Source organism: Castor canadensis, chromosome 11 (assembly GCF_047511655.1).
Source record: "Castor canadensis chromosome 11, mCasCan1.hap1v2, whole genome shotgun sequence".
NCBI lineage: Eukaryota > Metazoa > Chordata > Mammalia > Rodentia > Castoridae > Castor > Castor canadensis.
In genome coordinates, this window is record NC_133396.1 from 132,540,670 (window position 1) to 132,684,848 (window position 144,179).

The window sequence follows — 144,179 nt, forward strand, 5'->3', positions numbered from 1 at the left end:
AGAAGGTAGTAAAGGTGTGTCGTGAACTAGTACCAAATCAAGTCTTTTTTTTTTTTTTTCTTTTATTATTCATATGTGCATACAAGGCTTGGTTCATTTCTCCCCCCTGCCCCCACCCCCTCCCTTACCACCCACTCCACCTCCTCCCTCTCCCCCCCACCCCCTCAATACCCAGCAGGAACTATTTTTCCCTTATTTCTAATTTTGTTGTAGAGAGAGTATAAGCAATAATAGGAAGGAACAAGGGTTTTTGCTGGTTGAGATAAGGATAGCTATACAGGGAGTTGACTCACATTAATTTCCTGTGCGTGTGTGTTACCTTCTAGGTTAATTCTTCTTGCTCTAACCTTTTCTCTAGTTCCTGGTCCCCTTTTCCTATTGGCCTCAGTTGCTTTTAAGGTATCTGCCTTAGTTTCTCTGCGTTAAGGGCAACAAATGCTAGCTAATTTTTTAGGTGTCTTACCTATCCTCACCCCTTCCTTGTGTGCTCTCGCTTTATCATGTGCTCATAGTCCAATCCCATTGTTGTGTTTGCCCTTGATCTAATGTCCACATATGAGGGAGAACATACGGTTTTTGGTCTTTTGGGCCAGGCTAACCTCACTCAAGTCTGCAAAGAAGATAGATACAAACATCTTTGTGAAGATGGATACAAACAATGAAAACAACTGAATTGAATATGTGTAGAGATAAGTCTTATAAGGTATGATTGACACACAAATGAAAAAGTAAATTATAGAACACATTTATTCCCTATGCATTAGGGTAAGACATGCTCATCCTGAATGTTACAATTTGAAAAAACAAAAGCATAGCATGTGGTTCATTTTGTTTTTCTAAAGTCGCTTACTGTTTTTGTTTTACTGATTCACATGAGGTATCTATTTATACTAAATGTAATAAATATCTATTCAATAGATGCTATATACCAAGCACCGCTATTAACTAGTAGGGAAGACAAAATATTAGTGTCTTCCTTTGAAAAATTCAAAATATGATTAGCAGAGACAGGTCACAAATATGTATAAATATACATTATAATGTAATAGATGCTATAATTTATTTGTAGGAAAATACAACAAAAACAGAAATGAGGGAATAATTCTGATTCAGCAAGAAGGGGAGCCATTTTGAAAAACAGAGACCTTTGATTTAAGCAATTGCAGAGGATTCTACAAATTCTAGAATCATGAAATATTAATGCTAAAATGACATTAGCAAATTGCGTACTTCAATTACTTCATTTTGAATATAAAGAAAGTGAGCCATGGAGCTGTTAAGTAATTTGCTGAAAGGTATAAAAAGTAAAAAGCAAGCAGGGATAAAACTGAGGAGTCTTGGCTCCCCTGTCGTTGGATTTTCTATTTTACCCAAGGAGTCTGTCCCCAAATCAATGCCTTCTCATCACACATTCCATGCCTATGTATGACTGAGGCCAGTCCAACTCAGGTCAGTAATACCTAGGTCATTACTGAATAGATAAAAATTTAGATCTCTATTTACAGGAGACAAGAATTCAACAAAAACCTAGAGGTAATATCTTTAGATGTGTTTCAAGATATTTCCAATTACTTACTTCCTTGTTAGGAAAAGTGATATTTATCTATGCATTATCTAATTTGGCATAAGCAGTGTAATAGTGCATCTTTTTTATTGAAATACCAGAAATTCTTAAGTGACAAATGTTATTTATTATGTAGACTGCCCTTGGAAACCCAGAACCATCTGAAAAAATACTTGCTAGGCTCTAACAACTTTTAATTGGGCCTTCCAACATTTTGACAGATGGTCAGAAATAAAAGTAGCCAAAATTTCATGTATGTACACTGATTGTGAAAGTTCTGAGTGCAATTCTCAGCTTAATCACCCACATAGTATTCAGCGCTGATTTACATGGTGGTGATTAAAGAGATGAGCATGGTAAAAATGACTCTTCATTTGGTGACTAGATACAGATGCTCAAATTCTTCTGCTGTCTTGTAGCTCTCATGGTGGGCAGTCCACACGCATTTTTAAAGCTGCATAAAAATGTGTTCAGAATATATGCAGAATTCCAAAATTTCAAGCATCAGCTCTTATTAAAATATACCTTAAACCCAGAACCGCCAGACCGCAAATTTATCATTCATGTATGAAATGTTGCATATTATGCTCTATGCTCTTGGATAGAATGAGCTGAGTGTTTATATCATTTAGATTTGATATTTCATAAGAAATAGATTTATTATAAGTCTGAATATTGGAAGCTTAAGATCCATTTAATTATGATACTGATCCAAGCTTAACTTAAGATACTAGCAATTATAAAGCAAAGAAATGGCTATTTTACAGTATTTTGGCCATTTAAAATAACTAAATTAGTTTGAGTATATGGTGATCAAATATTAACTGTGCATTGATGAGTGATTATAATATCATAAGTCTAACTATATTTTCAGCACTTTGATCCAGTCACAGACACCATGCCTTTGCTATATACTATGCATCTGATCTTTTAAAGAAGCCAGTGATTGATACCAATCTTATTCTCACTTTTAATAAAAACTAATATGAATACAATTAGTCTATTAAGTAAATGTGAATATGGTTATTAGTGAGAGCAGATACCTTTTAGTGCATATTAATTGTATAATGCATACTAATATAATGCTAAAATTCAATTTGTAAGATGAAAGTGGTCAAATGTTACACATTGTTTTGTTTTCCATTAAGTACTATCTTTATTTTTTTGATCATTAAAAAAGGGCTTAACATTTCATTTCACAATTATTCTTATATTGAGTATAGTAAGATATCTATTTTTGGCATTAAATTTTGTACATTGATTATGATTAAATGTTAATCTTATTGTTGATGATTGAAATGTCAGGGAATCAGATGGAAATAAAATTTGGTATTTTATGTTCTTATTTCTTTTGATTAAATGAGAAATGATATACTTCTACAGCACATAGTACCAAGGCATCTCAAGGGGTAATGTGAGGTACAGATTTAAATAAATGACAAGAATCATTAATATATCTGTAAGATTAGCATACACCAAAGAAAATAATTAGACTAATTGATCTTCCCCTTTGGGAAATGAAGCAGAAAAGATGATTGGGGTCACTATTTCCTTGTCTTCCTCCAAATGCAAGGACAATAATAATCACTCAGTTCCTCCATTCTTTATCCAGCTTAAAATATAGTGTGTGAGGGGAAATCTGGCACACCATGTGGAAGATAAATTGTATTTACTAATCTTCTTCCCACCCACCTGCCCTTCAAACTGAGACGCTTCTTGATTGGTTATTTGAGTATAGTGACAATTCAAATGCAAATAGATCGTTTTTTTTGCACTTGAACTCACAATGACCCATTTCAGAGCTCTTAATAAATAGGTCATAATGTAAATGCTTTAGAACCAAACAAAGAAAAGCATAGACAATCTGGATTTTTGTGGATGGCTTACATTTTTTCAAGTATATAAAAATTCAAAATCCTGCTTAGTTTGGTGTGATTCAGGGTTATAAAAAGGCAGTTTTTTTTGTTTTTTTTTTGCCATCTTTTTATCTCTTACGTTTCCTTTCAGGAAAGGAAAACCAGAATACAGCAATTCTTACATTGTTTGTCATGCAGTGTGTTTTCCTCACTTCACTCCTACATGAGTGTCACAATATAGCACCATCATAACAAAGTGTTGCCAAGGTTGACTGTGTTATTTTAGACGGAAGTGCTTTCTCACAAGAGATGTACAGCAGGTGCATATAATATTAACATATGCATTAGTGATTATTACATAATGTTAATTTATAAGTCTGCATTCTCAGTAGTTTGGAAAATATACTTTGGAATATAAAAACATAAAGGATGAAGGAACAGTGACTAAGTTTTAAATAAAATTAAGAAAATTTAGAGAATGTTTCCCAATAAATTTGGGGACTGGGTTAATAATACATGCTTATAGGAAAGTAGGTATTTATAAATAAAACACTAGAAACAGAAAAGGAAATATCACAATAGACTATTGTGATTTGCTTAACATGTAATGAATATTTTGAAATAAATGAGGTTTGAGTATTTTTTTACCAGACAAAAGAGAAAGTGAAGATTTTCTCTTAGATACTGAATAAAACAGAAAAGAGGAAAATGGTTGATATCTTCCTCCTTTATTTTCAGGTGGTATCTTATGTACTAACATTGATTCTTTCCTTAAAGAAAAAATAATGAAGGTCAGGATTTAAAAATTTTTTTTATGAACATGCAACAATTGTACATATTTAAGGGGCATAGTGTGATATTTCAAAACACATATACAGTGTGTACTAAATAAATGAAGGTAAAATTTCTTTTTCTCTGTTTGGAGCCTTTAAGCCTCTCTTCTCTAGTCTTCACAAACTATAGCTTATATCACATCACTGTAACGTGAACACTAGAACTATTCTGTTTGGAGACTTGTTAGTCAACCTCCCCACAAACTTCACACCTTCTAATTATCACAGTGGTTCATTCAGATCACCTCCTGTAGCTTGCACATATGACAAGGAACATGTGGTATTTGTTTTTCTGAGTCTGGCTTATTTCACTTAACATAATATCCTCTAGTTCCATTTATGTTTGTGCAAATATCAGATTTCGTTTTTCTTTATGACTGAATAGTATTTCATAATGTAGGTAGATAGATGATAGATAAATGATCGATCAATAGATAGGTAAATAGATAGGACATTTTCTTTACTCATTCATCTTATATCATCATTATGTTAGCTTAGGGTGGTTTGATATGTTAGTTATTGTGCAAAGTAGCACAACAAGCACGAACCTGCAAGTAGATATCTTGTAGATATGCAGATGTCATTTCCTTTGGATATATACCAAGAAGTGGGATAGCTGGTTCATATGAGAAATCTATTTTTAATTTTTGGAAGAACCTCCATTCAGTTCTTCAAAGTGGCTCTAGTAACTCACATTTCCATCAAGAGTATAAGGATCCCTTTTCCTCCACATCGTTACCATCATTTGTTATTTTTGTCTTTGTGGTAATAGTTTAACTAGGGTGAGGTGACATCAGTGTGGTTTTGATTTACATTTCCTTGACTGCTAATGATATTAAGCATTTTTTACATAATTACTATTTACATTTCCTACTGTGAGAAATACCTATTAATAGTATTTACTTGTTTTTTAACCAGACCTATTTGTGGGTTTTGTTGTTGTTAGGTTTTCTAAGTTACTGACATAGTCTGCATATTAATTCTTTGTCACATGAATAGTTTGCAAATATTTCTTCCACTCTGTAGATTGTCTTTTAACTATGTTTAATATTTCCTTTGCTGTGCAGAAGGTACTTAGTAATGTAGACCCATTTGTCTATTTTTTATGCCTGTGCTTCTAGAGTCTTTTCCAATAAGAATCATTGGCTATACTAATGTCTTCCCTATGTTTTCTACTACTAATTTCATAGTTTTGGGTCTTACATTTAGGTCTTTGACTTATTTTGAGGATTTTTTTTTGTATATGTGGAGAAGTAGGGATCAAACTTTAATCTTCTGTATAAGAATATCCAATTTTCCCAGCATTGAATAAAAAGATTATCATTTCTCCAGCATATGATTTTTGTATCTTTATTGACAACATCTTGCCTATTGATACATGGATTTATTTCTTGGATATCTATTCTATTCCATAGGCATAAGTATCTGTTTCTATGTAAGTGCCATGTTGTTTTGTTTACTATGACTCAGTAGTATGTCTTGAAAGCAGGTATTGTGATGCCTCCAGCTTTGTTATTTTGGTTCAGAGTTTGTTTATTTAGAGCCTTCTGAGGTTCCACATGAGTTTTATGCATTTATTTTTGAATAGTATTAATATTTTGATGAGGATTACATTGAGTCTATCCTTTGCTTTGAGTAGTATAGATATTTTAACTATATTAATTCTTCCAATCCATGAATAGGGAGCTCCTTCCATTTAATTGTTTTCTTTCATTTCTTTCATCAGTGTTTTGTAATTTTCTTTTATAATCAGAAGTCTCTGGATTCTTTGGTTAGTTTATTCCTAGAGTTTTGGTTTTTGGTTTCAGTGGGGAGTTGTAGCTATTGCTAGAGTGCTTGCTTTCATGATTTCTTTCTCAATTAGTTTATTATTAGTACACAACAATGCTATTGGTTTTGTATGTTATTTGTACCCTGCAACTTTACTGAATTTGTCAGTTCTAATAGTCTCTGTGTGAACTCTCCAGTCCTCTCTATATGTCGAATCATAGCATCTGAAAACGAATAATTGATTTGAGTTCTTCCCTTCCTATATGTGTACATTTTATTTCTTTTTCTTCCCTAATTAATCTGGCTAATGTTTCCATTCTCTTGAATAAGAGAAGTCAGAGTGAATATCCTTGTCATGTTCCTGATCTTAGAGGGAACTCTTTCAGCTTTTCTCCATTTCATGCAATGTTGGTTGTGTGTTTTATCTAAAAACCATTCTCATTTTATACTTCAGCTTCTCAAGGTTTTAATCATGAAGGGTGTTTAATTTTAAGGAATGCTTTTGTGCATCTATTGGATGTTCATTATTTTTATCCTTTATTCTGTGGATGCAATGTATTACCTTCATTGATTTGAGTATATTGAATCATCTTTGTGTCTTAGGATAAATTCCTCTTGATCATGATAAATGATACATTTGATATATTCTCGGATTTGTTTTGCCAGTTTTTGGTTGAAAATTTTTGCATCCATGTTCATCAGGGATACTGGCATATAGTTTTCTTTTTCTTTTTCTTTTTTTGCTGTTTCATTCTCTGGTTAAGGTATCTTGGTAATTCTGGGCTTTAAGATAGAGTTTGAAATAGTTTCCACTCTTCTCACTTTTTTGTAGTACTTTAAGAATAATTGGTAGTTCTTCCTTAAAAATTTGGTTGAATTATTCAGTATTTCTATGCTTTTCCTTATTGGGAGACTTTTCATTACTAATTCAGTCTCATTTTATTTTTGCATTGTTCATGTTTTCTGTCTTCATGGTTCACTTTTTTTTTTTGGTTTTATGTGTCCAGAAAATTATCTGTTTCTTCTAGGTTTTCCAATTTGTTGGCAAATATTTATTCATAACAGTTTCTAATAATTCTTTGTATTTCTGTGGTACGAATTGCAATGTCTTCTCTTTTATTTCTGATTTTATTTATTTAGGTCTTCTCTTTTTTCTTGATTTGTCCAGTTAAAAGCTATTTATTTTATCTTTTCAGAAAAAGCCAATGCTTCATTTCAGTTGATTTACTTTTGTTCTAATCTTGGTTATTTCTTTTCTTCTACTACTTTTGCATTCAGTTGTTTTCACTTTTGTAGTTCTTTAAGTTAAATCATTGGATTACTTGTTTAAAATCTTTCTATTTTTTGAAATAGGCAGTTATTGCCATAAATTCTCTTCTTACTACTAATTTTGCAGTATCCTATAAGTTTTAATATCATGCCTCTATTTCCATTTGTTTTTAGAATATTTTAATCTCTCTTTTTATTTCTTCAATGACCCATTCTCAAGTATCATGTTGTTCAGCCTCCATGTATTTGTACAATTTCTAAATTTTCTTTTGTTGTTGGTTTTTAGTTTTATTTGATTGTGATCTGAAAATATACAAGATGTCATTTTGATCTGGGGGAATTTTCAGGACTTTTTGTTAACTAATATGTAGTCCATTAAAGACAATATTCCACGTACTGATGAAATGGATATCCATTTTGCATATTTTCATGTGTAAAACTTTCTATTAGGTGCAATGTCCTATAAAAATATGTTAGTTCCACTTGATCTCTCTTGTAGTTTAACTCCAATGTTTCTTTGTTGTTGATTTTTGTTTGGTTGTTTGGAAAATCTTTGCATTGATGACAGTGAGAACATGAAGTCCCACCTGATTATTATCATATTGGAGCTAATCTTCTGTTTAGATCTAATATTGTTTGATAAAATGATATGCCCAGTATTAAGTGCATATACATCTACCTAAAATCATGATTTTTGTTGTTATTGTTGAATGGATCTGTTGATTGTCACTTTTACTTTGTATCTTTTTACAGCTTTTTTTTCTATAAAGTCTACTTTCTCTGATATAGCTATAGGTATTCCTTCTCCCTGTTGGTTTCTTTGTTTGCCTGGAACATTTTTTTCCATCTTTTCGCTTCCAATCTCTGTGTGTATTACTCAAAAAGTGACTATCATTGGATAGTCATATCCAATCATATCATTGGATCTCTCTTTTTTAAAATCAATTCCATTCAGTATTTACCTTTCCATTTTACATTCAAATTTATTGACGAAGATTTAATGCTGTCATTGGTCATTTTCTTCTGTTTGTTTTGAATATACTCTGTTTTTACTCATGTTGTTCATCTTCGTGATCTAGTGATTTAAGGTATTAATAAAGTTTGATTCTTTTATTTCTCTTGTGTGTCTAGTCTTCCAATCTGATTTATACTTTCATAGGCCTTCTTTTCCTTCTGGGTGTGGGACTGACTCCCTTGAGCATCTTTTCCAAGGCTGGTATTATAATAAATTCCCTCAGTTTTTGTTCATCCTGGAAGTCTCTTTTATTTCTGAAATATGGTTTTGATATGAACCATATTCTTTGTTAGTATTTTTCATTCAGTACTTGTAATATGTCATTTCATTTTCTCTTGGCTTATAAGGTTTCTACAAAGAAATCTGCTGTTAACCCAATGAAGTTTCCCCTTCACTTTTCTCTTGCTATTTTTAGAATTCTTTTTTTGACTTATGATTTTTGCAACTTGTCTATATTACAGAGCCATGAAGATGTCTTCTATAGGCCTTCTGTACCTGGATATACACATTTTTTCCAAGACTAGAAAATTTTCAGTTATTATTTTATATTTTATCAGGTGGTTTTCCTATATATTTTCCCTTCTCTTTACCTTTGGTATTCCTAAAATTTGTTCATTCAAAGATGCCCCACAAATAATGTTTTCATTTTTTTTATTTTTCTGGGTTAGATAGTTTTAAGAATATGCCATCAAGTTCAGGTACTTTTTCTTCTGCTTCCTCTAGTCTGTTGTTGAGACAACCATATTTTTATTTGGCCTATGAAGTTTCTCATTTCCAAGATTTCTATTTATTTTTTCCATAATATGGATCTCTTTGTTGAATTTCTCCTTCATAACACAAATTGCTTCCCCAATTTTGTTGAATTGTCTTCATGTAGTCCTTTGAACCTCATCAATTTTTCTTGCAATCATTCCTTTTAGTTCCTTTTCAAAAATTTTCAACTTTTTTGATAGTCTGTTGCTAAAGAGTAATTGTTTTCTTTTGGAGGTATCTTGCTATCATCTTGTTTTTCCAGATTTGTCCATCTGGTGTTTCAGTTGTCTCTATCAATTCTATAATGTGGATTTTTTAGAAAATGATTTTCTTGTAAAAGATGTGGCTTTTGGGTGTTGATTTGGTAGACTTCATTGGCTTTGGTTATATTTGAGTACTATAGTGTAGCCTTCCTGTAGTTTCTTCAGGTAGAATTAATGGCTTTGGATCCAGGACATGTGGCAGCACACAGAGAGTTCTTCTGATTCTGGAGCTGTGTAAGGATGGGGGTATGGTAGTAGTCCAGGTGAGTGCGGTACCCACAACAGCAGGGATGATAAACCCCACTCACTGTGTAGTCACTCATGCAATGTGAGTGGTGATGCTCCACATGGGGCAATTGTGGATATGTTCTCAGAAGCAGTGACAGTCCAAGTTGTGATATGCATGCTATTGGATTGAATACAGATGCTGGTCAACTTAGGGCTGGCTACAGTGGAGGTGATGGGAGTGCATGGTGTATGGAATGTGTGTCTCTGGATACAGGGATGGTATGGCATTGATGGTGGGACAGCAGCATGTCTCTTCCCATTGGTCCTTTTTTTTAAGGAGCCTGGGCTCTGAGGGTGGTGGATAGAGAAGAAAACGCAAGTTCCCTCTCTGAAAGTAAAGGTACACTGTGGACTCTAGGGAGCTTCCCTCTCTGAGCTCCAAGCCTATGAAAACTGAAGAAATTTTCTGTCACTGGAGTTGTTAATGACATGGTGATGAGACCTGCTGTGACTCTCCTGTTCATCCTTTCCCCTGTGATGGTGAGTTCTCCCAGCTCAGACAGAAACCAAGACTGTAGTTGTTAGTGGGCTCTCTGCTGCTACCTCAGGTCACCAGGAGTTAAAGAGTTCCTTTCTCTCCCATTCTAGTTCCACTCACTTGGAAAGGAAGCTTTTTATTTGTTGGTTTGATTCTTCTTTGTGAGGGAGGAGGTGAGTATTAGGCACCTCTATTCAGCCAACTTGCCAGGCCCCAGGAAACTGAAGGTCAGGAATTTCAAGGGCCATAGTTATAACAGCACAGTTAATAGTACAACTCTCAAGTCCACATACAACGTTAGCAACTGCATGACACTGCATCAGAGTAATAAAAGAAAATGGAGTGTTAAATGGTGGTCTTTTTAAAAAAACATTCTATTATAGTTTATAATCCAAACATTCACTAGCATTGTAAAAATGTCACTCTTGATAAGTTTATGCTTCAATCACAGAAAAAGCTAGCTTTCAAATAAAATCAATTTTTCCTAACTGGTAAACTATTTTTTCTCTATTTCTGCATGCTAGAGAAAAGTTTAGATTGCTAATCTTAATGCATAATAGAAATTAGCATGTTTATCCAAATAGCTGTACTTTGACTTAAAAGGTTCATGATATTCCCAGAATTTAGTGCTAAGAAAAAATGTACATAATAAATACATACTTTAAAGATATATGTATATTAAAAAATCACACTAGGAAGTTCCCTGAGTTATACCCAATACTTCAACTTGATTTTAAATAGAAAGACAACTGGAGAAGGACAACAATAATAATCTTAGAGCAAAACTACCTCCTGTTCCTTGATGTTATGCATCTTTATTCTTTGGCTATTCATGTTTTAAAACTTAACCTGGAAGATATGACTTGATGGTCTCAATAAGGAAAGCAACCACATGTCAAAATGAGTGAATGAGTCAGTCTAAGACATATAACAAAGAGAACAACAGTATATCAATTAAGTATCCCAATGTCTTCCCCTGAAGTCAAGAGACAGTCACTTTTTCTGTCATGTTTGGTCTTATCTGACAATCACAGAGACATAACACAGGGTCCATCTCACTCTAGATGAAATGTGCTGTTTTCTGTACCTGGCTACATCAGTGCATAATCTTGTGTTGACTTGTAGAGTTCCCACATCACAGCACAGAAGTTTCTATTGAGAGCCTAGAGCTCATTGTGACTGTAGGGGATCATTAATCTTCTCATAATGGGAGTTTTTTTCTTTCCTTTGCGTCCGGTTTCTTGAATTCTTTGCCAAACTGCGATTCAATTTGTTCTCTTGGTTTCACTAATTATTCACTATATCACCTCACGGATCTATCATTCTAAATGTTATATATTTACAGAGTAATAAAATTCTTTATAGACAACTAAGGTACAATACTACAAAGTAATTATCAATTTGGTTGCAGATTTTGCTTATTTTTAAAATAAATTGCTTACATATCAGGAATATGTGTTTCAATAGCTTCTTCTTGCTATTTAAAGTGTTTAATAGTCTATTTTAAAGTTCACTTGGCACCTTGGGTCTTAGACGAATCTTATTTTTTTCTTCTTCCATTGGTTATTGTGTCCTGTGACACATGTGATTATGCCATCAACCAAATTTCTTTTCTTTTCTTTCTTTTTTTTTTTTGTGGTACTGGGGTTTGAACAAGGGACTCACACTTGCCAGACAGGCATGCTACAACTTAAGCCATGACCCAGCCCATTTTGCTTTAGTTATTTTTCAGATAGGGTCTCGTGCTTTTGCATAGAGCTGGCCTCAGACCACCATCTTCCTATCCATGGTGACTGCATTGCTAGGATTATGGGCCCTGGTTTCAGAGCACAAGTCTGACTTTCTTCATCATAATGCCTACTTAACAACTACTGAATTTAAATTGGGCAGCTCACCTAAATCACTTATTTTATCGTGTTTGGACTCTTACGTCATTCATTTATTCATTGAACATCTAGTGATTGATCACCTGGTGTCTGTGAAACACTGATCTATTCTTCTGCCCTCTAGCCTTCTGATCCTCTAGCTGGATCTATTCTTCTGCCCTCACAAATCTTCCATATGCTCACATAAGAAAAGAACTAATCTTAACTTTTCAAAGCCACAGATTCCTGTTTTCTCAGTATATTCTGAAATATAGCAATGAAAGATAATGGATATTAGCTATGAACTCTGAATATCTTTCACACAGTCTGAAAAGAGTACATTTTACATTCCCAGGTTGTCCAATTTGTATACCATAAATCATAATCATATCAAATATTTTAGTCATAAAAAGGGATACATTTGTGACTCTGAGACAGGATCTTGTTTCTCCTAATAGAATGATGTGACAATTTTATTATGAGTTTTGTTACATAAATGAATCTTCTTTTCCTTTTTTCTGCTAATAAAGTGCTTTTAGAAATAACTTCAATTTGTGTGTAAGGGAGGAGGACATTAAGCACAATACTGTGAACTGTTAATCATGACTGCAAGTCACTTATTTTAACCCAGGATTATCACATAAATTTTGAAATTGGGCACTGTCCACTCAATTTGGCTATATTTCTCACTGCAAACTCATAACTGTAAATTATATGATAAAATTGATTATTCTAAGGATTTTCTCTACCAACAATTTTATAGTATTTAATTCTTACTGATCCCCTACTTACCCCGGAATAGAATTAGACCATAGATTTTGTTTCCTTGAAGGAAATAGAAAAGTCTGCAGGTATTTTTGTGCAACCAGACGTTTAGAAAACTATCAATTCATTTAAAAAAATCTTGCAACACTGTTGTGAGTACTACAGCAATGATCCTTGTGGAGGGGGAGCCTCTCCAGAATGACTGAAAAAGGACTGTTGCACTGATTTGACAAAAACAGGAAGTTGGCATCTGCCTTTGGTTCATCTCATTGGAGGAGCCAAATTGGCATTACTAATCAATGGTTGCAAAGATGACTGGGAAATGTAGTTTTTAACCTTGCAGAAAGGTATACAGAAAGAGGGTTGAGTACTAATTAACAACATCTAGTAGAGACCCTAATATTTAGTGAATGAAATAAATTATTAACAATATTAATTTCAATACAGTGTCCTTAATGAGAAAGGGAGAAATAATGTTCCAAAATAGCAGTCAACTTTAGTAATCCACACTCAGAAAAGTAGACAAAACTGAATATGGGATTTGAAAAGTTTTTAAATGGCATATGTGTTTTAAAGAGAACATGCTCTCATACATTATTAAGCTATTCAAACAAGCTGAAGTTTATGTGAAACCCTTGCAGTTTAAGATTTTTCTGAGACATGAATACTGGAATGGAACAACAAAAAAAATGGACCCACAAAATTTGCTACTATCTTGTTACCAGTTTTCTTCTATCTCAATATTCTTTCCCCAGGGTACACCTTCAATTTCCTTAAATAGCAGCAATATATTTTGACTCCACAATGAATACTTTTTGGCCCAGATTTTGCCTTTGCATGCCAAACTTTGTAAGCCTAAATTCATATTCAGCCTTTCCTCTTAAATGTCACATAGAAATGACCTGAAAATAGAGATTTGGTGAATCCACCAGCTTAGGGGCAGAACTAAATCTGTTTCTTTCTTTTCCTGCCATCTCAAAAAACGGTACCAGAATCTGTACATTACAAAAATCAGAAGCCTGCATTTCTCTCTTGAACAGTACATTAAACCCATTACCAAGGCTGTATCCTAATCTGATTAAATAGATGCTCTTGATTTACTCTTTCAAGCATACTTTGTCCCAAATTTTCCTTAGCCCAATAAACATAAATGCCTTGACCATCTAACTGAATATGAGACAAAAAGCTTAGGATTAATCCTTGTTATTTCTCTTTTCTTTATAGCACCCATCAGACCCATCACTGTGTCCTAACTGTTGTATCCTCAGAACATACTTCAAATTCACCCACTTTTCTCCATCCCAATGCCATATTTCAAGCAATCATCACCTCTCCTCAGCTCTGTAGAACTGGACTCCAACCTTTTTCCAGCATCTAATCTATTTCTATCCAGCCAATGTGAAAAATTGCCATTGGGCCAAGTGCCAGTGGCTCACTCCTGTAATCCTAGCTACTCAAGAGACAGAGATTGGGAAGACTGTGGTTCAAAGCTAGCCTGGGGACATAGTTTGTGAGACCTTATCTAGAAAAAAATTCATCACCAAAAAGGGCTGGCTCAAGTTGTGGCTCAAGGTGTAGGCCCTGAGTTCAAATTCCCGCACTGCAAAAAAAATTTAAAAATTGCCATTGAACAAAGATTAAATTCAAATTCATTCAGTGGTTGACAAAGCCTCTTCTAATTCATCTGTGCCTATTTCTCTTACTCTTTCTCATTCCACTCATTCCCTCTTTCACTACACCCCAGTCACATTGGATTTGGAGGGCTCGTTACAAGAGATCCGTGTCTTTTTCCAACTCAAAACATTTACTGTCTATGGAACTCAGAAGGAGGAAAAGGAAAAGAGAAGGATAAACATCAACAATATCATAAAACATAACATCTGGAAAGAAAGAGGATACATGGATACGTATTGAAAGCTATTGAAAAAAAGGGGTGGGAAGTAGAATAATGGAAGGAGTTGACCAAAGTAAAGTATACTCACAACAGAGATACATCAAGAATCTCCTTGAATATTGACTTAAATATTAGTAATAAAAGACAAGAATGTAGAATATGTACAGTGTGTGTGTTGGAGGGGTACCTGCGGGAGAGGGAGGGGGAATGAAGGAGACTAAGGTGAAGGAATGTGGTTGATGGACTTCATATACCTATATGAAATAGAACAAAGAAATGTCTTGCAATTTCTTTAAGTGGAGCAGGGAGGGGGTTGAGCGGGAGAGATGGTGAGGGTGATCTAACCAATGTACAATATAAGTCCACTTGGAATTATCACAATGAATCCCCCCTGTACAACAAATATATCCTAATAAAAAAAATCAAAAAACCTTCACTCTCACTATTTCTCTGACTCACAACACTTAATCTTTTAGACGTGCCTTAACACCAGTTCTTTTTAGAGAACTTTTTGTCTACCATTCTTACTTAACTTCCTCATTAAAATCACTAAACTTGATTACTTCCTTCCATTTACTTCCTTATTCTTAACTGCTCACCATCCATCTTCCTCATCTGACCATGAGTGCGTTCAGCACCTATCCCCAGGATCTGGCATAGTGCCCAGCATATAGTAAGTGCTCAATAATTATTCACTGCAGTATTTTTAAAGTGAAGTGATCATATCTGAAAATATAAATTGCATTTTCTACTGAATACCATTAAAATGCATAATTTACACATGTGCAGATGTGTATTATATGTATTTATCCATGTACACACATTTTAAAAATAGAAAGACATTAGACTTTATTATGGAGTGGTTTATCTCACTCCATCAGAGAGCCCCATGAACATGGACTATGATATACTCCAAATTTAAAAAACACAAACACCCTCAATACGGACAAGTGACCAAAAAAAGATTATTATAATCAAATATAGATTGAAGATACTGCAAAAACAGAAGTTAAACAGCAAGAAAAGGGCCAGAATAGCACTGCTTCTATTTAGAGATAGTCACTGGTTGTATTAAAAGATAAATCTAATAAATTCTGAAAAGAGGACAAGAAAACATTTGAATTTCTCAAGAGGGCCATTTGAAATATAGATTTGTTTTCCTTATGATGTGAAGAAATTATGTAGCATTTTAATTCATTTAATATGTCTTTCATTACTTATGCTTGAGTCACAACACTGTATTCAGTTCTTTAATCCTTCTTCATGGAAAATCTATCATAATACATATTTTTTCTTATGAGAAAATAAATACATTTACCATAGAAATATAAAATATTGACAAACAAGCAGAATGAACACAAATCATCTGTAGATGACAATTTCAGTAGAGATAATTTCCATTAAATGTTTCTGTCCTCCTGCACACACCGAAGTACATTTTACACAAGTGACATGACTTCCACCTGCTCAATGTGTGTCATGCACACCTACTTCTGTCATAAAAGCAAGGAAAACAAAATTACAAATAAAAACAAACTAATTTTATCTGTTTTAAATAGTTTCACTAAATGCCCATTATAAGCAAGCATTCAGCTGAAATGCCTACAAACATTTCCCCCTGAATCCTTACAGTTAATCCATAAAGTAGGTTCTTGACTTTTCCTGCTTCTGAAGTGAGGAAACAGGCTTAGAGCATTGAAGAAACTCCCTGGGGCCACTGGGCAGGTGGAAAACGCCAACTTCCTCTATAAAAGCAACTCTTCACTGTTCTCAACTAGAATTAACTGGAATGAATGTGATTCACCCAGCGATTTCTTAGATGACAGACATTTTAATCATCAGGAGCCTCAGTCTCTAAGTCTTCCCACATTTCTGTGGAAGCTAAAGCTACTTTTAGCCTTCTGGGTTTCTCCTCTGTAAAGTAGCATAATATTTCTTACACTTATAATGTTATTGTGAAAATGAAATGAGATAATACATAGGAAAGCACCTAGCTATGAATGCAAGATCTACAAAATACACTTTTGCATCTGCGGTAAGAAAAGTTAAAAAAATCCAGCATTGATTGTATGCTTGTTATACATGTCATGTATGCTATTTTTTAAAATCTTTCAAATAGGCCTAGGGTGTATTTTTAACTGCTGTGTGTCACAGATGAGGAAACTGAGGCTCAGAAAAAGAAACTTAACTTAGAGAAAGGCTAAGAAACAAAGTACCATAATAACAAAGCAGAACTAGAATTCAACACAACCCAGCTGACTCTAGGTATGCCTGAAGCTAACTTGTAGTTTAAACCTGAAATAGTTTATTTCTAACAAAAAAGTGTTGAAAGGCTTTTCCTGTAAAGACAGTATGATGCCAAATTCTATAAATTTAAGGTTAACATGCTATTTATAAACATGTATATGTATATATACATACACACATATATGTATGCACACCAATCTTGTTAGTGTAAATTGATTTTTCTGTATACTTACATTTAAAAATCAAGCAATATTACAAGTTTTACATTACAAAATGTTAAAGATTTTCAAAGTTGCAAATATAGACCTATTCTGTAAGAAAACAAAAACCAAAGCCCTATTTTGTACAACACAGTTTCACAGCACTGTGATAAGCCCTGTGTACATGGCTTTGAAACCTTGCTAGAGGGGAACATTACCTCATTGCAAGTATTTTTAAAGACTGTTTATAAAACAGAAACAAGTACTGTGAACTAGTGTGCAAAAGTGGTATATATATTTTAGCTAGCACAGGCTTTTAAGAACTTTTAGGCTCCAATGATCCAGCTTAAGTTATGACTGGGATGGGTGGGAGTCACATTATTTGGCTTTGTGGTTGAAGGCCTGCATTAGTCAGATTTCTCAAGATTGCACTGCATTTACAAATAGGCTAATAAAAGAAACTCTCAGCGGTTTAAGCAACTATTTGTTATTTACATAAATAAATCGTTCACAGACATCAGCATCTACAGGTCGGCTGCTGTCTGCCTCTGACTGTGAGTCAGCTCAGGTCTGATTCCCCTGGCTTTCTATTTTGAGAACTATGCTGTAGGAAAAGCCCTTTTCCTACAGGGTCATGGGAGGAGGGACACGAAAAAGGGTGCTGGCAGAAATTTGCTATGCCTTTACAAGGCTCTGCTGCTAAGGCCTATGTAAGAGGCTGACACCATATCCACTCCCCCTGGACTGCTAAGGCATTTCACAACACCAGCACCAGTGGAAAAGGGATATTTCATCCTCCGTAAGAAAGGAGGAAGGAAAAACCAGGGGAAAAATAATTCACTCAACCCCTGAAAATGGTCACATACATTCCTTTATGTCCCTAGGAAGCTAGTAAGACTCAATTTACTGGTTCTCCTTTAACAGATCAGGAAACTCTGCCTCATATATGCTGAGTGGCACAAGTGGAGTAGGTGGGATACTCACTTTGAATTTCTTTTAATGGTCCCACATTTGATTGTTTATGGTGTTAATTGACTCAGTTTTATCAGTCAATTACTCATTTACTCATCAATTTTTATTGACTATCTTGGGTCAAGTCCTATGACAGGTATTGAAGACAAATCTGTGAACAAGACAGCAACAGTTTTTTGCTTTGAGTCTACATGAAATGAAAAACATTTCATTTTTCAAATGTAAGACTACATTACCTTTCTCATAATTTGAAATCTCCTCATGAATTTACGTTATCATAAATCCGTTTACAAATGGAAAGTACTCAGAGTGTTGCATTCCAGTTCATCATAGGGAATGATGAACTAGGATCAGAGCAGACTGTGGAATCATGGAAAGAGGATCATGGGATGGAACCCCTGGGGGTGAGCCTGCCGGATCTTTTTCTTAATTTATAGTTTTTCTTCCTGTCATTCTAGCCCCTTCTGTGTGAATCTTTAAAGTTTTGACCTTTCCAGGAACAGGTGATTAGTATTCACTTTCAGATACTTACACTTAAAATGGAAGATTAAGGATCAACAAAGTAGTCAAATGTTGGCTACTACAAATGTTTGCCTAGAAATACCCTGGTGTCTTGGGAGAAGCAACTAGAATCAATGGCTAACAGCAAAGTGGAAGCTCCAGTATAATCATTGTCTTGTCACTAAGGTGCCTCAGAGTCACTACCTCTATGGTGGAATCTTTAAAGCTGTAGGTACTCTTTACATTTGATGGAGCACTTGTTAAAAGTTCGTAGGTATTATTGTGAAAGAATACAGGTAAAATAGAAATTGCCTCTGTGTGCTTCAGTTACTTTCTATAGCTTGCTTTGGCTTTGCACCATATGTCTACCCTTTACTTTTTCTGTATTTATTTTTACTGTACACTTGAAACCACTCTTTTCACAGTCTTCTTGTGTCCCTCAAAAAACTGTCAAGCTACTGTTTCCCACTCAAGAATGCACTGGATATCAGTACAAAGTAGAAACTTTAGATGACACAGAGCACCCAAAATAGGCACTGCACATTCTCTCATTTAGGGTTCTCTATTTGTCTCTGTGCAATGACACAATTTTCTCTAGTGCAATCTACATTGTACTAGTCTACACGATATTCAGTAATATCTTTATCTATCTATCCATCTCAGAAATAAATTATTAACTGCATTTGGTTCTGATGGTCATTAGCTAAATCAGTTATACTTAAAATATTTAATATAAATATTTCTAAGTATAAAACAGGGGTAAAAATGAAAAACAAATATTAAAAAATCACATTTTGAGTCAGAAGGATAAAAATTATACTACCATATCTAAAAAAATCATAATTTTGGGCAACCTTGTCCTTGGTTAAGTGGATTTGGGAAAGAGGAGAAGATAAGATAGCTTGAACTGAGTTGCCCAGGTGACCCCTACATCACCCCTGTGTGTGTGCTTTCCCTCCCATCTTCCTCTCCTTTCTTGATTCCCATATCCAAGGTTAACCTATCTAGTATTCACTTCACACTAGCCATGCCACATAGATAAGGCCCCATTAGCACTTCCTCTGCGCACCAGCCATGCTCTATCTATAAGGATATAAACTGATCAAATCACTGCTTCTTTCCTGTATCCATTCGTTCCTAGAACGTAGTCACCCTTACCCTCCAGTAGAAAGCTTTGCCTTCTAGTTATTTTGGATAAAAAAAAAGTCAAAATCACCAGACAGTGGAGTAAGGTATTGCTTTCTCTTCCTCCTTCCTCTTGTTTTTTATCTCCTAAGTTCTCACCTATAGCTCACTTTATAATCCTTACTCAACTTCTGTTTTAATATAGTTAAGTCCAGCCTCTGTGGTAGCAATTAAAACAGCAATCATCATTTGATTAAAAATGGCGTATAACATCCCATAGTCTATGGCCATTCTCTAAAAATTACACATCCTTTAGAATGCTTAAACCCTGAGAATTCAGTGGTTATATACTAGGAATCCTCACCTGTGCATTTTTTGTGTCTCTATGAAAGTCCTAGGTAGACAGAGTTGTGTTCAGGTTAATATTTTGGTGAAGGATAGGCATTCCAGGAGATTCTCCTTAGTCTTGCTTAGCATAACAGCCCTTAATCAATCCATTGGAAAGGCAATGTGAGAGTTTTGTTAATTGTTGAAAATGTTTCAGCTCCATACTCAGGAATTAAGAATTGAGTCATGAAATGAGTCTGAAAACACAGCGAGTTTACTGTGATGTGGACTCAGATCAAATATTCATCATTAAATGGCCCTAAGAATCATGGCTCCCTGAATGAGAGACAGCCTCTATCAGCATTCTTGATCCTCAGAAACTAACAGTACCTAAGATTCAAGCCCCAGTAATATCTACACAGTCTAGGTATGTTCCTTTTCTCAGTGTGCAATTGCCAAACAAATTAAAGTCAGTATCAGAGAAGTTTGGTAGAAAATTTAAAACATACACTTTGAATATTATTATAGGACATTTCTTTAAGGTACTTGATTCAAGTAGCTATCCCTTATGGATGGTTAACTACAAATGATATGAGGGGTGAACAACTCCCTATTTGGATGTGTCATCTTAAGCCTCTTTTATCACATGATTTTTTCCTTAATGAGACAAAGAGGATTTTTGTGCATTGCCCATCTCTTTGAACCATGGAAACCTACTTAACTATTTGATGTCAATCAAATCAATCTGGTAATAAAACTCTTACTGATATCTTGTTCTCTGTCTCACCTGGAGTTGATCAATCACCACCACTACTTGGCATTCCCAATACGTCTCTTTTGAAAGTAGCCATGAAATCTACCATCAGGATGTTTTATTTGTAGAAAATTTCTACAAAATTATTTTTCAATGATAACAGTGCATCCTTTATCATTATTCTTCTTAAGGTCTGGATAATAACAAAAAGGCTTTAGGTCTTTCAAGAGGAGAGAACCTCTAGAGTGTTTGGATTCTTTCTCACTTTAACAATAAACTTCTGCCATTTCAAATGTTTTGAGTGTGTTCCTTTTTGAGTCAAACCAAAACTAGCAAATAATTCAAACTTCTTACAAATGCATGTGGCTGGTTTGCCTGGTAAGTATAACAAAGTTGATAAATTCAGTCTTATTTAAAATTACTTCTGCCTTCCTTATTATATCATCTCAGAATTAATTCTTACATATATTCTCCAGAGACTCACCCATATAAAATAGCAAAGTCTTACATTTCTTTTCTAAGGAAAAGAATCAAATATGTGACATATTTGATTTAGCAACTGCAATCTCTCTTCTATGTCTTAAGGACATAATTTCTCAACCCCCCCAAGATTTACACAAATATGTAGCTATAAATGGTAGCCATGTCTTTGACACTAGTTCATGTGCTTTGTCTAGATACCCGAGGAATCCTACTATAATCTCTGCCAAACATGTGTTTGGGTAGATTTATGGCTTCATCCTCATAGTTATTAATTAAATATTTGACCTTGTCATCGCAACACATCGCAGGAGCTATTATTTTTCATTATGTAAACAATATAGTCACCATTTCTCATTTTTTTCATGCTTTTATTTCCCCTAGAGCGAAAAACAATTTAATCTTAAATTAAATTGCTCCAACATTTTCTTGCTTAGAAGGCAAAGTCTATTTGGCCAGCAAAACAAGATTTCAAAATAATTAGTTCTCCCTCACTCCTACACTTCAGTGTTTCTCTACATCTTACTCTAAAGTATAAAATCCCAAGATCATTTTCAAGGCACGTGTGGGGGTATTGTTTGAAGCAGGCTCTTCCCCAATTCTGGATCACATTGCGTTAGTCCTCTGTGTTCTTGTATATGGAGGTGTGTGATGATGTTTTTTAAAGTACCTCTGTGCTCCTACTTCCTTATATTTGTATATTGTGTAGTCAGCATTTCATTACTATAAAAATGCCTGAGATAATCAATATAGAAAAGGCTTCCTTGGGCTCCCAGTTTTGGAGGTTTTAGTCCATGATTAGTTGATCCCATGGTTTCCAGTCCTGTGGCAAGCTAGCACCTCATGGTGGGAGTGTATGGCAGAGCAAAACCACTCTCCTCATTGCCAGGAAGCCATGAAAGAAAGAGGAGGATACCAGAGTCCCTCAAACACTCTTGGTGGACTTAAGGATCCTTAAGGCATTACCACCTCCCAAAAGTGACAAGGTGGGAACCAAATTTACAACATATGCTCTTCGAGTACATTCAAGCTCCAAACTATAGTGCATATGCTGCATTACCCTTCTGGGGATGGTGGATGCCTGTTCTCTTTGAATGATTTTACTTACTTGACCACTTGTAACTGGGCAGACAATATGGAGCACTCACTCCTCTGTGTAATGGCATGCTGTAGTCAGTACATTTGCTTGTGTCCTTGCCTGGCCACAGGTTAGTAGCTATGAGGATTTTATAATTTAGGTACATAAAACAAGATTAAATAATGTAGAGAAATATATATATATGTAGTAGAATTAAGTATGACAATGAAGATTAAACCTCCTGGATAACATTATCATGCCACAATACTTAATTTTCTCATAGTTCAAGTAAGTTTCCTAAACTTCTGCTTACTTTCAAGGCCTGTGATGTGTTTCAGTCTTGCTTCTGAAGCAGAATTCAGTGTGACACAGGTACACTGCTACGGTCTTTTTTCTAATGTTGTTTAAACTATTAAACCCTCCTTAGAGCCTCAGAAAGCTTGCATTTATGGATTGCATTAGTAGGTTAGCTGTTGGCTGTTCTCAGTTGATTTTAGCCAATGGGATCCACGGAAGAAGATTTGGGAGCACTGGTAGAAGACTCAGGAGGGGAAAGGGGGAGATCAGGCTGTTCCCTGCCTTCCCTTCCTGCTTCGAACCACATTTTCAGCAGCGGCTGGATCCTCCAGAATTAGTTCCTGTCTTCTTCTACCTAGCTGCACACTAGAGTCTACTGGGCTTTGTTAACACAATTGTCTGCCCTTAACCCTTTAGATCAAGAAGTAAAGAAATCTCACATTTACAAATCTCCTAACCTACTGGGTTGGTTCTAAAATTCTCTTCAAATCCTTTATTAGTGTCTCTTAATCTGTCTTAATTGTGTTCTGTTATCAGTATCATGTTTCCAGAACATTTCTGGTTTGTTGACTGGTTTAAAGTTCATCTTGGGCTAATATAACCCTCTTTCACACCAAAATGCAATAGTAATTTATCACTTTGCTCCTATACTGAGAACAAACCTAAATGCAATTAATTTATTTTGACCTATGGAGAAATTATAATAAAAAAGCTATAACAATTTATAGCATTTTCCAAAAAATCATGACATCCTTCTTAGGATAAGCAAAATTTATTATTTTTTATTTTTATTATTATTTTTTTCAAAATAATAAATCATAAGTTTAGCATATACCTTCCAAGCTTAAATTGTGCTTTCTAAACTACTTTTTTTCAGAGTATTGAATTACAATGTATTGTATGTGACCAGTGAAAGGAAAACTCCACGTGTTTATTGTTCCTGCAATGTTGATCAGAATAGGTCAATTAATATTTATGTTTAGAAGTTTGTATTAGTAAGTGATTTCAGTTTTAGGCTATTAGTAAATTCCAAGCACATCAAGACTGTAGGTTTCTTTATTCTTATGCAAACATGATTAGTGATCATTCGAAAGCCATACCATACTTGTTATTTGAAAAACTATACTCTACTTGACTTTTGATCACTGAGATGAGGTAAAAATGCTAGAACACACAGTCTTTGCTTTTAACAATAAAAGGCACTTGACACAAGCAGTCCTCATTCTGCACAGTTTTAATATGTACTGATTTTGGTTACAACAGTTCAGATATATAATAACAGTCCCCAAGTAACCTATTAATCAGTAGGAAAATCATGATTGTTCTCTGATTTAAAATTTTTAAAGTTTTTTCTAAAATATTAAGGCCTGTATCAAAAATGTAAATGTAAGAGAAATGAAAAAAAATAGTAAAATTAATGGTTATTTAGAACATTGTAAGTTTTATAGAGACAGGGTCTTGCTGTGCAGCCCAGGCTGGCCTTGAACTTGTAATCCTCCTGCTTCTGTCTCCCTATCCTGTGATTGCAGGCATGTACCACAACTCCTGGCTATCACACTGCAATTTAAGGCTTTTAGAGGCACTGAGAATTACAGAATTCATTGTAAAAGTCTTATCAAGGAGTTTGAACAAATTATATAATAAAAAATGCAGAGTGAGCAACTTTCTATGTCTTAGTGACTGGGAGGCTCCTAAGTTTGGATAAGCTTTTGATATTTTGTCCTTTGAATTTTCAGGCATGAACTATCTCCTTTAAATTTTTTTTTTTTTTTGCAGTGCTGGAGATGTGACCTGGTGACTACACATGCTAGGGATGAATTCTACCACTGAAGTGTATTTCTAGTCCTAACATGAAAGCTTCAACATTATGATGATAAAGAGAATGCCTTTCATGCTAATGTCACTCCTTTGGGGACATCTTCATCTTTTTTTGTCTTCTTTTTCAAACCTTTTCACCTATGTTTATGTTTGCACTGTCTATATTCTCCTTACTCTGTATGAACAATCTCTTCTCATAGTAAATTGTTTCTTCTATATTTCTATTTGTTCAATTTCATTTCCAGTACCATTGCTATTCATTTCTGGAATGAAATTTCCTCTTTGCTGTTCAATTCCTTCTTTTAGGTCATAAAATGTCCAATACATTTGTCATTAGGAGACAAAGAAGCAGCACAAATGCAAGCTTTGACTATTTGTAAATGGAACAATAAGTACACAGTGATGGAAAGTCCTAGCCTCTGAAGGAGAGACATGATTGGCTAATGAACATGATTGGCACCTGTTATTTAAAATCATGATTTGCAAAAAATAAATAAAAGAAAATAGTGATTTGCTGAGCTAATGGTGATTTTTGTACTTTGTGCAATTATTCACATTTAATGTGCTATAATAACTGAAATTTGAACCACATCAGTTGGGGACTGTTTCTTATATATCTTAACTGTGGTAACCAAAAATCAATGCATATTAAAACTGTGCAGAATAAGAGCTGCTTGGTTTGCTGTTTGAATTTTATTGCACGAAGGCTCTTTTTCATTATTTAAAACTGTCTAAGTCCCTATTATAAGTCAGATATGTCTTGACATGTGCAAAAGTCATGATTGATGAATTTAAAACAAAAATTCATATTGAAATGAAATAGTTATACCTTTTCTTCCCCAAACTTCAGATTTTAACAGGATTTGCAACTATTCCAACAAATATCATCCATCAGAACAAAACATCGGTATCATTTTCTCAGTTCTGTTTTTGAACATTGACATAGATGTTATGTGAAAAGTAGGTTTTAAAAACAGAAGTTTGGTATCCACAGTTCATATGATACTTATACTGCTTCCCAATAATAAGCTTAAACTTTCCTGGGTAATTTGATACAACAAAGAAAACAATTAAGTTTTCTAAGTTGTGGATGGAGTAAAGAAACTCAGTAAATTATAAAATTAAAATCATACTCAGGCTGGGCATTGGGTACATTCCTATAATATCAATGGTCAGGAGATTGAGACAGGAGGATTACAAGTTTGAGATGTATAGGGAGATGCTGGGTCAAAAATTATGTAATATATATATCATGTAATATGTATAAAACATTCAATCTCAGGTAAGTCAATTGATTGATCTCTATTGGTTGAACATAAAGAATATAAATAATTATCAGTATCTACCTCAATTTAAGTGAAATGTATTAACTATAGTCACAAACAGAATTTAAAATCTAGAATAGTTTACAAAGAAAACTCTAAATCAAATACCTGAAACATCAGACTCTAAGTACATATGTTAAAATGACATTTTATTTTCTGGAGTATGACTTACAAGTTTTTGTACTTTCACCTGGTGCAGAAAGATGCTGATTGTCCTGTCTCTTCTATGGTGGTTGATGGTTTGTGTTCCTAGCTGAAAAGCCAGACACTAGTGAGATAGTGTCTTTCTTTGTCTGCTAACTCATTTACTACTTGTTCCACTTATTCATTCATCACTGTGTTTATTCATTCCATTAGTAAGTATTATATTGTTAATATAAAATATTTTGTATTTTTAATATTTCCTATGCTAACCTCCATGGATTTAATGATGAATCAAAAAGCCATAATTCTTGCCCTTATGGATAGAGTTCACAGTCTAATGAACAGGGAGACATTTAGCAAGAACCACGCAGTAGTAAAGCAAGTAACTTATGTGAAAAAAAGAAGAAAAAAACAAAACCTAACAAAATAAAGGAAGGAAATTAAATAAGATGCTCAGAAATATCCCTCAGAAGGGGCAGGGGGGAGAAATAACCCAAACAATGTACACACATGTGAATAAATGAGTAATAAAAAAGAATGTAACATTTATACTAAAATCTGAAGGAAAAACAAAATATACCTTAAAGTTTAGTAGGCCAAAGGGCATTCTGTATAAGGATACTTGAGTAAATAAAAAGAAACAAAGTGAAATTTTACCACATCTGAGAATATTAAAAGCCAGTTGACTAGAAATCTATGAGAGAGAAAGAGAGAGAGAGAGAGAAGAAGAAGAATATGGAATAACATGAAGAGGGAAATTGGGTCACAGACTTGCATATGAAGAGCTCTTGAAGTCACAGATTTTATTATACGCACAAGTGGAAATGCATCAAAAGCACAAGTGGAAACCCATCAAGGGGATTTATGAGGAGAAAGATATGAACTGATCGGCATTTAAGTTATTAACTAGGATGCGGTGCAGGATGGAGTGTGAGGTGTAACAAGCATGTCCATAGTGTAAAGAGATGACACTGGAGTGGACAAGGATGTGACATTCATTGTGGCAACTGTTAAGTTAAATATGTCAATGTGATTTCGTAACATTATTACCTCTCCGCTTAATTAAAAACTAAACTGTTGACTAGGGACCTTCCTCTTGCAGATTTTCTAAGTACAGCTTACTTCCTAGCTGGAAGAGAAGATTATGCAAGAATTGCCTCTATCTATAAACCTGTAGCTATACACAATCATCAAATGTAGTGTTTCTTTCTGTGCTCCACCAACTACAATCTACTAGCAACTCTTGCTATGCACCCTTGACCATATTTTTGGGACCATTCTTGTGTTTATGGATGATTACATGTGACAACTTTCATTGGTCAGCCTCCATTTCTATGTCTATTTTTAAATTCTCTTAGAGGAACTTATTCTTTTCTGTAGCTTTACCACATAAATATAAAGATGTCTTAATTTTTCCAGCCAAGATAACTCTTCTAAGTGCCAGACTCATGTATTTCACTTGACATATCTTCATAAATGCCTCATAAGCATCTAAAAATTCACATGTTCATGTTTGATCTTATTTTCCCTCCAGCCCCTAACTAAAAAAAGCAACAACTTGTCCTCTCTGTATATTCTGTTCTAGAAAATCACACTAGCATCAGCTCAGCTGTGCAGCAGGCACTTCTGACTTCTTTGCTTCAAGACCAAGTGCTATGGGTTGAGTATGTCAGCCAAAAGTTCATGTGTTGGAAACTTAGCTACTCAGTAGGACAGTGTTGCCAGGTGAGGCTGAGAAAGAAGGGCTTGCAAGCATCATAGGTAGGGAAATGGATTAGTTATTGAGGGAGTCCAGTCCCCTTTTCTCTCACACATGTAGCATTCCCCCTTCTGACTTGTACCATGTTATGATGTAGCCCGAGGCCCTCCCCAGACATGGCTGCCTGGTCTGTGAACTTCCCAGGCTCCAGGAATTGGGATGAAATGAACATCTTCCCTTCATAAATTACAACACAGTCTCAGTTACCCAGTTATTCAACAGGAAATATACTAAGACTCTTCTTAAGTAAGGGAAATGGCAGAACTCTTTTGATTATATCTTCAGAAATTATCCAAGATGTATTCACTTTCCTCTGTGCGTACTGCTTTCCTCAAAATCCACACTTGCTTCCCATTTGCCACAATAATTTACTAATTTACCTCATTCCAAAGAAGAGAATGTACCCCTGGTGTCTTATCTCGAGACTCAAGCTACCAAACACAGCAGAATTTCTACTTCCATATAGCACTTCCCATTAGCTGATTCAAAATTTATTCAGTGGTACAATCAATTCAGGGAGGAAGGTACAAGAAGTTTGAAATTTCAACCATGAACACAGGTATCCTGTAATCATTTGAACATTTCCCTCTCTCTCTCTCTCTTTTTCTTGAGACCATCAACACATCAACACACAGCCTTTAAAAAATTCATATAACTTTTACATTTCAATACTTTCATTCCTTAAATTTTAGTGTGTTTTGTGAGAAGTGATAAAGTTGAGTGTTTCCATTTCAAAGTTCCTAGTTTGCTAGTTTATGAAGTGAAACCAATCTTTATGCAAACAGTCACTGTCTAAAAAAAAAAAAAAGTCTTATTTAAGGGCGTTCTTTGCAAAGATATGAAAAGTCAATTACTTATCCCTTAGTTGCTAAACCATAATGTAGACTTGATATATTTAAAATATCATTCTCAATCTAAATTACTAAGAATAAAATTTCAAAGGACAATCGAACTTGGTTAAAAATTGGGATACAAAGAAATTTTATGTAGGTAAATTGACGTGTTGAAATAAGATAACTTCAAAAGTCATCTCTTTCATCGAAAGCAAAATAAGAGGTTTTGAGTTTTGCAGGGGATGGATGCCATGGTAGCTTTTGTTATTATTATAAATAAAAAGCAAGTGTCCAGCTTCAGGGTAACCAGCAAGTGACTGAATACTCATTACTTTTATAGCTCAGTACATTTACAAGTGAGCCAAAGCATAAGAAAATCTATCGCTCATTTTCTGTAGCAGCAATTTAGTCTATGATCTGTACCTAAGAGCGACATTCCAGTCTAACTCACACGCCATGGAAGCTCTTAAACACTCAAAGAAAGCTCGTATACACCTTTTCTATTCAACCTAAGTTATAAGGGATGGTCACTTTCTTTGTGTAATTTTTCATCACCTTTCAACTTTTTTCTGGAAAATTCGTTCTTGGCTATTGTTTGCAATTCATATCAAATTTTCTAGTCTGTAATTTTCAGAATCTTTTTCATTCTTTACCCTTTATGAAAAATATGTATGATTATGTCTTTATTTGTTGGGAAACATTTGTACTCTCTCTAACTTTTCCCTCAAAGTTTCCAGATTTGTGTTTAAGAGCTATGTTATTGTTTTTATGTATAATTTTTTGACCATAAAATTTGAATTTGTTTACAGCAAAAAGAAATTACTTTCTTTGTTGTCATGATACAACAAGACTTCCAATTTTCCTTTAATGGTATTCTTCAGCCCTTTCCAGATGGAAGATAAAATTAATGGGTGGGTACCAGAAAGCATGTGAAAGACCAAAACCAAAACCAAGATAAATTTGCATCAAAAGCTAGGGGTGGTGTTGTTGCAACCTGTAATCCCAGCACCAGGGATGCTGAGGCCGAAGGATCAAGACTCTGACTCAAAAAAAACAAGTCAGAAGAAACAAAACAAAAAATCATTGTCAAAGTGTCTTTTCCCCTGCTGAAATTAAATTAGCCAAATGATCTTTTTCTATTATTTTATAAGATTCTTGGGTAATTTGACTTACATGAAAAACATATGAAAGTACCAGAGCACTCCAATTAAGCTGATCCCATTGTAATATTTTATTTTTTTTCCAGACACAAATGTCTGATTTCATAAAATGAATAACCATATTTTCAAATGGTTGAAATGAATTCATGTTTACATGTCCTCAGCTGTATATAGCACAAACAGAAAAAAAAGAGTATGACTTTGGAATACATACTAATCTGTTATTTGTGACTCTTTCCCACCCCCCACCCCCACAGAAGGAAAGCCCAAGACTTATTTTCTTGCATGCTTGTAAGAGGTAAGAGAAGGGGGACCTCCAAAAGGCAGGCTTTTGGTGGATGTTTCATATCACTGGTTCATAATGTCACATATTAAATTTAACCATCACATCTTCTTGGTACAGTTACTACGCGATAGAGTTTCAACAGCTTTTTTTTTCTTCCCCTTGCTCATTATGGAACAGATATTACAAGGGCTAAAAGGGGTCATACATTAACTGGATGAGATCCAATTATGGGAAAAACCAGAGCAGTACTCTTGGGCAAACTGAAAGCTGTGCTAAAATGATCACATGACTACACATTAAGAAGCCTGAAAATGTTCACATTTTTAAAGATAATTTAATATATATATGTCAGTAAAATTATGATTCAAGTAACCACACATCAGTTATCAGGTAAAAGTGATTAAAATTCCTAGAGAAAGAAATAATTTCTGCCAATAAAACACCCATTTCATATTGAATATTTGCTAGTGTGATTCTTATTTAAATTGTGTAATTGAATTATTTATTTGAAAATAATTGAAGGATGCTTTTTGGCTTTCTACATATACTTGAAATATGTTTTTTTATCTGAAGTTACTATTGTTAGTGTGACAGGAGAGCCATTGTCTCATATAAATTGTTCAGCAGCCTAAATTCATAGACTTTGAATATAAAACTCAGGTAGTGTTCTGGGAAGGTATCATTAGCTGAGTAGTAAATGACATATCCCAGACTATTTGATAGAAATTTGTATCCATTTTGGGGGCACAGAACCTGAGGATTATTTATGCTTCAGTTTTGAAAATCATATATGTGGAAGATATTATTAAAAGTATAAACTTTCTATACTAGAATACGACTTTACAAAAATCCCAGTAAGACACAAAATATGAATATTTTTTTATTATCTTTGGCATTTCAGAGCTTCTCCCCTCCCCCCTAGAGTTTCATACTCAGATAAAATAGTTACAAGCAGGTATTTACTGGCAGTCAAAAAACTTTTAGTACTGATTTTATTAGATAACAGAGTATCATAAATAATACCAAGAAGTATCATAAAACTTGCCCATACACCATTTGCTTATGAACATTTTTTTAGAAGGAAATCAAGAAGTCTTAGAATGCATTTCCAAATCTGTTGGAAATACTCGAGGTGACAAGTGAATATCAACCTTCGCCAGCCATCAAAGTGCTGGGAGGCAGTATCTTCTAGAACGGGTGCAAATGACAGGTAGAATTGTCACAAAACTAATGAAATGCAGCACTAAATGTGGCACCAGGAGATTGTCCAGGAACCACAAACTCATCCAACAGTACTCAGTGATCTTGAATATATTTGCTTACAAATGAAAAAGAAGCTGGTTTAATCTAAGCTGGACACTCTGGGGACTTGCACTAATACAAAGACAGGATCTTCCCTCACAGAAAATGAACCCCAGTTCCGAAATTAAGAATGAACTTGTAAAACTTTGTGCAAAGAAGGGCTTTTGTAGGTATGAACATTTGTCTATACTCTTCAGTTGAACTTGCACAGGGTGTTAGGCTATGTGGAGCAGTGAGAAAGAAAGAGGACACCTGCTTTGCCATTCTGTTTCAGCCAAATCAACCCTGAAAATCTGCAGCCAGATTGCCCCCACAGCTGTCATTTTGGCTAAAATTAAATAAAAATAACTGGAGAGCATTACAATATGTTTCTCCCCTCCCCCCATCCTTATTAAGGTATAATTAACATAAAATTGTACATATTGAAATAATACGATGTGAGATTTGACATATATTGTGAAATGATCAACATAATCAAGCAAATTAACACGTCAAAACCTCACATAGTTACCCTCTGTGTGTGTGTGTATTGTGATTATTTAAGATCAATTTATCAAAATTTAAATATATAAGACATGGTTATTAAATACAGTCACCATATTGTACATTAGGTCTCTGGAATTACTCATCTATAACTGACTGTTTATAACATTTCCCCAATGTTTCCTCATCACTCCCCACCCAGTTACTAATAACCATTCTGCTACTTCCTGCTACTATGGTTTCAATTTTTCAGGTTATAAACATAAATGATACCATGCAATATTTGCCTTCTTTTCTGTCATATTTCACTTAGCATAAGGTCCTCCACCTTCATCCATGTCTTTGAAAAGGTAGGATTTCTCTCTTGTAAAGATTGAATACAATTCCATTGTGTATATTATATATATATATTATATATATATATATAGTGAGTATGATGCTGTGAATAATGCTTTAGTGTACATGAGAGTACAGATAAATCGTTAAGATGCTTATGTCATTTTGTTTATAGGGGGATTTCTATGTCATATGGTAGTTCTAGTTTTAATTTTTAAGGGAACTTCCATATTGTTTTCCAAAATGTCTATTCCAATTTATATTCCCTTTGACAATGTATAAGGGTTCCCTTTTCTTCAAATCTTTGAGAGCACTTGCTATTGTTTAAGTTTTTGGTAATAGACAACCTAACATGTGTGAAGTGATATTCATTGTGGGTTTGATTTGCATGGATCTCCAAAGATCCATGAAGTTGAGCATCTTTGGAAAAATGTCTATTCAGATCCTTTGCCAGTTTTTAAATCAAGTTGTTTTTTATTATTTGAGTTTTTAAATATATTCTCATATTAACCTCTTTTTAAATAAATGATTTGTAAATCATTTGTCCCATTCCATAAGTTGTCTTTACATTTTGTTGATTGTTTCATTTGCTGCTCAGAAACTTTCAGTTTGTGTAGTCTCACTTGTTAGTTTGAAAATTCTGATTCTTCCAATCCATGAATATAGGATATCTTTACTTTTATCTGGGTCTTCTTTAATTTATTATATTGGTGTTTCATAATTTCACTGTACCAAAATCTTCCACTATTTTGGTTAAACCTATTTCTAAGGGTTTTTTTTTTTTGGATGCTATTATAAGTGAAATTTTTAAATCTATTTTTCTGGATACTTTGTTGTTAGTTCATTAAATGCAACAGACTTAGCTATGGTGACTTTGTATCCTCAAGCTTTCTAAACTTATTGGCTTTAACATTTTTGTAGCAAGTTTTGTTTTTTCTATATATACAATCATCTCATTTTCAAACAAATAACTAGTTTTTTTTATGGTTGCTGGAATAAATTACCCCAAACTTGATGGATTCAAACAACATATTCTACACAGATCTAAAAGCCAGAAGTCCAAAATCGGTGTTATTGGGAACAATCCAAGTGTCTGGAGGTCCCTGCTGCCCCAGATGCTCCTGGGGCCACCTTCACCTTTAGTTGCTGGCAGCTCTGATGTTCCTTGACCTGCCACTGCATCCCTCACCCCAGTCTCTCCTTCTGCCTTTATATTGCCCACTCTTTGTGTGCATGTGTGCATATGAAAAAATCCTCTGGGCTTCTTTAAAAGGACATTTCTGATTACTCTGGACCCACCTGAATAACACAGAATAATCTCTTTATCTCAAAATCCTTAATCACATTTTGTACTACATAAGTGATATTCACAGGTTCCAGGTGTTAGAACTAAACTTCAATCCACTGTATCACTTATCACTTAAAAAAAAGCCTAAATATCTATAAAATCTATCTTAAGAAAGCTTAGGTATTTTAGTCATCTTTTAGAGACTGGAAAAAAGGTTGCCCACTATTGCTAAGCAACATTCAGAAGCAGCTAAAAAGGAAGACACAAAACAGCTATCTTATTAATATTTATGGATCATTTTGCTTATTTTTGAATTTCACTTAATGCATCTGTCATTTTAAAGTTTGGTATATACAAAATGCCTTGTCTTTTCAAAACTATAGTACAATACCCTGTTTGTTTTTAGAGTTGAGCTATTTATTCATAGAACTTTTTTTTCCAGTTTGAGTTAGGCACTTTTAAAATTTTTACCTGAAGATTTTACAACAGATGTTAGCAATTATGTATTTTTTCATAAATTCCAATATAAATGAATCAAGTTGATTTGCCAAAATTCCTTTCAGTCATGGCTTGAATTAGCACATTCTCACTGAAAATGTTTTACAGAATGCTAAGTATGTCCTCAGTGTTTTACCACCTTCTTTGAAAAATAAGAAAGCACAAAGCTATTGTGAAGGAATTACAGAGCTCTAAGGAAACAGAGAGAAATGATCTAGCTTGGATAGACACAGAGATGGGGCCAGAACAGCAGGTTTAAAGAAGGCCCCACACTCATGTGGTTTACATTACCATGTTTTGCCTGTGTTTCATGTTGGCTCCCTCATTTAGTACACGGAATTTAACATAGAATTAAGAAATTACCCACATAAAACACGCAGTGAGTGGGCAGGAATTTTGGTATCCCATAAACATGGATTGGTTTCTTGACTCTAACACATGTGTAAGACTGAACAAAACATTTCCTTTCTGTATTGATTTATATCATGACTAGATATAGTAAGTCTGCAAGCATATGATAATAGCTATTATTTTTGTTAGTTTAGCAGTGCTGGGGATCAAATTCAGGTCCTCACAATTGCTAGGCAAGCATTCTCCCACATACATATAATAGCTATTATTAATAAAGAAAATGCAAATATCAATACGTTCCATGTTATTTGGTTATAGACTATGACTGCCTATGTGTGCAGGAGTTTTTTTTTAAGATGACAAGTATTTTTGAGGGACTTAAAGATACTTTAGAGGGAAGGATCTCTATCCTTTAAAGATTAAAAAGGAGGGAGTAATGAGAAGAAAGGACATAACACACACACACACACACACACACACAGGTGAGGAGGAGAGACATGAGGAAGAAGAGTTAAGGTTACAGTGGGCAAGACTGGCAAGGTGTACTTATATAAGCATGTGGGACAATCATAACTACATTAGCGAGAACGTTAAATCAGATGGTGTCGAAAATAATGTTGTGTTGTTAGAAGAGATCCCAGAAACTATCAGGTATGAATAGTGACATGCAATAGGACAGGAGGTAGGGAACCACTGCGGGTCTTTGAGCAGAAGAGTGACATGATAATTTGCATATATAGTGAGAGAGTTTAAAGAATACTAATCAAATGAAATTGGGAACTGAGAAAAATATATCTCTGAAACAGACAATTTAATGGAAAATTGTGACAGTATCCAAGTAAATAACATAACAAGGAAAAGACTTTGCAGAATATTGATTTAATGCATCACTTAAGCAAGAGTATCTCAAACCTGCATTATCTATGCTCTATTTCCTGTGCCTTGGACAGCTTATCTATTTACCTCCCTCCAAAGAACAGAAGCAGTTTTCTACATGAATTGTTTGCTTCTGATGTATACTATTTAACAGTATGATAAAACACATCACAAAGAGAATTCAGCACTTTTGAAAGTTATGTATTCTTTAAGATACTTCAGGTTAGAATATCATGAATAAAAATGACTAAAATTAAATTCAGACCAGCAGATCACAGCCATCATCGTCATCTGTTGAAAACTTATCACTGCCAAAGAAATCACTTTCAATATGCACAAAAGTTGGCAAATTGCAATTTGACCCCATTGTACAAATTTCAATAGTCTTCTGAAACATCGAAATAACCCATTTAAAATAATTATGTTGATTCTAAATTGTGCATTCAAATGATATGTTCAGTTCACAGTTTGGGGATATGGCAAGAACATATGCCATAAAAACACGATGAAAAGTTGAAGCTAGTTATCAAGGCTATTGTTAATTTTAAGAGGTAGGTAAAGAAAATTTGCCTCTTTACAAGGACTAAAATTCTTTTAAAAACCAGAAATGGTGTGATTATATATATATTTACTGCATTACCTATAAAATTAGTTTTTATTACAATGAAAGGCATTCTTTTAGGGTAGGAAAATAAATGTCAGTCCCCATTAAAATGAAACAACTGCCTGATTTGGTCAAGGCAGCATGCATAATTTAATTTGATGCCCTAGTATTCTGAAAAATGGCATGAAAGGCCGCTCAAACACGTTTAGCTCCTCTGGATTTTGTAGGCATTATACCTAAACAGTGTGCACTCTTGTAGAATGCTTCATCAGCACATCACTTTAGGAGATTTCTATTCCTGTAACTCTGCAAAGCACACCAGGCCCAGAAAAAGCTGGAAGTGAAAGTTGAGAGGCAAAGAGCTTGGGGAACTGCCTACCAGTGATCTGAAGAGACCAAGAGTTGCAGTGTTCTAGAACTGGTAAGACCTGCAAAGAATGTGGTTTGAGTATTGAGATTCTTTTCAGAATGAGAAGCGTGATGTCTCTTCTACCCTCATGAATATAAGCAAAAAAAAAAGAAAAGAAAAGTGGTATCATGTTATTTGTAAACTCCCAAGTATTTGGACAAGCCCTCCTTTAGGGCAAGAATCAGATGAAACACATCAGTGCTATTTGAGATTCTCTCACTCCATGGGGAGTTGATTTGACCCCTAATTCAAGCAGAGAATCGGTAGATGTGAAATGATGAAGATAAACTCAAAATATTGATAAGTAAAAGCTGATCTAAAGAACTTAATGGAATACCATTAACAGGCACTAACATAAGTCAAAAGGACACAGTCATAAGAAATATTTGCAGAGCAGTGTTTCTGACAACTTTGGTGATAGTGTTGGCAGGATTTTTTTTTCCTCTCATATAAAAGACTGTTTTCTTTCTTATAATTTTCTTATACATTTATACAATATAGTTCAACATATGTTCAACTACATATACAACATTTATGTAGTATAATGTATATAATCTAATATATTAAAAGAAGCCTAAGAACTGATGACATATTCATCATTTTTAGAAGCATTTCAATGATTCCATAAAAGTTTACTATTGTAGGTTTATTTACACCTTATTATTTCTTCCTGTAATGTAAGAAAAGATCATTATCCTCCCTTTCATCTCCCTATTGGTGATAGTTATTCTCAATAAATATTTGTTGACTGACTCGATTTTGCTATACATACTATAAGTGAAATATTATTTAGGTCTCACATGGTATCTGAGACACTCATTAGAATAACTTGTGAATTCTTCCAGGAAACTGAGAGTGACTAAGGAAAGGGACTGTGTCTTTTTCTACTAAAATTCCATGTGTGAAACATATCTACTTAGGATATGGCAGTAATGATTAGCAACTGAATCAAAGTTGTCTAATCTGGATATTTATGTGTGAATATAGCCCATGTCAGGTCTCAATCCTAGGATCCCTCATCTTTCTGGATTGAAAGAAAGATGTCAGAAAACTCAAGGGAGAACACATCATCAAAACTGAAATCTGATTGTGACACTGGGGAAAACTCGAGAACAATTTCAGCTCTATCTCCAGGCTCTGCATTACTCTTCATTTGTGTTAACTTTCTTAGCCCGTATTCTTGCTGAAAAACAAGTTTCTTTTCCTTCTTAGTCTATAGACTGAAACTATATTTCTTATTCAGAACTCGAAATTCCTAAGAATAAGTATTTGATGAACTGAGTTTAGATCAAGTCCCAAACTCAGCCCAATACATTGTGGGCTGTTGCAAACATGTAGACAAAAAGCTGCAATGGAGTTTCCAAAAGAGAGGTCTAGGGAAAGCATCTAATATATAATGACTGTATTCTCTACTGCCAAAAAGTGTTCTGATCCAAATGAGAAGTAAATACCTTCCAGCATGACTTAAATGTTTTCTTCTCTGCTATGCCCCCTTATCTTTCTAGATGCCCTTAGCTAGATTGAGCAAAGGGTTTATATTTGATCTTGTATGTTTCAACACACCTACATTCACCTTGGCATTTAAGTTTTCACCTGAAATTCCTCCCTGCTTTTACTTTCCTCCTACCTAGTCCTGCAGTTCAGTTCCTGCATGCTTCATTTCTAATTGCGTCCATTCTATAGTTTCTATTCTGTGGATAAGAAGCACATTTTTACCATTTGATTTTCATTCTCTGAGTCCTTCTATAATCCCAAAGTTTAAACAGGAATTTTTCAACATAGCAATCGTCTACTGAGGCAGCCAGCTGCTGATACTATTCTCTTTACTCCCCACCTCCAATACTCAAGCATAAGCTTACTCAACAATGACTAAGATGCACAGTGAAAAAAGCTGGGACTTGGAGGGGGAATACTGATTCCATTTCCTTTTTAATCTTTGATTCAAGAATTCTAGTGTGCCCATTACATATTTCTCCTGGACGAGACCCTGAGAAGGATCTTTTTCTTTTAAGACAATCTTTACATCTAGCAACACAATTTCTAATTGATATCTTCACTGCTTATCCTAAAGTTCTAAAATTTTAAGATTCACTGGTAGAACTTTCTACTTAAATTATTAATCCAATTTAATTTAAATTTTCATTAGTTATTAAAGAAGATTGCATGTGAATAGCTAATTTTCAGATTTGGCAAGTTCTAATTCAAGACAGTGCTAATGTGCAGCCTTTGGGAATTAACTTTCCTTAAGTAAAGCATGAGATGATTTCTCTCATCCAAGACAAAATGTGGGTGGCAGATGCTTTTCAAAAGGTTTAATTAATTATCTCAAGTTTAGACCACCCAAGAGTTGGAAGTGGAGTTGCAACTGAATATATAGATATAGCTCCAAAGTAATGTGATGTCTTGTAGGCCTAACAATTTTCATAATTGAAGACCTTAATAGATAATTTGGTGTGTCTTTGAAAGCTATGTATTCACCTTGGTCCAGAAGCTAGAGTTGTGGAATAAACTATTTCTGTGCCTTCTCTATTTTCTTTTTCCAGAGTCAAGGAATGAATTGATTATAAGATGCTTGCTGTCATTAAATTGGGTATCAAGTCAATTGTTATCATGGCCTGAGGAATATTTTTAAATGAGACATAAAAGGAACCTTTGTAAAATGAAGACTCAGAAAGATTATAGAATTTTCAATAGATGTTTCCATAGATATGTACAATTCCCTACATAGTATTAAAAGAACTTCAGACTTAGCATGCACTATGTCATACCCACATATGCTCATGTTATACTAAAGAAGCTATGTTAGCTTAAGTTAACATATGTGTAATATGAATACAAACATAAACACTCAAACCAGAATGAAGTAAGGAGACATTCAGTAGTGTTATCTGAAGATTAGAAACTGATCTTACCTTTTGTCAAAACATATTCTCTTTAGATAGTCACATTGCTTAAGATTTTCACCATTGGGTGATCAAAAGGATAAAAGTCTTATCTAACTATACTTATTTATATGTTTGCTATCTAGTAAAACAACACTACTGGGAAATGCTTTTTAACAAAACTAGTCTAGTGGAACACTGAGTAGAGGTTTCAGAAAAGCAGCAGGTTATTTTCAAATTCAAAATGCAGTCAAAAACAAATAAAACCAATGATAAAATTATTTATCAAGTTTTTGAGCAAAAAATCAAGAGCTTTGAGAAGGCATAACAGTTGACATTGTGGATGAAGGACAAATAACCTTGAATGGAACAAGGAGGTAACAGGAAGCAGGAGTTTGCTTTAGAGTTGTAGCATGGATCATCTAAATTATAGGTTCAATGTTACTATAAGTGGCTGATGAAGAAATAAAGACTACTGTGGCCCTGCTTGAAGGTATCATCTAGAGTTTCACAAGCACATGATTAAAGTGATAGCAAAGTATGACAAAACTCAGAGGGTAAGGTCCAGAGTTGGCAAAGAGGGGAATAAGTGGGAAGAGAAGCTCTTCCATTGCAATGGTTATTGAGCCACAATTAGGTTGAGTCTTTAATGTGATGTCTTACTCCAAGACTTCTAAGTTGTATCTGTAGTCTTTCTGGAAAGAGTATGCTCAGCTGACCATCAACATCAGCGCTGCCTAAGAGACTGTGAGATATTCAGAGTCTAAGACAATACTTCAAACTTCCAGAAACAAAACTGACACTTTTAACAAGGCTGCCCATACTTCGTGCGCACATCACATGTATGGTGTAGAAGTACAAAGGCTTGGAGTGTTGGCAATTGAAATGCAAACTCCAGTAAAATTGTTGTTCTTTCATCTAAATATAATTTTATTAGTTTTAATCTAGGATTAGCTTGTAATGATACTTTATTTTGGTCAATTTACTTCTAAAATTCAGAGTAACTTTTCATAGGTTACATGCTATCTACATAGCTGTTTTCCAAAGATTCGAAGCAAAACAGAAAATATAGTTTGCTTCTAATCAACTGAGGCTTTGGAAATTGGAAGATTTAACAATCAGTAGGCTAACCTGCTTATCTTCCTTTTTCTACATGATGGCAAAACTCCCACATGGACAATTAAAAGAAAATAAAATTTCAAGTTTGTTCTTCATGAATCCTACATGCATATTTGGGAAACAAATAGGATTTATGTCTGTATTGCTTAACTTTTACCTATGTATAGGAAGTATGATTATCATTCTCAAGAGAGAACAATAAACCAAAAAATATCAAAAGCACTTCACCACTTAAAGGTAAAACACAAAAGATTTATTTCTCACAGAGTTCAACAAAAAATGAGAGGCCGCCACTTCAGCATGCCTGGCTCATATCCCTAAGATCTGGCCAAACATCTCAATCTCTGCTTATTGTAATTCCGAATGGTTGAGAAACTTCCTGCTCAGATAGTTCAGATAGTGTTCATCTGATTCCAATTTTCCCACCCAAGGCTCAGACCACCCATGGCACACAAACAAAATTACTACCAAGAGCTAATTTTTAATGAAAACAGATTGCACATAAAATGTGCAAAAGGCAGAAGTTCCTATGCTTCTTCTTTAGAATGTAACTTTGAGCCCAAGTTTGAAGTTTTAATCTAATAATTTGCTTGTCCAAGATAACAGACCATTGTGCACTCATTGAAGTTTTAATTGCTGGGGGTCCAAAAATATGGTGGTATTTCTATATTTTATTATGACTTTCCCGATATCATATAATTTTCCAGATCTCAGTTCCTCTTTATCCATTAACAAGATGAAAATGCTTGAACCTCCTTTCTCTTTGTGTTATTGTGAACAATATATATATAACTGTGGGAGCTGAAGAGCTTTGAGATGTGTCAACTGCTGTATAAATATAAGAGATTGTTATCGGTGTGTTTTCTTAAAGGCATTTTAGGATTATAATATGGTCTATATTCTGGGCTTACTTAATAGCATGTAATTTAGGATGTCCAATTCTGCCATCAATAACATTCATTTTTCAAGAGTTTTCCTTCAGAAAGATGAAAGCTGAAATTGTGCCTTTTAACATAGAAGAAAATATTTTTATGAAGCAAAAACATAGGATTTAAAAAAAAATTCTCTTGACTAGCCTTGGGAAAGTATTTTTTATGCACACATACAAAAATTGTAAAACTTTGAAATATTGTGGAAAACACATAATCATAAAATGAATTCATTGATGTTATTTTTATTTTCATTGTTACTAGGAGATGATGGAGTGAGGTTAAAATAAGCAAGACTGGAGATAAAAGGAGCAGTGATGTATAATCATACCTGCTATGAATATGAAACCACACATCCCAGGAAGAGATGGAGCCAAGTGAATGGACCTGAGAGATCTATGGAGCACGCTGATTAGTTGCATATGAAAGCTTGGGTAAAAGAAAGGAAGATTTAAATTTTAGTCCCAAGTTTTCTGTCATTAGGCCCTGGAGGAGGATGGTACTAGTCACTGAACAGGGAAGACTGAGCAATATGCAATTTGGAGAAGAAAGGATGACTTTGGTGTTGGATGTACTGGGTTGGAGGTACTGGGATTATGGATCCACTGTTGTGGTGTCAGGAGAAGGTCTGAGCTGCACACTGTACTGGGGAAATCACCAGACTGGAGTTGTGATTGAAAGCATGGATGTGAGTCTATGGACTGACTCAGGGAGACTGGATTGAGAAGAGAGTAGGGTAATTTGAAACAAGAGAGATTCTGAAAAAAAGTACAAATCTATGAGAGAACATAAAAGGACAAGAAGGCATAAGAAAGAGAAGAAGAACTACAGGAATGCATGAGGCCAAAAGGAGAGAACCCCTCTAGAAAAAGGGAGTGCTGACCACACAAATGTTCTAGAGAAACCAATTAAAAGACTAAATTATTCATGAACTTTAGTAGCACAGAGGTCTGTGGTGCTCTTGTCAAAAACAGCATGGTGAGGCTAGGAGCCAATCAATTAGGTAAAAAAATGAGAGAAAAATATTAAGGAATAGTAAATACCACTAAATCGTACATTAGATTTGTCCAAGAAGGTTAGATAATAGAAGGGGGACCTGTTGTCTATGAAGGGAATTTTTAAATATCGATGTGGAAAGCAGGACATTCTTGAATGCTAAACACAAAGTGTCAGTAGGCAAAGAAATGTTGACAGTTTGAGAAAGAAATATTTGACAAAAAATTTCTGAGTAGGTAGGAGAGCTTGCTATCCATGTACACAGTGAATGCTCTGCCTTGGACAGGCTGAAAAATACCTTGCTGTTGTAATGAGAAGGAATGAGAAAAGGATGAATCAACATTTTGGGTGAATTTATGGGTTCTCTTGAGAGCCCCAGAACAATGCAATCTGGTGAGAACAATACAACACAGGGTTGGAGGAACAAGAAAAGACTGGATAGCATTGTAAAAAGTGATGAAAAGACATGAGAAAACATAGGACTTTTTTTTTTGCGGTTGTGGGAATTGGACTCAGAGACTCATGCTTGCTAGTCAGGCAGTCTAATACTTGAGCCTGTTCCGGTCTTTTCACTTTTAGTTTGTTTTCTCGGGTAGGGTCTTGTGCTTTTTCCCATGCTGGCTTCAAATTCCAATCAACCTACCTCTGCCTTCTCAGTAGCTAGGATTACAGCTGTGCACCACACACACTCCAGACTCATTGGACTTTAAACAGTATTGAACAATTAGTCAAGTCTGAAGGCTATCTGTTTGTAGAAATGTACTTCATAGACTTTAAGAATGTATCCAGCAGCTTCTAGAAAGCCCAAAATAGCTTGAAGAAGATTACCAATTAAAATGTTCCAAAATTGGGTTTTGACTGGTGGTACAGCTGGATGGAGGTGTAGCAGAAGAAAAAAAGTGTGAAAAAGTTGAAGATGTTTTCAGGACACTGTATGAAATGGTGAATCGTGTGCCCTAACAGAGAATGAAGGGTGAAAGGAAAGAACCAAGCAAGATGGAGGAGGAGGAAGGTAGACACAGAAAAAGTGGAAGAATCAAAGGACTGACAGTATCAAAAAGATTTTAAATAAATTGTGGTGGCAGAGTTTTGAGAATTAAAGAGGAGAGGGAGTTGGTGGCTTGATTTTGAAAGTTCAAGAGTAAAATTTTCCAATCTCTAAGCTCCGGGCACGAGTGACTTTAGTGGGGGTGGAGGTGAAAGTCTTCAGAATTAAGGTAGACTGAGATTTTTGAGTTTGGATGGTCTTGTGAACACGGAATAAAGCAGGTGCAGACAGCACTAGAGATGAAGAGACACCTGGTCTTCAGTGAATGAGAAAGTGAAAAAGAAGTTTGTAGATGACAGCAGACAGGATGGGGGAAAGCATGTGCCACTGCTCCGACATGCGTGACTGATTTAGACGAATCCTAGAGAGTGTCTGTGGTGTCCCAATAATGTTTTTGCTTGTTTTCCAGTGTCTGATCCACTTATTTCACCGTTGTTTTTCAATGCTGGCTTTTTTTTTCTTTTTAACACACTGGCATCTCAATAGATGAATATATGATCTGATGGGTACTAGTGAATAGTCACTGCAGGACAAAAATCTTCAACTATTCTTCTCATCAAGCATTAGAAAGGCTTTTTTTTTTTTAGTGGTGGTACTGGTGTTTGAACTCAGGGCTTTGCACTTGCTAGGCAGGTGCTCTACTGCTTAAGCCATTGCTCCAACAACAAGAATTATTTTTACTGATAAGATACGGCTCAGTCTTTCAAATATTTACATTATAGTATAGAAGTTTATTTCATGAAAATAACAACAAGCATAATATTACTACATGGATATTACATGAGAGGACAGACCTAGAAGGATTTTAGAGAGTGTGAAGCATCAGATAATCTAGAAAACTAAGACCTGCCTTTAGGAAGAAAAAAGAAGTGTGTCAAAAAAGCAGAAGACTAAAAATTATTCCCTGTGTCAGCTAAATAATACTTTTATGGAAGCACATGCTGTGTAGTCATCTCTCCTTCAGGTGCCACCTCTAGTCTCCACCGAACCACCAGGGTGGGGAATGAAGAGAAGTTCCTATAATTTGTGTGATTTAAGCTTCAAGAGGTGCAGCAATCAGGAAGCCCCCTGAAGGTTCTTCATATTTCCCTGACCGACATGGAATTTTGATACTGTTTTTGAAAGGGCCCAGAACTTGTCTTATCCTACTGGTCAATGGGTTTCTGGCTTTCAACCAGCTGTAGTTCTCCTGACTCCCAAGCTAAAGTCCTGCACCGTGTGCTCCTTCAACAGATGTGGAAACTCCTATGGTTACAGGACCCTGTGTGAGGCCTCTTGTGGGGGTCCAAATGTAGATATGTTTCCAGGAATAACCACAATGCTCTTTCCAGTCCAGTATGGGTCACTTAATGATACTTATGACCACAGTGAATATTCTAAATTTAAGCTTAAATATTCAAATGTGTTGTACCTTCCCTCCCCCTGCAAAAAATAAGACAAAGAATCTTTATCCAAGTCCATGATCAGAGTAAATATGGTGTGTAAGAGTTGGTTTGAATTATACCACTGACTACCAACCAAATGATACAGAGTCGTATGAACCTCATTTCTTTGCAATACAATGGAGATATCAGAATAACTAACTCATTAAGAGCTGTAAGGATGGAGTAAGATGAAGTACTCTGCACAGAAGTCTTGGCACACTACAAAAAGTTGCCTGTAAGTGATAACCATCATTATTTTGAAAGGCAACATACCTTATTGAAAAAAGTAGGCATGGAACATGGGTTCAAGTCTAAGCAATACAATGGTAATATAAGATCTGAATCTGTTTGTGCCACTAAAAATGAAAGTAGTAAAATTTGTTCTGTGGCTTGTTACAATGATTAACTCACATGGGAGCGTGACAGGATCTTAAGAGGAATTTAAGAGAGAGCAAGCTACTATTCATTTCCACGTTTTCTTCATTTATTTTGCATTACTGTGGGTCGATATTATGCAGAGTCATTATTTCTCAGAACACACCTTTGTCACTATCATATGGGATGGAGTTGATGATCTGTAAGATAACTTAGCCTCAAAGTATTTACAGGAATCAAATTAAATAATCCTGGAATGACTGAAAAATACCTTCTGTCTCACAGTTTTATGCCCATTTTGCATCACCAAATAAGTAATTAAAAGATGGCTTTTGGGAGGGTAAAAAAAGGAAGTTAAGAAGGTGAATGTGGTTGATGTACTATCTATACAAGAATGAATATAGGATGTTTAAAGTTGAAGCCACCATAAAAAGGGACTAAGTCAGAAAGAAGAAAAATAGAGGTGATGAACCAATTTGGGTTATAATGCATATATACGTGGGAATGTCACAAGGAAATTCCCTGTGTAGTTATCTTAAATAAACAAAAATTTCATTTTTTTTCACTTACAAAGTTGGAGAACAGTAGGGTAGAACAGGTCTTGCCTGGGTTGGGGGGTTGGTACCCATGTGAAGGAGGAGGAGGTAGGGAAAGACTTGGAAAGGTGAATATGGTGAGACTACTGAGTCCACATGTACGCAAATGGAAAAATGAGACCTCCTGAAACTATTCCAGGAATGGGGGGAGGGGGATAAAGGAGAATGGTGGAGGGGAGAGTTCAAGTGTGATATGCTCGATATACTATAGGAACTTTTGTAAATGCCAGAATGTACTTCCGCCCAGCACAACAATAAAAATAAGATGGCTTTTAGTGAACAAATTGCATTTCTTCATGATCCCCATGTAGTCGAAGCCCCTTTGGTTTCTTTAATATTTTACCTTTTAACAGTTTTCAGTAATTTTTCTCCTGCTTTGTCTAAAATATAATAGCTAGTCAAAAGTTAATCTTGCTGCTGGTGTCACTAATGAACTATTTAGTCTGTTGGTCTGGAACTGCAAGAAAGCCTCTTTCAATATCAAAATATAATTAGAAGCTCGTCCTTGGAAAGGCTTGATTCTGTGCCTCAAAACACCGGAGGTCTGCACAGAAATGCAACAATGATTCATTTTCTGTCACCTCCAGAGTTAACTGGGGGGGGGGGAACCAACAACATTTTTCTGACAAACATGCAAAACTGCAAGGCAGGGGGAATAAAAAAGAAAAAAAAAATCTTGAAAAAGCTGAGCTTCCAATTCCTCCCACCAGTGTCTGTGAGGAATGACTTCAATCCCTTCCTTAACTAATTCTGCCACTGTAAAATCCTACAGTCATTCTTGCACACATAAAGGACAAATAAGCTGAAGAGGAGGACCTAGAGGCTTTCAGTTTTAACTCTTCACCAATAGGAAAAAGGCAGAATGCCTAAGCTATGGCTTTCTGGCCAATGGGATGGCCGTGCATCACGTGACTCTCTGCCCCTGTCTTTCACATGGGCTGTAATTTAGTTCAATTCAGAACTGCAGATAGTACGGTCCTCAGCAGCCAGGGATGCCTGAGCACAAGTGGCCGAGTTCCCAGTGACTTTATGAAGCACTTCTCTGCCTTCCTCCAGCGTGGAGACCAGGGCTTCTGCACCTGCGTCAGGGACAAGACTGGGAAAAGCCCTTGCTCTGCCTCCGGGGACAAGGAATTAGAGCCAATAACCATTTTGAAATTGTAAGTATACATTTCTTTCTGTCAAGTGTTGCCGATTCAAATAGTTTTCTGTCAGAAGAGTCAAATATTTGAAGATCTGTTAGGGTTCTGTTTTATGCGTGTACTGAAAAGTCCAGCCATGGGCAGGGAGATGGCTAGGGACAATTGCTGCATGCTTTCTTATGTGAAAGATAAAGAATTAACCATTCCTAGAGTAACTGCAGGAGGCTGCACACCGGAACATTGCTTCAGTCTGCTGCTTTGTTCATAAGAAAAATAAAGGCGCACACATATGTACTTAGTTCACTTCCCTTCGCTCTTTACGTCTAATCAGATTTGATCTGTCCCCAGGAAAAATAAAAGACAAACTTTGCTGACTCCACTGACAAGGGCACCATAGACTTTCCAGACATCTGACAGTTATTATAATTAGCTATGAAAGACTGCTGAGACACTCAGAGGCAAATAGCTCTTAAATTCTGAACAATGGCTTCAAGCCAGGGCTTTCTTCTTATTCATTTTTTTTAACCACCACTTTTAGTTTTATAATAAGGATAGAGACTGAACTGGTTTTAGTGTTTTTCATCCACAAAATGGGAAACGCAGTCCCAGCACAAGTGACGACGACTGTAAGTGGCCAGTATAAAGAGAGAAGGAAAAGACAGCTTCTGTCTTAGGATCCAGCCTTCCATGTATAAAGAATTTTTTTCTTGAAATTCCTAATAGGGTGGAGTGAAGATGTGGGGGTGGGGAGGAAGCATGTGGAAGCTTCTTTCTAGAAGAATGCTTGGAGAATAAAATAATTTTGGATTTCTTCCTACTGGAGGGCAAAGATATGGCTAGCATCTAAGTTGCATCCCTGGTAAGATTTTTTTTTTGATGTAGTTTCAAACAGAAGCAACACACAGAGCAGGTTTTTAATTTATTTATAAAATTATAAAAGGAATGGAGAAGAATGTTCCTGTATTACTCTTTCTTTTGATATTCAGCGAGGGTAATCTAGCAATGCATTTATGCCCTTACTTCTAGAATCATCCAAATCCTTAAAAAGTTACAAGCTAAGTCTCATAAGAAATTAAAAAACAAATCAAATCAACATGATGGTGACTGATGGAGATTCGGTACCACAAAGCTTCCAACAAAAACAGAGTTTATAAGAACACATTTACCCTCCCCATTTTCAAAAGAGAATATTAAGTCCATCAATTATTGAAAGGAATTATTCAAAGGCTCCAGACATAACTAATTATGGCTTAAGAGTGCTGCCAGAGCAGAGCTTGTGTTCTAATTATAAAAGTCTAAGACATTAGGAATCATTTCTTTTAAGGAAGACTTGGACACACATTTTGATATAATCTTTTTAAAATACACCATTTTTTTTCTTTGTCTGCTCTCATGTTATCTACACCTCCCCCACCGCCCACTGTGTACTGAGACACCTGAAGCTAGACATAATGATCCACAGAGCTCCAGCCTGTCTGGACTCCAGCCAGGTTTTTTTTGCTCCTTCTACAATCAAGGAGCTTGCACGCAATGCATGCCGAGCCTTTTCCACTGCTATGTGCAGATATACTGCGGAAAGATTAAAGACAACAATATCCCCTTTCTCTTACCCTAGACACACTCTGCTTTTAACCCTTTCATTACCATTAAAACCAAGATGTCTTACCCACTCCAAGGCAGGTCTCCAGGGACCCTGCAACTCCTGCACCATCTTACACAGCTGCACATGCCTCATTTGGTATAGAAATCTCATCTCCACGAATCCCATCAGGGTATTTTAGGATTAACAGTGTGTAAACTAAACAAAACAGAATCTGCTTGTGTGGGGAATGCATTTTTGAATGAACTTAAGCTGTATGAAATCTGAATCAAGTCAAAGGTCTCTGGAAATGTTCTTGCAAATCTCACAGAGTGTTGGTTATATACCATTCCTGACGATGCTGTTCTTTATGTATCTGTGTGTATGTCCCTATCTGTCTATCTCTCTCACACACACTCAAGACGTACCCATCAGCCAGACAAGCACATCAGTGTATCCCAGAGAGACCCAGGTTAACTGGTGATGTCATCACAGATAAAATTTCGCCTTTGTGGGCAACATTTTCAATCACCTAGTCCTCAGTGTCTGTTGGGTGTGTGCCCATAGGAAGTTCAAGTGTTGGTGGGGTTAACCAACACCCACAGGAAAGGACTATTTTATTTGTAGCTATCTCTCTCTTGAAGATGTGTTTATGGGGCCGTATGGGTATGTTTATCAAGATATATGTAGGCAGCAGTTTCCTGGTTCTAAGAGGCCTTATTAATATGCTGGCTGAACATTTCAGAGGTGGCTGAATTTCAATATGAATAGGATATAGAAATGGTGAGCATTTGAAATCATTTGAATAAAAATTATACAATACTGATATTTATTATGATTTGGTGCTTCTTTTTTCTGATTTAAATTTGTGTAATCATTAAATAAATTTACTGTTAACTCATTCCTTAAAGAAAGAATGATTTTTATACAAATGATCTAGAAGTAATGGTCATTTCTTGTGTTTATGTAGAAGTATGTCTCTGGATCAGATGGTAATTGGATTAAATTTTTGTGCACTGGTACAGTGTATTTATTTTTCAAGTCTATTTTGTGGTCTTAAACTAAACAGTGACTCAACAAACTAGTGTTTAGATTTTTATTAATGTATGTATTTAAGTATGTTATTTTATCTATCTTAAGTTAAATAAAAGAAGGTTTAATATTGCTGGATTTGAGATGTGAACATAGAAAAATGGAAGATATATACATATATACTGCCTCTTAAATATCAAGTTTTGATGTGCAATTTAAATTACATATTTAAACAACTGGGTATACTTAAATTTAAATGACTGACTATACTTGACAGTTTTTAAAATACTAGGATTTGATTGTTTTTTATAAGTTTTGGACTTTGCTGGCAGTACTTCTTCACTCTTGCATGCTAAAACAAAAATTAATTTTGAAAGGATTTTAAAAGTATAAATACAGGAATAGTACTCTATTTCAATGTCAGCAGAAAAATTAATGATTCGTTTTACCAATAACATGGTTGTTTCAAAACAAGTAGAAAACTGTTTTATTCTTTTTTGCTTTAACATAGCTATTGTTGAAAAAAGTATATAGCTTAAAGAATCAACACATTTTGTACTTAGAAAAACAAGCTGCACAAGTTAGGTGACAAAGCACTCCACCGTGAACTAATAAGTAACTTTTTTGAAAAATTCTTGAGCCTGCCTTTCTAGTTTTTACACAAGCAGTTCTTCCAACATGTAATGGAATTATTATGTAATTTCTATATCGAAGATAAAAAATTCAAATAAAAAGTTGGATTTAAATTTCACCTACATCTAAACACAGCGTATGGCGCTGCCCACTGGGGGATACAGGTTACTAAAAAGGCATCTTTCAAAGACAAGAAGATAATGGACTTGATTGAAATGCTTGAACTACGTAACGCCAATTCAAGAACAAATGGTTTTTCAGAGCATAACGAAGAATGAACAATTTACTATAGTACAGTTTATTCTTCTTACACAATGGTAATGATTTATTTGAAATGGCAGAACAAACAGGAGATGTACCAAAACAATCAATGGCTATCTTATGTCAGGGCTACATCAAATTCTTATGTTTCATAGAATATTCTTAATCCAATTATTTAACTGAAAACTTAGATAAAACTTATGTTCTCAAGCATTTGTTGATGTTATACTCATGTATGTCTTGTACATGCATGTATATATTAACATAGATAGTATATTTGAATAGTCTTATGGCCCAAATTAATTTTTGTTATTATAACAAATGTTTTTAAAATTTTTTGAGAGTGAACATATTTTAATAGAATGAAATTTGGATAGCAGTATCAACTAGCTATGTCTATACTAATAGAGGGACATGCTCAGATAATGCTAAATTAATGTATTGATGTCTAATTATTGCACATGCCTCACATCAAAAATATTTTTATCATATCAAAAGATATGACTCTAGTTTGGCCAACAATAGAAAATATTATTGCAAAAGCCATCTCTCCTTCTTATAACTCTGATGATTATTTCTGAAAGTAGACTCAGCCGTCATAATCTCTCTTTCTGCAGAGAGAGATTTTTTTTCCAAGTTTAGCCTTTAGGCAGAAGGCCTGAAATTACTGTGGACAGATGCCTGACTACCACTGTGCAGAGAACGCACAGGAGTCTTCAGTTCAATGAGGAAAGAAGGGAAACTGGTTTGGCTGCTTCGTGTTTCAAATTTTATACCTCCAAGTCTACATGCACGCAACACTCAAAATTAATTTGAGTGAAACTATCAAAGTTATCTTCACAATTTTCAGAAGAGCCATGGTCCTGTAAAAACCCATGAAGGAAGAGTTCTGAAAGGGATTGAATGTCCCACTGCCTGAAACCCAGTCAAGCTCAGTGAGGCGCTGGAGTCAGATGGGCTCATGAATCACAGATAGGAAATGAACTGTGCATTGCATATTTGTAGGTTTAAAAAGAAACAGTCGGGATAGTTTACTGTAAACAGATTTGGGGTTGATTTTTGGTACATCTTATAAAACATCAAGCCTGCAGTTCTGCTGAAATAACTTTTTATATGTATAGCTAAGGCCAGATGGTCACGTGCTCCTTTCTTATTTAGATGAGACTTTTCCTTTCAATAACATCTTTCTTCCTGACCTGCTTAAAAATTCCAGCGAATGAAATCAGCACAGAATTTTCAATTCTAATTGACCATGTGCAGAGGAGAGGCCAGGAGAGAAATCAGTAGAGGCATTGTGAGACACCCGGCCTCAGTTTTGTCTGTGTTTTACCCTTACTGGCCAATCTAAACCAATTGAAAATATTTAATTTTTATTAATATTAATATAGCTGCCAGATTAGCTTTCAATGAAAAGTGTTTGAATGGGTTGTTTCTGCCATTTCTTCACAAGAAATCCAAACAAGTTATCATGGACTTGCATAGTTTTAACTTGCTATTAACAATTTATTCCTTAAAAATGCAGTAAAATGTTGACATAATGGTTGAACCTATGATGGAAGAATGAGGATAACAAATTTGTTTTCCTTATTACACAAAGAAATCACCATTATTGAAAAATTCATATGTATTTCAAATTTACCATGAAAATATTCAATATCAAGATTCTTAGTTTATTCTGTGTGTAGTCATTATACACAGAAATATTTTTTTCTGGAGATTTCATTTGTACTTATATTAGTAAAAGTGTCAAGGATAGAAGGTGATCTATATATTGCATATGGTTCTGTGGTTCAGTGAATTATAGGTGCTTTCAAAAGTGGACATTTACTTTGGAAAGCATTTAGATTTCTTTTTTCTTTTCTTTTTTTTTGTGCTGGGAATCAAACTCAAGGCTTTTGCATGCTAAGCCCACTCTACTACCCTGAGCTATTTCTCTAGCCCCACTTTTGGACAAATTCTTGACATGCATAATTATCTTCATGATTTACTTATTATTGTAATTAAAGATGGTCTCTTTCAAAAATTTATTTTTAGAATGGTAAAAGTGTGAGATGAAAACAAGTTATCCTGATACTACACTCGTTTGACCTCCAAAGGTAGAAGACAAAAATATACTGTGTATGTTTTTTAAACATATAATAGAAATAGCAAAAAATCCAAATTAATTACCAGTGTCATTGGAAAAGATTGAAGTGGCCTCAGAATAACACTATCTTTGATTTGGTATTCTTTGTCTGTTATTCTTCAGGTAACCTTGTATCTCAAGTAAATCTACTATTTGTCCAAAAAGTGGTGCTGCTTCAGAGGTCACACTAATGCAATTGCTTGAAAAATGCATGTATTTTAATGTTAATATTAATTGGAATTTCTTTGTATCAAAATTATACAAAAACTTAAATTGTCCAATGAATTTACAGTTTTAAAAGCATGTTCTAAGCTACAACATATGAGGTTAATTTTTTGTGAACCTCGTGAAATTTAAATTTCTGAGACAATCTTATATGTATCTTTCTGTGAGCCAACTTGTACTGCCATTGAGAGTCATCATTATACCTCTAAGGATTTCTGTTCACTACAACTTCTCATATTAAATGATTTTCCCACTAGTTTACAAATTATAAAACTCTATTACAAAAGTAGTGACTTAGGCAAACCATGTTCTCCTACCTCAAATGAATAAAATACGTTAAAAACCTTAAAGAGTTCAAAAGTACAGCCAATAAAAGCCAATAATAATCTAACATCTAAGATTTTAAATTATAAATATTTCTAGCTCAGGTTTGCTTTTAAAGCAACAGATTTTAAATAGTAACAGATCTAACCAAGTATTTAGAGGAGAAGATGAAAATGGGGTCTAGAGGAAGCCATATCAGATGGGTGATGCTAAGATGTTCAAAACATAGATTTAAATAAGGTTCAGAAATGTAACCTCATTCCTTTTCTCCTTTTCTGTGTTATTCCGGGAAAATAGGCAGGTCTTTATTCTGTAGGATCATGGTTGATCACAAATATTAATTGAAATATGTAACTTTAACACTGAAAAGAGTTTTGATGGTTCTCATTTGTATGGGTTCATGGTAGAGATTTTCTTCGCTATTTGTCTTCATGCAACCAGATTTTTTAGATGAATAGCTATGGAAGCTTTGCAGCTGTGCAAAATGTCTGCCCTTGCCATGTCCCTTTTCCCACTCTGCAAGACTGTGGTGATCAGTTGGAAACAGAGTTCCTTGAGAACCCCAGCCTCCCTTTCACTCTCTTGGGACACGATTTGTGTCCTTTTTATGCTTTTTCTAAAGGACCCTTCCCCAGACTGCAGCACCCTCTTGAACACCTGCTGCCTCCCACCCAGTTTGCTGTGTGCTCAGCTATCCCTGCTTAGCTAGGACTTTGCCTCATCCTTCATTGTGCAGCTAACGGTTCACACATAGACTGCTCTGTTTTGTTGTCATTGTTTTCTACTTTTATATTTTTAAGTGTGAAGGAAGTGGGGCTAACAGGGTAGACATGAGGTTAAACGTAAGGACAGTCAGAGATATCTGCAGTGTCGTAAACAGAAGAATATGATTACATTGAATTTGACTGGGCAGCTCTCTTCTAGCACGTGAAGTTCAGTATGGAAGGCTTCTTTCACCTCACACACGTGAGGGAGACTCAGTTCATTCTTGCATTTCATCCTTGATTTGGTATATTTCCTGCAGGGCAATTGCTGTTTTAAAGGGACTAACTTCTCTTTCAGCAAAAGTTGAAGTAGAGGGAAAAAAGCACAAGTGTGAAAATGGGAGATTACATCACTAATAACATAAGAAAATAAACTGTCCCAGCTAACCTGAAGTTAGGAGAATGTGTCAAAACTTGGTCTAGACATTTTCACCATACATGAGTTGTCCAGAGACTTACACGTAAATGTAACCGCTTTGTGATAGGAAGCCAGAAATAAACACAAATTCCTTTTAAGATTTTAAATATTAAGTATATTGATGTAGAAACATTCATAAAAGAGACACATTTCACTGATTTGCATAATTGTTTGGCTTTCTTGTTACTTTTACTTTTAGTCACCAACCAGGGCATTATTCAAAATATACTGGGAGACAATGAAACGTTCTCCATCACAGAATTACTTCACAAAGCGCCTCTTGCCCTGGAAAGAGTTAAGGATTTAAGCTAACAACAGTGACTACGAAGAAATTCATTCTTCCCATAGTGTGAGGACAGAAAGGGGTTAATTTTAAAAATCTTTGTAGAGAGGAGGGTAAAGAAAAAAATGCTGGAAGATAAAAACCAATCCAAAGACTAAGCTGCTAGTGATTTGGTTGTATTTATGGATTATACTACGCGTTGAAAAGAGGAAAATCAGAGCTGTAAGATGACGCGGCAGGGGTCGTCTGGACTTTTCACTGAGACTAAAGTCTGTTTAGTCAATGCTTATTAAAGTCTGGTTTTGACCTTTGCCCCCCTCTCTCCTCCCTCTTCCAGGTGCAACATTTTTTGCAAGTACTTTACCATTTTTGGATACTATGTGCAGGCTTCCAATTGTAAATGAATAGAGTATGTTGAGCATAATAAATGGACCAGTAGTTATGATACCTATACTTTTACAAGGTTCTGTAAATTTATCTCTATTTCCTTTATAATTAATAGGCTGGGATGATAGCCCTTCTTTAAAATACAACTAGGAATGTTCAAGTGCAAGTTGCATCTAAACCAGATTGATCCATTTGTTCTAACAAGTCTTTTGTCAGAATGTATCTACAATACTGAAATCTATTGAAACAAGTCCCCTTCACAGTGGATATAAAAAACTTTATATGATTTTTTTATATTATATAAAAATAACTTAAAATCCATTTGCATACTAAATTATTATTTTGAGTAAAATAGTCATATTTATGCCTCTAAAATCTAATGACAGATAACACACATAAAGCATAAAATATTTCAAAATTAGCTACAGAAACATAAAAGTCAAGTACATAAAGAGTCAGATTCTTCTGCTAAGTGTTTCGTTTAATAGATAATTTTCTAAATTGTATAAATTCACTTATTTTAAATGTATTTTTTGAATTCTGTAGAAAATTAAATCTATAACTTTTGAGAAAAAGTTATTTTAAAATTTTGCAGAGGCTAATGTTCAAACATTTATAAGCTGGAATTTAGAAAGTAGGATAAACTTCATTTTCAACTTTGAAATATTTAAACCTATACAAAATGTAAAACCAATATGAAATACATATCCATGTTTCCACTACCAAGGTCTACAATTTTTAATATTTTATTCTATTTACTCCAGACCATTAAAAACTGCTTATATAATGTCAAAAACCTCAATTCCCCTCACGTGTTCTAATGTCCCTCTGGCTATAGAAGCAATTCCTTTCTTAGAGCAGATAGGTCATCTTTCATCTCTCTAGTTTTACACTTATGTATCAAACAGAATTAGCTGATTTAAGAGTTAAAATTATTGGAGTTGCATCTATATTTACTTACATGTTTTTAGTTTAAAAAGCAATGCTGATTAAATATAATGATTTCAGTTAAAAATAATTTTTTCCCTACCTCAACTAGCTTCTATGGTTGCAGAAATTTAGAAAATATGTCTCTAGCTTCCCCTGGACTCAGATTCTTTAGAATTGAGTCTTTTAAATTCTGCTTTCATGGTATGTGAGGATGGCTAGTGGTTAAATCATTATGCTTTAACAGTATTTCTGTTTCTCTCATTTTGGTTTTACAAAGGACCATGTATTATAGTTAGCTCCATGCATGTATATTAACTTTTACATTCCTTACTCTCACAGTGTATTGTAAGGATGCTTTTTTTTCAGATATTCTAAGGAGCCACAAAAATTGCTTTCAGTTTGGTTTGCTAAGAAAACATCAGTAATATCTCATGTAGTTAAAGAAATTAGTACTAACATTAAGACTGCTTTTTGCCTCTCCATTTGGAATCAGATTTCCCCCAAAAACAAGCAGATGCATTTCTGAAAAAGATGCACTGAAATCAAGGACCTTGTTTGCATAGACCATTACTAATTTGCATAAGCAGCAAGGTGATGTACTGTCATATATGTCTCTTTATGGTCCTGTATCTGCCTGGGCATCAAACTATGCATCTCCATCACTACCTTTACTGTCATCAGTACCTTAAACACAGTAATCAGAGAGAAAACTTCAATACGTAAAGGCTAGCTTTAATTTATTTTTCCTCCTATAGTTTCCTTGCTAACTAAATTATTTGAATAGAAATAGATCAAGAAAGACTGAAAGTAAATTTTAAAAAATCTTAATTCTTAAGAGGAAAAGATGAAGCTGAAGTTCTTTGGTTAGAGACCTGAGATACCTTTCCACCTGCATTATTTTCAACTTGCATTCATGAGCTATTTGCTTTTAAAAATTGGACTGTTAGTACCCAGTAATACATATTTCCTCCAGGCAGTGTTTGGGCTAACATGTCTATAGATGAAGACTGATAACTCTGAAAGACTTCATGCTTTTTTTTTTTAGGCTCTATTAAGGATTTGTTACAACCTCAAAAAAAATGTGACTCCTGATCTTTTATGCTAGATATACATTTTAAAAGCCCTCACATAATGATTTCAACTATAGTGTTCCTTAAAAGAATGTACTGCTATTCAGTATATTTTAAATTATTTTTGATATGTTTTGTATACCAAGTCATGTATTCAATCAGACAAAATTAACAGTATGTAAGCCTACTCTCTAGTGGCTCTTGCCTTATCACATGGCAAAAGAATTACAACTATATTCATTAAGTTTTTTGTGAGCTTTTTGCTTTTTTTCTTTTTCTTTTTCTCAGCCAATTTTCTTTATTAGCCTTTAAAATACCAATACTCTTTCCCTGTAGATAATTACACAGTCACTGTCACTCACTTGTGTCATCTTAATGTTATCTTTCCAAAGCCATGGTCAATTCATTAACAACCCTCCAAAATTCTTTTGTCTGCTTCTCTTTTTAGTCACAAAGAACATCCTAAAAGCCCAGGTTAAAGAGTGAGAAGATATATTTAGTTGGATGATTCTGTGGACCTGTTTCCCTATGAGTGACTTAGAGAAGTAGGGCTAGAGGATCTTCAAAGCATATGTCTGCATGAATAACTAGATAAAAATGAGGCCATTCATGGAAGAATTCTGAGCTCTCACAATTGCTATATGTTAGACATGTTTAAGTGTTCCGTTCTATTAAAACATAATCTTACACTTACTGAAGACAGTTGTTCTTAATTTTCACTTTATAAACGTCTTTGCATGTTAACTTTTATTCTAGACTGGAGGTATAGCTCAAGTGGCAGGGCGTTTTCCTAGCAAGAATGTGGACCAAGGTTCAAACCCAATACAATCAATCAGTTAACATTTTTCCCATTATGTGCCTTCTGAAGGGTATTCTTCATCTGAATCTGCTGCTTTGCTGCAGGAAGTGACATCTACAGAAATCATATAGTTAAAGGGGTTTTAAGTAAAAAATGTATTTGACTGGCAAGCCAGGGGAAGTTAGAAACAACATTCTTTGTAACGATCCATTTTCCAATAGGAATCATTTTCCACAAACTGTAATAATCTGAAACTATTTGGTAACACAACAAATGAAGAAATTCATTGCAGATAGATTGTAACTGTTATTATTGAAACCATGTGGTATGACTGTGGGGGTTTCCCAAATGCTGATCTAGTCAGTAGTAAGAACTACTGAATGGACATTCTCAAGGTATTACCAAATTTATTAGGTTTTAACTTAGTACTACTGCTATTTTTATTATAAAGAACTTGATCACTGAATGACTGCTGAAGTACTTTGCCAACATTTTTACCTTGCATTTTATTAATGTTAACTTACTCAGATTTCTTCTTTATGAACAACTTAGGTTATAAATTCCCTTGCTAATTCATATTGTACTCCAGGTTTAAACTCACTTATAACTGTGATGGACATATATTGCCTTTCAATGGAAATGAACATAAGGAATTGAACTTACAGTTTCAAATGTCAGAAGTAGGAAAAACATTAAAAATCCAACAGTCAAGAGTACAACAAGAGTCATTGAAGCCCATGGAGGAAAGTATTACACCAAGGGATTTAAACAATGAATATAATATGAATTTTTAAAGTACTTGATGGGGGGGTGGTACCAATGGGAGGCAGAGAAGAGATGGGGAAGGGTGTGGAAAGGTGAATGTGGTACAAATACTATATATGCATGTATGTAAATGGAAAAATGAGAGCTGTTCAAACTTTTCTTGGAATGGGGGATTGGCGGGATAAAGAAGAATGGTGGAGGGGGAGAATTCAAGTATGATATATTTGATATATTTTAAGAACTTTAGTAAATGCCACAATGTACCCCCATTCAGCATAAGAATAAAAAAGAAATTCAAAAAGTAAAGTACTTGAAATATAAAGACTTTTAACTATATTCAGAATATTTTTCCACTGAAGTCTGTGCAAAGGACTTAATTTGTTCATTTATGAAGTTGTAATCAGTGACCTTCATAACATATCATGAAGCAGAAAAGGGCAAAATTCTGAAACCTATTTGCCCACCAAAACTATTTCTTCTTCTAATATATGCTGTAACACAAAACAGATGCAAATTAATTGCTTTTGTAACTCCCACACACTTAAAATTCAAAGGTCATCAATCTGTCCATAATATCCATGTTTGAGAAACGTCTATGATTTTCTTCATTCCTTAAAAAAATAACAGCTTATTCAAATAGTCATGTAAGCTTACTCTTTAGATAGGAGAAAAGAAGGGTAAAAAGTAAGATCTGCAAAAGCAGGTCATATCAAATCTATAAAGCAGTTTGTTATTGAAATGTGAAATAAACTATTTAATGAAAGTCTTAAAGATGTTTGGGGATAATTGCTTGCAATGAATTTGAATGACATCATCACGTGAGATTGGTGCATCTGCACCTCAGTCACATAGTACTGGACCGCTTAGGGAAGCCTGAATTCCATAACTGCTAAGTTCATAGATCTCAATTCTCCTAACAACCCATTTTGAAATGGGATGTTAAACCAAAGGAAGAACTGAAGAAGGAAATATCAGTGCCTACTAAATGCAAAAATGAAATATCACATTTTTATTATCAAAATGCAGACCCAAAAAATGCAAATTCATTTTCTTTTAACTTAAGGTAGTTTGTTAGAGTCAAATCTCAGGGTTCAAGAGTTTGATAATCTTAATTTATGAACTAATGTAACATCATTTTCTACCAGAAAAGGATCTTAGAAATTACTAGAAGATAAAGAAACTGAGGATTGAGAACAGAAACATATAATCCAAAAGCATGGAATAAATTATCTACAGTAATGAGTATAGTTCTTTTAATTTTTTGGGTGTCTCCTTAAAATGATTGGATAAATGAAAACATAAAGGACACGACTGATCCATCTGGGTGAAAACATTAAGTCTGATTTTTAGAAAATGTCCTACTAAAGCTGCAGGTGGGGGCTGGGAGGGTAGCTCAGTGCTGGAGCACTTACCTAGCATGCACAGGTCCTTGGTAAATAACTAAATAATTAATAAGCCAAACAATTAGTTTTAATAAACAGTATAGAACTTCCTATTGAGGCACTAACCCTTTATTACTCAGTTTCCTTATGTGAACAGTCATCAATCACAGCATTTGTTCTCAGAAACTAAGTAATCAGCCATAGATACTACAGTGACCACAGGTAGTGCTAAAATTGGAACTCAGAGCCCAGAGAAACTCTTCATTCAAACTTACATCCTGACTTTTCCCCACTTTTGTCTTAAAACTTGGGATGATCAGTGGAAAGAAAACCAAAGTAATAAAACATTTATCATATGCAACATAGTATTGTACAGTATTCATTCTGGAAAGGAGGCTGGTCTTTTCTCACATTATCATGGGGAATTGATACTTGGCTGTTTATGGAAATTTTCTAATGAGTACATTGCAAGGAAGATTGAGAAAGAAAATATATAAGCATCATAGAAAAACCCTTTTATTTATTTATTTTAAATTCCTGTATAGTGAACTGCCTTGAAATTCACCCTGCATAGATAATATACTTTTCATTTCCACAGCAATTATGGAATCAGTTTTATGAAATCAATTACTTCTAAGTCATATTTTCCCATTGTTCATAAGGTTTTGTTTTTATCACCTTTACAACATGTCACATTCTGTTATTTCATCTAAATAGAAGCAATATCATTAAAAAGTACATAATAGTAGTTGTACCTTTAAAAATTAACCTTACAGCATTTTGGAAATGTATTGAGCTAAGCTACAAGTCATTCTTGGTAGCCCAGAAGTTCAGCCTGGGATGGTCTCCATCCAAGTGAATAGAGCTACCAATTATCCTCACAAAGGGGCCAGATTGAACTCAAGGGTAGCACTATCAAATTGTTATAATATAGCCATTTCATAATCAATCTCAAACCTCTGTTGACATTGAATGTGGACTCCAGGCATCAAGATGATTCATAGTCATGGTTTAAGGAAGAAAATCAGTAGACAGTATTAATCTTCAAGGTTATTCAAGTTTGTCAGAGCTTAAAAATGCATAGTTATATGAAAATCTCACAGTTCTTCATATTTCTTTTGTATTTAAAATTTTTCCTTAAAAACATAAATTTTGGTTTAATTAGAGAATTAGTTAGACTTGCAAAAATAAGTTCAATGAATCTTTCTTGAGATTCATTAAACATTAATGAACTGAATGCTTCTAGATGTGAAAGTGTTACTCAAATCAACTTCTCTCTTGGAGAAAAATACACAAGTCATCAGTCAAAATATTCTTGCAAATTCTCAGATTTCTAAAATAAAAAGTTCTTGATTTTAGGTCAAGGAACCAAAATAAACTACAGAAATGCACTTATTTCATAAACAACAATGGGGCATGTTTCAATATATGCTAAGTCTGAAAGAATTCTCACTACATATATTTTTCATTCACTTGAAAATATCTTTGAAGGTGTACTCTATTTTAAAACTTATTCCCAGACTGTCTGTGCAATTTCAGCCTATAATGGCAGAATTTTATTAAAAGTCAAGGGCAGGATAATAGCAGCAAACTAAAAGTTATTGTGGCAAAGTGACCTGTCTTCAGTGCTGCTTTAAATTCTGAGAAATTCAACCATGAGTTTGAAGTTTTCTTCTAAAGTCATCATGACTATCCTGAAGAAGTTCTATTATTTATCTCTGAAGAAGAAGTACTCTAATCAGTCTTTCAAATGTTGATTCATAGTCTCTGTAAAAGTCACCAAAGAAACTCATTATAAAATTTTGCATTTGAATATTTGTTCACAATTTCTGTCTAGTTTTATTTTCAGCCTTCATATTTGTGTGATTTTTAAGTCTTTCATTGACATTTTCACATGGTGTCATGAATTTTTTGCTACATAAATAAAGAATAGCTACCATAATGTCCTGGAGTGGTGGAAATAAAAAGGCGAGATGGCAGCCATATTGCATAGTTTACAAACAGGTATAAAAGGAAGCTTGATCGTGATGCTCCTCTAATTCCACACCTACTTATTAAGCCCTCATTTATTCTAAACACTGGATTACAAAGATAGAAGCATATCAACAACAAGAGAAAACCTTTTTCTCCACCCTAAAATATTCATAATCTGGTTGATTTAAAATAAAACTTAAAAATACTCAAAGTAATTAACTCATTTTATTCAAAATATTTGCTCATGTTTTAAAAAAGAAAACCATCTTCTATATGTTTGCAAACCATTTTATTGCAAAATACTTGAATTTGAGTATAGCAAACTTCTATGTCTACAGAATCCTAAATGAGAAGAAATTGCAAGGAACTACATTTTCAAAATGGTTCTAATTAGACATTTGCAAAGACATTTGATATTTATTATGATGAACAGAGGAATTTAATATCTTAAATTCCTAGAATAATAGAGGCAAATACTGAACTATGTTTACTGTAATTTAGGGGTGAAATCTGTTGATTCCTAAAGACTTGGAAATGAGAAATCAAGAATTAATCAAATGTATCAGGAAATTTTCAGAAAAAAGTAGCATTTTAGTTTAATATTTCTTATTTTGAATAATGTGTAGGGATACCTTACTGAACAAGTTAATTATTACTTGCTTTGATAGTATATGTATAAAAGTTGACATCTCTATTAGTGGACCAAAATCATATTTCCCTAGTCTTAAAGCATGTATATCTGATAATAAGAAAGAAATCCCTTAGTAGAAATGTTCTGTATAGCTTAACAAATGTCTTCTGTTGCAGGATATATGGACCAATAGATTTATAGACATTTGGAAGGGCTCACGTATACTCCAAATGACGAGGATCTTTACGTTAATACATATCATTCTCTGCATTCCTGAATTGACCTTCATCAAACCCATGACAGCACTGAGAGTTCAGAAGGCACAGCATGGGCGTGATTAGAATAAGGGCAATTAGCATAACAGTGATCACATGCTCTGGGTTTAGTCCCACCTACAATGTCCGCAAGAATCTTGAAGATCAGGACTGGCCTCCTTGTGTAGCTTGCAGTCCCTATACCATCCACCTTTTCAGTAGACTTGGAAACCAAAAATGTAGTAGTCCCAGAATCATATCTAAACCTTAGAAAAGATAGAAAGCCATGGTGCTCATGGAGCTGAACTGATGGGGAAAGAATGCCCTCATCAAACCGTAAGTCTAGAAAGGACTGCACTTTCATGAGAATAGTAGCTTGTGGAACCATGGGTCTAAGGAGCCTAGCCACTGCCAAATGACAAATGAACTCTCCCCTCTTGTCGCCTTGAAACTTGATATGCTTAATAGATCCTTGCCATAGTTTTTCCACCAATATCATCATTATTACCTTTCCACTTCTCTTCTATATTCTGCACAAATGGAAGTGGCTTATTTTGACCTTTCCTCATCCACAGTTAACCTTAAGGATCTTTGAGCCAGATGAATGGAAACATAATTCCTAGACATTGCCCACACCAATGTCAGGGATTTTTATTCTTGCTGACATGGGCCTGGAAGGAAATGTGGCACATAAAACTACTGTAAAGATTTAAGCTAAGTCATTTTCCAAGACAACCCTGATGGAATTGTTTTATAAAGAAAAAGAAATTTCAAGGAGATAGCAAATGAACACATTAAGAGGGCTACATGGGAGCCCTGTGTGAGGAATCTGACCTAGGAATCCAGATGAAGCTCGTGAAGCATTCAGAAACAAAAACCACTTTCTTGATCATGTAGACCCAGGTGTGCAATGGTAATCTTAAAGAAATTTCAAGTTCATGAAAGGCAACCCTCTTGTCCTCATTTTTGTGGAAACAACACTTTTGACGGATTCCCAGTAGCTATCGATTATAGCTACAAGGATTCCCTCCTTAGAGTGTATCTTCCCTTCCTGCTAACACGGATGACTGCCTCTGCTAAGTCTCTTAATGTCAATATGGTTCTGTGTGAGCCACCTCTTAACTATTGACTGACATATGTGTGTGTGTGTGTGTGTGTATGTTCTCAGATTATGTTCTTTAATGTATTGTCTTTCTTTGCTCCAATATAGCCAGTTTGGAGGGTTTTGACTAAATTGACATGCTTTTATGTAGTTAAACATTAGGTATTAGTGCAGTATGGGGCTTCAGTTACTAACAGAGTAAACGGGACAGTAGACATTGTTTTAATGCTGGGGGTCAAAACTGGGGCCCTGCATATGTTCACTGAACTACACCCCTAACCCAAGAAGGTAGTTTTTTGTTCTGCTTTTGGGTTTCATGGTTTTTCTTATCAGAGACAAATAGCACCTCTGAATTAATGGGAACGCTCAAGGAAGGAATAAAGAAGTCATCATACGGGATCAGGCAGAATCATGGACCTTTACCTTAAGTGTTTCAAAGCAATAAAGAGTTAAAAGATTTTGTCATAGCAATACATTATTTCTGTAAAAGTGAACAATCTGGTGAAATGTAAGAAAAGAAAGTTGCAAAAGTCATTTTTTTTGGTTTGGGTCGAGTTTGTGTGTCCTAATAGATCTGGGAAGGTATAATACAAGTGTTTGCCATCCAAGTCTAAGCTATATTCATTTGACTTATTATTCTAATTTTGGTGCATATTATCACTTACCTCAGAGAAATGAAGTGTCAACACAACTAATTGAAGAACTGGTTTTAGGCTGTCAGAAAAGAAAAATAAGAATATGTCAAATTAGACCTAATAATACACACATTTTTCTGAATCACAGTTTTAAAAACAAGGTATCACAATAATAATATGAAATATATTTAAATGTGGGTTGGCAATATAGCTCCTATAGAGAAGCAAAGATATGTTTGTTTGTTTAAAGCAATGCATTAAATACTTGGCATCCTTGAGGCAGTCAATATATAGCACCCTTTCCCCCCACTGGCATTCTGAAAAAATAAGTAAAATGAATGGAGGTGGAATGAAACATTTATCATTGCTCATACCTTCAACTGAGCATGTGACAAAAGTCACATGATGGAGGTCATCAGAGAGTTTATGCATTCTGCAGACAGAACAGATCCCAATGAAGAGGAACAGAAAAAGTGAGGCCCAGAGGAAGGGACAAAGGAGAGAAAAATGAGGTATACAGCTATGCATGCTCACATTTTTCCTAATTGCATGCCCATCTAGAGTAGAATGAATAGGACAGCACTTAGGGCTGCATCGGAGGGACCCATTACATATGAAAAATCAGGAGTAAGGAACAAACTTTTCCCCAGAAAGATATGAATAAAAGAAATAAAAGGTGAAATATACAGCAGAAAAGGACAGTTGTATTTTTAACCAAAGTTGGTAGCTGTAAAGGCATCTCACAAATAACCTATACGTATATGGTATCGAGGAGTAACTTTCCACACATAAGAGTTACCATTGACTAAACTGATTGCCAGAAATCTCCATCTAGAACCACCAGGAAAGAGTTATGGAGAATTTACAGTGGGAGCATATGACCTTTGACCTCCTATGTAATAGGTCTGCAAATTGTAAAAAGCTGAGCAAGTTCGTCCTCCTCTCCCCCAAAATGCCATGAGAAAATTTCCCCTCAAACTCTTGAACAGGCCTCCACCAACTACTTCAACTCTGACTATACCATCAAATTCAACATGTCCTTTTAACTAAAGAATTCCATTTAACATTTCTGTAAGGGATCCTACTGAACGGCCTATCACAAATGTTTAAATACTAGGACATGGCAAATATCTAGAAAAACATTTTATGATATGAACAATTTTGCTCTCTGAGATTCATTTAAAAAAAAATAGCCTTCCAATAACCATGAGACCATGAGAGCTTTTCCGTCATGTGATCGTAACAAGAGAACAACTTTGGCCATATCATCTTGCCATACAGTATTAATTAATTTGGCAGAAAGTAGAACTAATTTTGTTTAACAATCTTGATGGGGTGTGGAATTCTCTCATGCTTTTCCTCCAGTAACTTCTGTTCTTGGCTCTTCCACTGGTGTCAACTCTTTTCCCTTCAGGGCAGCTAACAGCAGGTTGACCATCGCTTAGAGCAGAAATAACCTTCAATATGGCTGCCTTTCAGCACATTTGATTGCTGTTGCAGTGATTACTGAAGAGGCTTGGTCAGCATTCAGATTTGCTATCTGAACAAACCTTCTTATATTCAGATTCTCTGGAAACAAAGCCAGCAGGATACATAAATGTATTTGCATACATGTATGTTTATATACACACATGTATATGTCTGTATGTGTATATATAAAGTGTATTTGTGTACATATGTGTATGTAGCTTATACGTGTGTATGTGTGTGTATATATATATATATATGTGTGATATATATATATATATATATATCACTTAACACATATACAAGAATACATACGTGTGTATGTGTGTGTATATATATATATATATGTGTGATATATATATATATCACTTAACACATATACAAGAATACAGCATATTTGTTGGGTACCAAATGTGTGTATTGTTTTCTGGGAATCCCATCTAACTCCTTTGTGAGCAAAGGATTTATTTACATAACTGCGCTCTTTAACCACTTACTACACATTGGACAAATCACAGTCATTTGAGGATCACACCCAAAAACCTTACAGGATCAAGTTTGCCTTTTAGAACAACTCAGGCATTAATTCAGATGAGGTAACATCATATTTACCAAAAGTGTAATAAGGGATTTAAGTAAGAAATACAATTTTTATTTTTTCCATACTGCTCTAAATAAAAACTAAATGCCATTTTTTGCCTCCTCATATTCACCCTCATTTACAAATTAGTCAGTGTCCTTTCAGGCTAGATATAATTATGTTATTTGAAAGTATAAAAAGCAAATGCAGCCCACACAGGAAGAACTCTCAGTTGTTAAGCATCGACTTCCTGTGAGCTTGCAAAATGAGGGACTGCTGTTACTTGTGCCTTCTAACACCCCACATAACTGTCTGTCCTGATCCTCTCTGTCCTGCTCAGAGTCCACTTTGTACAAGGTCATTAACATTTTCCATTTAAAAAACACAAGCTACATAAAGAGAAAGATGCCATTAGATGTGGAAAATGCACAATGCTGGCATTCCCTTCTCTGGAGTGAGTCAAAAGTTGTAGCAAAGTCATGAATTACATATGGAAAATGTTGATTCTCACTAGAAATGTAAAAACAGAAAAGGAGTTTTACCTTAAAGTTCCTTAGTGCATTTTCCAGGCTTAAATTCACTGGACATACAAAACACCATACATATCTCAATGGGCATGGGTAGGTAAATGAAGGTCTGATACCGTTAACAGCTTTAAATAGTGATCTTATGTGTGTGGCACATATCCTGATTACATTGAATATACAGCATCATTATTTATGAAATTAATCTGCAAGGGTTCAAAACTACATATAAGGACATTGCTTGCAATAGTATGTAATTATTATTACATGACTTTTCTTTTTTGGCTTTTTTATTATCATTGTATTGGGGGTACATTGTGATAATTACAAAAGTTCTTACAATATATCATAGTTGGAGTCACCTTCATTCTCCTTTATCCTCCTTCCTCACATTCCTGGAATATGTTCAGCAAGTCTCATTTTTCCATTTACATACATGTGTTTACAATATTTCTACTATATCCACCCTCCTATACCCTCATATCCTTCCCCTCCCATTGATACCGACCTCCAAGACAGGACTTCTTTTTGCCTTCCTGTTCTCTATTTTTGTCAAAAACATGACATTTTTGTTTGTTTAAGATAGCTATACAGAGTGCTTCATTGTGACATTTTCTTGTATACACATAACCTGAATTGGTTCATCCCCTCTATTTTTCTCCTTTCTACCTTAGTTCCCTTCTTCTGGTGATTTCAACAGGTTTGTAGAATTTTTTTAATGACTTTTCTAATCTGCCTTGATCATTGAGAATTTCCTTTTGTTTCAAGTTAGAAAAGTAAAGAAAACAGTTGACAATTTTAGTTTTTGTAAGCACAGATCTTCAGGTGCATAGTCAAGTGAATTTAACTTTAGGTCATATTGCATATTAGAGTTAGTAGCATCTTATTCAGAGAGTTTAAGTGTGCAAATAATCATAGCCCAAGGTTTCCCATTATTATGTGAGCCTATTGTTTTGTTTTCCATGTAACTCCCAAGTTTGCTTATGCTATTTCCTTCCATTCAAATTATTTTTCTTACTCTTTTCTGAATGTCCAAATGTAGTCATCTCAAATGCTGCCTTCTCCAATGCTTCTTACCTCTCTCTCCTGAACTTAGTCTCTTCAGCTCTTGTCTGTTTAGGGAACTTGCCACTGGTTTCCTTGTGTTACTGTCTGCTCATAGAAGATCACTCCATAAAGGCAGGGTCTCAATCATCTAATGGAGTGTGCTTCATTTAGTAGGTGCTAAGCTAATATTTATTGAAATATTAAATTAATTGGTAAGGATTAGTAAAAACACAAAACAAAAAAAAACCCTTGCAGAAATCCCAGAGCTAGTTCAAGAACTGAGATATTCCTAGAAATTTTGAAGCTTTCTCTGCCATAATGGCAAACAGCCTCATTTATTTAAATAAACCAAATATAAAAGCCATAGGAGTTGATTTTTATTACATAAATTTCATTTTCTTCTATTCCCATGACTTCACAAATCTGTGCTCAATAAATGACCTGGGTTGAATACAATCCTTATTTTTACAGATTTGAATGGGAACATGCCCTAAATATTAATTATTAAAAGTACAAATAAAAAGCTCACCAAAGAATAAACCATAAAAAACGAATTAGATAAGTACAAGTACCATTATAAGACTAGGAGACGAAGTAGCTATGAAATACAAGAAATGGGTATAATTGAAAGAGATCTTATGGTTAATATAGTTCTTAGATTGATTGCTACTCATTCATTCTTTCATGAAGTAAATATTTATAGAGCAACATTGTCAAGTCTTGAATTTTTCTTGTTGCTGAGGAGACAAGCAGTGGTAAACAAGCAGACTCATTCCCTGCTCACTATAAACACATATACATAACCCATCAGGCGGTCATAAATACTAGGAGAAATGAAAGAATGATAAAAGTGATGTATGGAGTTTTATATAAGACTATCAGGAAAGACCTATATAAGACTGTACTTGAGCTAAGTCTTAAATGAAAGGGTAGTGGGAGAAATATGAATACCCAAGGAAGAACTTTATAGACCAAGGTCACAGCCAGTACAAATGCCCTGAAACAGCAATGCTAGTAGGATGTTTGAGGAAGAATAAGGATGGCATTATAGTCAAGACAGTGAATAAGAAGATAGTAGTAGAAGGTACAGTAAAGGAGTGCAGTGGACAGTTCCTTATAGAGCCCTTAAGTTCATAACTAAGATTTGAGATTTTATTGTGAGTGAGTGAGTTATGAGAGAGTGTGGACAGTGGACATAGGTGACTTTCTCCAGTTTTAAGAGTCACTCTGGTTTTGGTGTGAAGAGCGGATTGGCTGGGGCGATGTTACTGAGTAAGGGTGAAACATATGGACCACTTACGGTGATATGGCAATAACCAGGCAAGAGATGCAGGTGCCTTGCTTAATGAACACAGCAGTGGAGATGGTAAGAAGTAGTCAGACTATGGTGATAGCTTTCATTTATAGCCAAGGTAATATTTTTTTCTTAAAACTTATACTAAAAAAGATTTTTACTGGATAAAGAATAACGGACAGTCTCTCTTTTAAGGGTATTCCATCATATCATACTTATAAGGTAATCATACTTATACTTTCTGGGAAACTTGTCTCTTAGGGTTAAAAACCCTGCTCTGAGAGGGCTTGAGTGACATATTTGGTCTCACAAGTCAAGCTAGATCCCAGAATTCCAAGGCTACTGTTCATTTAACTAAATTTCACATTTTTTCAGTTTTCTTCTGCATATCCAAGAGGAGTTTTGATTTAAAATGTATAAAGTATTTTAAGCATTAGGAAAAATTCTGAATATTGATCAAATGGATAGCTTCATAAAAATTGTTAGGTTTATTTTAAAAAAGATTAATGTAGTAATTTCCAGCAATGTTTTGGATAACAGAATATAACAGATTCTAAATAACAGAGAAAACAAGCATGCAGTAGTTTCTTTTTGAAACTTTTAATGATCATGCCACATGAGGCCATGCTTCCATTCTATTAATAGTATTTTCTGTGTTGTCTTGGTTTGAAATATGTGTGCTGAAAATTTAAATATTCAGAAAAGCTTGCCTAAGAATATCATTTAACAAACTATTTCTAGGTTTTAAAATGTAAGATTATTGTCAGTCCTGACTATTCATGTATCTGCTTATTCTGAAACATTAACCAATGACATTTTTATTTTGAATTATTTCTCAGTCAACTCTGAATTTCCTGGAATACACTTAACAGTCAGCTAACAGATTTCACTATAATGATGGTATTGTGGTAAAGAATACTTACTATTGCAACATTAACCTGTTCTTGAGTAAGAATTCAAGGATTCTTAGAGGTGATTAGCTGCTTTTAAATTTAGAATGCTAACACATGTTGCAAATGCTCATATTTCAACCAGGAAATGTGGACGCTGACATTAAAGTCTTCCTTCTCACATACTTATGAGTCACTCTTCCTCTATAAGATTCTTTTTTTGCATATTTCCACTAGACCCACACCTGACTCAAATAGACTCCCAGCCTCTTGAGTCAAGCATTCATTTCATTCTTTTCTTTAGAAACTCAAACTCCTTCCTCTAGAAACTCACAGAGACTTTAACGCATTGTGCATTTACTGAAAATACCTCAAATGTTTTGTTATTTTCTGCCTCTGTTTCTACCTCTGGTCAAGAGGTAGAAAGAATAATAGAGAATCAGACGTAGCCTATGCTTTCCGAGGTTCTGAATTCTAAATAATAATTTAAATGAAATTAACTAAGGGAAATGCCTGCCATTAGTCTTGAGAGGCTAAATAATTGATAATCTAATGATGCTTACCAATTGCTTATTCTTAAAGAAACAAAAACAAGCATTTTTTTGAAGTGTTCAAAGGGAATTTTTAACCCTTTCTGTGTATACTTAAAGATTAACCCTATCATCTCTTTTAAGGTATTTTCTCCTTACATTCTCATTTTTCATTTTCATTCTCAGTGCTGAACTAATCCTAGATCAGACAGGAATTTGTAAATAGAAGATGGAAGAGTATAACATATAGGAAGCTGTTATTTTCTTCTGCCCAGGGTTATTCATGTTTACTAGATCAAAAATAAAATATATTTATGCAAAGAGAAAGGAATCATCTGTACCTAAGGATGTAGTCACCAAGGACAATCAAAATGGTACTGAATATTTTTTGGATATAGTCTCATTGGTTAAATGGCGTCTCAGTCTCTTCCCAATGAAAATATAGTTTGTCTTTTATGTGCTCATGCAGAGTGGAGGGAAGCAAGTGATTTCTCTTGCCTTAGAAGATGCTATAAATGGATATGTATGGATTTCCTAAAAGTAGGGTACAGTAGTCTATTCTGTCAGAATTATTGATGCTCACTGCTTTTTGGAGGTTAGATACATTAAAAGTCAGGTGTACTTAAAGCCTGAATTGCAGGTTTTACATGATTTCAAAAGATTATGTCAAGGTGGAATGTATTTTCTTCTCTACTATTAAGCTTAGCTCTGTTCTGCTTCCAGAGGACAGTGTAGGTGATGGAGATGGGATGTGATGGAAGAGTGAAATGGTTGCTTCATTGTTCTGTTAGCTTTCAGTGTCCAGAATTTTCAATCTGATTAACAAAAACTATTCTGTCCTTCAAAACCACAAATATCTCAAATATTTAAGTTTGCTAGGCTTATAATTAGCATGAGAAATATCTTCTCATAGAGCTTTAAGTCTAGAGACAAGTAATTCTTGAAATTACAGATGGGAATTTTTAACGTACTATAAAAATAAGTTCTTAAAGTAATATTTTTGTCAACAAATTTCATAACTTAAATGTTAACATACTAGGAGCTAGTTATCTTCTAAAACATATTGCTACATGGTGACTAATGAAAATTGTGTATTGTGCTAAAGTACAATAAAGGTTGAGTGGTTTTGCTTAATACATGCTGTTAAAGGAACATTTTTATTCTCCAAAATTATAGGAATTAAATTTATGCAATAATTTTGACTTGATCACTGTTTCCTCTCAAAGATTGTACAAGAGAAAGCACAAATATAAACATATATTTCATATGTAAATATATACACATATATGAAAATATGTGGTTTTTCCATTCAATAAATCTTTCTTGCCAGATATATAAGTGACTCTCATTTGTGTTCCTACCCCATGAAATACTGAAATCAATGAGGAAATAGGATCTCCCAAATGGCCAACACACCCAGTTTATATGAGTAAAAGGTATTCATTTAGGGAATGAAGAAACGACAGAAACAGGCAGAACTGGTTTGTGTCCTAATTGCTACATATGATTTGATATATCATTTTCTCACACTTCAAAAAAAGTGTGCTGGAAACTTTGATGCCATCATGTGCCATGCTGAACAGAAATGCAGAACTTAGCAGCATTGCTTTTTGAAAGTTCTCATTTTCTTCCATAGAACATATGTGCTCTCCATTTAAGTTTTCAGTAAACCATCTATCTGGTAGCAAATAATATTTGACAAAATTCTGAAGAGTACTTGGATTTCCTAAGCAATCTATAAAGTAGATCCATCAGTTCTTAAAAATCAGAATTTTCTCAAACTACATCATTTATGTTTTTTGAAAAAGAAGAATCCAAGTTAGAGTTTAAAATTATTTGTATTTCAATGTCTATGGATTTTGTAAAAACAGAACTCAGTTTCTGAACATGTCATGAATATATCATGAATTATTATGAATACTTGTTAAACTACCAAGACAAATGTTATGCTTTTACTTTCCAAAATTAGAATTTATAAACATAATTTTCCCTCCAGCAAAGCAGATTTGATTTCTCTTTGTAAATGGTGGAAAAGAAGGAAGAAGAATGCTAATTGGATGGCAGTAATGGTTCACTATTTTGCTCTGATTGTAAGAGCAAAAAAGTCATTTTTGTATCTTGGGACTGTCCTGTGGTTTAGCACAGAAAAATCAGCCTTTCTGTTGTTTTAAACAAAATACATGTTCAATCCTGACCTACATTTATACTGTAAATAAAATTTTAATTGTTATTTCTATATTGGTCCATCACAACCATCATCTGTTCATTTTTGTATAGACTTTAAAAACAGTTCTCAGACAGGTACAGTTGGCTCACACCTATAATCCTAGCTACTCAGGAGGCAGAGATCAGGAGGATTGCAGTTCAAAGTCAGACTAGGCTAATAGTTCATGAGACCTTATTTTGAAAAAACCCAAAACAAAAAAGAGCTGGCAAGTGGCTCAAGTAATAGAGTACCTGACTAGTATGTGTGAGGCCTTGAGATCCAACCACCAAACCAAACCAAACAAAACAAAAACCAAAACCCTGCTCTTCCATCTTACTAATTTCTGCTTCTAGCACATTTTTAACAAAATAATTTGCTTTCTTCCTGGAGTTCAGTGTGTATTACAGGTAGCACTGTTTAGAAAGATGACAAAGACAGGAAACACATACTAACACACACAAAAACGCAAGACAAAAAGTTTCCCAGCAAGCTGGATGAAGTTTGAACAAACTTTGTTGTTTGGAAAGTGTGAAGTAGTCTTAGCATTTTTCTTGGTGATAGCAACAATCTTAAGAAGGATGTGAAAGAATTGTACCAATACTCCACTGGCTCCCTGCTCCTCAGTGAACTCTCTTTATGGAAGTCACACAGGTCGGATCTGACAGTCTTTATAGATGCCTTCTGGCTTGGACTGAAATTCAGTGGGTACCAAGTTCATTGCAGAGGCTCCTGAAGGTGGTGGCAGGCAAGCTTCAGCAAGCACTCACTAGATACTCCCACTCCTCCTCACATTGTCTCTATAGAATGCCTATTAGAGAAATGTACACGTGAGTAAATAACAGATGGGAAGACAGGAGTCAGGAAATAGATGGCCAGTTTTTTCCTGAGGCAAGTTACCAAAACGCAAATGGAAACTAGAAGGCAGTGTGACAGAGAGACCATCAGATGTACATTCATAGGAGGAACAGACAGAAAAGGGAAACTCACGCACTGAACGCAAACCACTTGAGTCAAAAGTGAGAGCAGTCACGCAGATCTAACTTGGAGCTTTGCTTCACCTACTTCAGCTCTTGAACCAATTTTGTTTGTCAGTTCTGGGGACCAAGCTGAGGGCCTGGCACATGCTAGGCACACCCCTTACCTCTGAGCTGTGGCCCCCTGACTCTTACGAGCCAAGAATTTGCCAAGTCCAGTGACATACCTATTACTGAGGTTCATGACTCTATATTTCATCTTTCTAAAAATCATTTTCGAGAAATAAAATATGGGTACTTCCCTGTACAAGCAAGATGATTTACTGACTCTGTTGTGACAGTTATACACAAAACTCATTGTTGCTGTTTTAATACTGAAAAATTTCCCCATTAGCTCCATCTAAGCACCAGCATGCTATAAGGGGATGGAGCCAAAGAAAGGAAGGGAGACTGTTCTTGCTGTTGGGCGTTGATGATTCTAGCCAACCTAACCTACCTGAGAAATAGTGCAACCAGATCTTGGGTGGCTCTTGATTTATTCTACCAAGTAATGAAACTCATATCACTTACGCAATCTTCAGAACAAATTGTTTGCAAGGACAACTTTAAATATCACAATATGAATCTACAGTGTACTGAGTCTTCCTGTGAAAATAATTATTTTCTCATTTGTTTTAATAAACTTTTCTGTCAATAGTTAAGACTTTATAGTCTTATTTCATGTTTTGCAAAGCATTGACTTGGAAATCACCCAAGTCTGGTACCTAGCCTCAATGATTTGTTCATTTCTTTCTACAGGGACCTTAGAACATACAACTCTATTGAAATTTCTCATAGTTTGGTATTCATGAACTTTTTATGTTTGCAAAAATGCTATTCACTGGGATCCTGATAATAATCAATAGTGCCACTATAGTCCATCCTATACTTAACAAAAATCAAATGAACAACACTTTAAAATTAGTTTAATTTTTTACATATTTTTCTTACTTACCTGTAAACTCACTACAATTTTACAGCCTAGCAAACATTTTAATTCCACTTGTAGTTTGAAAATTTTCATTGTGATAATTTTTACAACTCCACTATTCCTTGAAGCTTAAGATATTTTTTGGTTTCTTCTAACTTTCACAATAAATATAAAAATGCTTTCATAATAAATCTATAATTCTTTCTCTTCATTTATGTATATATATATGTATATATATACAATATTAAATAATTGTTTTTTATTTGCAATTGGGTCCAGTCAACTCTGACTATAACCTCCTTGCATTACATTTATATGCAAGGAAGGTTTGGGTAAGGGAAAAAATAAACATGATTTCTCATTCCTATGAGAATTACATGTGTGCATTACACAGGGTCAGAGATGCCACCCTGCCACCCAGGACATTTCTAACCTCATCTTTCCAGTGTGAAGATATAGCATACCAAGATTTGATCAGAAGGGTGAATAATTCCAGCTACTTGGCACAGTTTAGGTTTCTTTTTATTATGCTAAAATGGCCAAAATACATTCTTAATTTATAATACAGTACAACATAAAACAAAAGCATTTTGTTACTTTTAACACCATCCATTAGCCTCCTATTCACCTTACAACCCAGAAACAAACATTAAGCTTAGTTTTATACTTAACACTTTTTAGACTGTCACCCTTAGCATGTAATTTTTTAAAAAAATCACTTGAGATCAAGCAATTTGTTGCTGAAAATTAACTGTAAATGAAGGCATGTAATTCTGTTTTAAAAAAATCCAAAAATCAAAGTTGAGCTCAATATTTCCAAAATATGGTGACATGCATATCACCTCAGTTTGCGGCTTTCAAGGTCAGTACTGAGATCAGACAGTTCCCACTTCATACCATAATTAAAAGATAAAGACACATTACTTCCAGGGGGAAGCTTTGTCCAGAGCTTTGAGCACAAGTGGGTCAAGTTGGCTAGTGATCTGTCTAATTAAGGATTGTTGCATTTAGTTTGAAACCTTATGAATATATACTTGTGCCCCCAACCAAAAAAAAAGGCTTGACATACATCAAAACTGTCCTAACACGCATATTCATTTCTAAAAGTGTGCTGCAGAAATGAATTTTTGAAGTCTTGTAGCAATGTTTTAAAAATATATTATCCTCCATCATGTTTACATGCCTAGAAAAGCTATATTCCAGGAAATAATGACTGTCTGCGTCAAAGTTAAACCTATAAGTAGCCTGCAATCACTGGCAGATACTAAGTAGTGGGAGAAGTGACTGCATTCTCCATGTGTTTAAATAGCCTGAAATGTAAAATTAAGAATCATTGACTCTGAAGTGCTATGTGAGTGCATATTGCATAAGTATATCTGAACTGAGTCACTTTGAGTATAACCACACAATGCTACATTGTTTCTTTTCCCATGTTCTGTGTATATGTTACTGTTTCAGTTTCATCTTTCAGCAAAAGTCTGTTTACCCAGCTTCCTGTTATTAATTATGGGAAACAGGTTTTCTTGAAATATACTAGAGACTCTTTTAACTCTTATCCAGACACTTCAAGGCAAGATATTGATGATTCCTTTAATGTTTGAACAAAGGCAGAAACTGAGCTAAATTGTATTGTTTCTTCACATAGCTTACAACTCCTTATCTCTCCCTGAAGTATAGAGACAAAAATAATAAAACACAAATCACAGCAGCTTCTCTCCTGGTTACTGGACACTGAGATAACAAAGTTGGATACTTTGTTCATTTGCCACAATTAATGAACAGATCACAATGTGAATTCTGAACTGGATAGCCTACAAAATAATCTGCAAAGATCAACTCAAATAGTGAAGTGCTGAAAGACAAGATACATTCTCATGTAAATCTATCCATAGAAACAAAAATACTGACCTAATTATTGCTGTGTTACAAAGCTTTCATATAGACACATCTGGTTAGTTCATTTAGCTTTCTCTCTGTCTCTCTGTCTCTTCTTCTTCTTCTTCTTCTTCTTCTTCTTCTTCTTCTTCTTCTTCTTCTTCTTCTTCTTCTTCTTCTTCTCTCTCTCTCTTTCTTGTATCTTTGAAATGAGAGAAAATACACTTGCATGCATTAAAATCATAAAGAAGCCAAAACATCTGGAAGTTTTAGAAGAAAAGCAAAACAGTTATGGGGGAAATCCAGATTAGAAAATGCAGATGTTTAATTGGGCTGTCAGTTTTGTTACAAGGAAATAAGAGCAGAAATAACCAGAAGCACTGGTGGAAAATTAAAATACTTTCATGAGCCCTTGCCAAGGTAAAAGCAATGAAATTGGTAACACAATATGGACAGGAGTTTTCTAAACGGAGATCTGAAAATGTTAACCATGTGCAATTTTGTAAATTAGCCATTTCCAAAAAAAAAAAAAATCTTTTTCATTAAAGCACAATAAAAGTTTTTCAGACCCTCCCCTTCTCTGTTCAGTCGTTAACATTGGGCAGTTATTCTGGGCTTGGCTTTCATCAGTGACAGGCTCTTCCCCCCACCCTCCTTGCCCCCTTTCTAAGACCGTCTAAACTGCTGAGTGGCCAGAAATTACAGATGCAGGCAAGCTGACAAATGACTGCCATGCCCCTCCCCCAGTGCCTCGACAGTCAAAGCCCCTGCCAGAACATGCCTGAGAGCTGCGCCTCAGAGACAAAGACACAAAGATTCCATTTTCTCAGTGAAAATAGATTTCATGTGTAAAACACTAGTGAGCAAAATTGAAAGCTGACGCATAGGTGCAATTTTGGAGGGGCAGGGCTGTGGATTTCAAGAAGATTGAAATTGCATTTGATGGCATCAAAGCCTAACAAATGTTGTTTAACCTAAAAGTCTTTTCATCCTGTTAAAAAGAAAAAAAAGACATTCAGTGGCAAGATATTTTATTTGTTTTAGCACATGGTTAAAAAAGGAAAAAAGAATCTTGAGCTCAGTAGAGAGATGTTGATTACATACTACTTTTGCATAAAAAATTAACACCGGCTCACATCATGGGGTCTACACAATAAGAGGCAAAAGTTTCTCCTTTTTTTTTTAACCTTATTGAATCAAAGAGTTCAGAAAGATAGTATTAAATCCTTATGAGTATGTTTCCTATAAAAAGAATCCCCTCCTGGCAGCCCCAGGGTATCATTACTGGTGAGGCAAGCGAATGGTTTATAAGACATGCAAAGCCTGGCATCTGAGCCTTGCCAGGCATGCAAGTTTCAGCTTGTGTGCCCAGGGCCTTGGCTTCCACAGTGAAGTCTGTCTGGTCGGCCTCCCTGCCATGCCAGGCAGGGCGTAGGTGCACAGGCTAGGACTGGGAGACAAAGAAAGATTACCTATTAAGGGCGATCATGCCTTTCTTCCTGCCTGCTGCATACCCACTTGATAGCATGCTGCTCTTAATAGATGAACTCTGTCCTTGCACACAACTTGCCTTAATACGTTTCAGAAATTGTTAGACCATTAACAGGTTAAAATATAATTAATAGTAGCTGTCAGGGGTAATAGACCAAGAAATTGCAGTGGGGATATTTTATTTAAAAAAAAAGTTTTATAACAAATCTAGAAAAAAAAAATCGAGAAACCATTTTGTACTTTTCCACACCCTTCCAAGCTCCTAAATTTCTTTAGCCAATAGAATCATCAAAGAGAAAGAAGAAACTAACAAATGACCTCATAATTCAAGAAGAGATGTCTTGGGGGGATAATAGGAATATTAGGTAAACCACATGACCATGAAAATGTTTCCACAAACTCTATCTGCACAATATTCATGTCAGGATACATGTCTAATCTAAGGAAAATACTATATAAGTGTGTAAAGAATATATGTATATGCAAATGTATGTAAAGAGTATTACTTTTAAACCCTATTAGCCACACAGTAATCTGAGCCTCAGTCTCCTTTAGCTATAATACAAAGCGTTTTGCCCTTTATAGGAAGTTGTTTGGAGCTCATTCTCCAAAAGCATTGTTGACCCCAAAACTCTAATCCTTGGGGTGAGGGGAAAGGTATAAAACATTAAATGTTTTTAAAACTTTGAAATAGAACATGCAAATTGGTTCTATCTAACTGGTAGAGACAGAAAATCCCTGATGATTTCAGTCACGTAAATCAGTGTAAAGCTGATTGGCCTATTTGTTCACTTGTCAGAATGCTTCAGCATTCTTTAACATTAAGTCTGATAGTCTGTGATTTAAAATTTCTTAAAGCATATCTGACAGATTTATGTATGCATTTTAACTCTCCCTTGCCTTGTTAGTTTCCCTACTAAGTGCACAGATGTGCAGAGTTGCTGAGCGAGATAGTGAACTGGGGGGTTGTGAAACTCCAGCAAGAAAGCAGGGCTGCCAAGACACTTCTTACACTGCAGAGACCTCTGCCTCTGCCTCTGCCTGAAGACAGTAAACTTGTCAGTGAACCTCCTGGCTCTCTCAGCCAGCAGGGTCAATCTCACCTCTTTAGCTGTGCTTCCTAAACCATCCCTCAAGCCTCAGCACAGGTGCCAGAGAGCAGGAAGGTAGGTTTTAGTGTCGAAGGATTCAAGTAAACAATGCTTGAAATGGAAACAATAGATATTCATTCTGGGAGAGAGAATACATAACAACCAGCTAAGAAAATAACGAAGTTGGGGGTTAGAAATAATCCTTCTTATAGTACATTTGTTTGTTTGTTTATTATAAAATACCAGGATTCTCTAATTCAATATTGAAAAGAAAAGAAGCATATTTGCCTGTCATCATTTAGCCTAATTAAAAGGAGAACAAATCACATAGCTTAATCACATTCAGTATTTTCTTATTGGAGTATTTTTAAATTCAATTATTATCATAGACTAGAAGAATGATATAAAGATAACAACACTAATCAATAAAATAGCCTCTTTAGATAAACTAGATGACAAAACAAAGCCAATATATTTATGGTAAGAATACAATCTAGATTTCATTAATAATCAAGAAAATTTTAAGATATTTCTACATATGGGAAATGCACTTAAAGGACAACCAATCCCAATAATTAATTAGCATCTGGACGTAGCCAAAGTGATTAGTTTATCTTTTCAACGGTCTCTGGTTGCTACTCAGCATGATTTATGTATGGAGTTAAAAAACAAAACAAAGCAAAACAAAAAAAACTATGTTTTATGGTGCCAAGTGAGTCACCCTAGAAAAGGAAAGATTTGAGATGCTAAAAGTCGTCAGGTACCCATGCGTTGGAAAGCATTCTCATAAAAGGATAAAAGATCAATTTTAACTACTTGGTTTGCATGGCCTGAGGGTCACATAATCTTTTTGTTATTGTTTTGCATAGGTATCTTGGCAAAATGACCAACAAATCAATGACAGAAACTGAAGGTAATTTGATTGACATCCTCAATGACAAATACAGAAGTTGAAGAAATGTGGGTGTCTCTAAAGGAGTGTAGAGAGCTTGGTCAATTGTAGCCCAAAACTAGGGCATAGCTAAGGTACGTCCATTATTGCTTTAAGCTCAATGTTGTTAATGCTTTGTTCTTTCTATGTCACAGAATTTAGTCTCTTCCCCCTGCCCAGCACTACTCTCCCTGCTCCTCCTCCTTCTCTCTCTCTCTCTCTCTCTCTCTCTTCCCCTCCCCCTTGCCCTTTTCTTCCTCTCATTAGCAGATGTCTTTTATAGTTGATGTTTCTTACTGTCTTTTCATTAAATGTATGCCATATCACTTAGGCGAGGCAGCAGACAGAGAACCTAAGTGTGCAGTGAAGGGGAATGGCAGGCACGAGAGCTTCCACCTCTCATCAGGGCAGTTATAATAAGCATCTTGGGGCCTCTGAATGCAATGCTGTATTCAAATAATAGCTTTCATCTTCACTCTTTTTAAATATAAAAGTAAACCTTGAAGGTCTTTGAAGGATCTAACCAAACAACATACATATGAAAACAGAACAGTATGGCTTTGAAAAACATCGTTATGTACAATCTGTAAAGCATCTTCACTTTTTATTTTCAAGAAAGACCTCCAGGTAAATGATGGCTTTTAATAAGACACATGACAATCTCAATTATGACAATCATCATGTGTGCCCTGTGTGCCATTTTATGTTCCCAGCAGGATATTACTTTTTTCTCATCAAGAATTTCCAGGGCTGTCTACTGGTCTCTGTGGGTACAGCATGTTTGAGTGTCCCCCAAAGCTGCACTAATTTTAAAAAAATAAAAAAAACAAAAACAAAAACAAAAACAAAACCTTTGTCAAGTGATCAGACAGACTGGAACTAGAGGATTATAGGTAAGAGGCATAAAATAAAGGGTTGAAAGCTGTAATTTCTATTCCTTTGGTTGCATCTGAATCAGCTGTTGGAGTGAGGCTTTTAGAGATCTGGCCACTGGAGCCCTGTCTGGAAGACGCCACTTCCAGGTCTGAAGAAGAATCAGGCCCTGGCTCTGAAGATGCAAAACAGGGTGGTGACTCCTTGCTGGCTTCTTTCCCCGTCTGTTTCCATTTCTTCCTTATACCTGTGACCCCACTTTCCACTTCATTTTATCCTTGCCTTAACAATTCCTTATTTAACTTTCTTACCTGCCATTTCCTTATCTTAAAAGGAAACAATAACAAAACAAAAACAGTAGTTGCTGGGCCCCAGACTACTGTTCCACACTGAGTGCTCCTAGGAAAAACAAAGAGCATGTTTTAAAAAGAGACAGTAGGGCTGGGGATGTGGCTTAAGTGGGAGAGTAGCTCCCTAGCAACCTAGTACTGGGTTCAAACCTCAGTACTGCCAGAAAAGATAAGTAAATTAAATTTAAAAGTGAAAGGAGACAGTGAATCTACACAGGCCTCCTCCATTCACCACAATCTAGTTCACTTTTGAACATGCTATAGATGGAGAGTTTTGGAGAAAACCCTTCTTTGAGGAATGGAATGGCTTTTAAGGTAATGAAATTTAGGTGCCTATGTACCTACTGTATTCAAAATAAGCCTGGAAGTTGGTAAAAATGATAGAAAGAACAGAAATTATATAATGCAACTATATTCAAATGAAGAGAAAGAAGTCCAGAAAATAATTTTTTCCTAAGTCATTCCACTTGCTTGTGTCAGTGGCTGAATCACAATTTTGCATATATTTAGACACAGAAAATATTTTCTAAGAAATGCTTGAGGAGAAATGCAGTCAATGAAACATATACACACAGTAAAATGTAACTACCATTCCACATAGGCAAGAGTATGTATTAAACTTTCTGAGAATGTTATTCTTTAGCAAAACTTTACTTATTTATCTTTACTTATTTAACTTTATTCAACTTTACTTATTTATCTTCTGGCATTTGTATATGTATGAAACACAAACAAATTCTGTATGTAAATGAATATTACATTTTGTATACAAGTGTAATCCCCATTTGATGGGTTTTTTTGTTTTTTGGGTTTTTTTTGTATTTTGGTGATTTATTACACACAGTCCTCTAGTGTTAATGAGAACAAAGAGATTTCCCAGAAGAGAAGAAGGTAAGCTATTTCATAAGGTGTGTTGGAAATTCAGAGGTCCTTTTCCCCTTACTGGTATTGTGCTCTTTAAAAACTAGATAGGAGAGCTAAGATGGAGCTAATGGGTAGATCACTTCCCTTGCATGAGCAACACCCTGAGTTTGATTCATAGCTATGCAAGAAAACAGAGCAAAAACACTGAAAGGGGACAAATCCTATTTCTTTTTTATGAGCATTCTGATAATAGGCAGAAGTGGGAGTGGCAAGGAGAATTACGCAGATAAACAGATCATATCATTAGAAGCAGTTGTTGGCATTCTGTAGGAAATTCAGTTCTTAAAAATACTGTAGACATGATGTTTAAAAAACATTGGGCTGAGCATAGTGGCTTACACTATAATTCCAGCTACTTGGGAGGTGGAGACAGGGTGGGGTTACTAGAAATGAGTAGTTTTGTAAATTAGACAAGTAAAATGTCTTTGCTCCAAAAAGCTTGCCACACTTATGGTTACCAATGTAAGCCTTAAGATATAGTGAAGAAATCATAATATTGCACTTCTAAGGATGGATTGATTTAAATATTTAAAAGATGGTCACCTCTTCAGTTACAGATGAAAATTTCAATGAAACGGTGATGTTTAAATGGTTCTTAGTTTCCACTGTCAAATGCTACTTGCTATTTATTTGAGGCATATGTCCCAAAACACCGATGTCAAAATCTAAGTGAAATAAGAATACTATAATTTTTAAGACAGAATTTTGCATGAATTTGTAGTTTTAATTTGTGTTTCATGGGCTCCCAAATCAGCTAAAATCTGCTTTGTCTCCATGATTGTCAAATTTAAATAATATCAGAAGGTTAAAGTATTATAACCTAAATTCAGACTTTGGGAAAATTGCATTTTCTTAGTCAAAAAACAAAATACAAGGAAACCACCACAAATGAAGATAAACTTAATTTTTTTTCTTCTTCTTCAGACTAATATGTTTCAAATGGGTTTGATATTTATTGGCTTAATGCTTTAGGGATAGATCCACTGCTGATACCAGATTATAAGGTGTGTGGTGTCTGTATTTTTAACAAAGATATCTACAACCAGATGTTGCTGAGATGATGTTTCATTTTAAACTGCCTCGTCTATAATCTTCAGGGACAGGAAGCATGTCTATGTGTCACCTGCTTGTAGTGTATTCTATAAACAACATTGAAGAATGGAACTCAATGGAAATTTGAATTGGATGGCTCGAAATTCATTATTCTCAATCTGCTGTTTTGAAATTCCAAACAAATTATAAATTCACAGCAACATCTATTCAATGTTAACTTTATGTCACAAAAATATATTAGAGTTTGAATGGCATCTTTAGCCAAGGAAACCTAGAAATGTATTGTGTACATGAGAAACTATTTCCAGAGATAGTAGAATTTTCAAAGGCACATTGAAAGACATTTATTGATCAAAACCTGTTTAGTTTAGAAAGTGCACTTTGTGCTTTAGTATTTTATTGTTTAATTTTCATTCAAGAAAATTTGGAAAGAAACAAGACACAAATAAAAGTGTTATGAGTAGCAGTAATTATACAGAGAATGAAGTGACTACTTTTTATAAGTTGCAGTCTAACTTCATGTAATGACTTGCTTTTCACAAAAAGAAGTTTATTAACAAAGCTGAACATTCGTACAAGCCAATGTACAAGCCAATGTACCACACAAATCAAAATGCCAGTGTGAAAATATTAGTTTACAAATAAGAATCTAGTGCTGGTCTGTAATAGTTAGCAATAGTTTCTTCACTGAGAAGGGAAACTTGTTCTAGGGCTTGAGAATTGGAGCAGTGGATATTGTGAGTATGAGAAAGGGGATTTCAGTCATGTTATGGGGTTATGCTGCTGTGATAGAAACCTTTCATTTCCTAGCTGGGTAGCATGGAAATTACAGTGATTGTGGCTAATTTATATTGACTGTAGAGTATTTTATATTCCTCTAGACTGGGGTTTCTCAACAGTGACACTATTAATATTTTTGGGCCAGATAATTCCTTGTCAAGGGGAGAGGTCCTGTGAGTCACAGAAATTTAATAGCATCTTTAACTACAACCAAGTAGGTGTCAATAACACCCTTCCCTTACCATATTTATATCCAGACATTGCCAATGTCCTTCAGAGAACAAAATCACCCCCGACTGAGAGCCACCTGTCTAGACATTTTTCTTTTCTTCATTTATCTATATATAAAATGAATTATGTTGGTTGCTTGCCTTAACTTTAATAGAAATTTTGTATACAAAACTTTGTACTAAGTGATAAATAGCTCTTTAAGACAAATATTTCTGCAGGATATAAAATATTTCTATAACATATACAGTACTAGAATTGCAATTGTATATTCATCACTTGAATTATTTGCCAGATAATACCTGAATTTTAAAGGCTGTTGAATGTGGGCTCATACTTTGGGCCTCTTTAAAAATATCCAAGGTAATATGTTTGCCTTTGCTCGGGCATGAAGAAGTTTCCATATGTGTTATAGCTGTAGCATAATACTGTATTTTTAGAGGAAACCTTTGGCACCAAAGAATAAAATAAAACTATATTAGGATGATTCTATTCATAACTGGTTTTAGAACAGTGACCCTCAAGGTACTTTTCCATAAATGCTAGCTTTATCTTTATATTAAAGCACAACTTTCCAGGATATCACATGAAATACTGAGAGTGAAAGAAAAATCTGAATTATACCTGGGAGATTATCAGGTGAAATGGGCTGATAATCATTCAGCTAAAGTATGGAGTATCAACTTTTTTAAACTAATGATGAGATGGTGGAATTGTTAACTTGATATGTTCTTGTGGATTTTTTGTGTACATTTTTCTAGTGGAACTATATTAGTAGGAAAGAAAAAATAATACCCATCTGGACATGACACAAAGTTGTCAAAAGAGAAATCTCCAGGAAATACATAATCTTAGACTTTAGGCTGCAAGCAAAATATATTGTTTATAATATATTTTATATGTATTATATATTATCTAATCTATTATTCATCCAAAAATTGTGACAGATGTTAAACCAATGTGTTTTAGCCTGATTTGACCGACAAAAATGTATGTGAACAGCTTGGGTCTATTAACTGATGGTTTTCCTTCAGACTGAAGGTGTCTATTGAGTGTCAGTGTGTGAATGTACGTGAGTGCTTGTGTGTGTACATATTTGGCTTCACCCTCAAGTATCCATTATAGTGGAGCTGATGTGCACTTTGTTCTTCTTGGTTTTCATGGAGTTTTACAAAATTCCTGAGGTTTATCTGCTCATGACCTTCTACCAGGTGATGTAGAAGCACTAAAATTCAGAGACTGTGTTTGGAATTGTATTTCTAAGATCTGAAATCTTAATAAGGTCTCTGGATCCATGAATGATGAGAGAGGGAACACATTGCTTGCTACAGACCTTGAGTTGCACACTGAGGATAGAAATAGGTTCAGTTGTAATATCAATGGCACGGGCATTAGTTGTAATCACTGAAAGTATCACCATGAATCTGTAATGTCAAGAGTTGGACATACAACTTAGGAGGCTTTGGAACACCAACTTGTAGGAACTGTATCATGAAATGATATTATGCTTATAGTTTAGTTTCTTCTTCATAAAGAACTTGGGGTAATGTTGCATTTGTTCAAATTACAGTGAAGTCTTTACCTGATAGTAAATAATATGACATGTAATGAAATGAGTGAGTATAAAATCCATTGTTACTGGATTTGAAATGTGATTTTCAAAAAACACTTTATACTGAATGCATTCACCTTGACAAGAAATTGCAATTTCATGTAATTGTCCTCTGTGCAACTCTTTCTGGCAACTTTGTTGCTTAAAGCCACCATTAACTATTCGGATTTTTCTTAGGGTAAAGTTTCCCAAACACTAGCTGCATCAGAAATGCTTGGAGGGTTTGTTAAAATGCATATTGTTGGGGCCCTGTGCCAAGAGTCTCTGGTTCAAAGGTGAGATTGAGAGTCTGAATATTGAACAAGTTTGCAGGTGATCTAAGACCACAGGAAGGCACTGTCCTGGAGACATGATGAATCTCAGAGATAGCTTATATTAAGTTGATAACATACTATTGATTAAAAAAATGGCAAATATCATGTAGATATACATAAATAAGTTGTGTGAATTGGAGTTTATTCATTTACAATAGAGAAACTCAGCTTTTCTACTGGAATGACTTGAGAGGGGTTGTTTGTAATAGATGATTTTTCACATATTATTGAAAGACAGGAACCCTTAAAAGAAAAAAAAAAACTGACTAACTGCTCCCAAATAGAGATTTGAATTAGCTAAAAATTATTTAATGCCCATAAAATAGTAAAAGCTCATTTTCCTGGACTAGCAGGTTATTATCAATATATTGTTTATATTTTCCTTAATTATCCTTACTCTACCTGGGCCCAGAAGAATTAACCATTCTTTCCTCTCTGTGTTCAGCCCCCAAAGAATCCACTATTTTTGTCCTTATGTATTTTATCATTTAAATGTACTACAGAGCCCTATTAATTCATTACTTAAGCTTGGTCAAAGTCCTAAAAAATTTAATATAGCACTGAACTATAGGATACAATATATTGAATAACTTAACCAGGACTCAAAAAATTTTAAGGGCTGTCATCAGTGACCATAGAGGGGATACAGCTCTAGAATATGCCCTTAGTATGAACGATGATGTGAGTGTGTTATGTCTGTGCAGTTAGGTTACACTTTAGTCAGGTGTAATAGGCCAGGTCCAACAAAACAGATGTAAAATTCTAGTCCTCCCTCCAAAATTCTACAGAGTGGGAGAGACAAGGCACAAGAATTGCACATGTGATTCATAACTCTTCAGCTGACTGTGATTAGCTCAGTGTGAGTGAATAGATAACGTATTCTGACTGGTCACAAACATGATGAAAAGCTTAGTGTTTTGGTGGAAGGATGGGACAGCTGGTAAAAAGAAGAGGAGACATCCCTCTCTTCATGGTTGGTAGAATGAATCCAAAATTAAATCATAAAATTCTCAGCATCCTCAGTCATGCCTTTTTTAGGTGAGACCAAGACACCAATTTTCTATTCTACTAGTCTGCAAAGAACATCAAAGTAATATCTACTCTTAATAAAATAAATAATACAGATCCTTAGGGAAAAAAAGGAATTGGCAAATTGAATTAATATCAATAATATGTGAACAGATATGAATTGCTTTTGAAAGTAAAATATGCCAAATAATGTACTCTCTAAAATTCCCATGTAGAAATAGGGCCCTTGAGTCTAGCTTCTGAATGAAAACTTACAAAGTTGATAATAACTTGTAGCCTTTGACTATGTAGGAAGAGAAGTTAAGAAATAGATTATTCTTTGTTGAACACAGGGGAAAAAAAATCTCATCCTATCTACTGTATGCAGTTATTAGTATCCAAAGATAGCCTTAAATAAAGGGTAACAACTTTATCTATGTCTAAATCTTTAGTTCTTTCTCCCTCCCCCTTTCCCCTACCCCACTCCCTCTCTTGGCGATACTAGGACTTGAACTTATGTTCTCTTAATGCAATAGATAAACCATACCCTTAGAACATTTATCATTAGACTTTATTATTTACTTCTTGGTCTTATAACACCATCTTTTGCAAACAGAACTGTTTTGTAAATGCGATAATGCAGCTTTGAAAGTGCCTACTCTCTTTGTTTCCCACACATTTTCATAATTCTGGCCTGTCCCATTCCACAGAGGCCAGTGTTCAAACCTCCACACTTTCTCATGAAGACCTGAAGCTCTTCGTGTGCTTGTCCAAAGTGCTGGCAGTAAGGCCGGATCCAGGCTTTTCAATTGTCAGGGAAATCCGTGCTGACAAAACTGTATCCCTTCCTTCCTGCAATTACCTCACTCTCCTTACAGCCCTGACATCTGGAGACCCACTGCTACTGAAGCAGCTGTGGCTCCTGTCCCTGAACAGGAAGTTGAGTACACATTCCAAACAGCCTTCATTGTTTTGATATTTTCCTGGCAACTCCAAAAGCTTGGGTATTGGAGAACACACTATTTGGTACCAACAACATTTTGGAACCTAACACACAGATATAATATGTCACCATTTACAGATGTCGTACGCTGTCTTTGTCTTTCTCTTAGTGATATGTAACTCCACATTGTGGGCTTGTTCCAAATTTAGCCATCTGTAATTTAGTGTAGAGCAAGAACCCCATTCTGCTTGTATTCACGGTACTCTTCCCGGTTTGTTTGTTTTGGGTTTTTTTGGTGACTCCATTCTGCCATCATTTTCTCAAATCATCAAGATAGACAAATGATTGTTCAAATACATTTCTATGTACACCATTGGTAGGGACTTGGCTTAGGAAGAAGTACTGTGAGAGTCACTGGTCTCTGTAGTTATTCCCATAGCACCTCAGTTAATGGGGAGATCTTCAGAAACTTAGGAATTTGCTAGAAATCAGTAGACCTCCAGAAGCAATACAGAATTAGTAAGTGTTGGGCAAAGCCAACTGTAAGTTAGCATCACAAAATGTCTGAAATGATTTTATGTTTTATAGCTGATAAAATTTCTAAATCACTTATTCAGATCAATTTTATTCTTTAAAAATGACCGAAAGGAATGACTATTGGATTGATTTACTGTTAATTTATCTTTGTAATGGTGACAAGTAATTATTATTCTCATTGTAAGAGCATTAGTGGCTTTTGTTCATAACATTAAGAATGAAATGGAGTTTAGTAATGCCCTAAAATTACTTTGTTAATCAAAGTGATTGCCAGTGATCAAGAAACTAAACTGTCTTGATCCAGAACAGATGAGGATTCTCTGATTCATAGCACCACTTTGCAAACATGATTTATTTGGTGTACAAATTATTTTTATTTCTATTTATCCCTCTTTCCTACATTTTGTCCAAAATATGGAAGTTTTCTCCAATGCATATTTTATTTGCCTTAATTTGCTACTTAATTTAATATTTCTCCTTCTTGTTCTTTTTCAAAATTTTACACTCAAATGATTAAATCTCATCTCTTTCTGTCTCATAATTTATCGATTTCAAGTGATTAAGAAAGGCTTACACCTTTCATTCACTGACTATAATCTCTAATGTCCTCTTCTGGTGAAAATTTTTTGCACTGTAATTGTATTACTATGATATTGATTTTATGTTTGATTAAGCATTTTGCCAGTTTTAGTCAACTGGTATTCTGATACCCAGAAGATACTGTGCATTCTTTTACTATTTTAATACTACAGTGTATAGTTAGTATAAATAACCATAAAAGAAATACTAGTTTAGATAGCTGCTGGCTTGTTTACCTTCATTTCTCGAGAAAAACTTGTTAAGCAACTGCCTGGGGCTCATACACTTGTAACCATTGGCAACTATGGATTCCAGAAAGATGTTGATATGAACTTTCTAAAAAGCCATTTCAAAATCAGATACAAAGTTACAGCACATTCTCTGAGATTGATTTGTTGCCCTTCATGCTGTTGCCTTTCTTAACTGCAATTCACTTCTCATCAGCATGCAGTGAGTAAGAACAAATTCTGTACCAATCTTGGTTTGTTCCTGGGCGTTTGTAGACAGATGAATTATTTTCAGAATCAATAAGGCAGAATTGTTTCCACATGATGGTCTATTTTCACGTCATTGATGTCTTGCAGAGCTTGGGATAAAAATGCTGCTTTTCCTTGCCAAGGGATCCGCTTACACAGAAGTGGCCTGGGTTTACCATTCTGCAGTCAGGAATTCCATCACCAGGTGTATATGGATTGAGCGCATAGAACATTCTTAGGATTCTGTTCTCTGCTCTCCTCCTGCTCCTTTGCCTCCTTCTCTTTCTCCTCTTCCCCCTGCCCTTCCTCCATGTCCTTTTAGTTTTCTCACACATTTAAAATAACTTTTAAGTTTCCAATGACTTCTCAATCAGAAAGTTGACTTTTAGAGTTTTTTATCCCATGATATGAAATGTATCAAGTCAAAAACAGAAAGAAGAAATGTAAGTGAAGAAAAAACTCGTGCGCAAGACATTGTGTCTTTAAGCTATTTAAATCTAACTTAATAAAGCTAATTATCAAGATTTTCTTACCTGATAATATATAAAGTTTGAAAGAGTGGAAATATTATTTTTGGCCACTAAATATACTGCCTTCGATCATCTCAAATTTTCATAGAAAAGAAACTAGAAATAACTCTCATATATAACAAACAGACAGAAAAAATGACATTTTAATATTAAGTCTTGCAAAAGATATTCCTAACTTACTACTTTAAAAAAAATACTACTCCTTTCATTTTTAATACAAAAGAAAATTGCCAAATGCATCTGCAAGACCTAAAATATACTAGGCTCTGGAAAATACAATATACTGTCATCTAAAAATAATATATGTTTTTGACATAAATTCAATGGGGCCATATACAATGAGCCACCAGGACTATGTACACATTACAAGGACTGCTTCTCTTAGCCTTATTTTTCAAAGAAATGGAATAATGAACTTATTATGAAAATCTTCCATATGATTCCTTCCCCTTTAAAGGGTACTATATACACTTAAAATTTCAATCTAAAGCCAAAATTGATAACTTGTCACAGTTTTTTTCTGGTACTTACAGACTTGATTTGGAGAGCATTTGGTATGATTTTGTACATGGTGTGGTAAATATTTTATTGCAGACTACAAGTTCTTGCGTTTCCTCAAACAGACCAAAAATATGAATTTGTATTCTGCTTACTCTTATGAACAAAATATCTCCATTTTTTTCAAAACAAAATGTATAAAGAAGAGATTAAAATGACAAAGTTCTTACTCCCTTGCATACAAATGTCTAAGCCATACTACATCAAGATACATGAAGTTGAGTCTGGTCATGTGAGACCCAGATGTGTGTATTTTGGGCACATTGTTTTGAGGACTACATAATCATAATGTAACCCTAAAATAACAATGGAAGAAAACTTAGGCTGTGCTCAACAAAATATGCCTGACTTTTTATGTGGTGTTAACAAAATGACTCTGATGGAAAATGAAATCTGTCTTAGTTTAAGACAAGCACAAACCCTGGACAACAGAGTTTGGCACTGCAAGATCAAAGGAACAGTTTTATCTGCATTGTGACTACAGACCAAAAGATTTCACAGTGTTCCTGTCTCCATGCTGGAGCTTATGTGTCTTTAATGGCATTTAAATTATAGCCCTCTATATGCATGCAGTCAAAACACCATGTCATCTGATGGGACAGCATGTTACAATCTGTCAGTGTCTCGCTTAAAAATCCTCCTATACTGTACTTGCCCTCATTTTTCTCTTTTGCTACAAAATTGACTTTTCAGTTAGGCTTATGAGTTGACCTAATAAAGATGGACAAAGGGATACTTTGGTTTATATTATCTTACCTTAACCAATTTATAGATTTTTTTCTTTCTTTCTGCAATATATTCTCTCCACATTTTTTGTTTTTTAACATTTCCATCTGCGTTACATATCATATGTCAGTTAGCAATTTATAAACACATAGTACATGGAAATTAAAAATGTGTGTCCATCAGAGAATTATAGGGAGTTATTTTGCTCATAGCACAAGGTATTTTATGTCAAACTGACTTTTAATAGGATAACTATTATATATAAAGAAAAAGAAGATACTGTCTGCATTCTGGTAGAGCACACAATGCAGATGGGATGCTCCAAATGTCACCAGAGAAACAAGTTTTAATTTGAATATGTACTTGTAACATAATGTTTATTATAGTGATTTAGCAATGAAACTTTCTGAAACTTAGCATTTCAGAGTATTCCTATGGATATAAAAATAAAATGTTATGTTTTCTTCAAAAGTAGTGGACTTTTTACCAAAAATTATTATAAGCAAAAGTAATAGTTATCTTACACCTTCCTATTATCCAATGTTATAGATAAATAGATGATAGATAGATAGATAGATAGATAGATAGATAGATAGATAGATGATAGATGATAAGGAGTTATAAATATTTTAAGTACACAATTCATTTTGTCTGGGAACATGTCACATTATTAACTAGTGCATAACTGTTTTCATGTTTTAAATTATGACACAGACTTCATGCATTTTCAAGAGTAGATGTAAATATCTTGAAAAAATAATTTTTACATCACATATTCATGTTAGAATTTAGAGGCAATCTGCTTTTCGAGGATAAGGGATTTGAATATACCCACGGGAGATTTTTTTTTTTAATTAAAGTGACATTTGCTTAGGTAATCTTCAACTGAGAATATTTATACAAAAATATGATTCTGGTTTGGAAAAAGCAACCATTACAAAGAAATATCTTCTTAAATATCCAAATGATTTTAACCACGTTTTATTCCTGTTACTTGGGGGTAGGAAGTCATAGCTCTATGCTGCTAACAGTATAGAAACCCAAGAGCTGATAGACTTGAGGAAGAGTCTTGTTTTCAACTTGGAAATTCTTCAAATCCTTCAACAAATTTCACTGACCTGAAGAGCCAGGTAAAGAACAGAAGGTCTAGGGAATAAAAGAGAATGGTGGAGGGGGTGAATTCAACTATGATATATTCTATATATTGTAAGAACTTTTGTAAATGCCACAACTGACCCCTAGCATAACAATAACAAAAAATTTTGTTTGAGTTTGGACATTAGCCAAAAAAAGAAAAAGAAAAAAAAAAGAGCAGAGATACTAACTGAGAATGGGGACAATTTAATGCATCACTTTTTCAGTGAATTCAGACTGGAAGTCTCCACATTTAGTTGACATTTGGTAAGAAATCACCACAAATATTTTATTGACAGGCTTTGCTGTGTCTAAATAGAATAATGCAACATTTTAACTTAAAGCATGCCTTTTGCTTTTATTGGAAGCAAAGAAAAAGGAATAGTAATTTTCAAGGGCAAGAGAACAGATAACATAAAAGGAAAATGTCTCTCTCTCCTTTGTGTAGAAAGCACTTGATCTTAGATCCTCATCCTCTCCTACCCACAAATCTAGGAGAGATCCTGGAATTATTTTGGGGACTCTATTATTCAATAAATGCAAAAGAGTGTACATGAGGACACTTGTAAATCTACTGACGAATTCAACAACTAGAGCAGGGAGGCCTCGTGGAGTGGCTCAAGTGGAAAAGCGCCTGCCTAGCAAGAACTAGAGCAGCACTGAATTTGGAGAAGCAACTTCTGTACTTCTCCCCCATTTCCCTCTTTTCCTTAGAAATTTCTATTAGGAAGTCCTCCACATATGGTTGTTCAGGGTGTGTACTTTACAAATTTAAAGAAACGTCTACTTCTACATCCAGGCCAGATGCGAATGGCGCCCCTTGAAGATTGTAGCACGTCACCATAGGTATTAATTGTAGCTGTATCACTTTCCTGAGCTTTTGGATTCTCTTCCTCATTTGTGATCATTTCCCTTATTTTGAGCTTTAAAACAAAAATAAAATTTTGTACATTGTCTTACTACAACCATTCATTATGTTTCAAAGAGTCTTCTACACTGCTGCATATGTTTGCATGTTTACTTACCTCAGTGCTGAATAATATTCCATTATGTAAATACCCTCAGTTTCTTTATTCATTTGTTTGTTTGGCATTTGGGTTATTATCTGCTTTGCAACTACACAAGTGATTGTTTTAATTATTTTTGTACATGAGCCTTGTCATACGTCGACAGGAAAATCTCTAAGGCATGACTAGTCTAGGAATTTCTGAATCTTAAGGCGTGTAGGTAGATTTGGGCATGTATGTGAAAAGTAAAACTTAAAAATTCTACTCAGTGTAGATAGATGTGTATATACATGATAGATAGATGATAGATAAGAAGGATAGACAAATGATAGATGGTAGATAGATAGATGATAGATGACAGAGATTGGTAGGTAAGTAGAATATTATAATATTCACTAGATAAGACTTTCTTTAAAATACCTAGAATGTTCCTAATACTTTTAGCATTTCAATAAATACTTATATGGCTAAGCATCCATTCTACTTATTGGTAGCTTATTGAGTCATTTATATTCTATCTACCTAAACAGATCATTTATGCAAGTTCATTACCTAGAAGAGGAAACAGTAAAGCCAGAAACCATTTGGTTGTCTTAACATTGATTGAATATATTCATGTGAGATTTGGGAAATGGAAATCGAAACTCAAGCATTCAGCCAAACAAAGAGACCAGCTTCATTCCTCTGTCCACACATCTTTCTAACTATTTTTGGAAATACTGAATGTGAACACCAAGAACTGAAGATTATGATTATGATCCTGAGCTAAAGAAACAGAGAAGTGTATAGAAAATGATTAAGTAGGAATTTGCAATGGTGGTAAAATGCATGTAACATAAAATGTAGCACTTTAACTACTGTACATGTGAGGATCCAGGGCATTAAGCATCATGGTGCAGCCGCCATTGTGCAACCATCACCACCATCCATCATGGTGGAGCCACCAGCACCGTCCTTCGCTAGAGCATTCTTCCTGCTTCCAAAGTGAGACTCCACACCCACTATGCGATAATTCTCATTCCCCTCTCCCCAGTCTCTGCAGTCACCTTTCTACTTTCTGTATCTATGAACTTGACTACGATAGTTACTCTTGTAAGTGGAATCATTAGTAGCTGGTCTTTTGTGGTTGGCTCATTTTAATTAGCATAAAGTCTTCAGGTTTCATTCACATGGCGGCAGAATATCTTAATTTCTCAATGCCAAGAAGTATCCCACTGTACATGGGATATCTATCCCGCATTTTGTTTATCCAGTCATCTATCTATGGTCAGGGGGAAGTAGGTTGCTTCTATAGTTAGACTATGAGTAATGCTGTTACGAAAATGGGTATATGGATAATATTTGAATCATGCTTTCAAGTCTTTCTAGGTATGATTTTTTTAAAGAACTCCCATAAGTCAGCATAAGGCATCTGTCACTCTAGGTGTTAAAAGAAAACCTTAAAAATACTTTGTTTAGATTTGCAGAAAGAAAGATGAAAACAATACACTTATATATTTTTTCTGTTAGCTGGATGCATTCTTTTCTTCATCAAATGATAATTTGACACTTAAGTGTCAGAGTTGCTATACTCAATTTTTTTTCTTACTTAAATGAAAGATTATTTTTTATGGTGCATCAACCAATTGCATAGTTGGTTTGGTTTTTTTCCCCTAAAGAAAACTTATTTGTCTCTCGGGCATCAACTTTGCAGAAATCCTGCCATTGAACATTGATACAGTCACTTATTTTGGAAGACCTACATTCTAACTATCAGTAAATAATTCTTCAGGTCAGTTTGTTTTAAAGTTTATGACATGGCTCTTCTTTTATAATAATTGTTTTCCCTTCACTTTCAAATATTTACTGTGCACAGATACACAAATCCAACACCAAGAATGTTTTAAAAACTTCAGCAATTTGAAAGTACCTCAGATACTATTTAAAAACATTATAAAGGCAGGTGAATAAAAGGAGGCTTTAAAAACATGAGTGTAGTCAATTAAGAAAGGACAATGGAGAAAAATGACACAGGATGTAATGGGGAATTCTTTTGCCATCACTCATGAAGAACCAGGCTGTTGGGAAGGGAAAACTGAACTTTATCATTGACCTGTTAGTCTATTTCAAAAAAAAAAAATAACTACTTAACAAAGGCAATGATGTTCTTTTTTAAATATATGTATGCATATTACTAAGAGATATATGTGATATATATTTAGATGTATAGAAATCAGAAGCATTAGTGAAACAATTCATTGCTTTTTAAAATTAATCACTATAGTGCAATGGACTTCAAATTGATAATACTATAGTTATGTGTAGAATTAAGTCACTCTTCTTTTAAGGTAGTAATGTAATTTTGCTTAAAATACTTAAATGTATTGGTTTAGTATGAGTTAACATAAAATGTTAAATTTGGAAGTAGCTGTAATTTCCTACTATGGTCAAAGCCCAGACATATCTATACATTTTTGCATCTGTGTAAGATACTTATTTTATTTATCTGTTCAGAAATGGTTTCCTACCAAACATTTACTGCATTTTCCTTGTGATTACTTGAAAAAGTTTATTAATTTTTATACAGCCTATATTGTAGACATACTAAAGTGCTACTGACCATCTGAACCAAATACAAAAACTCTGGGGTAAAAAACAACCTCCAGTTGAACATGAAGGACATAGATGGGTAATTCCACAAGTGTGTCAACAAGAAAAGCAATATGGTGTAAAGATCAGTCAGCCACAGGCTCCAAAGGAATCTTTTTGGGATTTCCACACCAATGGCTGTTACAAAGCATAAATAGGAATGAGAAGGAGAAGGAGATGGGAGGGGTAAGTAAGCAGGAAGAAAAAATCAGTGTGTGTGTGTGTGTAGAAGAGAATCTCTATAAATCGTTTTTACTTTTCCTTACCTTCTTGACTAATGGCTTACAGGATACCCTTTGACCCTGCTCTGCAGTTGGCATTTTCATGTTTTTATACACTTTTGAAAATTCTAAAATTGACTACATTCAATTCAGAATAGTTCTTCTGATCCTTGTACCTTAGGTATTGTCAAGAAATGTTGAGAGTAAGCTTCTGTGTTAGTCATTGCTGCCTTCTACTCTGTGCGCCATGAGAGCAGGGACCATTTGCTTTGCAGCCTACAAGGTCCCTGTACAGGATAGACGTGGAAGAGAGGAAGGAAGGTCTTCAAATGCTATTTTTAAATCTTACTAATTTATTCCAGTGACTTTATAAAGCTATGTCTGTTCTGCCTCCACCTTGCCTTGCAAAAAATCATGTCAAGAAAGCTTCTTAGAATAAAAAATGGTTTAATTTTTGTTATAACCCGTTATGTAGATGTTGTCATTGACCACAGAGGATAACACCACTCTGGTCACTCTGTAGAAACCATCATACATTCTGCTTCCTATGCATGATGGCCCAAACTCGTTACCTGGTGTGGAGAACCTTTCGTATTTTGAGCCAAGAAAGTCAGCATCTCCATACCCTTGCCTCTGTACTTTTTTGTTCCAGCCAAAGGAGTCTCACCTGCATGCACTATTTCCCTAACACATGTGTAGTTATGTCCAGTTGCCTTCTCTTAACAACTCATTCTCTTTGGAATGCCTCTGTCTGTTTCTCTTCCTAGATCATTTCTATTCATCTCTTTAGTGGAAAAAATGTTCAAAATCGCTCAAAAATATTAATTGTTCAACTTCCCAGATGATTTTTAGGAAGTTGACATCTAGAGAAATATTGCAACAGCCATCTATGTGAAAAATCCCCCAAATATATAAGACAAGAAAAAAAATCTAAGATTATCTAGCCTGACATTTTCATTTTCTAGCTAGGAAAACAGAGGTACAGAGAAAAAGACCCTGCCCAAAGTCAGAGGCACAAGTGACAGCACCAAGACTGATTGTCCTTGCAGTAATCACATCGGCTTTGACTTAGACAAGGTAATCTAGAATAGGTTCCATATTCCTTTTTCTCAAATCATTTGGTTGCCAGTCCAGCTATTGAGTCCACAATTCACTTGTTTCTATTTTCAGAGAGAACTGGGGCTACCACAGCAGAGGACAGTGGTTGAACATGGAGTGTGGAGTAAGCTCTTTGAGGGATTTCAAATTCGAAGTCCACCACAAACATACTACATACTAGTTGCTGAATTACTGTGCCTCCTCTTCCTCATTTGTAAGTCAAGAATAATTTCCTTACTTAACACATCAAAACACACTTATTCAGAGATTTTTGTTCTAGACTATGGGGATTTCATAGTGAACCACAAAAATAAAATCCCCCTGTGATGGAGGCTCCATTCTGATGACAGGGACAGAAAATCAAATGACACACTGATGATACCAGCCCTTTCCTACCTCCAACCCTTAGTGAGTGCTCTGTCCTCTTCCTGGAATTTTTTCCTACAGATATCTAAAAAGTTACCTCCCTCCTATCCTTCAAATTCTTATTGAAAAATTGCTGTCACTGTCTACTCACCTCGAACTTCAATTCCACCCGCATCTCCGTTCATAGTCCCTTTCCTACTCTATTTTTTCACATCTTTAGTTCTTATTACTGTGTAATGTTTCTTTTACTTATTTCTCATCTTTCTCACTAAATTGTAAACTCTGTGAGGACAAAGGAATTACTCTACTTAATTCTATAGTATAGCCCAAGATACTGTAGTGACAGGTGTATGTCAGGTGTGTGTAGCCTGTTCACTAAATGACTATATCTGGTATAGTTCCTTCAGTGTTTTTTGCAATTAAGCAGACTAAAATAGAGAAAATAGAGAGAATGACTAGGATACTATTTTATATAGAACAGTGAGGGAAGGTATCTCTAAAAGAGTAAATTTTGGCCAGAGACATGAATAAAGTGAGAAAAGTGAATCTAAGTCAGGCATTCTAGGCAGAGGAAAAAGTACGTGCAAAAGCCCTGGTGGTAACTTATATTTGGCATGCTCTGTAAAGAGCAAAGAAAACATTGTGCAGAAGTAAAAGCAAAAGTGAGTGAGGAGAAGAAAGAGAGGTGGGACATAAAATGAAGATGGTCATTCAGATTGTTCATGTGAGTCCTGGGCCTTGATTTAATAATAACACAGCTTACCAAGCTAAGCTGTTAAAAAGTGGGGAGAGGTTTGCAGAATACTGGAATGTGCACAGCATTCAATGCAGAGCTAGATACCATGAATTTATTCACATTTACAAGTTACAGTGATGGCAATGAAAATAAGAGAAGTGAAGATGCAGTTTTCTACTCTTTATGTGATTAATAATGACAACATACTCAGAGAGAAAGGGAAGGAGGCAATTCAGTACCAAAAGGGAGACGTAGAACACTTAAGAAAGGCGGAATAGAAAGACGTCGTTGGCAACCACACTCAGAGAGCGTGAAGTGTTAGTGTTTTAGTCCTAATATGAGTTGTGGGTTTTTGTGTGCACCTGTGTTATGCTGTGACATAATGGAATTTCATTAAGTAATCAGTCATTGAAATAACCATGGTTTCCTTTCACCAAACTGTTTATTGTAAGCTACTATTTGATCTAACTAAAACATTACCAGTCTGGTCATTTCAGCTCTTTAAAATAATCTCCCTGGGAAGAGATGGTTCTCTCATTGTTGATAACCTCAATCCAAATTCTGTATCTTTTAACATTTATCGTCAACAAAAGGGTGAATGGAAAAATAAATAAGACTATAAATAATAAATAACAATATACCTTATTACACATATTATTAAGTTTTTCTACTACTTATTTTATACCTCCATCAAATTCTCTTGTTTAAAATAGGTCCAATGGTACTAATGAAGAGAAATTTTCAGATCATCTACTGACTCTTGAAAGATAGCAGTAGTTTCATTGTGACCCCATGGCTTTCTCTTGGAGAGGAAAAAACACTTTATCAAGTCTCAAAGGTTAGTCTTGGAGGATTTTTAAAGGAAATTCACTTCAATTTTGTGTAACAGTGTGCAATTAATACACTCATAGAGATTTTATTTATCAAATTAAAAAGCATGCACTATATTTAGTTTGGAAAAGAGTTATAAAAATTGGTGGGAAAGAATCTCATGTAGTTAGCAGAATATGTAGACTTTTAATTCTCTTCCTTATCCAGAGGGCACAGCAACTGGGCAGACTGCCTACTATACATTATAAATTAACTCCATTCATTCTAAAAACCCATTCGTTATTTGCCTGCTTTGAGTTTTGGCTGCCCTAATTAATCGCTGTTGTATAATTCATACACTTAGGCCCTGCGAGGAGGGCTGTGTGTTTCCAACTATAATCACACACTTTGAAAATGGCCAAGTGTCACAGACAATGGCTCCTTCCCAGCCTGGGAGACAGACTTTCTGTCTCTGATTTATGGGCTGAGTCCTCCTGGAGACAATTGCTGGGGAGGAGGCGATGCACAGCCTAGGGCAGATTACTTGCCCTGGGCCTTGACCATATCGCCTGAAAGCTGTCACTCGAGCCCTGGGAGGAAGCTCAGAGGCCCTGGTAAGGTAAAAGAAGCATACCCATTACCTCCAGCTTCTTCGGGTTACATTTGCTTTCCCCAGCCCCAACCCTGTGTGGCGAGCTGAGCCTGGGGGCCCTGACTCTGCCTTCCTTGTGCAGGCCTAGGAGCCTGAAGCCAAGGGACCTTGGCTGGAGGATGAGTATTGCCACTTCAGGCCTTCTCAGCTAGCTAAGTGCAGCAGAAAGGGTAGCAGAGGCTGGAGTAGTGCAAGACTCAAAAATAGCTTTTGCGTTTCAGAGGAATGGAAAATGAGCTTTACGTTGGTCTACTCTCCGTTCAGAATGAAAAATCTGCCCATCTGATTACTTTTCTAATTACTTTTCATTTAGCTCATATAATGATGCAATAAAATCATTTTCAAAGAATTGTATGCTTAAAAAAGCAAACCAACCAATAAACAACAACAGAGCCATACTTGTCTAGAAATTTATTTATTTATGGGAAATCCCTGAACCATCTTATCAGGGAATCAGTCATAAAAAGCCAGTTCTTTTCTGCTCATTGATCTCCAAGTAATTTCAGTAACAAGAACAAAGTCAGGACTCTGCAACAGATATGGATGGGAACTCGGGCTCCTTAAGATGGCTGGCAAAACACACAGACCTGATAGAGAATTTTAGACCTCTGGAATAAGCTTTGGTCCTGGCCAGACACAGACTCAGAAAATTTGCTTTATATGTACTTCTCAGTTCTCATTTTCTATTCCTCTACGGTCTTAGAAGAGTTTTATTTTTTAAGACTCCAATTGTCTATATGTTAGTGTACATAGATTGAGTTAGGGGCCAAAGCAAAAGTGAAAGCCATAAAATTAAATTCAAGCTAGTATAATAGTTAATACATTGCCTAACTAGCTACATTAATAATAAATATTAATAAAGACTTCTTATATATATAGTGAAGTGTCTCACATAAGGGCTAATAGAACTTGAGCTGTTTTTGCATTTGTTTAGGGCATCAATTCAACAATGGAAAGATATTTTGAGAAAATACAATTTTAAGGTTCAATGTGCATTTCTGCAGGTAAATCTTAGGTCTATATTCATGTCTGGACTTGTACTTCTGCATTTCAAATATTGAAGAATAAGGTAACAGTTTTGAAAGATGCGAAAGAGATAAAGAGGAGGAGGAGGAGGAAGAGAAGTGGAGGGGTGTGGAAGGAAGGAAAAATGTCCAAGAAGTCAAGGACTAGTTATTTATTGCAAAGTGTAGACCATTCAACTCTCCCAGAAAAAAATAGCAAAGAAAAACCTTCATTAAGCATCCTTGCTTTTCATCAAAGAGAAAAGGAATGGACACTTCTATTTCATGACATTTTGAGATCACGTGTCTTTGCCTATGGCTCTCTGGGAGATGTTGGCTTTCCACATGGCAACAGTGATGATACTAAGCTAAAAGAACTGGAAGGGTTTAGTCTCGGAAATGCATTTGTGAAAAAAAATAGGAGATGAAAGGAATCAGGAGAATAAATATCTTTGCAATGAAGCATTATAAAACTCTAGGTATTATCTGTAAATTGAAAGAAGATAAAAATAGATTCATAAGATAAATTTTAAAACATGGAAGAAAAGCTAGAGCAATAAGCACAACCTGGAAAGCTGGACAGAGAATTCTGTCCTGACCACAAACTTCCCTGAGCACCCAAAAGAAAAGGAACTGATCGTCCAAATCAATTAAGAAAGAAAAGGAACTGATCATCCAAAATGGTCCTGGAGTACGGACAAACTCCTGGTTGTCTCTTTATATTTTTATGGGGTTTCAGACAGGTCACATTTAAATCTACATTTCCTCTCTCATGAACTAAAGTGAGCAAACTAGACTAGTGGTAAACATTGAAAGAACTAGAAGTTTAAGTACTAAACTCTTGTGATAGAGTGTATAATCTTAGACTATTCTTTTTTAATATAAAAATAGAATTAGCTTGGAAAATCTCTCATTACTTTATGAGATAATTATTAATTTTGGATGTACTTCTTAAGATTTCTTTTCATCAGAGAATGTATATATTTGTATATTTAAATGGGAAATAATCCAAATTTTGATGCATTTTCTTTTTGCCTAATAATCTATATTCAAAGTAGTACGACCTATCTAAAGTACAATATAGGCTTTATTAGTAGCTATTCCTCATATTTGTGTTCTTTGAAGTTCAATCATGGACTTGTATACTTTCCAGTTTCAAAAAAGAAAAGAAAGTTAATTTTAAATGGTTTTGTTTGTTTGTTTGTTTGTCTCCCTAATGTAATCTGTGAGCTAATGGTCTGTGTGTGTGTAGTATTCAACTTTCCAAATGTAACAGTGTACAGGAGTAAACGGGACACTGGTAGCTCATACCTATTGTCCTGTGTGCTTGGGAGGCTAAGATTGGGAGGATCCCAGTTGAAGATCAGATGGAGGAAATGTTTGGTGAGACACCATGTCAACCAACAAGTGGCCAAACTACGCGGGAGGATGACAGAAGAATTACAATTACAGGCCAATCCAAGCAAAAAAGTTTATGATTCCCCATCTCTACAGAATAAACATGGGTGTGGTAGTCTGTGCCTGTCATCTTAGGAAGACTGCCTCAGACCAGCCCAGACTGGCCTGGGCAAAAACCAGACTCTATCTCTAAAATAACCAAAGCAAAAAGAGCTGGAGACATTGCACAAGTGGTCAAGCATCTTTCTACCAAGCACGAAGCCCTGAACTCAAACATTGGTATCACCACCAAAAAACTAAAAAACAGTTTATAGGAGCAGAATAATTCGGTTTTGCTAAGACTGAAAACAAAAGAAAATTTCCACTCAATAGCCACTTCTTAAAGCATTAGGGAAATAATATTATCTCAACTAATACAGGAATTGAATCTCAGGAACAGTAAATTGTTAAGTGCCAAATCAGTTTTCTTTCAGCCTCACTCCCTTGACAATTACAGTCTTCTCCTGGCTGTCTGCAGTCACAGCCATCTGTTACAGCCACATCAAGCCACGTTGAAAGCTTTTTTCTCTCCTTCTTGCTTGCTTTTCTTTCTCTCTTTCTTTCTTTCTTTTTCCTTTCCTTCCTTCCTTCTTTCTTCTCTCTTCCATTTTCTCTCTTTCCCAATTCCTAAAGCAACTATATCTTTAACATATCAGTCTCTAACATCTTTAAAAATATAAAAACCAAAGAGTGATCAGATGTTCAATGGTTCATGTACAAAAGCATGAAAGTAAGTCATTTTAAAGGAAACCATTAACTTCATTCACTCTTATTTTTCTTAAAATAGAAATATTCTGTCACACTGAGATTAACTGTAAAGACTCAGTCTCATGTAGCTTCATTGAATGTGGAACTGTAAAATGCATTCTCCCTCTCCCACCGCCATTATCACGTAGACACACCCAACTGTCCTAAAGAAGAAATGCCATGTTTTGGAAACATATGCTATTTACAAGCATGTAAATATACTGATTTTTAGGAGACATCTGGTTTTAATTTCTCAGTATTTTGTGCGTATTTTAATTTGATTATTTCTCCCAAAGTATTCCAAATTTGTAACAATGGATATTTATCTAATTTAAAAATTTTACTGTCCATTCCAACAAAATATCTTTAGTAATTATAGAGACTTACAAAAATAATACTTTTGATATAATATTAGCTTTCACTAACGTAAAATGTTACATTTAACAGCAGAGGAAAATTCAGCTCTTTTCCATTACTTCAGCCATATGCCTCAAGCTATTTCCTATAATAGATGTGAAAGCTTATTTGTTGATATGTTTTTTCTCCAAGGGACATTTTTAGCTTTTGGATGTTAATTTTCTAATCTCAAGGAAACGATAATTCCCTGGAATGCTCCCAAAATTTTGCAGTATGAGAGAATTCGGGTAACGTAAAAGATACTTCATTAAACTATGATGTTCGTTAGCGATGTGGTCTTAGGGTTTATTTAGCAGTATGTTCTGAAAGTAGCATCATTTTACAGATGTTTGTATCATTCACATGGTCTTAATGAAAAAGGTAGAATTGAGAATATGAAATAAACTTTATAAATAAATATTTAGGTTAAAAACTCTCATTAAGTAAACAATTTAGTAACCCTAAAAACTGAGAGTTATTGTGAAAAGGTTTCACCAGAAAATAAACCCTAAAAGCAAATGTAAGAATATTGTTTTGCACATTTCTCCCTCTCCAGAAGGACAGAATTTCTCTATAAGTCTCATTATGTACAATATTGTCTTCTCTGTAGTTAAGTATGGGGTATGGGGAGAGACTAATTGAGTTGAACAAATCTGTCAATATGTTTGAAACTACTTTAGGTGAGTATAGAAATCAGTTTGTTGGTCAGAATTGCTTCTTTTGAAAAATGAGAAGAAAGCCAATGTAACATTAAGAAGTGCAATTGAGGCAATGTATGATGACTACAAATTACAAGGTAAACAGGTGTTTCAGAGAAAGTTGTACTGAAAGATGAAACAAGAGATTACAAGACAATTGAGTGCTTGTCACTTTTTTAGACATTGACATGAACTGATTTTAATAAAGGTGAAAGAAGTGATGGAAAAAAGATTCTAAAATAAGTTATTTTATGTTATTTTAATGATCTTTCTATTGGTATCTTTTGGAGGAAATATCTCCTAGTGAAAATTACTTTGATGAAAAAACAAAGAAGGCTAGAATATTTTCCCTGACATACATTACAATTGACAGCATCTTAACTAATAAGAAGCCCTTGGGTTTCTCTAATCTGGCTGTAGAACAAATTTTCCATTTATATAGATCTTCTCATAAATATCAATATTTATGTTTGTTACATTGACTTGTGGATAAACATATCTATACATTTATCTGAACACTCTTGTCCCTTTGGAAGATGGTATCATAACTAGGAAATTTGCCACTGGTCAAAACTTTTTGGCCATTGTCTTAAATCCAAAATCACTCAGTTTCCAACTCCATACTCAAATGCAACAACTTTCCATCTTTTGAAAATGACTCAAATTTCAAAAATAGCTGAGATATATTTAATGTTAGTATGTGGTAAAATATTTGAAATCTTTGGTGAGAACAGAAGTAGGTAACAATTCAAAGGACTTTTGTCCAGTCAGGTCAGTTTAGCCTTCTCTCCTCTTCCCCATTTTGCCTTTCACTAAATAAAACTTGGGATAATTTATTAAAATGTTTTTCATGGGCCTTGAATTATTATATTTTCCTTAGGACTCACATGGTTTGATCAACAGAGATGACGTGGAAATGTCTTCAAATGAATGTTTTATTGAAAGAATTATACGGTTCTTTAAAAAGTGCTTGAAGAGCAATGAAAGGTTTAAAATGTTAAATTTTAAAATGTGATAATTTTGTGCACATTGTTAGAAGAAAAGATATTGTTCACTTGCACAGGAGAGTAAATCCCTAATGTAAAGAAGCACTTCATTAAAGAATGAGGATTGTTTGTCTAAGACTTTGTTCTGTGGAGCACTTATTTCATAAGTGGCTAAGATCACTAATGAGCCTATTTAAATTTTCCATGTCTGAACCTTTGAGAATTATTAGGTTCTGTGACTTGGACCTTTGATTCCAGTGCATCCAAATGCATGGAGCTCCAATTTGGAAGTTAACTCCTGTTGCACAGGTAAATGGGGGACAGAGACTGTGTCTGGTTGGTTGAATATCCAAATACGTGGGCCAGGGACTCAAAGAACAGGCAACTAACACATGTTGAGCACCTACTGTATTCTAGGAAATATGTCAGTTCCATAAATGGCCATTGAACAATCTCTAAACACAAGGATCTCACTACTGAGTGGAGAGGTAGACCTATGAAAAGAACTTTGATGCCATTCTTGGCATTCCTCTTTTTCATTTTTAGAAAATGTTTCACAGAGAAGAATGTGTAACATTGAATAGAACTCTGTCCTCTTGGAATACTCGTCAATAACCTTTTACTGTATCCCATTCCCCTCATTTTAAAGGTCAACTGTAAATATAAGATGGCCCTTAAGTTTCAGGGTGCATATATGCAACATAATTTACATTGTCTTTTTGTACAATTTTGGAGAAAAAAGATCTTTAATTCATAATTACAAAGTAAAAAAGGTGTTAAAATAGAAGTTAATACATTACATATGTGGGATGATCAACAGGGGGTCCAGTGAGGAGTGAACATCACATCTGTCACTATTTGATAGTGTGCCCAAGATTACTAAATATTCTTCAGGCTCTGTGTCAATTGAGTGTACAATTTGATTTTTTTGAGGATAAATATTCACTTTTATCCTATGGCAGTATGATGAGTTTGTGCTCCACTTATTCCATAAAGAATCATGTATTTGTGAGTATATCTATACTGTTAATATCTGCAATTTGTTATAACTAAGCCTGTTTTTTCAAACTCCACGCATGTGTAACCCTTTTTTCTAGAAGAAATTTAGCTGTCTTTGCATTTGTGTAACTTGCTCATGGCTAAAGTGCATTTGCTTCGTTGTTGGAATGTGGCAGCTGTTTTATAGCTTCCAGGCAACACTGAGAACTAGTTTTAAGACAGGAAACTGGGAAGAGCAGAGTGTTTAATTTGGAGCTTCAGAGGGGATAGAAAAAAACACCTACCTTAACTTTGATCCCAATTTATCTAGTTAATACTCTCACTGAAAAATATAAACTATAAGCCACTCTATCTATTATTACTGGTAAATCATGCTTGGAAACATTTCTGCAAATGGGTCAATGGTATCAGGTTTCTTCTGCATTGATCTGCAATGACAATTTATGATTAATACAGAAGAGAGACTGCTTATATATTAAGTTCAAAAAGAATAATCCTGGAAAGCCTAGTACAATTATACCATGTGTTTGCTAGGAACTACTTGTTTTCTATCTGGGTTAGTAGTGGTGGAAAGTTGTTATTTCAGTGTCTATGAAATGATTTCGTAAGGATTGCCTCAATCAAATCACAGCTTTCCACTTTTACCTAATAATATCAAAGATTGTTCGCTTCCATCTCTGATAGACTTTCATTTATCATAGATACTTTTAAAAAGTTTAAATTATTAATTTGTCTGAAAAACAGGTAAATATGAAGGGAAAGAAGCTCACAGCAAAGATTTGGAAATTGTTTAGAGGGAAACTTTCTTATTGTGAAGAAACTTTCTCATTTATCTGTCTGCCCAATTTATGGAAATGTAGTTTGACATATAATTTTCAAGTAACTTTTTTGGAAGGAAAGAGTTATAAAGAATATAATGAGGGATTTAAAAATGTTAAAATATCTAGATTATGACATACATTTAAGAAGAAGCATCTCCATGTTGGTAGAAATGAATAGTACCTAAGTAAAGTCTTTTTGTTCTTCAATTATGATTTCAACTAATCAAGTTGTCATGTGATTCTATGCTTCGGGAAATAAACTGATCTATTAATGTTTTTAAAGCAAAAAAAAATTACAAATTATTAACCAACTACTGTTTTTCCTGTTTGTTTTTTTAAAAGGCAGGATGGAGGAAATTTAAGTCTCTGGAATTCTCTCTTTGAGTAATAAAATACAAACAGATAGATAGTATCAATTTGTAGACTCTTAGGAGAAGAGGTCTTTATTAGAGTCCAAAATCAATGCAGTCCTCTGGACACTTAATCCAAACATGTCATTGTAACACATATTTGATGAATAACTTGAACCAAGGTATTTCATTTTCATAGGGCCTATTGAGAAATATAATATTTAACTGTAATGAAACCTTGACTTTTGCTGAAATACATTTGCAGCCTACAAGTTACCTGTGGAGAGAACACAGTAACCTGTGGTTACATCGGGGGAAGTTTAGTAGATGTTGAATAATTAGATTATTCATTCCTTGTAGGCAATTTCAATGATGTAAACCACAATGTGTGTAACATGTATCAAAACTCAATATAAATAATCATATTCTCATTTTCCAAATATACTATTTTACATGAAATTAATAATATAAGAAATATTTTAGTAGAGACATAGGTTATTACTTAAAATTCATCAGGTTCTGCTAATTGATTTAAAAAATTGTGCATAGAATGTACCTAGAAATACAATTAATTTTATATCATAATTTTTAAATTTCCACGTATTGTTCCTTGAAATACATTTTTCACTATCTTTTGTCTCTCTCCCTCCATCTTAATCATTCAAACATTTTTTGACTACAAACTTAGTGATTACTAAAAGCTCATGGGGAATAAAATAGTAAAATATACATTGTTTCACACAGATTGATGTAAAAAACATTTGGTATCCTGTTGATTGAGAGAACAGATGCTTGTATAATTTATGAATCCAGAAATACATCCACAATATCTTCCAAAAATAGTAAAGAATTCCAATAACATAGTGGGAAATGCAGTTAAAAAGCTTGAGAGACTTTTTGAATGGAGGATACAAAACTTGAAAGATGTTAGCAATATTTTAAAAATACAATTATAATAACTTGTCCCATAGTGTAGCACAATATAATAATAAACAATATTACATTGTTTCACGTGAAAAAAATTAAAAGCCTAATATGGTGGGGTTTTTTAGATTATGCATTTAAGGTCTTCATTGGCAAATTTTAACAGCTTAAGTAAGGGGCTTATCTCTTTTCTAAGACATAGTATATTTTTTCTAGAAAGAGACTTAATTTTGTTAAAACAAATGTTTTTCTTTCAGAGTTAATTTTATTATTAATAATAACATAATGAATTCTATTCCTAATATGGTAGTATTTACTTTAATTAATTTTAGAATTATTTTGAATACAAGTTAATGCGTAACCTTTTCAAATTGTGGGAGTAATCAACCGTTAGTACAAAGTCTTGGCTCCAGGACAATACATTTCTCTGCTAAAAATAAATGCTTCCAACCATGACATGGCATGGCATTGTTTACGAAAAACATAAACATGGCTTTGACTGTTAGTTGAATTATTCATTATATTCAATTTACTCTTAACTTCACACTGTTGTTGTGCCTTCTATAATAAGAGATTTTTTTCTATCTAAAAGCATTTTCCTTATAAATTTGTTCTTTATTCATTATTCCAAAAAGAAAATTATTTGATAGCCAATAAAATTTATCTGCAATATAAGCTCATGAGTTTGGGAAAAATGTGGCAATATGTGTGTTTTCCTTCCTTCCTTCCTTCCTTCCTTCCTTCCTTCCTTTCTTGTTTGCTTCAGCAAGTCTTCAGTTTAGCTCAAAAAACACCAAAATAGTTTTCCAGTAGATAAACCTTGAAAGGTTTTTTCTAAAGTGATGATTTGGTAAATGTTTAAAAATACAACAGCATTTAAAAACTTGTGTATTTCTATGTAGCTCCGATGGCATGATGATTTGGTTTTAAATAACGTAGGACTTAAACTCAAGGACAAGAAAGTCTTTTGAAAGGTGGTGAGGAATAATTATCCTGAATACAGTGCAGTCCTCACCCTCTGTGTAGTGTGGAAAATAAGAACAGGGATGCATTAGGTTAATCAAAGGCTCCTAACTTTGGAAAAGTTTAAGATTAATTGTAACTTTTAAGTAGACATCAATCCTCTTCAGAACTACCTGTCTTGGAAGAACTCTCCCTGCCTATGGGTCACTACCACCTACCAGGTAAGAAACCCACACAGCACAGTACTGTGTTTCACTGGAAATGCTACTGGGCCTTTTAAAAAAGTAATATATTTTGAGGCTAGCTAGAAATGATGCCATATATATATATATATGGCACATATATATATATATGGAATATATATATATGGAAAATATATATATACAAGTTTTTAAATGCTGTTGTATTTTTAAACATATATATATATATATATATGTGCATGCTTGCTTGGTCTTTAGCAGTGTAAGTAGAAGTGACAAAGCAGTCGTTTTTGAAGAAAAAAAAGTTAGAATCTTAGAAGAACGGGATTTAATCTCCATCCAGGTCTTAAACAATAATGAGTACCACACTATACTTTATGCAAAATCTATTCTAAAGAGTTACTCAGTAGTTGAACTATAGGAGAATGATTTTATTATGCAGATTTTACCCAGAAACTAAAACTTACAGAGGCTATGTAACCAAGCCAGTGATTGGCAGATCTGGTCCACTGCCTCTGTTTCATCGTCCTTTGTTTAGTTGATTACCTGATTTTGCCCAGTAAAGAGCACTTTTTCAATTCCTACAAGGCACATGCACAGAAAAGATTTACACTAAAGAGGTTGCATGAATGCATTGTTTCCTAAAAAAGTTTCAATACAGCATGTGATAATAAATGGTTATTATAAGGAAGGAAGGATACACAAAAAATAATTTTGTAGGCTATTATTAAAGGTACTGATCATGTTGAAGTTATATTGGTTGATTTTAACCAATTCCATGAAACTATTAATATTTGTACTCTTAATGGCTTTAATACAAAACCAAACATTTATGATTTATTTGTATCTTAGAGTAAACATTGATGTGGGTTTTTATATTGAACTCTGGTTGAAATGTATATTAAAATCCATCAATTGTTTTCCATCACTGGTTAATTTTGCCAAATAGTGCAAAGATTGTATTGCTTTGTCTACAAAAAATTCATAAGACATTTCATGAAGTAAGTAATATAGACTTATTTTCACAGTTTCTGAGAAAGAAAGAAACTTTTCAGGCTTTTTGCTGTCAACAGGAGTAAGAACTAGCAGTAATTATAAAGCTCTTGGAAAACAAAATTGTAGTCCCTTCTGGGTTGCCAACATTTCAGTAGTAGAAGAGGTCTAATCTGAGCCCAGTTTTGGCATGACTTGTTCTGATTTTCCCTCTTGCTTGGTGGAAAACCATGTCCAAGTTCTCAACTTGGCTCCTTATTGCATTTTGTTAGTTTTGACCTCCTTCTATTGAAGTATCCAGAAGCTCCATAATCACTATTACAATGACCCAGAATTAGCATTTCTGTACCGGCATTTTACCTGTATTGCCAGGAAGGAAAACGTGCAGCTGTTGAAATATTTCGTGAGATTTCAAATCCTGAACAGAGGAATAAATCCTCTAAGAAAATGGAGAAATGGGTCTTAGAACCCCAAAATACCAGCTAAGTTGGGATTTCAGGTATGATGAATTTCAGAGATAGTGTCATTTCTTTGGTGTGGTGGAGTGGGCAGCAATGATATATTTTAATGCAACTTTTTTCCTTATATTTTAAAAATATTCATATTTGTGACAAAAAAAATAAAGCTAAACTCTAAATCCATTCAAGAGTATGTCTTCCCCTCTTCAATTTTCAACTAAGTAACTAGAAGTAAGGGTAAAATGTGTGTGGTAGCAAGCTCTCATTCCCTTTCATTTGTCCAGATCAATGCTCACATACTCAATTTAGGCCAAGGCATCAGGCAGAGGAAAGGGCTGTAGACTGATATTGAGATGCTCTATTTCACACACTTGCCCTCTGGAACGACTGGCAGAGGCAGTCACTTAAATTAAATACAGGTCATCAAACAAGATATATAATCTATTTCTAAAACAGACAACTTCAGCTTCCCAAATCCCCATGGCCTTTTACTGAGGCACATTGCACTACTTCTTCGTGTTCCTCTGTCAATTCATGTTAAAGTTTGCTTTGTTTACAAGCGGTGTTTCATGAATTCTGTGACCCTCTTGCTCAAAGCAAAGAAAATGCTTTGGTTTATTTATGACCTACTAACCTTAAGCAAAACTGAAATATTTAGTGCTCCCACAAGCTTAGTGATGAAAAATAAAAGCCAAAATAAATCTGGCCTTAGTGCAAGTCAGTCTTTTCCTGTCCAAATGACCTTCCAAAATTAGGGAGAAAGGAATGAGGGGATACTTATCCAAAAGTGACCTATTTCTTATGGTTCTTTTCATTTAAGGAAAACTATGCAAGAATGCAGATTGATCCCACCAATCAAAAATTCTGGAATTGTGAACATTGTGTTCTAAAAAATGACAATGCACACTTTGTGACAGAAAATGTAATATCCAGTACCAAGATTTTTTAAATAAACTTTTAAAATACTTTTTAAAATAACAATAAATGTAAATGATTTATAGATGACAATTAAGCTACGAAAAATAAGAATGTGGAAGAGATTAGGATCAAAAGATATAAAGCAGTGATTGAAAACTCACGTGAATGAGCAGCAAATGGAATTGAGTCAGCAAGTGGAACAACTTTTCTGAGAATACAGAACCCTGAAGATAGTTCTCTTCTCCGACACCTGGGCATAAATATTAACAGCAGACTTACCTTATTTTCTATTGTGGAGACTTTAAAATGTTAAGGGACTTTAATTTTCAACAAACTATAACCAGGTGAAACATGCATCTAGTTTTCTCCAGAGGAGGGGAAAGAATTGCTATGTTTACTATTAATATTTTATTTGTAAATAATGAGATTTAAATGTACTTTCTTATTTTTAGAAAGGAATCATTATAAGACTTCTAAAAATGTTAACAATATTCAAGACTTCTATTTTAAGAATTTGAGAAATTCAATCTTAAGTTCATTGAATTCTTCAAAGAATATCTAGGGAAATGCTCTGAAAAATAAATAAGAACATGGTCATACATTGCAATTCAGTGAAACTCCTCCAGACGTTTGCTCATTAGTAGGTGAAATGTGTATTTTGTATTCAGGCAAAAAAACACTTTAAAGTCTTATCACAGTATCCCTATTATACAAATGCTGGCAGATGTAGCCAGAGATGTATAGGCATGGTTGAAAACCGGTTCATTTTGACCTGACACTAAGGCCAGGATAAGCAGGCAAAAGAACACGAGCAAAAACCCTTGTTCCTTCCTATTATTGCTTATACTCTCTCTACAACAAAATTAGAAATAAGGGCAAAATAGTTTCTGCTGGGTATTGGGGGGGGAGGGGGAGGGGGCGGAGTGGGTGGTAAGGGAGGGGGTGGGGGCAGGGGGGAGAAATGAACCAAGCCTTGTATGCACATATGAATAATAAAAGAAAAATGAAAAAATAAAATAAAATGTACCTTCTGAAAAAAAAAAAAAACACGAGCAACATACGTTCAGGTGCAATAATGCAAACAAATGAGTCCTCAGTCCTGTGATGCTGTTCTTGCCAGCTGCTTATATACAGAAATGCCCATATTCTTCTAAGGAGCCATACTTTCCAGGAAAAATTTCTTATTTCAAAATATGCATCAAATGCTCCAACATCCACCTTCCTAACTGTTTTGTGTTCTATGACTATTTATTGCCTTGATGCATACCTTCCATAAATCACTCACCCATTTTTCCAAGAAATATCGGTTAAAGTTTCCCTGTAAAAATTTTGTCTTAAAGGTACTCTAAGTGAATGGAATATCAGAATGTATAAAATATTGTAGTAGCTATTTCATTAATAGTTTAAGAACAATTGCATTTGACCTGAATAGAACACACATCTTCAAAGTAATATTCCAAATTATTATCAGTTGTCTAACCCACAGATAATTACAACCATATTGGATGCCTGTTAGGTGTATGAACTAGTGACTTTCTGTCCTGGCTTGATACATACAAAGGGACTTCTGTTTTAACTGATGACAAAATTATCATAAGTAGTTACAACAACATATTTGTTAGAGTTCACACTAATTTAAAAATAAGTATTGTTCACAAAACACTCAGAAAAGAGGGACATAAAAAAGAACCCCTCTTCCACTCACCCATCAAAAGGTGTTATGAGTTTCATATCCAGAACAATTGGAAATGAATAGCTTGTAACAGATTCCATTTATCATTTAGTGTGTTAATGAGGTGTTTGTATCATAAAGTTAGGAAAAATGGGTTCAACTTGTTTCTTCATTTATAATTTGTTCAGAATTTTATAAATAAGAAGGTTTTTAAGACATTATAATAATTAAAAAATTACTTTATAGTAAAATATAATAGTATAAACAGAAAATGGTAATGACGTTAAATTCATTTCAGGAAATCTAAGAATTCTGCCACATTTGTATTATTCACATGCATCATGGGTACCTACAACAAGCATAACAAAATTTTAATTGGATTTGATACCTCAAATTACTTTGAGTAACAGACTATCCCTGTATTTAACAATGGGATCATTCTATCTCTGGGACTAAGCAAAGGCAGGCATTTTAAAAACTCAAAAAAACAGATCCTTTTCCTTCATGTAACCTAATGTGGAGGTTTGGAAACTCTTGGTTGGAAGAATTACGCTTCCTTGCTTCCATTTTCTTTAGAAATGACTTGAAATGCATAAAATGTATGAATAAAGGCACTCTGCTTTTTCTCTGCCTCTTGCCCTTTCAAATCCTTACAGGTACCAGAAAGGCAGCAGAATTCTGAGCTCAGAGGTTGCTTCAGTGAACATTCAACGCTGTCGGTGAGTTTGGAATTAAAAGTTAAAACCATCGGCCGTTGATTGTACCCTATGGCTAACCATCTACTGCACGGCTCTCTGAGGACAGAAAACCAACTCAGGACTCACCAGGACCTCCTCTTCCCTGTGCAGAGATCATTTTAAAAAGGTCACAATCAACATTCATTGCTGTCGGTGGGTTGAACTGTGTAGACAAGCTCACTGAACAATGAATGCAACTGTGGCCCCTCTTTTTGCTATCACAATCAACAGACATTCCATCTTTGAAAGATGGTAACATTTTTCTTCACTTTAGCTTTTCTCATAGGCTTCTGGTTCATTCATTCAATTTATATCACATGATCAGATTTCAGTGAGAAAGGCACTAATGAAAATAAGAATAACACTTCTTTACATTTCTGTAGGCTAGTGTGCACTTTTTATAGAAAGTAAACTACTTAGTCTACAGAACCTGTAAGTGTCTGTCTAGGTGTGCACACCCTACTGCTGTTGCAGTATGGACGAAAAGAAGAATGAAGAAGCAGGTCAGCCCCTATGTTTTTGGCACCATGTCTTTAAAACAATTAAAAATGTCTGCTTTTCTATATATCTTGTTAGGTTTCCTGGTCAGATTGGAATTGAAACATCACATAATTTAATAGTTCTGCTCTCTTGGTGGGAACTCACTTGAATATGTCCTCTTTCTAGGGAATTAGCAAAGAAAGAAAATTGTGCATAAATAACATTTTTGATAATAATTTAATAGTTTTATTTCTGTAATCAAATTTTAACTTTAACATGATATTTTACCCACTTTCCTTTTGTTCCTCCTTCCAAGAATTTGATCTTAATTGTTAGACTTACAACCATGACCCATACACTCAGTCATACTTACTCGTTTAACTTTTCAGGTAAAAGAGTATGTATATCATTTTTCTTAACCAGGTTGACTTTATATTTTTAAATAGAACATTTGTTATTAAGTTTGATCACAGCAGTTCTGTTTACCATTTGTAATAATAGTAGTAGTTATATTATTATTTATAATAATAAAATGCTGTTAGAGTGTCTATGCTTGGAGTAATGAGAAGGTGTCAATGTTCATTTTAGAAATCTATCACCTATTTTATTCTGTCTGTTCCTCAACTTTTTCAATCTTATACCTTCAACTCCCACCACAGAAACCCATTCCTGGGATGCCTCTCTGACCTCCATCCCAATCCTAAAATATTTCACCATATTCAATATCTAAACTACCCTACCCCACTGTCCGCTTACTGCTTCCTACTAACGTACCTTTCATTTTCTGAACCTCAACACGAGTGTCCTTTCAGCTTCATGGTTCGTTGGGGACGGGAGGGGGGGTGCGTGGGGGGGTGGGAATCATATAGTTCTATGTGCATGTTAGTGCGTACTCATGGGTCTCCAAGTACCTCAGTTTCTCAAATCTTACCTGGCATTTCTTCCTGGCTACTCCTTAGTAGTTAGCTCAGATGTTGACCTCTTCCTCAGCTGCTCCTTTCATCATTCTACTTGCATCTATTTCACTTTCAACAGATGAGCTGACCTTGCGTTTTCATGGAGCAATCGGTTCACCTGACTGCTTCCTCCAGTTCTTTATTTACAGGCTATAAACATACAGATTCTGTCCCCATAGCTACCTCACTTTCCTCTGCCTTGCTCAAGACATCTCTGCCTCTGTGATACACTTCTCCTCCCGTAGCATTGCTGCATCCACTTAACATGTGAAGAGGATCAACTTTCTCCTCTAACAGAAAACAAAAGAAGTTTAAGAAAAAAATCTATATATGCTTCCTTCTCTCACTATTTATTCTATTCATCTCACTTCTCTTCTCTTTAAAAGCTAAGAATTGGAATGTATTATGCAACAGCCTTTAGCACCTTCTGTAGTTGTTGACTTTCCACTTCACCTCAACCACCTGTGATTTGGCTTTTTCTACCATTCCTCCCTCCCACTTGGGCATAATATCATCTTATTGAACCTACTGTTGACCAAGTCACCAGTAGGTTCTATGTTGCCAAATAAATATCACACTTATTTTTGCCAGTTATCTTCCCTGAATCCCCCTTTTGGTGTTTGACATCACTGACCACTTTTACCTAAACTCCAGACTTTATTGACTTTTGCCAACCTACTTCCTCTCACATTTAGACTTCTGTCTATAACACTGATGCCCTGTTTTTTGTTTGTTTGTGTGTTGTTTTTAATTTGCTTAATATCTAAGTGTTAGTATCCTTGTAAGACATGTCCTTGGGTTTCTTCTCTTATGCCTCAGAAACTTTGAAGGAACTTCAGGCACATGCATGCTAATTACATCTGCTTAGAAGTTGCTGACATTCAAGTATTTATGTCCAGTTAGATATCCTAACTCCACTTATTTGTATCGTGTGCATAGTCCTAAGTCTGGCCACAACCACAGCTAACTCCTCATTTATTCCCCAAAGGATAACACCCTAGATCAGCTTAGCAATGAAAGCCATCACTCTCAAAATCATCTCATGCTCCTCCCTCCTGCTTCCTGTCTTTTCCTGGACAAGAAGTGTGATAAAATAATTTACCATGTCCTAAAGATGTTCACTTCCTCTCTTGCTAAAGTTTCAATTTTTCTGTGTAATTCTACTAGTGTAGTTCGTAATTCTTACTTGAACCATTGCAGTTATCTCCTAATTAACTCTGGGTCTACCATCAGCCATCTGTTCAGTATTTTCTTCACATTGTTTAAAAATGAGTATTTTTTTAAAAATTGAATAATATTGTGGAACCCTATAGTGTACCTTAAATAAAATATACTAATATGTTTAACAGTTGGAATGTTCTGGTGGGAAAGATGTGAATATTAGCTAAATGAGAAAAAAAGTGAAATTTTATCTGGAATACCATGCTATCTCTACAGATTTATTTCACCATGTAAAGGAATTACATATAATTTAAAATTTTTCTAAAACAAATGTAACTGTTATCAGTTATCTTGAAACAGTAAAGAACTTCTTTCAGTATTAACACAAAGCAAAAAGAGGAAAAAATGGAAGGATCTGACTACATTAAACTTCAAACTGGAGCATATAAGAAGTAAAGAGAATGCAAGTGTGATTAACATACCAAGTATATAAAAGCTTTAATATAAGAAAGCAGTGAGGAAAACGAACAACTCAAGAGGTAAGTATACAAAGGTTATTAACAAAACGGTCATAGAATAATGCAGGTGAGTGAAGATACAAGGGAAAGTTTTTAACAATGAATAGCACTGTATGGTTAGTAAAGCTAATCCATGAAGAAAATGACTGTGAATCTAGTGATACTGACATGAGTATTTTCATCCTATACTAGTTATGATTGTACTGGGTTTCTGCCCTCATCCCACTTCCTTTATGAACATGTGCTTTCTCCCTTCCCAGCTATGGCATATTGGATCAGGGTACAACCCTGTCCCAGACCAGTATCACAAAGCTTTTTCTGATGTTTCTTCTAATAGTTTTACATTTTCAACTCTGTCTTTTATCATTTTGAATAACTTTTTGTATGTGATATGAAATAAGGATCCAGTTTTATTCTATTTGAATATTAATTTTCTCAACATCGTTTAAGATTCTTCTTACCCAATTGTGTGTTCTTATCGTCTTTGTGAAAAATCAACTGAAAATAAATACTTGGGTTTATTTCTGGGCTTTTTATCCTGCTACTTTGGTTGATGTGTCTACTTTTATGCTAGTACCATGATGTTTTGATTTTAATTATATCTAAAAATTAGGGAATGTGCTCCTTTTTTACTGGATGTATGAGGATTTTCAAAGCAGCATTACTTTTAAAAAATAATCATAATAGAAGCATGCTACATAGCCCAAAGTAAGGAAGGGTACATTGAATTATGAAATATACAACAGGAATAAATAGTAGCTCAAAGATGGGTGTTGGTACTGGTGGGAGGTGGGGGACATAAGGAAAGGGTGCAGAGGGTGAATGTGATGGAAATACTATGAACTCACGTGTGAAAATGGAAAAATGAGACCCGTTGAACTTATTACAGGAGTGGGGGAGAGGGATAAAGAGAGATGGAAGGGTGAATTCAACTATGATCTGCAGTAAGAACTTCTTATAAGTACTCCGTGTACTCCCAGTACAACAGTAATATGACAGTAAATAAATAAATAAGAGAAACTTGGGGAAAACAAATGGTAGATACATTTTCTTAAACTTATAAATTTGATTTAAAATTATAAATATTTTTTACTTTGAAACCATAGAAAAGAAGCTGCTTATAACTCAGATTGAGAAATAAATCCCAACCACTGAAGAAGCAACCATGAAGAAAAGAATTCAGTTTCTGAAGTCTCAGTTTTCTTATCTGTCTAATTGGTATAATATTCCCTACTGTTAGTATTGTTCTTAGGATAAATGGTACCATTGACATAATGATTTTAGCACAGGGCCTGGTACTTTGTAATAACTGGAAGCAGTGGTATCGGTCACACCACTGAACTGTGTCCCTATTATCATAAAAGTTCTTACTTTCTGTAATTTTTGGGGCCTGAATTTTGGTCATTTTTCTTTCTATTTTCATTAAATCTTCTATATTTGTAAGATCAAAATTCATTATTTTTATTTGTTAGATAATGTCAAGCCACTAAAAGATTCTTGTTTGATTTTTAAAATATCTTTATTATTAAATTCCAGATTCCTTTGTTTATTTTAATAAAAGAACTTGACCCTGCTGGAACGCAGACTCATTAGTAAGAGGCACTGATGACATTTAAAGTATTTAATGTTATAGAATAAATATCCATTCTGATTTAAATACAAACGCCCACATGCAAACAGCATAATGAGATGTTTTATAAAGGTACTTTATTTTATTTCATTCTGATCCTAACCCTGAAGATAAATTAAGATATGAAAATTTAAGATGAATAAAAGTAAATAAAACATAGGGATTTTCCATTTTGACATTTTAAGACAATGATTTATTCTTATTTTTATTTATTCAAAGGCACTTATATGAAATGATATCAAAATCAGTCATGTTTTGTGAATAATAATAATGTGCTTCGCATATGTGTAGAATTGAATTCAAAATATAAGAAAACGTTAAAAATTTTAATTAACTGCTCATTTAACTTTGGTTTTCCATAATGTACATGTGCCATTATTACAGAAAAATAATGATTCAATGATGGTTATTTCTACAGTTTTATGAGATTCAAACTTTGTCAGTTTTTGATGAAAGAAAGAATCGGAACAAACTCATGTGCCAGGATGTGCTGTGTGTGTTTGTGCTTTGTTTTGGTTTGTGTGTGTGTATTGGTGTTGTTTTATTTTTTCTTGTTTTGAGACAAAGCCTCATTATGTAGTTCAGGCTGAGTTCAAACTGAAGATTCTCCTCCCTTAGCCTCTGGAGTGCTGGGATTGCAAGTGTGAACACCACGCCTAGCTTCAGGGTATGCTCTTAAGTAATTTTGGGTAGATATTGACCAATTAGTAAGTGGTACCAAGATATCATAAGGAAGAAATCATAATGTATTTCAACTACTTAAAGAATTAGTAAGTTTTAGGTTAGTGTGCGTGTGTGTGTGTGTGTGTGTGTGTGTGTGTGTGTGTGTGTGTGTGTGTGTAGGCCCTAGGGTTTGAACTCAGGACCTTCAGCTTACTAGGGAAGTACTCTACCACATGAGCTATCTTCTCAGCCCACTTTGTTTTATTTTTCAGGTAGGATCTCTTGTCTTTTGCTTGACTCAGACTCAGATCTTTTTACCTCTGCCTCATGCATACCTGGTATTACAGGCATTTGCCACCATGTCTGGCCCTATGTGGTTATATTATATAAATAATTTTCCTGATTCAGATTGTTTAGAAAGAAGCAATCTAATTTTGATTTTGAGTTTTCTCTCAAGACTGGTCATTACTAAACTTATTTGGTTAAGGACTTTCTTTTATTTCTGAGTAAATTTTATCATTTTGTAAAATTTTATTTTAAATTTGCTTGTTTTTTTTGTTTTGTTTTAAGCTGACAGTATTCACTTCTGTACAGCGCTAAAACACTGAAGTTTTTTAAAAAAACATACTACAAGTTATGCTTAACTTTTGGTGAATTTGCAAAAAGAAAGTTAAATGAAATTACCATTTATTAAGTATACAATAGCATAGAGAAAATGTTTCCTTTAATCCTCATAGAACCACGTAAAAAATGGATAAGACTGAAAGGCACCTGATGTCTGAACTGTTAGTGTAATGACTCAAAACTGTACTGTCTAGTTCATATTCATAGTGAATCATTAAGAGAATCCACAATAGTGAACAATAGCTCAGACCGAATTATCTTTCATTGGCATTTAAGTAAAATACAAAAGGGTTTCTGCCCCCAGACTCCATATTTGGAAAGAGGTCACTAGAAGTAAGTCATTTAAGAGATGTTTTTCTTGATCATAAATGAAAATAATCTCCTCAGAGACTTTACCTGTTTTTCTATTTGCTTGTTTGTTTGGTTTTCTTTGTTGGAATTTGATGCTCTAAGCCTGGTACAAAGAATAATGTCATATATATGATAGGAAGTCAAAACTTACAATAGACATTAGTTGAATGAATGAGTAAAAAGCATCTACTCAGCAAGCAGTATCTTCAATGACTGCCTCATACAGTCCGATGCTGTGAGATGAAGTTGAGTTGTGTGTGTCTCAGAAAACCACATAAGCAACATTCACGTTTATTTCTAGCCTATAAAGTCCTAGAATTTACTTACATAATCATCTTACATGAATTTAACAGCTACATATCTTAAATCTAATTATTAATCAAAATCAAGTCATCATTGTATGAGAAGAAGCATGCAAGAAAGGAAGAAAGAAGGGAGGAAGGGAAGGAAGGAAAAGGGTTGTAAAGGGAGGGAAGAAATGAGGAAAGGAAAGTAAGGAGGAAGACTATTATAATTTTTAAAATGCCATCAACTACAGCAGTCTTAAATTTCAGAGATGTTATTATGAGAGAAAGAATCGTCTTAGAATCAATAGGATATAGTCTTCACTCTGAGAACTCACACTGATGGGTTACGTTGCTTATGTTAAATATGAAATGTGATTAAGCCTGAAAAAATGATACAACTAAAAAATATGGAAGACACGTGATTACTTTTGTTCCAAGTGCTGACTTTAAAAACTTAACTTACCCCTTGACCTTAAGGAAAGAATGACTTCTGGTTGTAAACTGATTTTTCTTATTCTCTAAGACTGTAGGTTATAGTTAGCAAGAAGAGAAAGCATTTAAGTAGTAGTCAAATTTGCATTTTTACTTGATGCTATCACAATCTAATACAATTTTAATGGATCTTAATCACATTTTCCAAGTCATTCCTCCACTCTTTTGAGGCAAATTCTCTCATTCTTTCTGCTCCTGCTAAGAAAGCAGATTGTGAATGTGTTCAGAGTTCCTTAACCAGCCCCATGCCATGCAAATTTTCCTGAAACATCAACACCAAGTGATAGGAATAAACGATTCCACTATGTTCACTGCCTGAGTCTCTCTAAGCCCTGGACAGAAAGCCTGGACCAATGAACATAAAGCTTTAGTAGTGGCGCCAAATCACACAAAGCCATTTTGAAGATGCCTGGTCCATGCTATCAATCCTCTTACCTTAGGCAACCCCTCCTGCTGGTTAAGTGCTAACACATGCTTTACAACTGCAGAAAGGATATGGTTTGCAGATTAAAATTAGATGCAGAATTAAATTGCTTGAACACAGAGAAATAGAAGGGAAGAGTGGATAGGGTGTGGAAGACAATTTGGGTATGCTGATACACACACTTAACTCCCAGACGGATTTCCATGAATTTCTATTAGAATTCTTAGGTTTAGGGTCTGCTTTCATTATCAAGAGTCGTTTTTAGAGCAATAACACATAGAATCTGTCAAAGAATATGCAGTGCCGTGAAAATGTGTGTTCAAATTATAGGATTTATAGCCAGGAGAGATGGCTGAGTCAAACACTACAGCTCATTTTAGAAAGTCAAATAGAGTAACTTAAGGACTGCTAATGCCATTTGTAACTTTTTAAGTTTCTATAGTGAGAGTAATCAGATCTCGGGCTTCAGGGTGTAACGTGATCACCTGAGCTTTTCAGAAAGGAATTTCTGGACACATTCACAGTATTGCACAGCTGGTCAAGCCCTTTGTTGGTAATGTCAGAAGGAAGGGCCGGAGAAGTCGCTTTTTCCCAAATCATTAAATGGCTTTTGCAACTGGTAGACACAAACTAACATAGCAATTAAGGTTGATTTGTCCTTGTAAAGTAAAAAATGTCAGCTATTGCCTGAACATCTAAGACCCAAACCACTGAGAAAGGAGTAAGTTTACAACATGTACTTTCCTAGTTTTGAACATGAGGCCATAAAATCAAAAGTTACTCACTCATCCAATCAACAAACACGTGTTGGGAACCCATATATTTACTTGGATTTTGCTAAGTCCTGGGGAGTAAGCCATAGTAAGCACAGACATAGACATTATCTCCTGTGAATGTGATGTCTAATGGCAAAAGAATATGTTAATCACACTGTTATAATTGCAGGGCTTTAAAGTAAAGAATAAAAAGAAGACAACCAGAACTTTGAAAAAGAAAAAAAAATTTAAGCTGAGTCTTACTAAGTTGTAAAACAAGGGCAGGTACACCAGTGAAGAAATTTACTAAGTCATTCACTCACAGGAAAAAGTTGCAGATTCTTCAACACTAGACAGGTGTCTCGTTGGGCTAAAGACTGAAAACTAGCTCACTAGATCAAAAGAATGAGTCTACCATCTGTATGTTATTGACTCACAGAATTTCATAGTTTATTGGTCGGTAAAGAGTCTTCAGTTGAGTCCAGTTAAGGTTTGATGTAACAAGTTCATCCTAAGTTTGAGGTCTTTTATGAGCCTCAATGGGTTAGAGCTGGTTGTGATGAAATTTAGCTTTGAGCTCTCCCAGCCAAGTGCTCCTCTAATGGAAAATGTTGCAGAAGTAAAGGATAACTGACAGTTAGGGGCACAGGGTCTAAGAAAAGAGACAGAAACATCTCAGGCAGAGAGATTAACATGTGTAAGCAACAAACATTGGGAAAAGAAAAATAGGTCAAGAAAATGTGAGAGGCCAGTAGAATGTGACTGGAACAGAGCTTCCCTCTGGTAAGACTGCTGCTGCTTGACGTTGAGGAGGTGGTCATATGAGAAATTAAAAGATATTGGCCTACGTGTCCTAAGAGTAATAGGAACCCACAGAAGGAAGATAAAGTCCAATACAGCAGTTGGAAGGGAATGAATGATCTGAATTGTGTTTCAAAGATTCACTCAAGATACAGAGTGAATGATGACCTAAAGGATTTACTCTTTAAGCTGCTTATGCACCATTTAGGAAATGAGTTTTATTGCCCAGAAGAGAGATGATGAATTATAACCACAGGGTTCCAAGATATCTGGATGATTTCAATAGTGAAAGAAAATGAGAATGCCAGGGAATTTAATAATTAAGTTACCTCCATCTCAAATAACCCAATAATTCATAAGTATAATATTCAACCATTAAATCAAAGCATTCTCTACCTTAAAGTCAGAAAACTGTCTCTAAGAAACTGAGTTTATCATCTTCTGATAATTGTGCTCTTGTATAATGAAACTAGTGACTTCATTCTAACAAATACAATGCAGTAGAAGCCATTGGGTCACTTACAAGGTGAGGTTGCAACAAAGGTGCTTTCTGCCTTGGTGGTTCTCTTTTGCTTATTCCTAGATCACTCATTGTGGAGACAACTGGCTGCTGTGTTGTGGCGTAGTCTTGTGGAGAGGCCCATGAAGCAAGTGACTGAGGCCTACCAGTGGCCATAAAAGTGAGCTTCCAACTGGATCCTCCCCTACTCAAAATGTTGAGATGTCTAAAGCCTAACCCAAAACAAAACACACAAAAAAGAAATGATTATAGCCAATCTTATGAGAAAACCAGAGCCAAAAAGAACTGAGCCAAACCACATCAGACTCCTGACAGTGTTAGCATTCCATCACTGAGACAAAATACCTGAGACAATCAACTTATGTGAAGGAGAGGGTTTTTCTAGTTTCAGTCTGATCCTGAGCTTTTGGGCCTGTGAGAAACTAATACCTCCGGATGGAGAGGGCATGGTGGAGGAGGCTGCCCACTTTATGGCTTACAGGAAGCAAAGAGAGAGACAGGAGCGGACCAGGGTTATCTCAAATCCCTTTCAAAGGTCACTTCCAGTGACCTAATCTTTTCCAATGGGGTCCTGCCTCCTAAGGGTTTCACCACCTTCCCATCGCACCACGGGCTAAGCATTGGGTCTTGAACACAAGGGCATTTGGTGGACATTCCAGATCCAAACCACAGCACTGACCCACAGAAATTGTGAGGTAAAAAGTCTTCCTTCTTGTCGGGTGGAGTGGCTCAAGTGGTAGAGTGTCTGCCTAGCAAGCATGAGGCCTTGAGTTCAAACCCCAGTACCATCACAAAACAAAGAAAGAAAAAAACAAAAAAGAAAAAGAAAGAAAAGAGAAACCTTCCTTCTTTAAGATATTAAAATTTGGTTGACTTTTTTCCTTTCACCTTTCTTTATTAAATCCTTCATTAAAATATTATTTTTATAGCAATCAGTGTACAGATGAAAATAGTAGAATGTTTAAATGATTTCATTTGTAATGGATTAGAGACTGATAAAAGCAAAAATAAGTGAGAAATGATGTCTTTATGTATTCTGCTTTGGTAAATTTGATGTTTTCAAAGAATGGTTTAAGCTCAAAGTACAAAAAATAAATTTACCTTCTCTCTTTCATTAATTTTGATAAAAAAATACTTTGGTCATATTGCTTAAGTAAAAATATCAGCCTTCATATTTTTGTAGTGATTAAGCAATCATAGGAAAAAACTTTTAACATGTCCCTTTCATGACATTTGGCTAGTAGAAATTAAGAATAAACAAGGTTTATAAATAAATTAAGAATAAACAAGGTTTATAAATACATATATTATGAAAGCAGAGACTCCATTTTTAGTAATTCCCTCCCAACTGTACATCTCAAGAGATTTCACAAACCCAGTCTACCTTCACACTCATCAGCCCCTCTCTTCATTTCTCCTTTCTGCTGAGTTGTAAACATTCCCACTTAGTGACTGTGTTCTTTTGGCTGTCTGTAGTCACACCCAGCAGGCTGTGCTCTCTCCTGCTGACAGAGTCCTCTCATAGGGTAACACCAGCATGGCTGCCAAGTCCTGCCACTTATGGGTTCCATCACTTCCCTGCAGTGCTACTCCAAACAGCCAGAGCTTCACCATGTAGAGAAACAGGAAAAAATTTCTTTTCTTTTTTGTGCGACACTATGGTAAAAGGATACCAAAAAACTGCATTTTTCCCATATCATATAAAAGTTGAATAGGATTGCTCTTCTTATTCATGAAATCAAGCATAAATCCGTAAATTGGAGCCAACAGACCTACCTATATGCTTAGCTCCTTGCTAAATTCAGAACCAGAACCATGCCTCATGACAAAAATGAGCTTTTATGATTGGCCTTAGCTAAAATCTTTTTGTTTCTTCCTTTAGGTGAAGCTGTCTGCAAGGAAGTTCCCAATCCTTCCTGTAATAGGTTCCTGGGGAATCAAGAACCATCAAAATCATGGTAAAGGCAACTACTGGGCTTCAAACTGATTCTACAAAACACAGAAGTAGAATAGTCCTCTATTCTTTTATTTCTTCTTATTAATAATAGCAACAGGGACTAGAAAAAATTAATAAATGTGTCAAGATTGCATGGTTAACAGTATTGAATTAAGAAATTGGGAAATCTGTGTTTCTACTGTAAACTACTTCTTTCAGACAAGTAAGGATGGTATTCTCTCAGAATCTCCATGCCAAATGATCTCTTCACCTCTAAATGAAGTTTCTGGAATAGCTGATCTCGAAACTCCTTTGTAACTCAAAAAAATCTTTACAGTTGAATTGAGAAAAAAAAATGGCAGAGTTAATTAAAAAATTGCTTGAATCTTAATTAGAAATTTGAATTTATATGTGTTTTAAGTGGCATTGGAATTTTAAAACACTTATCAAATTTAATCAGCTGTCATTCATTCAAATGAAATTTCAAACAGAAGGAAAAGCATTCTATAGTTTGTATCAATAATCAAGTTGATCACTTTAAAATACACAGGGGAGATGATACAAAAAACTCTAAAGTAATCTTAAACTGACAGAGGCCACTATGGGAAGGTGACTAGGAAGTACTGAAGAGGTCTGGTAGAGATGAATCAATTTGGGTTGTCATACATATGTGCATGGAAGCAATGCTAGGAATCTCTCTGTATAGCTATCTTTATCTCAAACTAGCAAAATGTTATGTCTTTCTTATTATCTCTTATGTATTCTCTTCAACAAAATTAGAGAAGAGGGTAGAACAGGTTCTGCCCGGAAGTGAGGGTGATTGGGGGAGGGTGTGCTGGGGCAGGGAGGAGAAATGGCTCAAACAACGTATGCACATATAAATAAATGAATAAACAATAAAAAATGAAATAGTAAATATATATTAAGGTATGACAAGTATAAGGAGGTCTGAAAGAAACGATAATAAGCAAAAGAGAACCAGATGTAATTGTGATGCTTCAGCTTTTTGTGGTCCATTTCATATCCGCTCCTAAAGGAAGTCAGCAACAGGTTATGGCTCCTTGCTATTTACCTTCACACTAGTGTCTCCCAAGAAGGTTAGAAACTCATTCTAGGCCAATTGAAAAGGAATGGAGACTGGCTCAGACTTCTGATGTTTAACTTTAGCATCCAACTTTATTTCCAATGCATCACAAAGTAACATATTCTTCTGAGAGTTATCCTTATGTAAATAAAATATGCCATATGCTATACATGAAGCAATTGAGAAAGAAAATGTCATTGCTACATATTTACTTGCTCTTGTACAGCGTTTGCACATAAGGGCTCCCTGGGCAGTAGGGACTCAGTGCCCTCAGAGGGAATGCCAGACATTGGGAACAAGAATTCCACAGGGGTAACTGCTCCTCCTTGAAAATTGTCATGGAAATCACCAAAGGAAACTAATAGAAGAGGAAAAAAGAAAACAGGAAAGGATGCTATTCACAGTCCCAAAGGTATGAAGAACCCTTTCACTATATAGGTAGGCAAGCCTGCATTCAGGGAAAAGCTAGCATATTGCTGTTGGGAATTCAAAAATGTCAAACTCCTGTGAAATGGAAACTGACTATATTTAATGAAGTGATAAGTGCATTAGCTCTGAGGTTTAGCAATTTCATTTCTAGGAAACGATATCAAAGATGTACTGAAAAAAAAATGTGAAATGACACACACAAAGTTGTCACTGTAAAACCATAGAACAGAAATATGCTTCAAAACAGCCCAAACGAGCATCAGTAGGACACATGTGAATCATTTATTCTAGGTCTTCATAATGAAATATAATGTAGTCTCCAGAATGTTTTGTTAGGCAAAAATAAACTAGGGGCAGAACACTATGCATTTTATACCGCTATATAATCTGTGAGAAAGGGTAAAAATATTATCTATTGGAATATATATATTTAAAAAAATCTAGAAGGGTAAACCAAAATGAAAATGGTTATCTAAAAATGGAAGAGAGCACAGACAAATGTACACACACACACACGCACATATGTTTTACAAGGTTATATCTGCCTTGTAAACATATGTGTGCTTTACATATTCAAAAAATTAAATTAAATTATTAAAGAAGCAATTCATAAATTAAAATTGAACAGCTCAGTAGTAGAACACTGTGTTCAATCCCCAGCTCCACACACAAAACAAACAAACAAAATCTAGCCAGGCATAGTGGTGCATGCTTATCTATAATCCCAGCTACTTGGAAACAGATAGAATGATAGTGGTTTGAGGGCATCCCTGGCAAAAGGTAGTGAGAGCCTATCTCCAGAAAAATCCAGGTGTGGTGTCACATGCCAGTGGTCCTAGGTACTTAAAAGGTGCAGATAGGAGAATCAGAGTCAGAAACTGGCCTGGGCAAAAGTGCAAAACCCTATCTGGGACATTGGGGGAGTGTGAATGCAAGCTTCAGACCCTGAGTTTGATCCCAAGTTCTGGAAAGACCAAGAAGACAGGAGAGGAAAAGGGAGGGGAGCACAAGGAAGGGGAGGGAAAAATAGTGGAGAGGAGAGGACAGGAAAAGAGAGGAGAGGAGATGAGAGGAGAGGAGAAAAACATAGCATTTTTAGTAGTTTATTTAAAGCTAAAAGAATACCAATTCAGAAGTTATATAAAAGTCTGTAGAGTGGTAAGAAGAGTCATAGCAAAAATTCAATTAATTATGCCCAAAGTGGACAAATCAATAAGTAGTTGCAAAAACACAGAATAAAATATAAAAAGGGTCATTTTTTTATGTGAGACCAGAAGAAGGGAACATACTTTCTTGAGAAATTTTCTGTAAGATTTGACCTCCTAAAAGCACAATTATATATACTTTCATGAAAATTTTTAATTATAAAATGAAATTTAACTAGTGTAATTTGTGATTGCCACTTCTCAATAAAGCAAATATGTCATTAATTTTACTAATCTATGCTGTGTGGTGTTCACATTAACTGAAGCAGCTATTCAAATGCCATTACCCTCCATCCCAAAACTTCACAAAATTATTTGTGGAGTCCTCAATTTATTTCATATGATTCCAGTGACAATGGTGACTTTTATATGCACCCATATATAAATAGACTTCTCTGACCATTTCTGTCAACAGCAACCCTGCAGGTTCTGGTGCCAAACACAAATGACTTGGCTGTCTGGATGAGAAGCTGTGTGGTTCTCAGGACACAAGTATGGTGGCTTCCCCTCATCTCCATCCTCTTACCACCCTAACTCAGTGTTGTCTTGGTAACAGGAAGAGTTCCTTCAGCTTCTACCTGTGGTCCTTCTCCCAGGTACAGCTGAAAGGAATCAAAGTATGAGACTTTTGGGGCAAGTGCTGCTCTGTCAACCTTGTGGGATAGAAAGAAAGTAGACACCTCAAGCACTTGAAGGCTGCCGGAATCCACAATTTCACTCATTTTGGATTCTCTTTTCAGCTTCAATTGGTGATTTTCAGACACAAGTTCTGTACACAGTAGATATTGTTACATCTTAGGGACAGTGTCTCTCCACTTTCCAATCAGAATGGGACTAAGACTGATTCAAAATGGATACAAATTCCAACATCATAGGACAGGATTATGGTTCAATTAGGCTAGAAAACCAATCAGCAATCACAGTCTAATTAGCTAAGGAGGCAGAATCACATAAATCTACTACTGATCAGACTATCCTAACTGACACCCTGAAGTTCACAGTGGGAAGAATCGCTTTCTGGAAGAGTGGCAAAAGGAGAGTTGCTAGCGCTCCGCAGATAAGAGAGACATCCATCTGCAACATCACTGGATAGACTCAGGGGACCTAAGTTGAGTGGTTTATAAGTTGAGTGCTTTTAGGATATGAATTTCTTCATAAAATGGCAGAGCTGTTTGTGCATCAAGTGTAATTGGAGACCAGAAAACTCAGGCCAATAATGATCCTCAATCTTATTAGGGAGACTGAATTTTTCATAGCTGCTTAGTGCTTGGTTTAGACAAATGCTCTCTTTTTTTTTAATGGCAATACAGAGATGAGTACAAAATAGAAGAAGTATAAGTTATTGATAATAAACTTTTAATAACTTCTCTCACATTAGTTTCTTAGATTAGCTATATAAGGAAAGGCCTCGATGGAATGAATCACACAGTGAGAGGAACACAGTGAGAGGATTTTGATGTGTTGTTATGGTTCAGTCAACGCCTATGGAAAATACCGAAGTATAATATCCTATGGGAAGTAAACAAATATCCCTAGAAAGGAATAACTCAGACAACATGAGACACATGGTAATGCTGGGGTGGACTGGCCTGGTCATATTCCACATGCTCTTAGTGGTTACATGTCAAGCTGTAGAGGGACACTCCCAGGTAGGAAAATCAGTGACGTCAGTTTAGATAAGTTAGTTCACACTCCACTTCAGCTTCCTCACCTCCAAACTACAGGTAGTTTTAACACTAACCTCCTAAGCTTGCTTGTTCTGAGTGTAAATGAAAAGCATGTACACATAGATGCATATACAACATGCACACATACTCAGAGTGTTGCCTAGCACATGCGGACTCAAAAATATTAGTTATGACTGTTAGCAAGGATCTCGGGCACTCAAGAGATACTAAGTTTCCAGAAGTTATAGATAACTAGAGACAAGAGGAAGTTTAAGAACCCAAAAGGCACCAGTGGTCATGTTCAAGTTCAATATACTATGAAAAAAATAGTATGGGATTACTCTGGAATACACAGAATTGGTCTAGGTCCTCTGGTGCAGATCTTCAGGTTTTTGCCAAGCCATGGAGGCAATGCTTATTAGAAAACAGAGAGCAGAATTCCTAGCTTCATATTAGTTGCATACGTTCTCTTCCTTGAGTTTATTCAATAGGTGATTTTAATTAAAATTGCTTGAAACATGGCTGTTTCCTAGCCAATCAGGAAGAACTTAGTATACATTTTTTTAAGAAAAAAAACTGTAGGATTCCTTCACTCTCCTGTCATGGGAGAGGAAGAGTGATGTAAAGAAAAGCACACTTGCACATGTGTGCACACTCATACACACTGGACTTGGTTTGAGATCTGAGTTTTGGCTCAACCCTTAGTAGTCACCATCTTGAAAGTGTCACATGTTTTGAGTTTTCAGTTTCCTTACTGATAAAACAACAAATTGCATTGGTATCAATGGCATATGAGATACTTTATTAAAGATCTTACCAGGAAGTCCTGATCATAAGATAATTAAGAGGGATTCTTATTTGATTAAAACAGGGAAGAGATAGTAGAGTCCTAAAAATTCCAATCTCCCCTTGGCTGCTGGTCAGTCCCAAGGGTGCAGGTAGATAAGCTGGACAAGAGGACTACCCAGGCCCCTTTCTGCTTTCAGTCAAATATTTCAACTGGAGTCTTCACTTCTTTGAAGCTAAAATCAATTAATGTACCATAGAAGTTACTTACTATTCCCTTTAACTCCTTTGTAGGGTGACTTTATATTTTGCCATTCCCTTACTTTAGGGCTTCTTAAAATATATTCATATATATATATATATATATACATATATATATATACACACACACATACATAGACAGAAAGAAAGAGAGAGAGAGAGAGAAAGTAATTTTAAATGGAATAGTTAAGAAATCATTTTAAGTCCGATAGAAATCCAAGCATGCACTTACTAAGCAATCAGCAATAGAGCACTCTCACTAATTAGTGAATCATCTCACCTTTCTTACCTAAAATTGATAAAAATTTCTTGTTGCGGCTAAGAAATTGTTTTCCTTTTGCAACTCATGTTTGTAGCTTTTATTACATTTATAAAAGTTATTACTTATATTACAGACTTACAGTATTTGGGAAAAATAACCTACCAACTCAAAAGAGCTAATTTTAGATCCAGTTTCAACCATTTATTAGGGTCAAAAATGATAACATTTAGCCTTAAATGATGAAATATTACCAAATTGTTAAACTTTTTGGGCACATGGATCACTAAGTACATTCTCCACTGTGTTCGGTTAACTCTGACAGCACTGTACTGTTTTGGACATCCTCAGAGTTTATCCTCTACTTCCTCTGTCACTCCTTCCAAATCTCTTTGATGCTTCATCCTCTCCTTCCCCATCTATCCTTACAGTGCCCCAGGGCCCAGGCATTTCATCTTTTCTGCTTATTTGTCCCTGTTATCGTTGAGATTCCAACATGCCCAAGGTCTCTAGATAATGATTCCCAAAGTTTGCCTCCAGCTCCGCCCTTCTTCCTCACCCAGACTTACATGTCCAACTGCATGCTTGACAATGCCACTGCCACGTTTAATGGACATCACACCCTCAACATTTCTAAAACCAGTCTTTGATCTCCCTCCCCAGTCTATCCCAGGTTCGGCCTTCCTCATCTCAATTAAAAGGGCACAATCATAATAGTACTTCAAGCTAAATCCTTGGAATCAGCTCTTTAACCTCCAAAATTGAGTCAGTGGGGAAATTCTATTGACCATTCCTGACAAAAACCACCAAACTAGCCAGGGCCACCATTATTTCTGCCTGAGTTAAGACCACAGCCTCTAGCCTGCTCTCCCTCATTCCCTTGGCTCCCTATAATATCTTCTTCCTAGGGCCAAAAGATAAATCCTTTTGCAATGTAAAAATCTTTTCTTTTTCTGGGAGTACTGGGGTTTGAACTTAGGGCCTCATGCTTGCTAGGCAGGTGCTCTACTACTTGAGCCACTATACCAGCTGCAATGTAAATGTTATTTTGTCACTTAAAATTCAGCAATAGCACCTCATTCTATGCAAAGAAAATCCCTAGCATGGCTTACAAGGCCATTTGTAATACTGTGACTTCACCTCCTGTTGCTCTTCACCTTGTTGGTTCCCTTCCAAACACACTGGTCTCCTTGCTCTGATATATTTTAATATTTTTGCATATTTATGAGGTATTCCATAATCTGTTGATTCATGTCTATATTGAGTAGTGATCAACTGAGAGATTGGCATATCCATCGCCTTGCACTTGTAACTCTTTGTGCTGAGTACATTCAAAATCCTCTCTCCTAACTAGTTTGACTTAAATTTTGCATTATCATTCATTGTCATCTCCCCACTCTGCCTCAGTACACCATAACCTATTCTTCCTAAGTACTTATGTCATTGTACCTGTTGACAGACAGCTCCCCATTCTCCATCTCCCTATTCTCCCAGACTCAACCACCGTTCTGCTCTCAGTTTCTAGGAGATCAACTTTTTAGAGTCCCTATCGTCTAATAGTCTGGTCACATTCCTGACTTACAACCTTTACATGAGATCTTTCCTGAACCTGGTACCTTTCTACAGGAACTTTATCCCTTTCAAGTTTTTGACCAAACATCACCTTCTCAATGAGAATTCTATTGGCCATACTATTTTATGAGGTAATTTGTTCTCCACTTCATTCTCTATCTCTCTTACTCTTGTTTCTTTTCTTTTTTTTTTTCATTTTTCTTTTATTATTCATATGTGCATACTAGGCTTGGTTCATTTCTCCCCCCCTGCCCCCACCCCCTCCCTTACCACCCACTCCGCCCCCTCCCTCTCCCCCCCCTCAATACCCAGCAGAAACTATTTTGCCCTTATTTCTAATTTTGTTGTAGAGAGAGTATAAGCAATAATAGGAAGGGACAAGGGGTTTTGCTGGTTGAGATAAGGATAGCTATACAGGGCATTGACTCACATTGATTTCCTGTGCGTGGGTGTTACCTTCTAGGTTAATTCTTTTTGATCTAACCTTTTCTCTAGTACCTGTTCCCCTTTTCCTATTGGCCTCAGTTGCTTTAAGGTATCTGCTTTAGTTTCTCTGCATTAAGGACAACAAATGCTAGCTAGTTTTTTAGGTGTCTTACCTATCCTCACCCCTTCCTTGTGTGCTCTCGCTTTTATCATGTGCTCATGATAAAAAATGTTTTGATAAAACATTTAGTCTCTTCCAATATATGACATAATTGATGTATTTACTCTGTATATTTATTGCCTACTTTTTGCTGCCTCTAGAATGTAAGACCCACAGTGCAAAGATGTTTGCTTTCTTCACAGGTACATCTTAAGTGTTCAGAATATCCCAGATTACTGGTACCCAGCAGGATATCAGTCCAAGTTTGGTTGAAGGAATGAATGAATGTTGTAGTGATTTTGTGAGGCTTAACTGAAATAAGCTAACCACAGAACCTGGCACAAAGAAAACACTAACTTTATTTTTATTCTTAAGCAACTTACTCAGAATAAATTCTGGAGACTTTCAATCATTAAATCTACTCTTTTCATCATACAGAAGGAGTTTCCTATATAAAGTTCTATGTCCTGATTGTTCTATGTCTTGTGATTGTGTTATCACAAGAAAACTTAATTTGACAGATTTTGTTCAGCAAATCCCAGGCTTGTTTTTACGATGATAAATTTTTTGTAGTAAAAAGACTTTTCATGAACACGTTCTCAGTGTAAGAATTGTTCTATGGACATTTTCTTCTAAGCGCTCAGCAGCATATCATCTTAGCCATCTTCCAGTCTTATTACTGTCTTTATTGGGCTTCCTTAAGAAACAGTGTCTCTAGGAAAAGAAACCACTACACTTTATTTTGAAAATTTTAAAGAAGTAGCTACCACACACTTCTCACAGACATTTCATTTGAAAGGCTAACAAAGGAAAGAGCTTTCCACTTTACTGCTAAAAAAGATTTTTCTTAAGATCAAGGTAATTGTTCAGTTCTTATTGCTTGATGGGCAGTGCTTCTCAAGTCACAGGAATTGTCATAGAGAGCATTTTGGGAACTGCCAGGCCTTTGGTTCTTAAGTTGGAAACTTACTGTTACTCTTCCTGGAATGATTCTTCAGAGCGAATGGAGCTCCTAATATTTATTTTAGAGATTAACCTAATACAGGCAGAGCAGAGAAAGAGATTCAGGGCCCTGGAGTCCTGTATATAACAAAATACAAGATATTATAGACCTCAGAAAAAAGAGCTTCAATAAAAAGATATAAAAAAAGGGTTCCTGGGTTGGGTTGCTGTGGCTCAGTGGTAGACTGCTTGCCTACCAGTGTTGACCCCCAGCACTGCAGGGGTGTAGGGGAAAAACTCAGAGTTGATGACACAGAGAGAATTTAAACATAGAAAATGAGATTCTGATCTAAAACACCTTATTTAAAAAAGAACATATATCATCAAATTAGAAGGCAATGAGTTAACAAGGCTCCAATGTGGACCCTATCTGTGAGGTAGAAGGTTTACAACAGTGTCACTTCCAGTTGCCAGCAGGTGCTGCACTGGGAGTCAGGCTAAAGAGCTGATTCATTAAATCCTGCCACTCCACTACTGTACTCTTTATAACAAGAAAAACAAGAAGGAACAGTAAGTCTCTTATATTTAACCTATAAAACTTAACACACTGACCTCAACCATATAAACCAGAAGTGAAAGAGGCAATTGCAAAGCTGACCAATAAAACTGGTAAAGCACTTACAAGCTGGGATTAGAAGAATAAATATCTATATGTATGTGGAAAAGAACAATCTGCAAATCCTCTGTGCTGGTGATCCCACAACTGGCATCGTCTATTCTTTGGCTCATTCAGACATGTTTGTGCATGCTTGGCAGGCTGTTGGGTGGTCCCTCCAGAAGACAGTGACCTGAGAGACTGGGGAAGTGTCCCAGATAGTAAGATCCAGTATGGGAAGGGCCCCTCCACTAGTCTCTATTGTGAGAAGCAAGAAGGATATCATGCCTGTCCATTTCCTTCTCCATAGCAGGCCACAGATCTACGTGTGTGCTAGGAAGAAAGAGGCCTTACAGTAGAAGTGAAGAAAACTATTTTATATTAAAAATTAGACAGTAAAACAAGGCAAAGTTGCCCTAAAATTCATGCTAGAACATGAATTTTGGAAAGAAATCTCAGGCTTTAGTGTACATGGCTTTAGCTTGGGCCACTTGGCATTTTGGTGGGGCTGATGGGGAGTTTACGTACAAGAGAAGAAAACCGTCTACCACCCTCACTGTTTTGCTGTACACAGGAGTACAACAGACATTTTAAATGCTCCTTTCTACATTTTGCTAGATAAGGTGGGGTGGGGAAATTGGGAACAGAGAAGGAGATTTGCTGAGAATAAGGACCTGGCTGATTCCTCTTTTGCTTGAGAAAACTCCAGAGTATGTGCTTGGGTAGCTTTTGCTCTTTTAAAGTAAACTGTACTGTGATTGTGCTAAGGAAGTCACAAGCAGCTAGAAAAAGAAGACGACCAGGAGGAGGAAGAGGAGGAAGAGGAGGAGAAGGACAAGAGGAAAAAAAGGAGGAGGAAAAATTCTTCTTTAATTAGAACAGACCCTGAGAAAAGGGTCATGCACCAAACAGTAGTTCTTGACTAGGAGGAAGGCTTATTAATTTCAAAAAATCACCTTTAAAGTTTTGTATCTATTATGGCCCAGTAATACCTCAACAGACAGGAAAGTGTGCTACACCCAATAGTTGTTTTCTGCTCTGGTTTTGAGGAATTATAGAAAAGATGTGCTCAGTATAGAATAAAATAGAGAGAGAAAAAGAAGACCAGAGGATAAGGACCTAGAAAAAACAAAGAGCTGGAGAAGGCCTCCTCAAAATGCCTTGTGGGGTATATCATTTTAAGATGATCCCCAGGGATATAATGAGACACCAAAATTATGAATGTATTATAGTGATATATTATAGTAATTTTGTAGATGTAAATAAGGCTATTCATCAGATCACTCTAATCTAATTGCAGGAGTCTTTCAAAAGCAGAGAGTTTCCTCTAGTTCATAGCAAAAGAGGAAGTCAGAGAAACTTGAAGATTAAAAGGAACTTGACATGAAGTAGGTTCATTGCAGAGGTAGAAGTAGATAAGCGAAGGAATCTAAAAGCATATTTTGGGAGTCGAAAATGACCCTAGGCTCTCAGCCAGCAAGGAGACTGCCACCTGAGGTTTATAACCACAAGGAACTAAACTATAACAGTTTGAGAGATTTGGGAAGTGAATTCTTCCCCAGAGCTTCTACATAAAAACCTAATCTACCCCAAATTTTGATTTGAGCCCTGTGTAATCTAAACAGAGGACCCAGTTGAGGTTCCCTAGTCTTTTGACTCACATGTCTGTGAGATAATAAATGGCTGTTGCTTTAATCAGCTAAAGCTGAGGTAATTTGTTAGGCAGATAAAAAACTATATGCCTGGGAAGTCTGAGAAATTCTGGCTTTCATTAATAAATGGTATGGACATTCAATTACAGCTATTAAAAAGGGTTGCCCAAGAAGCCTGGAGGATTTGGGGCCATCCAGGTGTCAGACAATAGGTAGGTCAATACTTATTGGTATACTGATTATGTGACCTAAGAATGATGAAAATTCTGTATAGCTGGGGAATTTGCCTTTTAACCTTCAACTATATAGGGATCAATGGCCCCAGCTTTTGCTTTTTGAAGTCCATCACTACTTTTTTACCAAAAGATGTTTCAAAAGCTGATCTTTGCCAGTCACTGAGTGTAGCTTGGTTACTAATGCACACCCAGTCCTGAGCAACAAGGGAACTCTCTGATGGTTGACTTTAGCTCAAGGAGTCCTTCACAGTTGTTTTGAGTCTCCTTGAAACTGCACCACAGTCTAGATGCTTCCATCCCAGTCTTACTTCTCTCTGTTCTTCACAGGGCTCAGACTTGCATCATAGTCTGACTGCTCTCTCAGCCTTTTTCCAGCTCCCTCCCCACTTCATGTACTTTCACACCGGCATTTCCCCTAATAAAACCCTTGCAAGTATAATCCTGCCTTCAGGTTTGCCTTTTGGAAGACTTGGACTGACAAGGTTGGATTGTCTTTCCTCTTGTGAAATCCTTTATTTCAATATGAGTGTATGATAAATGCCAGCAACACAAAGGTATGCAATATCATTGACTGGAGTTTCAGTCAATGAGGCTAATACAGAACAGTTGCAAACTAGGCAGTACCTCATCAAACACCGCTTTCTCTCAGGTAAGTTGTTCCCATGTTGGCCTCAATAGCCAAAGACCAGGTGGTCCTGTCAATCCAGGCATGAATTTCACTTTACTACTGCAACAGGGTGATGGGAGAAGTCAAAGCTTCTCTACCAATGCCAAAGAGAAGGGGGTCAAAGAGAAGGACCAGCAGCAGGAAGTATTTGCCTACCTGAATAGAGTTCAATTAGTAGTAACTATGGTCTAGATGCCAAATGAGTCAAAAAGATAATATCCAAGGGGAAGGAAAATGATTGAAGGACTCTGGATGGGCCACATTAGCTACTAGTTTGGTTGGATGAAAAGAAGAAACAGTTACTATAAGGGCTGTCATTTTTGTTTTCTTTAAAACATCTATCTATAGAAAATTGGGGACAACTAGTAACCTGGAAAATGACAAGGAAAGAGGAACACCAAAGAGGCTTGAGGTCTTTCTCCTGGGAGACAGCATGAGTCCAGTACATCAGCCCTCTGAGAAGTGGTGATTTCTGCTAATAGCATCAAAAGTAGGGAGCTCTAGCTAATAGCAGTGTCTGGGATAGATATTTGTGTGATGCTTCATGGCCAGTGGGGACATCAGGAAACTCCTTATCTCAGAAGCCCTGGGCAAAGGAGCAGGAAATTGGCAAATATCAGAGGATAACATAGTACTGGACACACACAGTCTACCCTGGGATCATCTCAACCAGATTAGGTGACAATTCAAAGGAAACAAGACCTGTAGTAGCAGACAGGGGTTGAAACCAGGGTTATACAAGTTACAAATAGATTGAATAATCCTTCATATGCATAAATGCATATACCTGCTCATAAATATATTTGAATTTCATGAATCTCACAGTTGGAAACAAACTCAGTTAATACACTTTCAAGTGCTTACTCTTCAATTCAGCAAAGCTGTGTTAAGCAAGACATTACCCCTGAAGGGAATGCAGAAGTGTGGTGCTTCCTTTTTTGCTTCACACTCAGTTGGAATTCAGCCTTTCTCTCTAAGATGCTAACTCCCCTGTTTTCTAATACTATGTGTGCAGTACTATGTGTGTCAATTGCTTTCATTTTATGTGTTTCAAGTACACTTCACAAAAAAATATTTCTAAGTGGTAAATATTTTTGATAGGTGAGATCAGAACTAAAAGATATGCCCAAATCTTAAAAGGAATGTATTGTAGCTAACTGTCTTAGTCTGTTTGGGCTACTGTAAACAAACACTTTACACTGAGAGACTTAAGAACAGCCAAGTGTGTTTCTCACAGTTCTGGAGACTGGAAGGTCCGAGATCAAGGTACTGCAGATTCAGCATCTGGTCACAATCAGCTTCCTCATTGTAACCTCACATGGTAGAAGGGAAAAAGGATCTCTCTAGCACCTTGTGTTGGTTGTATTGTCCCTGAGATCAACTGTTTGAGAAAACCAACTTAAAGGAAAAAAGGATTTATTTTGGCTATTGATTTCAAAGGTTTCATTCAATCTGTCTTGTCAAAAATGATGTGGTACATGAGAGCAACTCACATCATGGCAGCCAGGAAGGAGAGAGAGAGAGAGCAAGAATGCCTACATTTAGAGGGTTTTCTCCTTTTTCTCTTTTATTCCATCCCAGCTCCCAGTCTATGTGATAGTGCTGTCCATATTCAGGCTGGATCTTCCTCCCTAATCAATCCTCTCTGGAAATACTTTCACAGACACACCAAGAAGTGGCTTTACCAATCTCCTAGGTGTATCTCAACCTATCAAGTTGACAGTTAATATTAACAATCACAAGCTTCTTCTACAAAAGTACTAATTCCATTCATGAGGGCTCTGTCCTTGTGACCTAATCACCTCCCAAAGGTCCTACCTCCTAATGCCAATAACTGGGGGATTAGGATTTCAGCACATGAATTTTGGAGGGACACCAACATTTAGAACATTGCATGAACTAACAATTTGCTAATCTCAGGATATATCTCTTTTGGTCATTGGACCTAATTTCTTTGTCTTTGGAGGACAGTATGTAATAGAAAGATGTTGAAAAGTGGAACCTGTGCCAAGATTCAAAACTGAGAACTAGTATCATCAATTGCAACTGTGCCAACTTAGACAAATCATTTAATCTTTCTCAACTTCGTTTTCCCCATTTGATACTGTGAGGATTAAGTATAATTTAAAAGATAGCATAGTAATCCACAAATGTTACTTTTTATGATTAAAAAGAATCAATTCCACAGTTAAATGATTATTTCATTATTCAATTATTATTTTGGGGAAAAGCAGTTCAATATTCTACTTGATTGCTTTTATAAAAATAGTATGTTTAGATAACTCCATCTATGAAATCTTCTGGTGAGAAAAAGAATAAAGAGTATGTGTGTTTTATTTGGTGGTACTTGTGTTTGAACTCAGAGGTACTTGGGTTGAAACTCAGGTCCCTGAGCTTGCTAGGCAAGTGATCCACCACTTGATTCATGCATTTATCCCTCTGTGCTTTATTCCTCGTATACTCTGAATGTTTAGGAATGTTTATTGATCTCCCCAAATTCATATGCTGAAATGCTAACCCTCAAGGTAATGGTAGTAAGAGGTGGAGCCTTTGGAATGGCAAGATGGTAGACTCCTCAAGAATGGAATTACTGCCCTTTTAAGAAGGAACTTTTCCTCTCTCTTTTAGCTCTCTATGAAGATATAAAATGATGGGCCGTGTAAGCCTATCAGGAATTGTCACAACAAATCCCCCCATACAATGAATATATCCTAATAAAAATGAAGGAGAAAAAAAAGATGGCTAACTATGAACCAGGAAGTGAGCCTTCACTAGAAACTATATCTGCTAGAATGTTGATCTTAGCCCCCAGAACTATTAGAAATAAACTTTTGTTGCTTAAATTACCTTCTTTATAGTATGTGTGTTATAGCAATACCATATATCAAGACACTCCTATAATTCACTTCTAAAAATTGTGTGCCTTAAAGCTATTGATACTCTTTCAATTTTTTTAACTTCAAAGCAGGGAGATGGACATGTAATCAATGTGAAAAGCAGTTAAACCTGTGCCAACCAGCCTTTCACCTCATGGCTTTTAATTCAAATGATGATATTTCTCTTTAGGGTGACTTCTTATATGCTGTAGTTGGCAAATATAGCAAATTATAAATCAATGAGGTACCTAACTCAAAATATGTTTTTGATGAGAAACACGAATGTACCCCTTAGGCTAGAGGACACCTCACCTTCACAAAGCTCTTCTGCTTATTATTTGACTGAGCTTACTAAGGGAAAGAGCCTTATTTGGGGAATAAATTTCACTCAAGCAATCAAAGACTGATTTCCAATGTGTCCTCACCTGCATGTACTTTAAATAATATGTGGAAACATCACCACAGCAATTGCAAAAATAAACTAGTTCTGAGGCTGGGTCAAGGTTTCAGGGTTTATGATAAAATTTTATACAAATTGAAACTGTCCAGTAAATCATTAAAACCTGATGTAACATTTACTGCTCCTGTTTTTCAACCCGAAAGAAGTCAACATGAAAATGTGGGAAGAGCACTTGATTTATCTTAGTTCAATCCCAGCTCTGCCCTTTGCCTTCCCATGTTACCTTCTGTAACCTCCCCATGAAAAGTAGAAGAGATGAGCGCACATTATTATATTTATGGAATTAATGAGAACTGGTGCATGTTTTTAGGTAAAACCATTTTCTTCTGGTGCTTTTTATCCAGGTGTTCAGTCACCTCTTAGGTCATGGCAAGGGGATAATTCTGGATAGCCAGAAGTATGGCTGTAGTCAGGGAAAATCTGAATAACAAATTTGAAACTTCCAGATTCCTTACACACTATTTTGACCCAAGCTAAAATATAAAAATTAAATTTTAAAAATAAAGAAAACTGGTTCTCTTGCGTTTTTACTGTTTTTGCTCTACTTTTCATTCTGTCTTGGAAGCACCAAGTCACAATCAAGCCACCATTCCCAAAACATCAAGAGACAGGGCTGATGTGATGGGGGTGGGAGGAAGAATTGTAATTCACAAGCTGATTGATTATTAACTGGATATTTGGGAACTGACTACACTTATGTAATTCAAAGGTGCCAAAGGCTATGGAACGTATTGTTACCTAAGTCAAGTTCTATATGTTTGAAGAATTGTTATGGGAACCCAGGGATGATAATTCAACAGAATAATTTTCCTCCAGAGTGTTAGACATATGTAGAATTATTGAATTATAAACCAGAAAAGTAAATTTGTGAAGTTCAGTTTCATGTTTGCATAAAAGCCAGTGTACTCAGCAGAATTGACAAGGTTTTATATCTTCCGTTATAGGGAAAACCAACTGTAAGAAATAAAATTCCTTTTCTCACTTCTTTCTTAAGCATGAAAAGACATCTACTTTGAACTAAATATGTTGGTGTTTTGCTATTAAGTTATTATAGAGTTCCTTGTTCTTTCCTTTCAGGTTTTTTTTATTGTTTTGTTTACCGATTGAGCAATTTTAGGAACTACTTACCTGTGGTTCATAATACTGATAGGTATTTCAGGACGCTTTCACTATTTTCTGAGAAATCTCTGCTGTTATAGTTTAATGGCTGGCTGCCTTGCTATATTTGTCACTCATAAAAGGATCTGCGTATTGCAACATATCAGCAAGTGCTCAAAAGACATGTAGAAATGGAAAGAAAAAATCACAGCCACCAGACTGCGTGTGGAAATGATGCACTGGAGAAGGTTGGGTGTTGTCCATACTGAGGTCACTCCTGCCACAGCTCCATTCTCCATAGCCATAAATCTGAGCTGGGAAGAAAAATATCTTCGTACACAGTCTATCTTTCTCCCTCTAACATCTGTTGGAGGCTGGGTTACTAAACTCAACACTTGTGTTTTGAAGAACCCAAACAAAGCCGAAGAATTTTTCTTAAAATATGGTTCTAGCAAACCAATTCCAACTGATAGCAATTAGAAATTTTACTAAATTAGGAACTGGAGAACATCATTCTGAGTGAGGTTAGCCTGGCCCAAAAGACCAAAAATCGTATGTTCTCCCTCATATACGGACATTAGATCAAGGGCAAACACAATAAGGGATTGGACTTTGATCACATTATAAAGCGAGAGCACACAAGGGAGGGGTGAGGATAGGTAAGACACCTAAAAAACTAGATAGCATTTGTTGCCCTCAATGCAGAGAAACTAAAGCAGATACTTTAAAGCAACTGAGGTCAATAGGAAAAGGGGACCAGGAACTAGAGAAAAGGTTAGATCAAAAAGAATTAACCTAGAAGGTAACACCCACGCACAGGAAATCAATGTGAGTCAATGCCCTGTATAGCTATCCTTATCTCAACCAGCAAAAACCCTTGTTCCTTCCTATTATTGCTTATATTTTCTCTTCAACAAAATTAGAGATAAGGGCAAAATAGTTTCTGTGGGTATTGAGGGGGTGGGGGGGGAGAGGGAAGGGATGGGAGAAGGAGAGAGAAATGACCCAAACATTGTATGCACATATGAATAAAATAAAAATAAGTAAATAAATAAATAAATAAAATAAAAACTACATGGCAGCTTACAATTAGAATGAACTTTGTAGCATAAACATGATTTTTTTGTGATCTTCTGTTTGGTCACATAGAAATTTAAAGTAGATTGGGGGTTAACTGAAGTTAGTACAGAATTTCTTTCTTTTTTTGGCAGTACTGGGATTTAAACTCAGGGCCTTGTGCTTGTGAGGCAGGCCCTGTACAATTTGAGCCATACCCTCAGCCCAGAAGTTAGTACATGATTTCTAAATGAATAATGACAAACCTTCCTCCCAAAGTTCACTTAGGTTATGATCAAGCTATAATGAAAACTGATAATGCTATTGTTGAGTCCCTACTTAAGAATTTCATAGGGACTGACATATACATGTACACTTTCATCTATATCCTTGGTCACTCTGGCCTTCCAGAAATTCACAAGAACCATTATGGATGGATGACGGTGCCAAACAGGGGGACTGTGCTTTATGAGAAGGTGACTGACTCTTCATTCTTTTGTGTTTTGTCATGTGCAGACCCCACCGAGAAGAAAGCATGTGCCACAGTTCTTGAGGCAAGCACTTCTCTCTACACTGTGAAGTCATAGCTTTGACCTATAAGGTCTGGGAAACGTCTAGTTAGTG

The 144,179-nt window shown here is 35.2% G+C and overlaps 1 long non-coding RNA gene across 3 annotated transcripts; it reads left to right on the forward strand.

Moving 5' to 3' along the window:
* Nucleotides 1–46,379: 46,379 nt before the first annotated feature.
* Nucleotides 46,380–112,946, forward strand: LOC141413982 (uncharacterized). Of its 3 annotated transcripts, none has more exons than XR_012439066.1 (4): nucleotides 46,380–46,595; nucleotides 79,959–97,813; nucleotides 99,415–111,180; nucleotides 111,960–112,946. It is a non-coding gene; the product is annotated as an uncharacterized lncRNA (long non-coding RNA). The 3 variants fall into 3 exon arrangements; XR_012439065.1 differs by having other exon boundaries at nucleotides 79,959–97,578; nucleotides 97,672–97,813; nucleotides 99,415–112,946; XR_012439064.1 differs by having other exon boundaries at nucleotides 99,415–112,946.
* The last annotated feature ends 31,233 nt before the right edge of the window (nucleotides 112,947–144,179 follow it).